At 32.5% G+C, this 121,896-nt stretch overlaps 4 protein-coding genes and 3 long non-coding RNA genes across 7 annotated transcripts; all 7 read left to right on the top strand.

The window, feature by feature from the left end:
* The first annotated feature begins 32,493 nt into the window (after positions 1-32,493).
* Positions 32,494-45,121, top strand: LOC133183525 (transmembrane protein 151B-like). Its single transcript, XM_061318472.1, has 2 exons — positions 32,494-32,680; positions 43,445-45,121. Exons 1-2 carry the CDS (start codon positions 32,654-32,656, stop codon positions 45,119-45,121), a joined length of 1,704 nt encoding a protein of 567 aa, XP_061174456.1. The 5' UTR covers positions 32,494-32,653.
* A 13,911-nt stretch (positions 45,122-59,032) lies between these two features.
* Positions 59,033-61,445, top strand: LOC133183526 (uncharacterized). Its single transcript, XR_009720663.1, has 4 exons — positions 59,033-59,115; positions 59,490-59,693; positions 61,047-61,131; positions 61,357-61,445. It is a non-coding gene; the product is annotated as an uncharacterized LOC133183526 (long non-coding RNA).
* Positions 61,446-73,462: 12,017 nt separating this feature from the next.
* LOC133183527 (uncharacterized) lies at positions 73,463-75,028 on the top strand. The gene is made up of 4 exons (XR_009720664.1): positions 73,463-73,545; positions 74,051-74,299; positions 74,402-74,494; positions 74,960-75,028. It is a non-coding gene; the product is annotated as an uncharacterized LOC133183527 (long non-coding RNA).
* A 24,107-nt stretch (positions 75,029-99,135) lies between these two features.
* LOC133183528 (glycine-rich protein-like) lies at positions 99,136-100,671 on the top strand. Its single transcript, XM_061318473.1, has 4 exons — positions 99,136-99,222; positions 99,483-99,782; positions 99,908-100,007; positions 100,601-100,671. Coding segments are annotated over exons 1-3 (390 nt in total). The 5' UTR covers positions 99,136-99,221; the 3' UTR covers positions 99,997-100,007; positions 100,601-100,671.
* Positions 100,672-108,343: 7,672 nt separating this feature from the next.
* Positions 108,344-109,309, top strand: LOC133183529 (uncharacterized). The gene is made up of 3 exons (XR_009720665.1): positions 108,344-108,547; positions 108,661-108,756; positions 109,242-109,309. It is a non-coding gene; the product is annotated as an uncharacterized LOC133183529 (long non-coding RNA).
* Positions 109,310-110,757: 1,448 nt separating this feature from the next.
* Positions 110,758-112,237, top strand: LOC133183530 (glycine-rich protein-like). The gene is made up of 4 exons (XM_061318475.1): positions 110,758-110,867; positions 111,326-111,604; positions 111,783-111,881; positions 112,179-112,237. Coding segments are annotated over exons 1-3 (369 nt in total). The 5' UTR covers positions 110,758-110,866; the 3' UTR covers positions 111,872-111,881; positions 112,179-112,237.
* Positions 112,238-120,082: 7,845 nt separating this feature from the next.
* On the top strand, positions 120,083-121,397 carry LOC133183531 (uncharacterized). Its single transcript, XM_061318476.1, has 4 exons — positions 120,083-120,143; positions 120,452-120,760; positions 120,932-121,027; positions 121,312-121,397. Coding segments are annotated over exons 1-3 (396 nt in total). The 5' UTR covers positions 120,083-120,142; the 3' UTR covers positions 121,018-121,027; positions 121,312-121,397.
* The last annotated feature ends 499 nt before the right edge of the window (positions 121,398-121,896 follow it).

Raw genomic sequence — 121,896 nt, forward strand, 5'->3', positions numbered from 1 at the left:
ATAAAAATCCTAGCTTTTATCTTATTTGACAAATTTTAGTGATTTGTTATTTAATATTTACATTTGCAATTAAGTATTTTTTCCTTCAGATTCATTGCAAGTTAGAAAACAATTCATTTTCTCATGGACTAGGTAAGCCTACATATCTCCTTTGTGACGTCATAATGCCACACTTGACGTCAAAACTATAGTGCAAACTGTTTTGTTTCAAAAATAATCGTTGAATGACATTTATAAATTTGCGCTATTATCTTATTCTTTCTTTGTTTTAAAAATATTGCCACGAAGACCTTTTGTAATGGACGTAATCATAATCGCGCTCCTTATTCGGCTGTTATTCCGGAAACGGTTACCGTAAATCTTCTTTTTTTAAACATCACATGAGTCGGTCACGTGACGCCTTGCAATCGCTTCCTTAAAGGTGCTTGGACACAGATTTGAAGTTAATATTTTCTCAGATTTTCTGTATAATATCATGACTTATATGTTGCTATAGCATTTCATACTAAAATATAATAAAAATCTTATTTCATCTCAAAGTTATTGAAAATTCAAATTTCTGGACGCGTTTGATTGACACATCCTTGCACTTTCACAATTTTTAATTTAATTCTTAATATTGAAGAAAAGTGGCAGTTTTGTTGTGTATTAATGAAAAGTATTAAAACTATAATCCAGAAAATTCAGAGTAGAAATGTTCGAAAGCAAAACCCACTCACAGTATTGTCAGTCCGTGCTCAGTGGTGTGTGCAGACTTTAACAATTGAACACACCCGGTGAATTGTTAACATTAACAATAACAGAGCTCGTGCCCTGTTTACAGAAACAGTTTACGTTTCACGGGTGTATTCAATTTGTTAAACTCTGTACACAACACTGAGCACGGGCTGATGATATTAGTGAGGGGTTTGCTTTCGCACATTTCTACTCTGAATTTTCTGGATTATAGATGTAATGTTTTTCATCAATACAAAACAAAATCGCTTCTTTTCTTAAATATTAAGGATAAAGATAAAATTTGTGAAAGTGCAAGAATGTGTTAATCAAACGCGTCCAGGAATTCTTAGTTTCAATAATTTCCAGATAAAATAAGTTTTTAACTGTATTTTCGTGTGAAATGCTATTGCAATATATAAGTCGTGATATTATACAGAAATTTTGAGAAAATACTAACTTCAAATCTGTGTCTAAGCACCTTTAAAAGGGATATATCAAAGCAAGGTAGGAATGAAAATGAAATTTGTTAATTGATAAAACGTCTTCGATACTTTTAAAATTTGAATTGATTGATTTTTTTTTTCTGGCACTATTTTTTTTATCTTAATTTTATGTTTACAGCCGTATGATTTGATAACTGAATTGACGTAAATTACGTCAATTCAGTTATAAAAATAATACGGCTGCAAACAAATATTATTATTCACAGGTAAAATTGTGGTTTGAAAACTGAATGTTTCCATTTGGAGCAATTTGTTAACTTTGTACAGTTTAAATTGCAATTATTTATACTACATGTAGCATTCGTACCGTAAATATGAAACAAAACTGCGCTTTTAAGAATTCGTATTTTGTTGATTGTTTTCATCAATTTAAAAAAAAAAAGATTACACACTTAAATTTTGAGTAAAATATCGTTTACCGTACTGAACATTTATAATATAAGAAGGCAGATTTTTAAATTTCATAATTTAGATGTAGTCCCGGAGAATTGAAACTGTTTGGAGAGAGAGAGAGGAAACGAGAGATGAGTACCACGGTCGGGTCAAAAATAAAACGGCTGTGGATGTTGGATACCGAAAACGGGACAAAATTGCATATTTCCTTTTTATTGCTTGAAAGAAATGTTAAATATGAAAGCTGTTAAGCAGCAACAATCAACTGATTAAATTATGAAAGAGCGGGGGGGGGGGGGGGGTGTCCATAAATAAAATGTCTGGCTGGATAAATAATAGCTTGATTTTAAAATTGAATCCTTTGTGCAAGAACACAGAAAAGAAATGCATACAAACATACATAGAGAGTTCCAGTAAATGTTCAGCCAAGTCTCTTTCTTTACTCTTCACTAAAATATTATCAGCAGTGAAGGAGAAACTTCAGGGGTACTCTACAACAATATATTTGAGAAGTGGTGTGAATCAGATGAGGATAATAAAAAAGCTCCAAGGAACTTTCAGAAAAATTGAAATCACTAAGTTTTACCTAAATCAATAAAATCAAAACGTACGACTTTTCAACACTTTATACAACCGTTTTCCACGATACATAAAGTCCAGGTTTTTTGACATCATTGACTGTTGCTTTTTCAATAAAAATGGAATTCATAAATTTTACTTACCTTGTCATTGGTCATTTGCAAATATTTGTCAAAAACATTCTGATTGTACACACAAGTACTCTGAAGTAGATATTAAAAAAATGGAGTTTCTGATGACAATTTCTATATAGTTTTTGGATAATGTGCATTTTCATATATTTGAATGTATTGAATATTACCAGTACGCTTGAGTCTTACTAGTATTCCCAACTGAATTTAGCCCTTTGGAAACGCTTTCCATCAGGATATATTCCGACGCTGATTTTGGAACTTTGGTTTTAATAAATGACTAACTATGTTTAATCCTATATTCTGTGTTTTATTTTTATACTAGAATAGGAAATGATTTATGTTCAGCTGATCGAAACGAAAGACAATATAATGAACTACCTCCAAATTCAGTACTTACAGCCACTTGCATACGTGGAACTTGTAGCCATTTGCAATTGGAGACTTATAACCACTTGAATATGTGGGACTTATAGGCACTTCCCAGATCCGTAGCAAAGGGGGGTGGAGCACCCTCTCAAAAAACATCTGACAAGCAAAAAATAAATTAATGAAAATTAAAAAAAAAAAAAAAGAAAAGAAAAGAAAAACCTACACCGACCAAAAAGTAAAGGGGGCATCTTCCAATATCTGACAAGCAAAAAGAAGAAAAAACAACAACAAATCCTAGAAATTACCAATACCCAATCTCTTGCAGCAACAAAAAGTGTGTGTGGGGGGGGGGGGAGGTGGCTCAGCATCTAAATGAAAATTTACTTTAGCTAATTATTTATACTACCCAGCGTTTTACGGACCTGCTTCCAATTGCAGGACTTAAAGCCATTTGCAAATAAACCTGCTACAAAAATCGCATTTAAAACATTTTACAAACTGCACTTAAAGTAGAATTTATATTACCGTGGGGCATCATTTATGTAAATTTCTTCAATGTAGGATTTATAAGAACTAGGGAAAACTGTTAAAACTATATGTATTATCCTTTTATTTATTCACGTAACATGCAATATCTGAAACACGATTGGTAGTATAAACCCTTAACAGTATAATCCATGCAACCTTTGTCTAGGGGAAAATCATTCGATTCTGAAGGGGGTGGCAATTTTTTTTAGTCAAAACAAAACAAAATAAACAAACAAAAAACAACAAACCCCAAACTCCAAAACTCTGTATCGGGGGGGGGGGGGGGGTTATCAGGCAACTAATGATGATTTAATTTCTTGTCAGTTGAGGACAGATTATCCATTTTCACATTTATTTTCGATGACAGATTATTTATTTCCACAGTCTGCAAGCCCTCTCCTCTCAGAATCAATTGGTCATCCCCCTACCTCGGCAGAATTTGCGAATGAATTGTGAAACGAGTAGATCATCGAAAGTCATTTTGCATATCTGCAACCTGAACAAATTTTCCACAACAAAATTAAAATTCTTAAATTCCAAATTAAAGATTTGTTCCATTGACATGTTTTCATCAGTCCTTTTTGAGTCCCTAATGATCCCGAGGATAATGATCGAAATCTCAAATCCATATTCTACAAAGGTTGGCTATTCAATGTGTAGTAGAGGATAAGGTTAACAGTCATACTTGACAAAAACTATTGATTTTGAATATAGAAATATGTTACTTAGTTAGGAGTTTCTAATCATAGGTTAAATAAAGAAGTGATATTCATAGGAATGTTTTAAAATCCCAGCGAGTTTCATAATGGTGTAGCAGAGTTGTACTTTGAAATGTCCATTTCACTCTGATATTTATTGTATGTTTTTTAACGTCCCTCTCGAGAATTTTTCACTCATATGGAGACGCCACCACTTGCCAGTGGAGAGCTGCTAAAAAAATGTATATTAAAAATGGTATTATCACAAACCAAGTGCTTTTAAATTATTTAATCTATTTAGTTAAAAAAAAATAAGGTAAAAGAATTGTGCAAGTTATGGAAATGTTATGCCAAAACCACTTTACTAACTTTAAAAATGTTATAATTTGATAAACCTCGCAGCTTGTCATGCAACTAAAAAGTAGGAAAGCCCCCTGATAAAACTTGTAACACCTATGTAGATTCTGGGACTCTGACAACGAGAAGACTGGGGTAATCACTGCAACAAACACTGAAAACGACAAGACTGCCTAGAACAATCACTGCTACTGATTCTGATAACGAGAAGACTAGGATGATTACCTCTGACGATCACTGCTCCTGACAAGGAAAAGACGGTATGACAACGAGAAGGGGACTGTTTGCTGGAACATTTTAAATGGTATAAAATATTAGATAAGTGATCCCTAACAAAAAATACTATAGTTAAGGTATTCAATGTATAACGACCATAGGTTGTACCTAATAAATGAATGGTCCGATATTTTTAAGGAAGTTAGCATTTTGAAGGTGTTATGAAATAAAATACTCCACCAAGGGAATTTACAAAATTTTGATTACTGTCCAATTAATTTCACCTTGAATTTTACATTGAAGTCTATGGGCAGCGCATGTTTTATTTAAATATTGTAAAAAGTAATTTGAACTTCATACAAATCTCTGGGTGAAAATATGCATAAACTCTCTCTTTATTGAAATATGAAATAAAATAGATCCTCTACCACAGATATTTTGACAAAATTAAAATTTTCTACTTTTCATCAAGGGCAGATAACTCTTGAAAAATGTTTAAGGTGCAAAATGACTGCCTTCTAATATGTTATCAACCATGTGAATTTGGTTCATTTTACTTTCATCATTATCTAGAAATGCATATTTAACTAGTTTAAAATGATTCAAAATTGTTCAAAATTCCTTCATTATACATTGAATACCTTAATTATAGTTTTATTTAAAACTATAGTTTACTATGCTCACTGTCAAAGTCACCACTATAGTAAATCAAAGTTTTCATAGTGATCACTATAGTAAATAAAAGTTTTCCTAATGTCAAAGTTATTACTATAGTAAATCAAAGTTTTCAAAGTTATCACTATAGCAAATCAAAGTTTTGATAGTGAACACTATAGTAAATTAAAGATTTCATAGTGATCACTTTGGTAAATCAAAGTGTCAACATTTACACTATTTTGAATCAAAGTTTCAGTCAGCATTATGGTTTTTAAAGGTTTTCGACATGAAGCCTCCAGAAATTGAAATTTAACATTTATTGCTACAGTGTATAATTTTCTGTGATACATGTAGAAGTTAATTATTTTCACAACATTGGTATTATCCAGATTTGCCGATTATCTCAATTTACAAGAGATATCCAGTGATGCCCTCTATTTCAAATAATTCCGTGCATTTGCATGCAATTCAATTTTTGCATTCAATTTTATTTTTGATTTTATAATATTTGAAAATAAAATATGGTTTTCAATGACCTAATGGATAACATTTTTCAAATATTTTTTTTTAAAAAGTAATTCAAGTATGTAAACAAGATGTATAGAGTTACCATCTTAAATACAATGATATAAAGTATATTTGATTGATAACTTTAATAAATCAAAGTTTTCATGGTGATCACTATAGTAAATCAAAGTTTTCATATGTCAAAGTTATCACTATGGTAAATAAGTTGTCATAGTTATCACTATGAAATATGTAGATAACAAACAGTATTCAATCTCGAAAGTCCGATGAAACGATACAATTTTGGAGCAGAACAAATATGGACCTCAAAATTTAGAGGTGGGATGAGGGGCCATGGAGGAGTGAGCATCCCCTGCCGACCGGTCACACCCGCCGTGTGCTCCTTGTCATGATCGGGAAACAAAAACCGGAAAACCCCATAGACAGTTCAGTGTATAAATAATGGCCTAACAATGAGTATGAAAAACGTCAACCAGCATTTGACTCAATGATAGGTTGTATGTGCTGACAAGGTCATTGTGTCGACCGAAAAACTTGCAAAAATATAGTAAATAGTAAATTAAACTGTCAAATTTATCACTATAGTCAACTAGAGTTTTCATAGTGTCAAAGTTATCACTATAGTTAACTATAGTATTTTTAGTTAGGGATGACTTGTACTCTTCTTATTCTTCATTTTTTAAAATACGATTTATACACTCTATTCAAACTTCTTCTTCATAATGATGTCAATCGATATGATTTCAAATTTCTTAAGTTCAATTTCACTTGGTAAATAATACCACTAATCAGAAGCATCCAATATGTTTATATATTTCCTTTAATTACTTAGATCTTATGGAATCATTTTACCAAACTTATGTAATTGACCAAAAAAACCTTTATTTACATAATTAATCAAAAGAAGTAATCAAGAACATTAAAGTGATGTAAGATATTCTTTGTCTGGGTAACAAGAAAACTTTATTTACATAATTAATCCCCCTTCTCTCAAAAAAGTCATCAAGAACAGTAATGATCACGCAATAATTGCTTTCAAAGTTTAAATTAGTCTGTGATTTCGAATCTTATGAAATGTTGCACAAGTCTATCAGAAAATTATTTCAATTTGTGCTCCAAATTATATGCATTGTGTGACTTGCATTGCAAAAGTTCATCTCAGCCCTGACTACTGCGTTGTGCAGCCTATCGCCATGTGGCGCGTCATTGTGAATTTAACCTGACATACTGACGATGTGAGATACCAATGTTCTCAAATTTATCTTTATTTCACCTGAATGCTTGTTTTAGCCATACAGTAGGATCGTTAGGGCATTCGTGGATAGCGTTTATCTTTTCTTTCTATGTGAATTTTACCGTTATTATTGCATGCGTATGAATCCTTTAAAAGTAAGATTGGTGATTAACAGGGACTCGTAAACCCGTATTTAACCTTTTCATGAATATGCATGATTATTCGAATACAACATTAGTGGAAAGTTCCTGAATTACATGTAGCATTTGACACAATGAATGATGTTTTTTAGCTTTCCATTTAGATCAGAATTAATGTAAATCCTTCCAAAGACGAATCGTTCATACAGGCGTCAATAAAACATTTCCAGGCACCATCATGGTGTCATTCTTCAGTATTACCTATGTAAAGTAGTACTTGTTGTTTATGTTTTGTTTTTCTTATGTGGTGTCTCTGTTGAATTTTTTTGAAAACTTTGACATTTATTTTCTTTGTATTTTTGCAATGCAATATTAGCTAATGGTCATTCTGCTTTAAGCTTTTTCAACGAAAAAATACATGACAGCAATTAACAAGGGAATGGACAGGTTTCTGTTGTTTTTTTTTTTTTAAATAAATTTATGCAAAAAAATTTAATTTAAAAAATATAAACCTACAAATATCTACAATCTTATGAAATTGCATTGAAGCAATTGACATTTTATTCAAAGCTCACTTTTCTTATCAAATTTGATCACGATCTTCGTTAAGGAATTTAGTCAATATTAAGTTTTATTTGTATCATGTCATTTATTGCTGTATGGAGTCTGTGTTGGCAAAATTCACCAGAACTGGATATTCGACAACATATTAAATAACGATAATCTTTACTTCCCCCATGAAGTGCTGGTCATTCAGAAGTAACTTGTGATGGGATTGGCAACATTATCAGATCAAAACAATCGATTTTAGCAGATACTTGATCCTCTCTTCCTTCCATCTCTTTTCTGATATATCTTTTTGCCTACGGAGCAATTGGTACTGCTTTATTTATTATCACATTTGCCTTTGTTTAGCGTGCCCTGTTGGAATAAATATTTAATCTCTTGAAAATCTGCCTGCTGCAAGTAAAGGAGTCCTACGTATATTGACCAATATTGGGTTTTCTATGACTGACAAGAATACATATATAATAAGTAAGTTACGGCTTAGTGAAGAATATGCTGAAAATATACCCCTGGTCCTTAATTTGCTTTACTGTTTGTATCAAATTTTCTATGATGCCAACAAAAAAAAAAAATCAAATTTACTAATTTAACAATAAATCAATACGGTCTTCCCTATGTCATCCCTGTTTCAATTAAGCGTCCGTAACAAAGGGTTTGGAAGCAAGGAATAGGGGACTCTCGAGAGAAATCCATTGCGTTCGGTATGTGAATAGTAAGACAGGAGAGGTAATGATGGAAATGTAATTTGTCATTATTTTATATTGTCGCATAAATCAAGTGAGCAAAAAATATTTCTCCTCTTTTCCAATACCGATTTGGATGTCAAGTTTAATTTTTGTCTTTCATGACTGACATTTATAAAATATAAAATATATACTTCTAAAAAACCTATACGTATCAAAAATAATGCATAAAGAGACATAGAGAAGAACATTGCAATAAGAAAAGACCAAACGTGTACTAGATCTTGAAGACGAGTAGTACTTGTATTGATTATATTTCGTCTGCCAGTTCTACAACTCGGTAGTTTTATTTCAATCTAATTTCCCAACACGAAGTATTTAAAAATTTAGTACTTTACGTGACGGTCATTGATTAGTTGACTGTTGCACTTGCACTTTCAAAGCAACGAGACAGAAAATCGGAACTTATTATCAGCGTTGTTAAGTTTATTGCCGATAACCTGGAATTCAGTCATTATCTCGTCTGTCTTATTTTCCGATAATTATCCTTCAAATATGATAATATCAATTTTGTAAAACTCCTAGCTCGACTGTAAAGAACAATGTTTTTCATAATTCATGCCAAAAAATCGGCCAGCTCTGTATTTTCAAGAATTTTGCCAACATTTTTTTTAAAAGGTGATCTTATGAACAAAGTACGCATATCATTGCACTTTTAAATAATGAATATGAACTGCTTCCTACATTTAATATCCCATTTCTAAACACATGACGAATATAATGAAATAAAATTGAAAAAAAAACACATTAAAACTTATTTGATAGTTTATCATTTTTTTTTTTTTGCTAAATTTGAAAGAATTATCTGAAAATTTATTAAATATTGATAAATTTCGAAAATTTCTCAAGATTACACATCTCATGAAAAATGGGACACATATGTAACATAATCATGAAATTTACAAGATTTAAAAAAAAATGCTGCTTTAAAGTGTATTGCAATATACCTGAGCATTCTCTGTTAAAGAACAAGTACATTTATGGGCTTCGGTAAAAGGTGAAAAAATGAAGATTCAAATTAAGCATAATTTTTCTTCTCACATCATCAATTGATGTTACTACAAATTTTAGCGTTGAAATTCATGTTTATACAAAGAGCAAAGCCATACAATGTGGAAGGGTTCAGCCGACATCAGTGATTTTCTATAGTAAATCGAGGACGGGTATTCATTTCAAAGCATTTGTTTATTGTCAGCCTAACGTTGTACAAACTTGTGCCAAAGATAAAAGACACATTATAAATGTATAAAACTTGTGTGAAAGTAGGAAATTTGTACAATATTAGGCTAGTACTTAAAATATTGAAACTGTTTGAAAAGTTCAATGTTTTTCCTATAGCAAGGGAGAGCTATTTACCTGTGTGACCTTTGTTGAACACACCTGTGGAATAAATTATTTTAAATAGTCACGTGAGTAAACACTCCTCAAAGTACTCACCGTAAAACAGAGCCACGTTTTATACACGTATCGTTCGCCAAAGTCGTGCCGCTTTAGAGATGTTTGCATGTATTTGTTTTTATGAAAAACGGGAGGGAAAAAAGAGTTTAGTGACGTTTAAAATATCATACATAAGAATGTCAAACAATTTAAACATTGATGAACGACGATTGTACTGGTATTAAAAGCCATAATATTACGCACTTATATGAATAAATGCAATAAATAACCCCCAGAAATTCCAGAGGTGGGATCAGGTGCCTATGAGGGATAAGAATCCCCTGTTGACCGGTAACACCTGCCGTGAGAATTAGTATTACAATGCAACACTACACATTTTTAGCTTAAAGGTGGAAAAATATTAAGTTTTGGCGAAAGGTTTCTTTAATATATGTCAATACTTTTCTAAAATAATGTTGTTTTTTTTTTTTAAATTCCATGGGTCACCTCTACCTTGTTGTCGAGAATGTTGTGGATTGGTAACCCGAAGATATGAAAACACTTCCGTTCTGTTCAGTGTTTATTTGAACTCTGATCTAAACTGTAGAAAAAGGTTATTCACATGATGTAGTGGTAACGTATATGACCTCATACATATTATAGCAAAACATAACATACAAAACATAATATAAGTGTGTATAGATTTACATTATAAGAATAATTAAACTGTCAAGAGTTCCATGACACTTGTACTAGAGTAAAACTCGTATCATCATTTTCACATCTTGTCTAACTTTTTACCTTAAGCACCTAGAGTGAACTTCTAAAATCACTACAAGGACTCCGGTTCTTTTTTTAAATTTAGAAACATGGCCTTGAAAGAAAGAAATTGTATCCTAAAGGAAAAGAATTTTCTCTTCATTATTTTTCGAGTCAATCTTAGAAAGAACCGTATTTAGATAATACATGTAATTATGCTCTCTCTCTCTATAAATAACATGAGATGCACTGTTGTTGGATTTTATAGTATTTTCTCAAGAGATCAAATGTATTTTGTCCTTGCTCTGGCTTCTGCCTCAAATGATGATACTTTTTAAAAGAGAAATAAATGACTCCCTTGTTAGGATGAAAAGATAATGATGTGATCAAATAGTATATCCCCTCTATTAAGAGAAGGTCATCACCCTAATCCTGTTGATTATTCATCTGTAAGAAGACTCAACATTTCACAAAAGTGATAAGGTTTTTCCTTCTTTTGCTGCATTTATTGTGTCGATAAACGATTTTCTGATGGGGATAACTGATATGTAATGATTGCTTTTTTCCCTCTGATCTGAGGTGGTAAAATAATTTCGCGATCGTAAAAAAGAATGGAGCTTTAAATTAAAAACTTGTTTTGGAATTATAATTATCAAATAATTATATAATCGTATCTTTATCAAGATGTATATACACTGTACTTCTGAACATTCTTTTATGCACTCCGAAAATTAATATTATTGCAGATTCCCTATTAATCAAACAAACAACAGATATTATTTTGCTTGTTTAATGTGGCGCTTCTGGCCGCGGTGATCAATTTGCTGGGGCTACCACAGGGCTGCCCCACAATCAACAATCAATACAACAAATGTGACGACCCAAATCGGGCGGATCATGCACTGGGTAGGTCACAAGTGCATGAACGTCACCAATTCAATTATAAATCAAGTTCAATCAATAAATCAATAATCAATCAAGTTCAATCAATCAATCATCATTCAATCAATCAATTCAATATCAATCAAGTCAACTGCTTGTCAATTACAAGCCAATGCACAAATTCAAATCCTGAATTTCAATTTACATGTGCAATAGGATAAACAATGGAATGAGCGTAAGAATATGTGTTGCACTCCTCCAGTTGCGTTGAGGTGCGACGGAATACGCAAACACACAGAATTACCACCGCGACATCGGTTGAAGTGGACGCTGTATCAAGCAGGCAGTCATCACGGATTACGTAAACACACAGAATTCACCACCTTGACATAGGCTGATGTGGACGCTGGACCAATCAGGCTGTATTTACGGAATGAGCAAACACACAAAATTCACCATCGGCACATAGGCTGATGTAGGTGCTGGACCAAGCAAGCCGTCCTTACGTACATATAATATCCGAACACACATAATCCACCACCGCGACATAGGCTGTTGTGGAAGCTGGGCGAAGCAGGCAGTCTTCAGCTACAATGACATAACAAAAAGCAGCAGTATTTGTTCTAAAAACAAGAGGAGGGTGGGTGGGTAAAATTTAAAACATTGCCACAATTTAACTCCCAAAAATTTTCCATGACCTTACCGTTTAATCGATTCTTCTAGAAAGGAGGTAGAAAAGAACTTATTATTAGACTATATACAAATGGACCTAAATTATCCGGAATAATAGCTTGTGACTAAGGGTGAAAATTTATATTTATCCGAATGTACGTAACTTATCCGGAATAGATAAATATTACTAGGGTTACTGAAATAAACTCACTTATCCGAGACCAGGCTCGTATAAGTGGTATTATTGCAGATTCCCTATTAATCAAACAAACAACAGATATTATTTTGCTTGTTTAATGTGGCGCTTCTGGCCGCGGTGATCAATTTGCTGGGGCTACCACAGGGCTGCCCCACAATCAACAATCAATACAACAAATGTGACGACCCAAATCGGGCGGATCATGCACTGGGTAGGTCACAAGTGCATGAACGTCACCAATTCAATAATAAATCAAGTTCAATCAATAAATCAATAATCAATCAAGTTCAATCAATCAATCATCATTCAATCAATCAATTCAATATCAATCAAGTCAACTGCTTGTCAATTACAAGCCAATGCACAAATTCAAATCCTGAATTTCAATTTACACTAGATAAAATCCCGAGCAAGCGCGGGGAATTGAATTTCAACCACTACCGACAGAAAATATATTGTAGTTTCTACTGACTCCTACAGGATTACAGCAGGAAGAAATACTTTGTCCAAAATACCGCATGAAGTAGATGTACGTCTCCACCCCCCCCCCTTTCGTAAAAACCTGAAAAATAACAATTTCATTAATTGAAGTTTATTTTATTGTGAAACCTGTTATGCTATGTTATGGATATTGTTCTTCAGATGCTCTTATTTCTTTTCCGTCAAGGATGAAAGCAATGGATATGCACATTTTACTGATAAATTGATTTTTTTGGGGGGGGGGGGGGTAGAAATTCATAGGTACTTGGGTCTTGGTTTATAAATATGTATGCACCTCATTGATATGTAAAAATGTACTTTACTTTTTTTACATACATATATCAATAAGACTCATACTTATTTATAAACCAAGACCCAAGTACCTTTGTTAAAATTAGCATTTAACGCCCTATGAATAGGCCGAGTATTTGATACAAAAGACTGTATTCAGAAAAAAAAATTGAAATGTATTGATTAAAGCACAAAATTTTACAGCTTTGATTGTATTTGAATAATACCTTATTCATTATTTTTCTCTTTTCGTGTAAGAAAGTTTATTACTAAGTACAAATTGTACTTCGGGTTCGTTGCCACTATGCTCTCAGTGAGGAATTAATATATACAAATTTTACCGATAAAATTAGGAAAACCTACTACATATATGTAATAATCTTTCGATATATAAATATATTCACAACTTATAGTGTTATCAATGATTTACCATTATTTCAATGACCATTCACACAAAAGCTTTTTTTTATGTTTTTAACATCGGGCTCGATGTTATATGATGTTCTAGCAGCTTCCGTCAATATTAAGATCGGTGAATGACGAAAATAACTTCCACATTTCCCTTTTTAATCGGTTATCGCACCTTATTTCTTTTATATCATTTAAATCAAGTTTTGATTGAATAATTCAGTGATGACGTTTTATGAAATAAATAAACGATTGCTTGTTGCCAGTTTCATTAAAAATTGCCAGTAACTTAGATCCGCCAACCGGAAACGCCACCGTACTCACGTTTCTGCTATTTCATGGCTGTTTATAGAAAATGAAATTAGACTTTTAATTTAATGCACGATACTTACTATGCGAGTGAAATCTAAATATTGTTTACGGACAACATCTTGTATCTAGTGTATTCTTAGAGGAGTTAGTAAGAACTCGGGCGCACCCAATTCGGAGTTTATTTGCAAAGTTTATTAATTTATAAGTATAGATGTGCAATAGGATAAACAATGGAATGAGCGTAAGAATATGTGTTGCACTCCTCCAGTTGCGTTGAGGTGCGACGGAATACGCCACTTGCAAGGGCCATGAATACTCGTGTCTACCACGAGTAAGAATGGAACTGCAACCGCCACCAATGGGGGTGCCAAGAACCATGGTGACGGCGGCAGTACCTCAACGCAAATGGTCACCGTCGACCAGGGCCTGCTCATTCACCAATACAACTTATAAAACAAGTGACTTATTAGTCAATTACGTTTCAATGCATTAAAGCAATATATGAATTTAAATCGTCAACGGTCATTCACCTATTCCGTTATATGTGTTGAAATGCAATTATGGACTTGTGAGAATAAAATAACTCCCCGTTTAATCTAAAATTGTGGATCCATACCTGCACTCTATTCCCTGTCCCGTTGGTTTATTTTATCGTACTACTTACCTACTAGGTTGTTACTCCTGTTACGCATTTTTATGGCTTTTATAAAAATTTAAACTATCTTTGCAAGTATTGGTTATAGTTGTACTAAAAAGTGTGGAGTGTATCAGACCCAAATTGAACAAAAACGAGATATTTACGTCATCTCTCAACTTAGAATACTTTTAAAAACAATATTTGTGTACTTAACCCCCCCCCCCTTCTCATTTCCCTAGCTGCATAAATCATATTTCCTCTTCACAATTTATCAAACAACTATAATCCATAGTAAAATTAAAAAGATAAATAAATAAATCATTGAAATGAAAGAAAGTAAAAATATGTGAGCCTTGTAACAACTACTTAATGGATGCCTAAACATGTACATTTTATAGCCAGGGTTTCAAAGCTAAAATAACCCCCCTGCATGTTGGTGGCAAATGTGCTTTAGCGGTTGCTCCCCAATTGTAGTGAATGAGATTTAAATTTTGTATTCTACAAATAATAAAACATATGGGCATGATATGCGGTATCCAATACTGACTAAACCTGCTCGAAGTTTCCCTGAAAAAAGGATAAACACCTTTTATGACTGGTCATGGAAGTACTTGCAACTACATTCGAATCGTTAAACTGTTTTAATTAAAAATAACTGCCAAGGCTTATTAATTTAATCATCACCTATTAAGTGTTTTAAAGTACGACTAATTTTAGTTTTATATAACCTCATGCCACAAGGGTAGTTTAACCTATTTCAAACAAAAGGAAGAATACTTTATATCGCTATTACTTAACGTAATGAAACTCTTTTGCGTTGAAGGTAGGAAACGTTGATTAATAGCTGAGGACAATGTGCTATAGCTATTGACTACACTATGAGATAGATCACTGCAGATTTTTAAGGGACATATAATATAAGAAAGAAGCCCTGGTGAAATACCTAGCTAAATGTTCGTTGCACCACGCTATGAAATTAAAATGCTAGCTCTCTTGTGTTAATTTTTTGTGGATATTTCCCGCTAAGTAGACTATTCTAATAATAAGTTTAATCATTTTCTTTCTGATCAACGTTATTTTGGAAGTCTAAATATTCCGAATACTTTGACTTGCTTTCTGAAGTGCAACCATCGGCATTACATTGTACCTTCGGCATACTTATTGTTCGTATCATTCAATTGTCACTAGCGTAAACAATATATGTAAACAACATGTTATGCCCCGAAAATGAATGGAGATTTATAAGTTTCTTGACTTTATTGCAAAACAGCCGCAGTAAGTTATACAATTCGAGGTAATTGCGATACTAAGTGTTCTGAGTATTCAAAAAATATCTGTAAGGGAGTAGTTTTATCTCTGGGAAATTTAGGTATAATCGTGGACCATTGTGTATTACACCAATTATACATGTACATGTATTTGGTAAAAATTAAACAGAATGATAAAATTAGTCTCAAGGCTTAAATCCCCATTAGACACTGACATAGGTGTGCAATAAAATAGATAAACACAATAAAATATCCAAGAAAACAAGTTCTTGAGTACGTTGCAACTCTTTGTCCATGGGTATGTGCGGTGGAAAAAAAACTGGTATACTTTATAAGGCATACTTCTGGACATATCTTCGATATCCCTTACCAGATTAGCTTAAAATTGAATGTCAGTGTACCTTAAATAAATGGATCAATATTGTTTTGACCACACATTATTAACTCCTTGGTTTTGACTTTTCTTATGTACTAGTAAATTCAATATTGCAATTTCATATCAACCTATTAACTCTTTAAATAATAATAATAATTGATTCATATATAATTTAACTGATTATTTGACAAGCTTTGTTTCCCCGTCTCGTCGAACACATTAGCAGACTATCCATTCAAAGATAGCCTGATAAGCAACATACGGAGCAAGTACTGGGTGCTGCTTATCCTAGTGAGACTCCTGACCAATCACTTTTATTAATCTGCCTATCACAGTGCTCTAATAGCTTAACTAAATATCAGAACAAGTCCATCCGACGGAGACGAGGAACCAATTTGATTTTGACCATCTTTTTTAAAAAAAATTACATTGTACCAGTTTATTTGAAATATGCCCCCCCCCCCACTTCACACAAAGACTCGCTTAACCAAATTATACTTTTCCCTAGAATGTAATCTAATAGCTGCGATTAATTGAAGCTGGATTAGGATCTATATCATTTGCCAATTCTACTTTTATATCTAGTATTAACACAACTGCAACATTTCCTACTTGTTTTTTTTTTGCAAATCTTTAATTACTATTTTAATGAATTACTGGGGAAGTGATAAGGTCATGCTTTGATGGAAAGGAATGTTGTGCCCATTGCAGCTGTTGACTCACTGATAAAGCTGTCTTAAAAAAATAAAATTAAAAATGTTGACCTGTTTTTGGTAATGTACCTGAAAATAAATAATCATGGTAACATACATCTGTAATCACTATCAATTACTTAAGGTTTTTTATGTACTTACTGCCTTTTGTACCAATATAATTTGCTCCTTGCTTGTGCCTGAACCCTGCAAATTTGCCTACCTATTCTAATGCATATGAAAAATACTTTTCCACAGCTTTGCTGCAGTTTGACTGCTCACTGTGAGACAAATGCTTGCAAAATTAATAAGAAATGTTTTCATCCTATTTCAATAAACTGTGATTTTGCTTTCATTAGTTGGATTTTTATGCAGAAATTGACCATGTGGACCAAATGAGCGCCCATATGTTGTGTAACATACAGTACAGCTCACGAGTATCTTCCGGAAAACACCGGCCACGGTGGACGCTTGGTCCACGCTTTTGCGTGGACTTTGAAAAATGTCGGTGTCTTTGATGTTTCGTTTTCAGCGCTAAGCTGGCACACGGTGCGACACGGTGTGTACACGGTGGGACACGGTGCGTTTGCTCCGTGGAACTCCGTGCTGGTTAATCAACATTAAGTGGTTTGAAATTACTTTAAAATAATTCATTGAAGATTTTAGAAGAAAAATCATTGAATTGCCTATCATCCGCAACGTGCATTTTCCTACTTTCGATATTGTACTGACGTGTCAATGAATTTAACAAAGACGGAATTTTACATGCAGTCAGCAATCTTGTGTTATTTGGAAGATATCTTCTTAAAGATTATTTTGTTTGTAAAACAAAAGCTAAATCTAAATTAAAAAAAAAATAAGAAAGGAATATTCTGCATTTGTACTATGCTCAGGATATCCATGTGGAATTGTCAATTGATTATATTATCCGACGCACTGTTTTTTTTTAAAATTATAAATTACTGTAGAAACTGGTGTATGTGTAAATAATTACTACATCAAAATACGACACAGAAAATATATTGTTTAATTTAATTTGAATCGGATGAAAAAAATAGTTATGAAAAGATTGACTTAAATTTCCGTCCCGTAATCAACCCATATTGAGATGAGACCCGATGTAGTCTCTGTGTAATGAGTAAATCTCTGCCCAGGCCATCAGAAAATATGAAATGTTGATATTCAGGTATTGAAGATGCCCCACTTTTTCATCTGTGTCTGTTTGTAATTGTTCAGAATTATGTGTAAAATATAAACCTTAATATTTAACTTGCATTTTGTGTACAGATCGAAGCATTATGGGCACAACATTTTTCACAAAACTTGTCGCCAAGAATAATCACAATATGTAAACGGTAAGATGTAAAACGTTATAATTATGCTCAACAAAAATTTCCAATGATACCGTTCTGAATCAATGAAAATGATATTTCTGCAATATGTTCCATATTAAACAATGATGTAAAAAGCCAAACAGTTTTCTTCCGTAACGTGTACGAAAAAAAAGTCTGCTAGTATAATTGTTAATAGTTTCACTGCCTAACTAAGCATATGTATAGGAGATATGAAAAACTAGATTGAAGATTTTATATTTTACTTGTACCTAGCAGAGATTTTTCAAACCATTGAATAAAAGCAAGCATACGTATATGTGCTTTCCCTACAGGTAATAACAGCCCCCCTTTCCATAATGAGTTTTATGGATAATTTCTACACGGACATGTTAAAAAAAGAACAATATTTACATATGCATATTTATTGTATTACCTATCCTTTTTAAGGATTTATTCTAATCCTTTTCAAAAATAGCATTTTCATGATAAATAAAATCAACGAAGGAGAGACAATTTTACGACATGGAGAGTTATGATTTCTTTTTTTCTTCATTTCACCAGTAAGTTATGTTACAGTTTATAACGACTTTATATAATCTAGATACAGTAGAATAATATTCGAATAATATTAGTTTGTAACTGTAACTTGTTTTTTAAAAATATGTTGCTGTACTAAAAATTCTATAAACAATTAAATAAATAGTTGTTTATTTTTCAAGTTCCAATCAACTTCTCGACACGTGTAAGTTTCGAAGCCAGTTGAGGTGTATAGTATACACTCGTCTAGAGTTTCAACATGTGAATAATGTCCCAAGGGCCACAGCAACTGAATGTCCCAATATATTTTTCTTCTGAACAGGTGTGAAATATATTAGCCAAGGAGCGACTCTGGACATACATACACGAGAAGTTTCTGCAATTCATCGATATCCGCGGTATTTGATTGACAGGTAGAGCACGTGGATTCCGTGTGTGATGCGTTGAACTTGTACCTAAATTGCACCGATTCTATTTCGTTTCCATTAATAAAAACTGGAGGTGAACTATGATTTCATAAAGAAATTAAGAGAGATACATAATATACATGTATATGAGAAGAAACAAAAAAAAAAAAAAAAAAAAAAAAAAAGGAAGAAGGATGAACCTGAAAGTAAAATCTCTCTCTCTCTTTCTCTCTTGTATCTTAACATTCTAAAATATGGAATTCAAAATAATTTTTAATTATTATGAAAAAAGTGAATAGTATATAATTTGAATGCTGCATTGGCAGTTCAAGCGATTTTTCTTACTTTTCGTACTGATCGTAGAAAATTAAATAGTAATTAAAAAAAATACATGTACCCAGGTAGAAATACTGACACTTACATATTCGACATTTAAATAAAAGTTCAAACATTGAATTATCTACATTTATGTCTCTTAATGTCAAGTTAAATCAATGGATGCATACAACTGCTTGATTTTCATGTGAATTTGCCGATTGTACGACTACCAAACTGCGTATAAGATTTTTTTTAGTGAATGCTACGTGTCTTGATTTTTTTTTCTTGCATGTACATGTACTTTTTCTTCCTCACATGTAGCAACTTAGTATCTTCATTGATAAGTGGTCTACACTTTTTATTTTATTTCTGCAAAATAAGACTTTATTCATATACCATATGAATATCATAATATACTGACTCGACATTTTTTTTTCACTATTATTATTTACGATGTAGTGATCAGATGATGCTAAACTAGTTATCTGATATCATAGGTATTATTTGTAAATGCCCTTACTGTCAATACCTTTAAACCATATTATTTCACAGAGAAAATAACAACTAAAATTATCAATCCGTATCTATGTTTGGCATTGAATAATTATTAAGTTCAAAGACAATGTACTTGTACTTGGATTTGTACCTGCACACTTATAGCAAACGTCAGAAATATATAAATTTGCACAGTCGACATGTAGTTGTTTTTGTTTTCAAATGAATATGAAATATGAATTCAACAGAAATCAAAATAAATTTATTCAATTGATATATACATGTATACCGTGAACCAAAGTCTACACTGAACGCCGCTGTTATGTTACGACCTTACATGTATGATAGTGAGCTGTTTGAATTAAATATTTTTTTCATTTTCTATTTCTTTCTAGCAATTAAACCAACATACCTAAGATTTCAATTCTAAAATTATTTTTATAAACAAACCATTTTCTTCCGTAATTTTCTTGCACGGTGGAACGCGGAGGGTCACCCGATGAAACGGTAATGTCCACGGTGTGACACGGTGCGTCTTTGGTGTAATCGCAATATACGCACACGGTGGAACTCCGTGTACACGGTGTAACACGGGGTATTTTCCACCGTGTGTTTTCCACGGTGGGGTGGAAAAAACTCGTGAGCTGCACTGTAATATACAAGTTAACTCCCATCCCATTATGTAATAGGAAAATCAGTTCATACAATATCATCCATAAAACCTTACATCTTTTTGTTTTCTTAAAAAAAAAAAAAATAGGAAAAGATAACAAACAGTACTGTTCCAAACCTTTTCAAAAGACCAACAAACAAATGAAATGATACAAGTCTGCAAATAGAGCATAACACTTACACAATTTAATAAACCTCCTCTCAGTACACACAGTACTTTGATTACTTGAAAAGTGAAAGTGCACAAATTCTCGTGAATGCTTTCTCCGATTTAACGACGATTACATTTTGTAAAATGCGAATCAATATACCTCCTTCGAGTACGATAAATCTATGTAGAAAACAAACTAAAATCCTTCTAGTAAGCCCAGCTTCTGAGAATATTCCGTGTTTTATGAAATTACCCCCCCCCCCCCCCCGTTATAGCTATGATGGACTCGAAGTTTAACATTTCGCTCCTAAAAATAATAACTCAAGTTAAACAATCATTTGACCCCCAAATTGATCTTAATATATTCCTGTTACATGTAAAGTCTCACAAATTACAACATCGCGTAAAATCAATTCAATTTACGAAAAAGTCCAATCAGGCCAAATCCAAAGTCAAACTTCGCCATCGATACGTCTAATTTGCTTTGAAACTACAAACCTCAATAGTTATACTAAAAATCAAACTTATTTGATTTAAAAAATTTAAAACATTGCCACAATTTAACTCCCAAAAATTTTCCATGACCTTACCGTTTAATCGATTCTTCTAGAAAGGAGGTAGAAAAGAACTTATTATTAGACTATATACAAATGGACCTAAATTATCCGGAATGATAGCTTGTGACTAAGGGTGAAAATTTATATTTATCCGAATGTACGTAACTTATCCGGAATAGATAAATATTACTAGGGTTACTGAAATAAACTCACTTATCCGAGACCAGGCTCGTATAAGTGGTAATATTCAAAAGAAATAGAATTAAATTTGCACATTCGGTAACTATTCATTTGTTTCTCCATTACATGATCCGAGTAATGACCTTAGTAGGTTTCTGATTTTGAATTCTATATTATGACAGAATCAAACGAAAACTTTCTGAGCAAATGCTACATGGTATTGTGTGGTTTAGACATAAACCTTCAAAACTGGTCCTATTAAAAAGAAACAAAGATGTGTCAAATGTGACAAATACCCCTGCTTTTGTGTACATTGATCTGTAAGTCATCAATTATTTACAAAGACAAGCCAAAAACCATGTCATTATCTACAAGCAGGGGAAAAAGTCCGGCAAAAAACAGCGATTAGTTAACAATTTCCGAAGTTTAAGGGCAATAACTTTTGTGAAAATGGATTAATCAGCATGAAAGTAAGAAATTGCCTGTACGTCATATAAAGAGACAAACCAAAAACCAGCTCATTAACTTCAAGCACAGTAAAAAAGTCCGGAAAACAGAGTGACGGAATGACGGATAAGAAGGGGTAAAACTATATAATCTGAGTATTCATGACGGGGGCATCAAAAAATTACGTAGTTAATGGCAATTATTGGAGTTTTCATTTATATACATTGTAGACAAATTCATAGATGCATTTTCCTGACGTTTAGACGTGATAAATACTGTTTATTTCTGATTACTCAATAAGATGATACACATCTCCATCCCTCACAGTTTATACTTCAGTATACTGGTATTCATTTACTAATTGCTATGTGGCTGATTGTTCAGAATAAATGAATTGATAAGTATGTGAAAACTGATATAGCTAGGAGTCATGGTTTCAATAATAAACTTTTATGAGTTTAGGAGTGGTTTGGAAATTCAAAATCAACTGTTAATCAGCGTTCTCTTTAGAGAGTCTTGTAAACTGTAAAAAAGTAATTGTTTTTACTTTAAATGTAAATATAACAGAAATGTCCTTACTTGACATTTTTATAAAGGAAAATTAATCGTTTATTTCAGAAAGAACTGTCTCTCCTATCAGAGGATCAATAAACCTTAAACAGAATCTGCTTAGTTTACAACAAATAGGATATAAACTTGTAGATATAATTTAGGACGAAATCACTTATTGTATTAAAGATGAAGATAGCAAACATTGATCAATCTCATAAATTCAGTAAATAATATGAATCGTGGATAGGGCAAAAACACGGACCCCTGGAAACACCAGAGGTGTGATATCAGGTGACTAGGAGTAGCGAACATCCACCGTGAGCCTTCTATATTGATCAGATAACTGGAGTACTCCGTAGTCAAATATGTATAAAACTATGCCCTATCAGTTGGTGGGAGACATGTCAGTCGTAATACGACAAAGCGATAAATAATATATTTCTAAACAAGGTCATTAAAACGATTATAGAATTTGCCAAATACTGATTTTTAACGAGATTTTGAAAACCCTGTTAAATCAACGTGTTTATCAATAACCTGTCCCGGTTTGTAAATGGAATATAACTACATAAATAGGGAAAGTTGACGATGGAAAAATTAAAGACATATCGCAATTGTCATATACGAGGGGTTATCAAAAAGTTCGTGGACTGATGCGATAAAAATTAATACTAAGTAGTCGTTGATTACAAAATTTATAGGGAATATAAAACAACAAAAGTTTAAGAAGTGTTGAAAAAAACAGCTAAGTATGTTGATTATTTGCCAAATTATCATTTAATAAAAAGGGTAGTATATGATCACCCGGCGCTGTCGCCATTAAGTTTCATGACGTCCGACAACGTTATCATTTCCCAATGCCTGTTCCTTCTGCCTCAATACACTTATCTTGATGAGATTCACTGGAGTAAAGTAAAGACCTAAACCCGTCTTGTTTATATGATTTTACAATGTCATGAACACCTGATTTCAATGCATTAATATTGTAAATATTAGACCTATACATAGGAAAAGATCCTCGCTTGATTTTGCCAGCATAATTTTCTTTTCGGAGTTCAATATCTACCAATGATCAACGTCACTTTTCTACGTGACTGACTTTGAACACCCTGACTACAAATCGACATTAACCGTGTGTCTCTTTTTCTTGCTGAATCTGAATTGGTATTTGAAAACAAGTACTCCGGATGTATTTTATTTTTCTGTAGCCTGTTTAAACATTTTCTAATTAGGTCTATGCCAGGTTATCCAGAGGGTAAATCTTCATAGAATGTTGTAAAATGACACCCTACCCCCTTTCGACGTCATTTTTAACCCCTTTATTTTTTGGAAATTCAATATAAAATTTGCGATAAAATTTCACAGAATATACAGAATGAGGTAAAAATTGCAACTTTACTGGAAAATTGTGTCATATCACATGAGTGAATTATTGAGATTTTCGGATGACAAATACTCATATTAGAAGAGTTTTTCTCAGTTACACTCAGGTAGAAAATACGTCATGTTCTAGCTATAGGTTGCTCGCCTGGACATATCATTGTTTACAAAAAAATAAAACTTATAATTTATAGTTTATTTTACGGATAGAAAAGATGATGCTTATTAAATGTATAAAAATTTATTGATGTACATAAAGCGATTTTAATTTTATGGCGCCAGTCCACGAACTTTTTGATAACCCATCGAAGTTAAGTTTTTTGTTGGCTATTAATAGCGATTCTCTGTAACCACTTAAACTTCTTTGCCACGCATGGTCACCGATTTTGATGAAACTTTGCCCATTTTTACAACTTGACACCAGAAACATATATCAAATAAAATTTCGTTGCTATGTGTCTTGGTTGCCATGGTAACAGCCAGAAAAGTTGAAAAAATTGAGATTTTCAGCTACTTTAAATCTTTATTAAGCCTTAATAAAGACTAAGAAAAACAAACACACTATTCTCCTAAAAACATGACACCTTGTTGCCACTTATGCTATAAAGAAACTATTTAGAATTTATCTCTAAGTAAGTGGTAACCATGGGTACATTTGGAATACATTTTAGATGCTGAAAAATGCTGAAAAAAGCTCAATATTCACAAATGACAGATGTTACATGATTAAACTCAATCAAAAACCTAAGAAAAACAATGAAAAATATTTAACTTATGTAATTAGGTATTGCCAATATTATTCTAAAAATAACTTTCATGGTTGCCATGGTAACACAGTGTCACCATGCAAAATCTGTTGCTATGATTGGATTAATTATACTGTCTTGAGGAAAAACAATAAAATTCACGACTGGCACATATACATCCTTAGGATCTTGCAACACCGACAACATAAGAAAAATTGAGATTAATGATTACTTTGCAGTGTAACCATGGAAACAACGTACTAGTTGTTTAAAGTGATATTTTTTTTGCTGCCTTAGGAATTTGCTAACCTTTTAATCAAGAAACATATTATTTGAATCACCTTGAATGGTACTTATCTCGTAGAACTAAAGTTGAATATCATATATTGATAAAGGTTGTTGAAAAATAAAACAATGTTGCTATGGTTACCAAGAAGATTTGTTAATTTTATGTCAATATTGGACCCTATGTGCCAGATTTTTGCATCCAGTTAGAGATTGGGTGGTAGTCAAAATTTAAAGTCAGGTTAGTTGTTCACATATATCAATCATAAAAGTTTTGGGAATCTACATACAAGGGTACGTATCCAAGGAAACAGAGAATTTTTAAGATTTTTATGCATGTTTTTTCGCCTTATTTCCATAGCAACGCACTATTTAAAGAATTGAAATTGAATTTTTTGAAATGTGAAAATTAGGGACACACCAAGGCCTTTAAAAATTGATCATCAGTTATATAGAAATATGCTTTTTAAAAAGATAGGATAAGATTAAAACACTAAGAGAGTAAATTTAAAATCCCTTCGTGGTATTAAAACCATAGCAACCATTGCCAACCTATAAGAAATATCATATTTTGTTCTTGGTATATGTTACAAGGATCTCTTGTCTATTATTTGCTTGCATTTCAACCTATAATTGTTTTTATTCTTAAGTGTATGACTTTATAAAATTAAATGAACAAAATTATTACTTTTGAATACTTTGTTTCCATAGTAACGTATGTTATAGTTGATTTACCAAACATGTTTATCATGCATTTAAGACATCAGGCCTTTAACTTTCAGAAACAATCATTGCCACTTGTTTGCTTTGCTGCAAAAGTTAACTGTGGGACTCTGAACATGTTGAAAAATGCCATTTTTCAAACTTTACGACATGTTGCTATGGTAACCATGACACGTAGCAACCAATTTTTGCCTGATTTGAATTTACGGTATCAAAGATTTTTATCATAGAGAGTTTGGAGAAATTCTGAGACTATGCGTGCCACAGCTCCTATATAAAAGTTCAAGTCATTACAGAGAATGGCTCTTAAAACGTCAATATATATAAAAAAAAAAAAAAAGATGTGGAGACTCTCTGGTGTCTTTTATTGCTTTTATCACTAGTGTGCATATTAAGTTAATAAATGAATGAAAATTACTATTACTAATTGATAAAACGTCGACTATATATTGAAATGTTGAATTGAAAGCCACATCTGGTCTGCTAATAAAGGAGCACAGTTAGTGCCCGTCTGAATACCAACAGATTGTCGGAAGGCTGGTCTCCAAAGACAATGAGGAACATCACTAACAATTTTCAATTCAGCTTCAAAGTATTTGTGTGCAGAATCGGAATGTTTGTTTAAAAATTGTAGATGACCATTAAAAAGACATGAAAATTTGCGAGTTACATTTTTATGAAAGAAGCAGTTGTCTATAATGTCAAAAAGCCTGGTCTCCAATTCAACCCTTTTTTTCATTTCAAAGCACATTTGATATGTATATACATGATATAACATGTAAATACACAAAAATATCTCAGTTCTTAGTCTGTAATTGTGTAATAAAGACTTTATATCAAGCTATTTAATTCAAAGACTAAATATCAGAAACTTTTTAGCCCGTGTTTTTACTTGCATAAATTTATTTAAAATATACTGTCTCACTTGAATAATATATGTCGTCATTCGGTGTTTTTTTTAATTGTAAAAAAATGATACAATGAAAAGAAGACACACATATTTGACTATTCTTTAGTTGCGTGTTGAAATACAATCTTTGATTTCAAAACAATGTCTGCATAGTAAAAGAAAGAAACGATTTAGTGGTATAATGCTGTTAAGTCGATCGACAAAACGAGAATCAATGAAAAAAATAGACTCTAGGTATGGTCTTTAGCTCACCTGAGCTGAAAGTTCAAGTGAGCTTTTCTCATCACCTGTTGTCCGTCGTCCGTCCGTCTGTCTGTAAACTTTTCACATTTCCAACTTCTTCTCAAAAACCACTGGGCCAGTTTTAACCAAAGTTGGTACAAAGCATCCTTGGATGAAGGGGAGTTTAAATTATTAAAATATAGGGCCAAGCCCCCTTACAAGAGGAGATGATCAAGAAAAGGCAAAAATTGGGTTTGATCATTCAAAAGTCTTCCTCTCAAGAACCACTGGGCCAGAAAAGCTGAAACTTATGTGGAAGCATTCTGGGGCTGTATAGATTCTAAATTGTTCAAATCATGACCCCCAGGGGTAGGGTGGGGCAACAATAGTAACATTGGTATATATAAGAAAAATCTTTAAATATCTTCTTCTTCTCTAGAACCACTGGGCCAGAAAAGCTGAAACTTATGTGAAAGCATTCTGGGGTAGTATAGATTCTAAATTGTTCAAATCATGACCCCAGGGGTAGGATGGGGACACAATAAGTATTACAAGTGGGAAAATCTGGTGAAGAATAGCAGGGTCATAGTTACTCAGGTAAGCGTTGTGGCCCATGGGCCTCTTGTTTTACTAAAACATTTGTTTTTAGTCATTTATACATTTGTTTTTAGTCATTTTAACGTTTCATTTTGAATATCAATTTAGGTAAACATTTAAATTAAAAGCTTTCAAACCAATATTAATGTTCCTTTCAAAAAAGAAGACAAAGATCCTTTGAGAAAAAGTTCTCCTCTCGTGATCAAGATTCACACTTCTGTAATACTAGAAAAGGAAGGAACTTCTATTGGTGTGAAAAAAAATAATGTTAAAAAGTGTTGAATCATAGAGAACGACTTGGTTAAAGAGACGAAATACAACTTATAAATCTCATATTTCCATATGGCAACCATCAAACTGTGTATTGAATATCATTTGCTGAGAATAAATAAGAGCATTTTCTCATTTTATTTCCAGGAAAGCTTGTTGTTTTATATTCAGCGCCAGAGCTCTTAAGATAAAATCCCAAGAGACTTATTTTTCATTTAAGAATTAGAATGTGAGAATTATCTAAATGGTAGTGACAACCTTTAAGCATTTTGATCAATCAAATAATTGCTAGATTCAATTTCCGTTGCATGTCATATGAAAATTGCCAAAATGTAACTAATTACTATTGAACAAATATATGAGGCTGTTTTCGAAATCAAAATCAATACGAAATAACCGCAGGTGAGATCAATACTATATCATTTATTAATAAGGTCTGCCTGTAACAGAATAAAATATTGAGAAAAATGTTTTTTTTTACTTTTATCTTTTTACTGAAATGTCTTTTCAGTTCTTTTTCCAGAGCATTTATTTTAAAACCAGGCTTCCTCTATTTATGACATAAATTGGAAGGTGATTTTTTTATTTATATTTTTTTTCTTATACTTGCCACAAAGACACTATAGCACCATTTCCAGGGTATGTATCTGACAGCTCATTAACATTAAATGTTTTGTCTCTTGTAATTCGTTCAAATTATTAAATAATGCCCCTTTTAAGTTTTTAAATCTTTTTTATTTATAGAAATTTTATAGAAATTAATTCATATTTATTAAAGGAGTTAACTGCAAGTATTTTTAAGTAATAAATTTTGTAAGGAAGAATATCAGTATATACATGCAATTAAAATTGTAAATTAAAGAATTAAAGATTAATTCATTATTACTTGTCATGAAAAAAGTTATAGAAACCATGAATCCACGAAATGGAGTGTGAAACAATAATGATTAATAGTGATACCTCAGAAATTCTTTATGCATTTTCTAATAACTATAATCCTCATTTCTTATATCGTGATAAGATTCTTTGTTATTGTAATCAATTGTAATCACACTAACGATACGCTTATCAATACATTTTTCATTCTCCTTTTTGTAAATAAATATAATTATAAGAACTTGTTATTATTCTGAATATGTTTCTTTCAAGAACAATATCTTAGAGGCATATGTATTCGTTTTGCAAGAACAAAATAAAGTAATACTGAATTATCAAGACAGGCAGACAGAGAACGAACGACACAAAGGGATTTTCTGTGAAAACACAAAATGTTTTAATCAATAGAAAACCAATGTCTCGAAATTACCCATCATTTCAAATTGTCAAAACTAATTTAATACAAAATAGTTTATCGTTCTTCGGTGTTATAAATTGTTTTTCTTTCCCTTCAAAATAGTCCACAAATTAAACCAATATCTGTTTATTTTCAATTTTAAAGTAATTGCACTTGATAATAAACTTGCTAATTTGAGAAAATAATAGATTGTGTGTATGTGTATATTCAAAATAAAGATCACCCTATTCATTTCAAAATAGTATATAATAGCATTTATTTACACACTGAATTGTCGACGGATTTTTCCGTTATTTCCCGATCATGACAAGGAGCACATGGCGGGTGTGACCGGTCGGCAGGGGATGCTTACTCCTCCGTGGCACCTGATCCCACCACTGATGTTTTTGGAGGTCCGTGTTTGCTTTGTTTCCAATGTGTATTGTTTTAATGGATTTTGAGCTGGAATACTGTTCGTTATCTCCATATTTCATTTTTATAAATATATTTTGCTTATTAAATACTGTCATTAAACTTTGTTTATTTTATTTCTAGTTCTTTAAAAAATATTCTTATTAATCTTATTTATCTTATTTTTTTATGAAGAAATTTTTGTAATACATGACAAGAGCAATTCATTCAATGTTATATGTATATACCTTCGCATTGGCATCTTTTTTTTTTGAACGTCAACTTTGTGCTTTACTGTATATATGGTGTGTTTTTGTTGTTTTGTTTTTTGTTTTTGTTTTTTTTGTTTTTTGACATTTTTTATGTAACACATGAGATTATTATACAACATTACTATGATATGTAAAATTATATTTGTTTAGGATATGGCTTTTGTGATCACCCATATTGTACTGATATATGTGCATTGTCATTTCAATATTTGATAATTTACATAATTATGATGTTTGTGCTACGGGGGTTCATAATTAATTTGGCCCAAAACCAACCTGGACGACATGTATTACATAATACAGCATAGTTGTTAGGTAATAGCGTTTATGTAATCCTTGTTTTTTTAAAGGTAACTTCTGCCTTCACATATTAATATTCTTTGGGGTATCAGCCAAACATTTAAGAATGATCCAATCAGGGATAGGGATTTTTTTCTCGTGACAGAACATAGCGTCAAATGACCGATTTTACCTGTAATCAGAAAGACTTTTGGTAATGAAATCATCCACCAACCTTTCCCAACTTTCATCATCACACATGTAACAAATTTTGGAAGGCTTTTATATATGAAAGCCAACTTTTCATCATTTTTTTTGTTCATCGCCAGCTTTTGGTTGCATAATACATACATTATTTATACATATATTAATTATACATATACTAAGTAATTTGCCCTTGTGGGCATCTTTTCTTTATTTATGAATACCAACCTTTTGCTTGTACTGTATGTTTTATAATTTGTTCTAATATTTTTTGCATCATTTTTTGTATGTATAAGGATACTCATCATACAACTTTACTATGATATATAAACTAACATTTGTATAAGATATGGCTTTTGTGATCTCCCCATTTTTTGTATTGACAATATTCACTGTCATTTTAGTAAATGACAATTCACACAAATATGGTGTTTGTACTACTTTATCCTGGCAAGAAGGCTTAACAATTAATTTGAAAAAAAATAATAAAACAAATCTGGACAACATTTATTATGTAATAATTTTCGGTTATATTAAGATACTTTACAATGGTTCTCTGTCTCTAAAACCGATTGGAGCTGCATTCCTATCAATTTTCATAAAGAGACATATTAATATATACCGGAATAAAAAGCTAGGGATTGTAGTTTTACTCCAATAAAAAACTGTTACGACAAAGCTACAGTAGCTACACAAACATGTCATTTGCTCAGATTTAGTCTCGTTTATGCATATATCATTCAGGAGAGAGAAATGAAGAAATATTTTGTGCTGGTCCCGAGAATGAAATATGAAGATAATAAACAGTAATTATGCTTAAATGTCCATTGAAACGATACAAATTGTGAGCATAGCAAACAAGGATGTCTTAAAACAGAGGTAAAATCAGGTGCCATGGAGTAAGCATCTCCTATAGACCGATCACATCATCTGTTATGATCAGCTGATCAGCCTCATGATCAGCCTCGGCTGGCCTCGGTCAACGATGGTTTTTACGGGATAACTATTTCACATGTTACCCTAAAAACATGTAATATTTTCATATTGCTACATAACTACGGGGTGTTGAGGATAAAAGGATAGAGGATAAAGTTAAAGTCATCAGGTTTATCACGAAGTTTAGTTGTGATTTGCCATCAATATCTTTCTCAGGTAAAATATCCAAATATGAAACAGATTTGTCAGGTTCTGCGGTGTTCCATTAATTTCGAATTCAACAGTTTATCGGGATATATCGAATGATTTTTCTTTTGCCATAAAAGCAGATTTTTTTTAGGTTCTGAAACCTGCATTTATGAAAACATATTTTCAACAACAGAACAAAATTTGCATGAGTTATGCAAAAATACTATTTTCTCTTTAAGTTTTTTTTCCCTTTTTTTTGTCCATGTGTCTCTTAAATAATTTTCTTATAACAATTCAATATTAAGGAAACAAAGCAAGAGAAAAAAAACTAAAATACGTTCCAAAATGCTGAATAAAACGAGAAATCGATATGCCTTATTTTCCTTTACTGTAGGTTCTCAACAGAAGATAATGAGATCTTGTATTTTCTCTGTTCTACAACAAGAAAATCCAAACATAAACCTGTCCACAAATAACTCTTCAAAACGGAACTAAGATTATCATCGGCGACCGAATCCTCACTTGAATAAGGTAGATTACACCATTGAACATATATATCAGATACAAGTATCTCAAATCGGGATCAAGGATATTGATGGTGCGTCACTCTTCGAGTGGCAATTTCCTGACATAGGCTTCTTTATTGCTGTATTTGACCATGTCATACAGAGTCTCTTTTCGCACTTTGATTCGATCCTGACTGAAAACACTATTAGAGAGACTTCATTGTCAGAAAGAGATGAGACAATTAAGTATAAAAAAGGAAAGAAAAACATTTTTTACAGTCCGTTTAGGAATTTTTATTTTTCTGTTAAGCTAATTGGCATATCATTTTAAAGGAACTATACTGAATCTACGTATCAGATGAAATATGCCTCTAACATATCCAAAGTAGAATCAAGATATATGATGTATTATAAAAATATTGGGATGGTGAAGACGTCACTTCATTCAACTAATTTCAAATTCTGAAAACGACAATTTTACAGAGCCTAATCATTGAAATTGTTAGAAAGCCCTGATCTGGTCATTGGAACCAGATTCAGAATACTGGAGACAGTGATGGATCATATTGAATGCTTCTCCAGCTCTGTATTTACAAAATGTGATAAAGTAATTAAGAAATTGTCAGCGAGAAGACTGATTTTCATTGCAAACTATTAGCACCGAACCATTCTGCTTGGTTTTACATTTGCGACATTACATAGCTCTAAAAGCATTATATATGGTAGGCATTGATTAATCAGATATATTAGCGAGTTCTCGAGCTGTAATTTCATTTGTATCAAATCCGAGAGGACTCTTTCCAGGCCAGCACTTACCTATATTTTGCTCCAATGTGTAACATCACGCTCAACGATTCCGAATGTAGTCTCTAATAGAGCGCTGGTATGTGGTATAGGTTTTTGGTCTATTTCAATCAGTCAGGCATACGTTCAGTAGCTTTTGAGATATACAATATTCAATGGTATTGGAAGAAGCGTTTTGATGGCACATTGCTGGAGAAGAGATTCAGACGGTGACTAACAATTTGGATTTTCTCTTTTGAGACTGAGGAGTATGCATCACTAAACCTGGTGGATTTATAGAATGACATCGACGGAAAATCGCCTAGAAGTGAGTACTAAATAAAATATCGATTTAGCTAAATGTTGAAACAACTTGTCTCAAAATATGAAATGATGAAAATTACACTGAAACATTCAAATTTTATTACAGTGATGAGTTATAGGAAGTAAGGAACTGTTGTTTGAATAAAATTTTGCATTTCACTGTTTATACAAAAACAATTTTGTTTTTGGTGTCGTTATCAGGGAAAAACATAGCAACAGAATGATTTCCACTAAAACAATCAAACTATGATCTCTCCCCAAATTAACGGTGTCAAGAAAGAATAAATCTTGAAAATAAAATCTACAGACACTCCTACTCACCTGAATTCCATTCAACAGACCACGACCGTCTAATTATTTTTCTTGATTTACAATTAGCAATCGATTAAGCTCTTATGTGAATCGTAAAGTGCACAATTTTATCTCATTTATCTCATTTTCTATCAATATGGACTGACGATAAAACTACAATATGACGATTATCTTGTGGAATTCTAACAAATATCAATAATGATATAAATGGTCGGACATCATAAACAATTTTTAATTTGTCTACATATTTTCAAGAGACATTTCATTGTCTTAAATAATATTTTGAAAATATTATCTTAAAACAAATCTTTCTGAATCAATTCTAACTGAAAACCCCTTTTTTTGGGTAAAGTAACGATACAAAATAAAATACTTGAACATGATGTTTTTTTTAAAACCATATAGAGAAGTCTAGAACTTTTGCTGAACAATAAATTCCATGTCAGGAAGGCAGTTTTTTTTTCATTTTCTAGCAAAATTTAGGACTGATCCTACGTTACAGTAATTATTTCTGACACACTCAGAATGTGCATCCTGACAGATGACGTAAATAGAGACATACATGTATGACGGTATATAAAGTAAAAGGTTTATGCTAGAAATTAAATAACCATTTTAAAATTGCGGACATTACGACATCATGCACGTGTGGTAGAGTGAATAAAGGAATATTTCGTCACACAGGCATCATCTACTTGTATATCAAGTACATGATTGTCTGTCTAATAATCAGGAAATCAAAATAAAATCAAATGATTCATACAATGCCTTTTTTATCTAAGATAAAGTTTTAATATGAGAATAAGGGTTTTCTGAACAGACATATATACCTCGTGATATGTTACTGTAAATAGATTTTTTTTCATACTAATTGTTAGGCCATTATTTACACACTGAATTGCCGACGGATTTTTTCGTTATTTCCCAATCATGACAAGGAGCACACGGCGGGTGTAACCGGTCGGCAGGGGATGCTCACTCCTCCATGGCACCTGATCCCACCTCTGATGTCTTAGAGGTCCGTGTTTGCCCTGCTCCTATTTTGTAATGTTTAATGGACTTTTGAGCTCGAATTCTGTTTGTTATCTCCACATATTTCATTCAGTCATTGTTGGTCTAAATGTTCATAAAAAATGAAATTTGGCACTGAAATAACAAGTACTGTAATCCGTTAAACCTTATTAAAGTTTAGAAGGTTGATTGGTCCTTTAATTGAGATTTCAACATTTTAGAGATGTCATTTCTTAATTTGTTTTCACAGTCTGAAATGACAAAAAAAGGCTGATATGTGCCTTCTTACATGAAAATCAGACAGTTAAATTGTGATAGTTTCTGTTAATTATCTAAAATGAAGTCCAATGTTGTAAAGCAAAACATCCTCCTCAGTAGAGACCCACCATCCCCTTTCAATCAGTAGTATATAGCAAAAGTTCCCCATGGGAGACGTTCTGCTTTATAGCTATGGTTCCACACTTTCCTTCATTTATGCTATCAGCTATTATTTTACATGCGTCATTAAATGGACATCGCCACGATTTTTCATTAGATTTTTCTTTTTTTTAAAAAATTTTTCTAATGCATTATATATGAAACAGTCAACCAAAACCTGAATATCACATTAAATAAAATGTGCGTTACAGATCTTACATTCAATGCCTTTAATCTATACAAGTAAATGACTGTGAACAAATTTAATCTCTACAACAAAATGACCGATTAAAAAACATGAAGAATTATCAAATTGAGATAATATGATTGCATTGATTTTTTTTTTTTACTAAAACAATTATAGTTATTATAGATACAATTATAGTTGGTAGGGAAAATCTACTACATTTATATTGCAAGCATATGGCAAAAATGAAGGCTACCGTGAAATATACGTTTTCTTTAGACATAAATTCTCTAAAATTAACGAGAATAAAGATATTTTAAGATTGAAATGTGAAGATAACAAACAGTTATGCTCAAATGTCCATTCATTTCAATACAGATTATCAGAAGAGCCAACATTGGTCTCTAAAAAGGTTGGATTAGGTGTCATAGAGGAGTATGCGTCCCCTGTCGACGTCTTTCAGAAGAATCCAGAAAAAATCATAATTACTACAGAGTACCTTACAGATAGCAAACACAAATTGATTTCAAACATATGCACACTATGCAGATATTGAAATAAATAACCTAATTAATCATTTGGACGTATAATTTACTTCTCTCATTGTTGACTGTGAAATTGGGCAAAATTGCAAAATTACAAAATTCTAATCCTTTATTTAAACACGGGTGCATGGTAATTTTATAAACGTTTCTTTGAATTGTAGTTCGATAAAATGCATCTGTATGCATCTACTCAGAAGGATGTTTTCTATTTTTTTAGTGATCGTAAACTCTTGAAAATACTGATATTTTTTAATCTTTCAAATATTAACATAATTTAATTTTCTGCTCAGATATCAGAAAAAAGATTTTCTTTTTCTTCTTGCTTGTCAACGTTTTCAGGTTCTTTGTCAATTTTTCATGACTGTCCTCCCCCTTTCACTTACAAAAACTATGCTACGTACATGAACCTTTTGCTTTCTTTTATTTCTCTTTTTTGAAATTTCAGATAAATACTATTCAATCAGAACTATATAATACACTAAGACACTACATCATTAGTCATCAAGATGTGTTACACTGTTTAAGGAATACATCGTGATACATTCGTCAACATGTTGTTTTATCATGAAGGTATTTCAAAAAGATGTTGGCAGTCGAACTATAAAAGGGTTAGGATTCATTTCTAAAATCTGCAATGCCAAAAAGTATGCATGATAGTCATATAAAACACAATTTCTTTCTGAAAGTAGGGAATTTGTATGATCACATCTAGTATAATTCTTTTGAGATACATTTCATATTGATCCTTAAAGTATACATTGTAAAAATGCTGTCAACAAATGAAGCCAATTTTTTTGTCAGCATACCTGATACTGTGGAATTATTAAAATTCGTGGGGGGGGGGGGGGGTCGGGTTAATTTTCATGGATTGGTTAAATTTTACATGTTTGTTGGGACTTTATTTCGTGTATTCTCTTATTTCTACCAAAGGAAATATGACTTAATGACCATAATTTATTAATTCGTGGAGGATGTTAATTCGTGAATGACAGGTACCCACGAATTCCACGAAAAGTGAGCCACCATGAAATCTAATGACTCCACAGCAATACCGGGTATTTGCGGGAGAGGTTGTGCTTGAGTAATGTTTTCAGAAGTTGAAGACACGATAAAGATAAGTGTACCAAATGTAGTCAATGGTACATCAGGAAGTTGAGTTATTAAGACACATATTTATTTTGAACTATACATATATTTAAGCTTTTACTAAAAATAAATTCATGGAAATAATGTCAACTCAAAAGAAAAAAATCCTGAAAAAAAATGTTTGTTTATTTTAAAAAATTATAATGCTGTCTGTCCTCCTTTTTTATGTTTTTCATTTTCTGTCATCTTTTTGTATTGTATATGTACTTCTGACCAGTTTGTAGTAAATGTAATGTATCCCCATGTACCAATATTTTGGTTTGGGTGAATAAACTAAACTTGAACTTGCTTTGATTTGAAGTCAATCATGATAACGATATACTTTGCTTAAGTATGAAAGGCGTGAATTTTCAAGCTTGACTTTTTTTGTGTTACAAAATACATTTCTTTGGGGAATTTTTAATGTGCCAATAATTGAAGAACTATTCATAAACAAGGTAAAAATGAGGATCCGTGTTTAAGTAGCGCTACTACAAATTGGTCACATGAGATTCGAATTAATTCTTTCAAATAAATCATCGGATCCAGAATTCTTTTTAATCAGCTTAATGTACAGTATCATTTCATCGACATATTTGATAAAACCAAAAGATCCCATCTTCTGAAAACCCTTGGTACAAATAAAATGTATTTTTTTTTTATCAATAAAATTTCTTTTTTGACATTTCATTTTAGAGAGCCTAGAACGGTCATGTGTTACCCACAATGAGTATCTTACACCATTTGTTTTACTGACATTTTTTTTTGCAGTGAGTCTGTTCATAGTGTTTACGTTTGAGTAAATAGCATGATTCATAAACTATCGACCCAAGCAGAGAGCAATGTATGAAAAATACCGTCATCTTAAGACCTGTCTTGTTATTCTATTTGCCTCATTACTAACCAGTGATTACAGTATCACATCTGTCCTTAATACTGCATTAGAAAGCTAATTATTCCATGCCAAAGTACAGGAAATCGGGCATAAAGTATACACAAAAATAGTTATACTGATATAAAAACAAATATTAAATGATGCTCCATTTAGAGTGTTTCTACCTCACTCCTGAAAAAGATGGTGTTGAGAAGGAATTCTTTGAAGTAAATATATTTTTTGAGATCAAAGATTTTGTGTCATAACATGTTCACAACAAAGAAAGTCGATTGGAAAGGTGGCTTCTATTTTATAAACTTTCATTTCTTCTTTACTCTAATGGAAAGCTAGAAGCTAGCGGGAAAATCTCAAGGTAAAAGATTTAGCCATTTATGAAACATCTCCGCAGACAAACGTGGAAAATAAAATTATTCTCCATTTTAGACTCTTTTTAGCCACAGTTACCATATCTATTTTTGGTCTTACATGTCTTTTCACTTCTCCATCATCTAATTTCCTAGACATAAACCATTTTTAATCGTGATACAAATAATTTAGATATTTCTGTATTTAAAAAACTGTAGTCGCGTTTGTAATGATAGAATTTGCAATTCTAATCATTGATTTGACATTGAGTTGTGTATACAAATACATTATAAAGGACACAGATTTTTTTGGTTATGAATATTGCAGAGGTATACTCTTTTGATCAAGGGTTATTTGATCATTTTTTGGGATCAACTTGAATACACATTGCGTCTGTATTCTAATTATTATAATAAGATAACTGAGCTCAACGTAGCTATGCAAACAATTTTTGGCTGTCAACTTTCGTTTGAACACATTACACGCAACAATCCACGGTTGTCTACGTTTCCATACTCACCACTTCTATGACATATTCAGAGAGGAAAGTTCAAATTTTAGGCAAACATTGTCTTATTAACTTATTTTGATACAGGTTAATGTGAAATCTATTTACTGAGAGCAGAGTGACTGCATTTACCGTTTTTGTAGTCCATAAGGAATAGGTGGGTTGGTTTCTAAAAGCGTCATTAATATTTGAAACTAAAGTCAACACGAATTTTTGTCGGTATTGATAATGGATGCAAATATTGGATAAATATTAAATTACTACAAGGCATAATGAATCTACACATCTCGGGAACTGAGAATAATTACAAGGAAAGGATGTTTGATTGAACGTTTCGTTTAATGAAGGCAAAGTACCAGGCAGAGAATATTAAATAGACTTTTCGGTTTCAAAACATCAATTTTGCCACGAGGTATAGAGTTAGTTGTGATATGGAAAAAAGAAAGTTTCAATTTCTTACATTTTATTGCTGAACTCTTTTCAGTTACACAGAGTAATCTTCCGGGAAAGGCTTTCTTGTGTCAGTTCTTGATGTACCATTCTCACGTTAGGTATAAATTACAATCAGTGACTATATAATGCCACTAAATATTGCCCACTCGAGATTCTTCCTATCCACTATTTATTTACTATCTTTAAAAAATATATATACAGTGTCGGAGGGTTTCTTAAATAGTTAAATCAAGTGTTAAGTAAGATTAAGTAAGAGACGAAATCAATGTCCCATGTCATAGTTGTACTTAACGAAAGAACTGCATACACATTAGAACATATCTACAGAAAATATATAAATGATTTATCCTATAACTCCAAGCAGCATGTCTAGGTTTTATTTGATCACTCATCTTGATCTTATTTTAGTACCGATGTCCCTGTAGCAATCAGAGTGATTGTCATTTTTTTACATTTAGTTTGACTTTAGCTCGATATTATAAACATGGTGCGCACGCAAAGAACAATTAATGGAAAAAATTACTGTCATCCTTCGGAATATGGCCTATGCTTGTTTTGCTATCAACACTTGCTCAATTAAGCCAACGTAACTCTTGTCTATAATGCAATAGGTAGCTTATTTGCATGGAAGAAAAATACTGCTGAGTACCCAGATATAGAAGTATCTGAAAAAAAATCTCATTTAACATCACGTTTTTTAATCAGTTGTTGCTTAATTTTTTTTATAAGGTTTTCTTTTTCTCGTATACGCGTAATTCTCTCCATTAGAGTAAACATGTATTTTATGGGTGGAAAATACTCTCTGTTATGATAATGATCAAGACAGTCGAAAAAGTTTAAAGAAAAATGTATTTCTGTATCAACAAGCATTCTAAGAGTATTGCATTAGCAATACTAGTCCCCTACCGGCAAGTGTAATCTGGTTCCCGTTAAGAATTGAAAATGTCATAATTCCGTCAAAAATCAATGTAGCGGGACGAAATGCAAACTTGATCTATAACTAATAAAGGTAAAGTCACATACCAAAAATCAGCTCAATATCTGAAAGCATTTAGAAGAAAATTGCGGAAAACCCCTAAAAATTGAAAAGGCCGTAATTCCGTCAAAAATCAATGAAGCGGAACGAAATGCAGACTTGATCTGTAACTCATCAAGATACACTCACATACCAAAAATCAGTTCAATATCTGCAAGCGTTTAGGAAAAAAGTGCAGAAAACCAAGTGGGACAGACAGACAGAGGGACAGACAGACAGACGGACGGACGGACAGACTCAGAGGAAACCTATAGTCTCCTCCGGTTTCACCGGTAGGGGACTAATAAAAGAATTAGAAAGACTACCTGAACAATACGTTACGGTTATATTAATTACAGCCGACAAGTTTATTAATAATATCGTCTTTGTTTGTAAGGCTCATTATTATAACTGTATTTAGAACTGACTTTAATTCTACGTCTGAAAATTCAACTTATACTCACACTTCACTTTCTAAGGATGAAATTCTTCAAAATCACATTTCATTGTTTAACACTTTTAACATCCCAGTCAACCAAGGTGAGTTCGATCTACCCTTTCTATACTGGATTCCTAAACTTCATAAAAATTTTTACAAACAGAGATACATTGCCGGGCCCAACAGATGCTCTACCAAGCCCTTTTTTTTCTCCTTACAAAAATATTAGCTGCTGTAAAGGAGAAACTTCAGAGGTAATGTGTTAAAAAGGATGCTTACTCCTCCATGGACTTTTGAGCTTGATTAAGGTTTTCTCCTTATTTCATAAGGTATATTCTTAAAGTGGTGTACATTAGATGTGGATCTTCAAAACTCCAAAGAACTTTTGGAAAATTTACAATCATCATATTTTTCAAAAGTCAGTAACATCAAAAGGTACGACTTTTCTAGACTTTATACAACCATTCATCACGATAAATTAAAAAGGTACTTTTTGATATCATAGACAACTGCTTCGCTTCAATAAATATGGATGTCGGAAATTTTCGTATGATTGGTCATCAACAAAATAGAATTACTTCGTTAAAATTCACGATTATCAGAAATTACTAAGTACTTTAAAGTTGATATTAAAAAAGATGCTTGAGTTCCTCATTGATAACACTTATGTAGTCTTTGGAGACCAGCTCTTCCAACAAACGTTTGGAATTTCGATGGACATTAATTGTGCTTCTTTATTAGATGATCTGTTTTTATATTCCTTTTGAAGCAGACTTTATTCAAAAACATCTGAGAAGAAGAAAACACTTGCTGTTTTCCGCCAATACATGTGTCTTGCCATAAATTTTTTGTGAAGGGGCAATTTTAAAAAAAATATTAATTAACTTGCAAAATCTGGATTTTTTCTATCAGCTTTGTTAATGTGTTGCTCACACTTTCTTAGCTAAAATTGACCATGCATTAGTTACATGTAAAATAATACATGAGAATCCAGAGGAATATGCGTCTCTGAGACCAATGTCTAATGTTCATCAATATGCAGGTGCATTGTTGTAAGCAAATAATTTGTTATGCTGCTAGACTACATGAGCATGATATTAATTTGATTTGGAGGGAAATTATCTGTTTCTGATAATCGTTCCTAGGTAGTGGAAGATTCATAAACAAGGATCATGTACTTCGCAATATGTATCGTAAAGAATCAGATAATACTGACAAAGATTCATAACTTTTTATTGGTCAATTTGAAAAGAAAATGCTTTTAAAGACATTATATATTAACATTATTATTCCTTTTGCGAAATTAATCATTGAATGATTCATTTTTACATAATTTCAACAGATATGTATATCGTCCTTTAGCATATAAATGAAAACAATTTGATTTATTTATTCATTTATTTATTTTTTGTTCATTTTGCAAAATTATTTGCCATTGATCAATACAGCAACTTTCTAAAAGTATTATGAAATTTGTAATGTAATCAATCTTCCTCTTTCAAGAAGACAAAGTGGATGTTTATATATTTCAGATTCTGATGTGTTTTTCATCATTTATGAGAATAAGTTTATTGCGGCGTTTATGGAGACACGGTCTTTAAGGGTTTGCCATGTACTGAACAATTCTTTCTTCTTAATAAGTTAATGAGCACAGCTTTGATAAAAAAAACTTTTAAAAGAGAAACTGTGAATTCAAAAATAGTTAAGATTAAAAACAAAATTAAAAATCTTCATCTTTGAATTAAGATTTTAGCCATGATACACAATGGTTTGTTGAGTAACATCATTAAACGTTGATATTTAACGTTTACACAGGTCTGCAATTATTGAAACAATATACCAAATTATAAAGTGGATATATTATTCATGACTGACATTAGAATCTCCCTTCCTACAAGGTACATTTTTTATCGCATTTCGAGGATAAAAATGTCAGTAGTAATATTTGGTAATTATATAATAACACAGTGTTTTCCATCACATTCACTCTATATTAATTTTGATAGCTTCTGCTTTAGGTCTGTTGTCAGAAATTAAGTCGTAAGTCTAGGAAGGACAATTCCTAATATGATTCAAGATCACTTCATCTTACATCCAAAATCAACTGATCATTTGAACATCTCTGAAAGCTTAAGTGCATCCTGTCTCGCGTAGAAAAAAGCAATCCGATATAATTTACTTATTAGTCTCTGATGGCGAAGGGAATGTGCTGAATGCTAAATATTATGGCTTCTAAGTGACTGGTGCAATTGCGTGCCTCATTTAAACCCCTCCGAATCAATGCAAATTTTCTGGACATGACGGAACCATGGGAATCTTGCGAATGTTTTCAAGTGTTTCTCGAATCGCAATATCTATTTCTTTTGGCAGGTCTTAAATGCTTTTCGGAATCATATTGATTGCGCCTAACAAGACTCACATAACAAGAACTAATGATCTAAGGGTGAAATTTACGGACAAATCTGAAGATGAGTTGGCTAATAAATAAATCCAATGCACACAATTCTGCAAATTTACAATTAAGCCTAGAAACAAATCAGTGATTCAATTTCAGTAATTTCCAGCTACAAGAACAAAAAAGTGCTCACTACTGTTGATAATGTTCTGTGAAAATTCAGCTGAAAAGCGACTTGTTGAGGCATAAGATGTGAATTTTCTCATAAAGATGCATTGAATTTTTAAATGAAAGAAACCCTATGAATTATCCACTTTTCAAAAACTATTTTCACAAGGAATTCAAAAGTGTCTTGAATCTATATTAAAAGCTTATAACTTGATACTGTTCTTTATCTAATGTAACGAATCGGACAAGTGAAAACAGTTAATGTTAATGTTCTGTCACTGACCTTTATATTGAATGCATTTGGTACAGCTCAGTGGATTGTGATTTATACTAAGCAATAAATACCAGAGAGCAAATAAAACTGGTTATTGGTTGGCTATTGTTAGAACTCGAAAGAAATGAAAAAGAAATTTGATCAGTTGTAGCTGGGCTGTGTCAAATATCATATACAATTCTTTTAGAAACTTCTGAATGTCAGTTTCGATGAAAATAAAGAATTAGATTAAGGAGGTTCATATTGTCCATACAGAATGATTACTAGTTCTCACATTTAGCAACCTAGAAGAGGTATTTACCGGTTCTGTAGAAGTTTTCAATAATGTTTTATAGAAAATTAATGACATGGATATAAATCAAGGACAATAATGACAATTTACAAAACCTCTAATACATTCAAGTAACGTTTCCAGGCAATAAGACGTAGATAAAATATTTGTCATAACATTTACAATCAGAAGACGATTTTCACTTTTATCTTACAATGTTTGGTCTTAAATACGAGATATTTCTCTGATTTTTGTCCTACTACCGTTACAGCTGAATTAATTTATATAATTAATGACACTCTATAGTTTCAAACAAAAAATTGAACAGAAAATGCGTTAAGAACACTACATGTATATATTATAAAAATTAATAAATAAGTAAAATAATTTTATATAATTTTTTTACAGCAAGTACCAAGTAAGCAGTCATTCTGTGGATCTCTGAGGAGAGATGCTCACTGGAAATGTATGATTCTGACGTTACTCATATATGGATGCTTGTCAGCGATTATCTGGTGTCGACTCGCTGTCATCACAACCATAACTGTTAGTTACTATGGACATCGGATGGCAAACACACAGGTGACCAGTTCTAAACCTTGTGAGGATGGATACATCTATATTCCTATCGCTTTTGTTATTATGCTATACCTCGTGTATCTTGTGGAATGTTGGCATTGTCACACAAGATTAGAATTAAAACATAAAACTGATGTTCAAGCAGTTTATGAAAAAATTCAACAAATGCAGGAATCTATTCCTATTATATGGTGGAAAGCACTTTGTTATCATTATATAAGAAAGACGCGTCACGTGACTAGATACAGAAATGGTGATTCTTTCACTAGTACCCAAGTATACTATGAACGCGTCAATTCCCACACGGCAGGATCAGCATTCAATTTCACACACTGCGGAATTAAGGACGTGTCCGCTTCGCTCACCGGTTTGGAGAATTTTCCCGCTACAAAAATTAGATTCACAAAAGGATATTCATTCTTGTGTTCCGAAGCAGAATACGAATTTGATGAACAACGAAATAGATTTTACAGAGATAATGAAAGAAGGGACGACTATATAGAGACAAGAGAAGGACTCGATTTACTTAATGTGAATTTCAAGCAGTACATGATTGCTTTCAGAGATCCCGATAATCTCCCTTGGTATGTGTCACATGTGATCTTTTGGATTGCTTCCTTTCTTCTGCTGTCTTGGCCTTTGAGAGTAATCATTGAATATAAAACTGCCTATGTTCATTACCATGTTCATAAAGTTTTTGGCACAAATTATTTGGAAAATGACACCGAATCTACGCCTATAACGCGCGTCAATACTCTGGGGAGCTCAGATCTAGAAGTTTTAATACAGAACAATGATATCGCCCCAAGTTATTCCGAGGCCTTATTAATGTCATCTGGCAGGACAATAGGGATTCCGGATGCAAATGGAAATGTAACAAGAACGAAGTATGGTGCAACCAGAAGTGAGACTTTTTCTGCGCTTTCTTCCGTTGGCAATGACAAGGATTCTCTTAGGAGAATCCAGTCTGGAACTGCCCTTAACTTCCCACCATGCAATAGCTTTTGTATCATAAATGGCGGCATTGTGTTCGAAAATTACAGTATGCAAAATGACAGTTATGCAACTTCTCGACGGTCAGAAACGCGGAGAGCATTTGTATTTTCAAGACAAAATGATTTAAATTCCTGCCCCAATTCACCCACAAATTCTTTAGTATACTTAAATCCTAGTTGTGGCACTGCCAGACTGGTACGACCAGATTCTTCAGTGACAAGGTCTCACAATCGTGAAACACTTCTGTATCATGATCATTTCGTAGCTCATGCGTCAGCTCCCGTAAGGCATTATCGTTGCTCTGATAATGTCAACACACGCGATTTAATCCCATGTGATCCGCCTCCTGATTATCATCAAGCACTTGCAATGCAATCACCAAGAAGGGACCCAAAAGGACAGACCATACTCCCATTGCCTAGAACAAGAATTGTTTTGGAGGAAAACACTCGTTTACAATCAGTGCCAAATCGTAGAAATTATCATACCATGATGGAAACATCTTTATGATATATTTAAAAAGCAAAAAAAAAAAAAAAAAAAAAAATATTTTTTTACGCTGTTAATTCATTTTTGATTAAAAATAAGAGTTACACTGGCACATGTCTTTGAAAACATGATTTATAAATTTAACGGAGAGTAATTCATATTAAAATCTATTGTCGCTAAAATCATTTTCTGATATAAAATTAAGTGTTACAAAACATCTCAATTTCTCTAAAATGTTGATACCCTCAAAAATATATACGATACATGTATTAACATTTAATAGTTTTTTTTTTTTTTTTTAAAAGGTGAAAATAAGGAATTAACAGTGATCGATTTCAAAAATCTATAAACAATACAAATCTATGAAGAGAGCATAAAGCACGGACCTCTGGAAATTCCAGAGGTTGGATCAGGTGCCGAGGGCCTCTGGAAATTCCAGAGGTTGGATCAGGTGCCGAGGAGGAGACTTAACTTTTAATTTATAAAATGTAATTTAAATAACAAAAGCACGGTAGATACTAATTTTAAATTGTGGATTATTATGAAATTCATTATTCTGAAACCATTTTAAAACATGGTGAACACAATCTATATGTTAACAAATCAAAGTTAGAAAAATGGAATAAAATGAAAAGCGCATTATTCATTTCATATCAAGAGAGGTTTTAATTGAAATCGAAACGCGATCTCGAAGATTCGAAACATATGAGGCGCCGTTTTGGTATTTACTACCAAAAAGTGATATCACCTATTCGAATAGGTGATATCACCTATTCAATTGGTGATATCACCTATTCGAATAAGTGATATCACCTATTCAGCTTCTGAATAGGTGATATCACCTATTCGAATAGGTGATATCACCTATTCGAATAAGTGATATCACCTATTCGAATAGGTGATATCACTTAATTATTTTGAATAGGTGATATCACTTATTCGAATAGGTGATATCACCTATTCAAATTAAATAGGTGATATCACCAATTCGAATAGGTGATATCACCTATTCAATTTGAATGAGTGATATCACTTATTCGAATAGGTGATATCACCCATTCGAATAGGTGATATCACCTATTCGAATAGGTGATATCACTTTTTGGCAGTAAATACCAAAACGGCGCCTCATAGAAACACCATGCATTTTCATGACAGCCCCATTTCTTTCTAAGCAATCTTGATGAGAAATCAAATAATAGAAAAGAAACTAAGCTTTTTAAGAATTCGATTTATTCTCCAATGACTCCTCGATAATTTTATGACGTATCTTAAAAACCTAATTGTCAACATGAAAAGGAAAAAAACAACAACAAAATTTTAATTCAAGGTTATGTTCACCTTTTCCTGAATTCATATATCAAAATAAGTATGACACATTTTACAGATCTCTGTCAGGATAAGAGAAAAGATTGAGAATCCTTTATAGAAATGGTCACGATCGATAAATTAGCCTGTATTCTATCGTCATTTTTCAACGGAATTCTAGTTGTTTTATGAAAGCTTTTTTCTTGATGAACATATAAATAAGAGTTATAGCTCTGCCTTTCCCTTGTTGCCTGCTTACCAGTAATTCAGCTCAGTAATCTTGGAGAAAATATCAGATTTCTGGGCCCTTTTCTGCGCTAATCTTTATTACCTTTTGACATGAAGTATTGTTTCACAAAATTCTTGAACAATTATAGTATCTCAGCAGGGCGCCGCTCATGATCAGTATCATTGAAATATCGGTCGCACATTAGAAAGCTTAGTGGTAATAAAGAGTTCGTGTTTCATATTATGTTAGGCCTTTGTTTTGTATACTAAATTTGAATACGGAATAATCTGTCTACCTGGTCGCAATGCATAGGTCTCATGGCAGGTGTGATCGGTCGAAGGGGGATGTTTCTTCCGCCTAGACACCTGACCACACCTTTGGAATTTTTGACGGTTCGTGTTTTACGCCCTATTCACATATTTGCATTGTTTATAGGGTTCTTTTTTTTTAAAGAACCGTTCGTGTTTTTTTTCAACTTTTTCTTCACAAAAATATCTACATCAAATAAGTCCAGGTAAATCTCATTACAAGAAAAATAATAACAATTTAATACATCCTCATGAGAAATTCATGATTTAATTTTGTACTAAATCACGTGGGAATATGACGTATGTTTGCAAAATTATAACAGAAATGGAAATAATTACATCTTGGTTCTTTTAATTCAATAGTATTAAGTATTTTCCTTAAAAAATCAAAATAAAGTCATTTTTCAACTGTAAATAAATGTACATAAATCTTCAAACTGTTAATTTGTAAGGCAGTGACAATGATCAAGTCGTTTTGGTGGAGAAGGCAGTTCATAGGCGAGTGTAGAATTGGTACGTGTTTTTGGATGTTGAATTCATTATTAACTTTGAGGATCCGTAAAGTCTTAAATCTTGATGAAATGTTGTTGCCAGAATAAGAAAGGGAAAGGAAACAAGATTGATTGATTGTATATTGTTTAACATCTCGTTCAAGAATTTTTCACTCATATAGAGACGCCATCATATACCAGTGAAGAGCTTTACTTGGCACGCAGGGCCATTGAGCGATGAAAGAGGGATCTTTATCGTGCCAACGCCCGCCGTTACTCAAGGCCTCGGTTTTTAGACCTGCAACTTCACTTCAAAGTTCCGAGTGCTTGTGAAAGGAACAGTTGGTACCTTTTTTTTATCGACATAGATCAGTCGCAGCCGGGGTCTACTGTTCGTTATCTCGCAATTTCATCCAAAGAACTTGTCACAGAAGCCTGTGGTAGGGCGTTCGTTTTGTGATAATGACATCCGGGTTCGATTTTTTTCTTTCGCCGCGCCGCGTAAATTCTTAGAAGTAAACATAGGTAGTGACTGTTCCTTCGCCAAGCACCCGGCATTAGAAATGAAAGTCATGGGTTTTTCGGACGAAACCTTAAAAACTGAGGCCCTGTGTCACGGTAGGTTTGGCACATTAATGGATCCTCAATGCTCAAAGGCTCCGAGTTTGACTCTAAATTTGAAACCCTTCATTGGTATATGATGACGTCTCTAGATCTAAATGAGTGAAAAATACTCGAATTGGACGTCAAACACCAATCAATCAATCTTATCATTAAGGGTGATGTGATTCTTTATAATATCAAAGTATTTGTTCTTACAAGAAAAGGATCCAAACCTATGTATGATATTTTAAATAAAACAGTAATTAAACCTTCGGATAAAAATAAATGCATGGGGCAGATATTTTGAAATAACTGAAATGCACTGAAGTAATATTTATAATTTTCCATTCCTTATGACACAAAATAGTAAATTACAAAGGTTTTAATTGAAGTAAATCACCATATTCTAACTACCAATAGTCTTATATATAAAAAAGGCAAAGCTTACACAAAGTTTTCTACTTTTTTGTAAAGAAGAGGAGGTAACAATTTATCATTCAATCTGGGATTGCCCATTTTGGTACTACCAACTTGTTCAGAGAGATTTGAAAAAAAATTATTAGTGTTTGCCAAGCAAAAGATATTAAATTGAATTTAAATGCTAAATCATTTATTTTTGGTGAAAAAGTGTTAATGAAATCTCAGAATATTGACAGAATACTTATCCATCTATCCAAGATTTTCCGAATCTATTCCTAATAGAGTTGTTTCTGAATATGAATCGAATCTGAATCTGAAACGAACCTGAATCGGAGGGATCTCGATCCCGATTTGAAAACTGAAAAAATATTAGCACAAGAAATTTTCTAAATTATACAATGAAAAATGATAGTACAAGATTATTGATATTTTTCAGTGATTCATTTTTCACCTGTATGATGACAGAGGAGTATACGGATTTTAAATTTGAAAAGTGTTTGAGCTTTCTCCCCCTTTTGAATTTAACTAGTTCATAATCACTTGAGCGAAATACAAGTATCTATGTTTAATATGACATTAAAAAAATGCCTTGTAACAACAATGAAAAAAAATCAGTGGATGGTGTTTAGATTTTTGCATTTGGATGGGGGTCTATAAGACGGGCTGACGGACAAGTCAAATTATATAAACTGAATAACAGAACAGGTACCCATTCAATTCAAGGGAAAATTAAAGTTATTGTTATATTATTCAGCTACTCACTTTATCGTTCCTTGCGAGAATCGTGTTCTGTGCCCTATTTTAAAAAAGTCTGTTTAAATGTTTATATATGAGTCGTTTTATATATTTATAGGTAATTGAAAATTATGTCGCATAAATTACTTTTTCAACAACCCCATGACCACCGCAGACCTTTTTTTTCGAAAGTTTTCTGCGATTTTCATTGTATCTACAAGTTTCTAGTACAAACGTTTTCTTTCATTTCTCAGTGCTTGTTTGTTTGTTTGTTTGTTGTTTAACGTCCCTCTCGAGAATTTTTCACTCATATGGAGACGCCACCACTTGCCGGTGGAGAGCTGCAAATTTTGACCTATGCTCGGTACTTAGGGCCATTGAGCAGTGAGGGAACTTTTTCATGCTAGCACCGACTGCGACATGGGACCTCAGTTTATACGGTCTCATCCGAAGGACCGGTCTCCACGTCCCACAGTGGGATTCGAACCCTTGATGTAAGGATCAACTCCTTACCCCGCGACTCTAGAGCAAATGCTCTACCACTACGCCACGCGGTCGACAATGAATGTAGCTTGTTAAAATGGGTAGTAAATGGGTAGTAAAAATAATTTCTCTCCAACATCTCAATGATTTTAACCTGTCTCCTCCTTTCTTCATTTTCTTACAATATTTAACACAATTCTCTCAAGGAACGAATTCCTTGTTAGTTGAAAAATACACTTAAATGTAATACAAAACTGATATTGTTTCGTATGTATTGAAAAGACATTTATTACAACATGTAGTAAGTAATATATATAGAATACGGGGATGGGACGCGACTGAACCAAAGAAAAAAACCTTATAACGAGCCAAAAAAAAAGGTCTTCAGACTTCATTAATGAGGGGCATAACCATAATTTTGATTTGTTTATATTATGTAGTACATGTATATAGTGGCAAAATTATTTTTAAAAAAAAAGGGGGGGGGGGGTTACTGGCCTCCATGTCTCACCCAGTTATAATTGGCCTCATGTAATGCTATTGATTTTGACGACATGGACTTGGGCAGTTTAGTAGCGATCAAGTTGGGTAAGGTGAAAAAAAAGCATTCCAGATTTTTCAGAGTTATAAAATTGTATATAATATAGTAAGTATATAAAAAATAAACTTGCCATCCCTCCACTTTGAGAAACACGCTCGTAAGCTGGTCGAGGAGAATTCTAAAGCCCATCAATAACCCCCCCCCCCCCAACACACACACAGATCTATCAATGTGTTTTTCACGGCTGGAGAGAGTTGAGATATTTGTCAAAAAAAAATCCGCGTCGGAGTAAAAGTAAAAGGCTGACAAACCCGTAGAACGTTGGGGGTCAGGGTGCCGCCTTCCACTTTTTTCTGAGTAAAGTATTTTTCTATCCTAAATTTTCATTTAGAAACTGGTTGTTAACCCCACTCCCACCCCCACCCCGACTTTTTGTCGCTGTATAGGTCTAGAATTTGAACAGTTAAGGACTTTTTTTTTGCTTGTCAGACGACTTTTTTTAAAAAACTTTTGCTACGGGCCTGGCTGAATATTTATCTTACCTTTGGAAATTTATTGGTATGTTCCCCTCCCCGCCCTAAACAGAATCTCTGGTTCACTATTGGCATTTTAAACACATTCCCCAGCCCCTATGAAAAATAAATCAAACTAGCTTACTTCATAAATTCTTCTTTTTTTCACCATTGTTACATATAATATATACAAACATAATATCCATATACGATTTATGTCATGGTCTTGTTAGTTCCAGGATATAATATACAAACATAATATCCATATACGATTTATGTCATGGTCTTGTTAGTTCCAGGATATAATATACAAACATAATATCCATATACGATTTATGTCATGGTCTTGTTACTTCCAGGGCACTTTTAACTTTTCGTGCACGTTACAGATTGTTATACCACAGGGAAAAATCAATAATCATATCCTCAGTGTATAATATGTGTTAATTTTCAAATCGGGAACGAGATCCCTCCGATTCAGATTCGTTTTATATTCATTTCAGATTCGTTTCATATTCAGAAACATCTCTATTTGAAAGCTTTGTTATACGAGTACACTGTAAAAGATGAAAAAAGAACTCAGTGACACATTATGTGGCAAAATGGTTTGTAATATTTCAATCTATTGAATTATTGAATTTCTGTGGTAACCATTTAAAATTATAATCTGTGAATCCCTCAAAACTGCACTGTTTTAGGTTTCTTTCTTCTTCTTTTTTTTAATAACTTTTTTCTCTTTTTTCAAAATTGAGCATATGAAAACAGTATGTTTCAGGACATAAAATGTTTTTTTCTTTTCTTCTTTCTGTTTACCAATTTTCTTTGACAAATTATATCATTATATGCAATATTTTGAAAAGTAAGAGCCCAACTCTTTCTTTCTCTGCTCTCTTCTTTCTTTCTCTCTCAAGAAATTTTCACTCTGATTCTGATTAAGATTTAAGTTTATTTATTTTTGTCTTATACATATATTTTCATAGAAGTTTGTACACGTGTTTGCTATTTCTTAGAAAGTTTAATTAAAAACAAAACAAAATTATTTTAATCTACACAAAATCGGGATACTTATTTATTAATTTGACTTGTTTGGCCATTCTCTTCTCGAGAAGATAATTATATACTACAATGCTAGACTGCCTTTGCCCCATTCTACCCAGAGGGGGAATGACTTTGAGAAACTATAATATATACTTTGTGGGAAGCTTGCATATTAATTTGACTGATTATGGCTCTACATCTGCAGTTTTCATCTTTTTATTCGTATGATGTTCAATGAAACATTGTCCACTTTATTCAGCCTCAGGGTCATAATCTGCAAAAATAACAAAAAGTATCTACGTAATACGCAAAGAAGCTTTCAATGTAGAATTTTCTTTTGAGGAAGATTCCTATTGATGCACTCTATTTTATCATTTTTTAATCATCTCCTCGTAGAAGGGAGATTGATACTTTATCAGAGAATTGTAGACATGGTTGAAGTTACATTGCTAAAAGTTTGATAAGTTTGTCCAAGTTGGTCAGGAAGGTATGGAAAATAGTCCATATGTCGAAAGGTAGATAGGCAGACATATTGATAAACATAAACATCGATCAAACAAAGCTCATCTGAGCCTCTGGTTCAATGAAATCCAAAATGACATTTTTCTTATGGTCTGAGAAAGGATGAAAAACTAGTCCGGGCGTATAGACACACCTTATTTGAACATATTTTATTGACAATGTGTCAATGGGATTGAACACAAGTTCCAATAACTTAGGTAGTCCTCTCTCCAGCTTACTGTTGATTTATTCTTTTAAAAGGTCTTTAATATATAATTGTAAATGTTGATAATCTCTGATTTATAGTTAGAGCAGAATGAAATTGTAAATCCTGCGACAAAAATTATATATAATATACATCTTGTAAAGGAAAACATCTCTATAGATTTTTAGACTGATAAATACATGTAGGGCCAATCAATTTTAAGAGCTTGATGGCGCAATTATAACGAAAGTTACAAAATAAATAAAACTTTATTGTTGATTAAAAAGAAATTGCATTCCCCCATTCCACGGTACTTCATTGAAAAAGGATAGGTTTTCAGGTATCATCGATTCATTTTGTTCTTTTATCATTATGATCTAAAGTCCCTGATGTAACAATCACTTGAAATTTCATAGGTAAGCATTCAATATATTGTCTGATGTTCATTTAGAATTCCAGATGGGTCATTTTGTTTCAAAGAACATTACTGTTGGCATTTGACAGATGAATGATGTCCTTAGCATGGTTAATGACATGAGGTACATTTACTTTAATTAAACCAAACAAAATAAATTTGCTCAAGACAAATATACTGTGTTAGAAGATAAGGAAGGATTTTCTAAGATATGTCTCTACATAATGTAGATTCTGTTGGAAGATTTACATCATCGAATTAGGTGATATAATTTAATATTTATTGATTCAGAGAAGAAACATCCGGGAGATAAGATACAATATTAGATAAATGTGACAAATCATATCTATCAGACTGTTGTCCACTCCTGCTTGACAGCTCAGGGGAAATAAATGCTCAATCAATGACACATTTTATCATAGACACTGTAAGACAAATCAACTACTGAATAAGATTAGAAGCAAGAGAAATTGGAATTTTCATAATTGATAAATTTCTTAGATGTAAGATAGTAAAAGATGGTGGAAGCGGTGTTCTATAGTAACACCCTCCACCCCCGGAAAAACTGGACGCATGGTAATTTCATTCACATGGGGAAAAGAAATTATATAGCAGATTTTCCCCCATAGTTGGACTTCCCTCAAAATTAGATTTTAGAAATTTGTTTAAGGCAAACTCGTCAGGCATAATTAGAATCAAAGTTTTGAATGAAAATAATGTCGACTATATAAAAGTATTGTTTCAAATAAACAATTTATTAATTTTTCATCGAATTACTTGGAAATTTATGGGATCAGGTGCCCTGGAGGAGTGTGAATCCCTGCCGATCAGTCACATCCGCCGTTTGCTCCTTGTCATGATCGGAAAAAAACTAAAAAAAAAATCCGTAGACAATTCAGTGTGTAAATAATGGCCTAACAATTAGCATGAAAAAGTCAGTTAACATTTGACTTAGTGATAGGTTGTATTTGCTAACAAGGTCATTGTATCGACCATAAAACTTGCGAAAAGATACCTTCAAGCGAGACTGTTGATATCCTTGTTTAATCAACTTCTTTGTCAACAACTTGCCTCGTTTTAGAAATTTTTCATACGTAGAGCATGCTCTTGTTATCGAATCAACTGGGAGACAAAACCCCATATGCAGGTGATAAGGGTATATTGCTACATAAGTAAGGGAAGCTGAAAAATAAAACTAAAAAAACTAGTAATTGATTTATTTCCTAACAAAAAGAAAACATGTACTTTATTAAGTGGTAATCGAGGTACAGTAAAACTCAGTTAATTAGAGGAAGTCAATGCGTCTTGGAATTTTTCTTCCTTATAACCGAGATTCCTTATATCCTATATGGAACATAGGAAAAAGTTCTCTAAGTGATTAAAAAAAATCTTTGTGAACAAGATTTCCTTATAACCGAGTTTTGCTGTATTCAATTATTGCAAATTGCTGCATATATATGTAAAGTCCTTGATGAAGAATAAGAGGTAAATCTACCTTGTAGTAGGTTTTTCTAGTCTGGCTTTAAAATGGGGGGGGGGGTCCCACTACAATGCCATCATTCCATGGGGGAAAATCTCCTACTTAGCCATTTTACCAGGGGGATCTACTATATATAACCAGGGTTTTTTGGGGGGGGGGAGATGACTGGAGAGAAAGGCTCCTAAAGGGAACCCACGACGGGAGTGACCGATCGACAGGGGATACTTGCTCCTTCATGGCACATGATCATACCTCTGATGTTTTAGAGGACCGTGTTTGCTCTGCTCCGCTTCTGTATTGTTCCTATGGACTTTTGATCTTGATTACTGATCGTTATCTTCATACTATACATTGTTATTTATAAACATGGAGCAGCTTGGTAAAATAATCTTAGGACAAATTAGGTAGAAACAATTACGTCGATATCCCCACTTTCTTTCTGTGATTCATATTTTTTATTATAGAAATTATGTAACCTTTACGATTAAACTTAACTCAGCAAGACAATATCTAGAATGCAGGAGTTGTCTGTTCTTATTTCATTGTCAACTGTGATACATTTTAATCATTAAGCTAGTAATTTTTTAAAAAGATATTCGATTCTTTGCTTAAAGTATGTGGGTGGTATTTCTTAAAATTTGTATGGGGTTAAGGATATAAATTTCGATTTTTTTTTACTCTTTCTTCCTTTTTTCCAAATAAAGTATGCCCTATATGGACTTTGTGGTCCCAACATCAAGTGAGGACCTAAAGGTATTTTCTTTGCTAAATCGTAATAACATGTTTTGTAATTTAATCAAACAAAATAGTATCCTAATTCCATGTCATAGATACATGTATTGAGTTATAAAATGATACGGGTAATAAAATGTCAGTGTAAAAAAGTAAAGGTATTTTTGCTAGTGCTACGTATACATAAAGCAGCAAATTAAGCAATCATTTTTGGTTGATGTTTATTCACTATAATGTTAAGATTACGTTCAGTTTTACACCACTTCTTAGACAGGTGTTTTAAAATATCAAACTTTTATGTCTTTTGATACGTAATCATACACCTACGTAGACTTAAAACAAGAAAAATGTATTATTCATTTATTCATTGTTAGATTATTATTATTATTATTATTTTTTTTACAAAACTGACTGGTATACATTCATAAATATAAATTTACCTTTGCTAGTACAATTACAGGTATTGAAGACAGTATTATATAAAACCCTTTATGCAATGCATGACAGAATTTCCCAAAATGTACTGAAAATGGATGTCCTTCTTAATAAGATATGAGATATACACCATGAAATAAGATGTATTTAGAACCAGAAAATGTAAATCTAATAATTGCACATAGAATGGGCCAGTCGTCTCTATTTTTTCTAATGATTTGGTCTAAAAGAAATTTTTCAAAATTTAATAATCATCAGATAATTCCTCGAAATATACAATACTTTTGATAACTAAAAGGCCTTCAAGAGTCCACCAACAATAGACAACAATTTCACAATATGCTTTTTATGTACTTAAAATAATCCCGATGTTAAAAATACATAATTTAGAAGGAATATTCAGTCGGAAGTTTTTAATTATTGGCCATCACATGATATGATTGTTAGAGGAGAAGCTTCTAATACTTGACAGAGTTGTATGAACTTTGACATCAGCTCTTATTTGTTAGAATGATTAATTATGGTATAAACCATATCTTATTTGATTGGCTGTTCATCTTCTTTTCGTAAGGTGCTGTGTATCGCCTATGAATAAGTTAGTCTGACTCTTACACAATACCGCGTCAAAGTGATTGATCAGGGTAGAAAAATATGTCTTTATCTTTTTTTGTATGTCTGTCAATAAGGCACACGACAACAGTAATTATTTTTTTTGAATAATTTTAGAAAAATAATTTGTAGTGTAATTTAACGTAAGTTTGTCAACCCTTGTACCAATACAGAGTAGCTCAAGATGCCAACAGGAATTGTTTGGCAGACTATCTGAAGAAGTTATACTTTGAAAAGCGTAATTTTAGAGCATTCAGAACTTACAAGATTGTCTTATTTTTTTATTTTTATTTTATAACTACATTAATTTATTCATATTTCAAGTTTTCTGAATCATTATAAGCTTTTTTCTTCAATATCTCGATACACAAACGTTTATTTATCGTTATTCTTTTCTTGTTTTATTAAATTTGTTTATATAAACATAACATTTCTATAATATACTAACTTTTGTTGAATTTTGAAATAATTCTCTATTCCATCTGATAAAGCACGCTGAGAAACATATTTGAAAAGCCTAACACTGAGCAACATAATACTCCCGAAGATATCTGCATAAGAATGAAAATTTATTTCTTATTAATCAGCTCTCAGAAAAGAGAAAGCAATCCATACCCACTACAAAAGGTGATTTTGATGTTTAACTCAAAGGAAATGGTGAAGTTAGCGAACAGCGAGCAATCTCATAAATCCTCTATACAAAAACAACCGGTCACGGTAGCCTATTGGTAGGGCGTTCGATTCTCGTTCGCCGCGCCGAGTCAAACCTAAGACGTAAACATAGGTAGTGTTCCTTCGCCAAGCGCCGGGCTCAAGAAGTGAGAGTCACGGGTCTTTCGGATGAGACCTTAAAAACCGAGGTCCCGTGTCACTGTAGGCGTTGGCACGATAAAGAATCCTCACTGCTCAATGGCCCTGAGTGCCGAGTATAGGTCTAAATATGAAGCCCTTCAACGGTATACGGTGACGTCTCTATATGAGTGAAAAAATATCGAATGGGACATAAAACAACATAAGTCAATCAATCATATTGAAAGATCTATACAATACACATCATGAAGATTGCAAACAGACTAACTCCTGGAAACACCAGAGCTGGGGTCAGGTGCCAAAGAGAAGTAAGCATCCCCTATTGACAGTCAAATCCGTTCGTTTATTTAACATCCCTTCGAGAATTTTCACTTATATTAAGCCGCCACCACTTGCCTGGACTCTTGAGCAAACGTTCTAACCATTGCACAACGCGGGAGACTTACTACAAGATTGGGGAAGCATAAATCACCTCGTTAGTCATATAATTTAATATTTAGTTGGCCATTAATGTGGATAGTCAGTAGAACATCCAAATATGACACAGATGTTGCTCTGTGATTCCTTTTACTTCATTTGACCTGGCATTTATGGAGTCAACATACATGTATGAATGATAATTTGTTAAACATCGTCGATTTATCTAAATGCCGAAAGGACGGCATAAGCTAGAATTTCCTTCTTCTTATAAAATAGACAAATAAAATAGGCTTAGTAAACATTTCTGGGTTATATAAACTAGATTTTATTCTATATTATCGGATTGTTTTAAACCAGACTGCTTTTTGTAGAGGGAAAAACTCTACATTTGAGTTGTTATTAGTCCCCTACCGGTGAAACCGGAGGGGACTATAGGTTTCCTCTGAGTCTGTCCGTCTGTCTGTCTGTCCGTCTGTCTGTCTGTCAGTCTGTCCCACTTGGTTTTCCGCACTTTTTTCCTAAACGCTTGCAGATATTGAGCTGATTTTTGGTATGTGAGTGTATCTTGATGAGTTACAGACCAAGTTTGCATTTCGTTCCGCTTCATCGATTTTTGACGGAATTACAGCCCTTTCAATTTTACGGGTTTTCCGCAATTTTCTTCTAAACGCTTGTACATATTGAGCTGATTTTTGGTATGTGGCTTTACCTTGATTAGTTATAGATCAAGTTTGCATTTCGTCCCGCTTCATTAATTTTTGACGGAATTACGGCCTTTTCAATTTTTATGGGTTTTCCGCAATTTTCTTCTAAACGCTTGTACATATTGAGCTGATTTTTGGTGTGAGGCTTTACCTTGATTAGTTATTATATTAGTTTGCATTTCGTCCCGCTTCATTAATTTTTGACGGAATAATGGCATTTTCAATTCTTAACGGGAACGGAACCAGATTACACTTGCCGGTAGGGGACTAGTATTGCTAATGCAATACTCCCAGAATGCTTGTTTTCTTTGCTAGAACAACAGCTGTGTTTTTATATTCATTTCTGACAAATGGTTGTAGTAAGGCTACCAAAATATAAATTTGGTTTTTTGATTGATTGAAATACGTCCTTTCCAGCGTATTTCACAAATGTTTGGACGCCAGGTATTTCCAGTGCGTGTCTACATATTTGAATCTTATGACCATTGAGCAGTGACAGTTTTCTTTCCAAATTCTATCGCGAATAGGGACCTTGTTTCATATCCAGATAATTATTTGGCGGTCGCCAGAAACTTATCTGGCGGCCGCTAGATAAAATATTTTTCTACCTGGCACCTACCGGCTTCCGTACACAACAAATACAATGCTTGAATTTGACAGCGATAGTTTAAAGAAGTACATTTCTACCTAGTTTTCTGTCAGACATTTTCTGAGCTCGATCCTTGTAAGAAAGTAAGAAGAAAACTGAATTCCAATTTATACCGTGATAAAAAACAATATAAAAAAGTAATTTGTGAACAGCTTTTCATCCAATCAGAAGGCTCTTTGTATATGAGACTTGCCAGATTAATATTGATGTCACACGTCTTTTCTATGCATTATGATAAGGTGCAACTATCCTTGGTGTAAAGACAAATTATAAAACTGAGGTATTCGGTTAATTATTCCAAATGGGAAAGTCGGGTTTCAAGCTTTATAAAATATCATCTCACAGTATTTTACAATGGGAATTTGATCTTCATAGCAGAGGGGAAAAGTAAGAGGGCTATTTTTTTAATGACCAAATTTTAGCTGAAATATTCCAATTTTTTTGTCGAAAACACGACATGGAAATACTTAATACTTAAATTTCTATTCATGTAATAAAGATAAATTCTTTAGGATAAAAAATATTTAAACCAAACTATAGATATATAAACAAAGATCTATTTATCAGGCAATTCATTCTTACTGGACTATAAGTAAGTCTAACAAAACATAATAATAATTAGAAAAAAAGATTATCATTACGTCCTAACCAAACAAATTTATTTTATGATTTACTTATTTTAAATTGTGTGCATCTTAATTTTTTCTAACCAACATGTGACTCATTTTTCTAATACTTAAACCCTTTTTCTGATTTTGAAGTGAAGGCTCTACTTGCATTGGTCATTGTTCTGGGTGTTTTCGTAAATGTATTCGCTCAGTTTGGTAACAGTGTGCAGTTAGCCCAGGTGCAGTTCTATGAGCCTATTTATGCAACACAGGGAAGTGGATCGGGAAATCTCTTTGGAGGAAATAATGGATTTGCCGGATCAACTATGGGAGGCATCTTGCCAATCATTCTTGCCAGTACGTATAGTATCTTATATCAAGACATGCTTGCGTCTGTGAAAGATAAATGTAGCATTGTTAAAGGCTGTGGTTAATTTAAAACGAAACTTATTTTTGAAGAAAACTTAATCAGACAATTTAAAATAAAAAGATAAAAAGAAGAAGAAGATGGTCTGCAGGAATCGTGTGTATTATTCATAGTTTTAATGCCCAGTCAAGCAGACGATATGGTCGACTGACCACAGCTGGAAAGAAACGCATTTAGGAAAATGTTGCATTAATGCATTGAAATATCTTGTCAAATTGTAATATTTAAGTCTGCTTATCTTAACAGTTACGATAAAATAGTAACACTTAACATAAATCATTAAAAAGAAATATATGGTGATAGGGAATAGTCAAATGGAAATGCATGAAAGTTTCTGTTGGTGGGAAGAATTGCTTTCGCTCTCGGTGTAACAGAAACAAAATTGAACTATCTTAAAATCTTAATAAATCAGTAAATAAAATTAAACTGACAAGTGGCTTGATAAAAAAAATAAACGCCCCATGCGAGGGGTTCGAACCAAAAACATATCTACACGGCGGGTGTGACCGGTCGGCAGGGGATGCTCACTCCTCCATTGCACCTGATCCCACCTCTGATGTTTTGGAAATCCATGTTTGCTCTGCACTATTTTGTAATGTTTAATGGACTTTGTTTCGTTATCTCCATATATTTCATCTATTCATCACTACCATGGACAGGTAAAGCATATCACTGAGCTATCGTCGTAACATATTTCTTGTTGGATTTAAAACGACAATGATGAGGTGCTTTTATACAATAAATTGTTTTCGGACAAGGTTCATTTTTATGCTCCCTGGGTCTTCTCTCCTTTTTTTTTTTTTTTTTTTTTTTACAAATTTTTGTTTCTTTCTTCCTTTCTTTAGATTAAAATGCACACAAATAAGTTTAAAAATTGTTAAGAAAAGACCCAGAGATAAAAAAAAAATTATAGAAAAACGTGTGTAAAATTGTGTACCAAATAAATAATCTAGCTATATTTCAAGACTTATCTTAGAAAATAAAGACACAGTATCGGGTAATTAAATTCTTAATAATACTATATTTTTCATCTGTGTAAATTCATTTTTAAAATGAGTTGATGAAATACTAGATATAAGATTTTCCGATGTAATCTTGTAAAATTTGCTTTGTATTTGCATCTCTACCAAATGGTTTTAGAGTTGTTGTATTGTAGATATTATTCGAAAGCAATTGCATGAATTGCATATATATTTGATAAAAATATGGAAATTGAAAATAGCTGACATGAGTTCAAATAAAGAATAATTTAAAAATCTATAAACTTTTTCTTTTAATTACAGTCCTTTTGTTATTAATTTTTTCACCTATGGTGATTGCTTCATCCACAAGCGACGATCTTTTTTCTGATAACGATGCCAGATAAAGGTTAGTAGATACAACAAGAACTGACATAACACTATAGGCAGTTTATATGAAAGTCATATATCCTGATTTTCGGACACTTGCATGTCATAAATAAAAAAAAGAAAAGAATTTGTTTGGAACTACCATACTCACTCATAAAGTAATTACAAACAAATCTTGCAATAATTCCAGCTTTAAATATTTTTTATTGTCACTATATAATTTTTACTATTCATTTTTTTGTAGGAATGGTGGAAGTGAAAGTGATTTCATTCTTATCACTGTCTGTGATATATAAAAAATAAACAACATTAAAACACAGTTTTTCCCCCAAATCATCTGATCTTTTATTTCAATCTAACGTATATCAGCCATCTATTCTTATAGTTATGACAAGTATCATTAGTGGACATGCATCTAAGTCATTTAAGGAAAACATAGGAATACCTTTTATATTTTCTTCCTGTAGAAAGTGATGGTTATTCTGAAAATTGGACAGATCTTTTTATGTTACAAAAACAGCTTGCTGAATGAAAAATCTTTAGAATCAGTGGCTGCGTATGAGATCTCGGTTTACAGAAAAATACGGTTTACTTTCTTGTAAAGCAATTTATGTAAATTTATCTTTGCTGCTGTCAGTATAGCATCTGATCCCACCCCTAATGATTTTGGAGGTCCTTGTTTGCTTTTTTCCTGATTTGTCTTGTTTCAGTGGACTTTTGAGCTTGATGTCTGTTTGTTATATCCGTATTCATTTTAACTATCGGACATGTAACTCTGCTGGTGGACAGTCTGTCCACGAAGATACTAGTACTTGTCTTTCGGTATTTATTCATTCATGAGTAGCAAACAGTACAACGAAATAATACTCGCAGACACGTCGCCCAGTATGAAAAGGTGTCACACTTTTGAGTCTATAAGGGACACAGATTCAAAGAGTTCAATCGGTGTCCCTTGAATAATCCTCAGGGATATCAAACTTATGTCATATATGCAGTCTTCTTAATCCCAGTTTTGGTAAATCCAACAGTGCATACGACAAATTGAAGGAGTGTAAAGTTTCTATTAGATATATTTGACGATTCCTTTTCCGACCCCATGTCTTCAATTTCCCGGTGTTCTGTCAAAAACTGTAAAACCTGTAATGTTTTGATTACAAGCTGTTCTTTCTCTAGTAATCTTACTGGACAGAGCTACTTTACCAAAACTTGGAAAAATCTTAACTGCAAATCTTCTAATGTTGTCTACAGAATAGATTGTACCCATGTTGGTGAAACCCAGGGTTCTCTCGATAAAGGAATATCGGGCATATATTTCAAATTAATAACGGGGCAAGCGGTTTCTCAACAATCAATTTATTTTAACTGATCATTCCGTTTTGTCAATAAGAATTAGAATTCTAGAAAAGATTTACCATCATACTAATAGCCCATCATTGAGTAGGCAACGAGAAGAATATTGGATTTGGAAACTAGGCACGGTTTTTCCATATGATAGCAATGGCAATGTCAATTGTGTTGGGAATCTTTTAAGTCCACAGTGTAGCACTATGAATGTGATAGGACTTTTTAACAATACCCAAAAGCGTAGTCATGGACACAGGTCTTACAATAAACCTATTATACACAATGTCTCTTTTGATTTACTACTACCTTATGTAAATAAACAGTATGTAATATATATATATATATATATATATATATATATATATATATATATATATATATATATATATATATATATATATATATACGAAGCTTTACTCTGTCCGTTTGAAAGTTTTAAAAAGTCTAGTTGAAAAAGTCAAGGAAAGTCCATATTTGTATTCTTCGACACCAGAATATAGGCTCGGATCTCTGATTATGGATATTGCAAAGCAAAGGCTTTTTAAACCGCCACGCCAAGAAAATACATGTATTGCTCAAACAACCCTAAAGCCTTTTTTCCTGTCGTTATATCAGTGTGTCCCCCTTCCCGGTTGAAATAGTTTTTGGGCTATTTTATGCGTTGGAAAATTTTTGAATTCGGTACACGTGTTTGTCTTCAAGGAGAAACACTCCTTCCTCTTCTTTCTACGAATACACATTCCATGATTCACTTTTTTCTGATTGTTGCTTTATTGTTGATTTAATAGGGCTGAATCCTGGAAGCGAATAAAGTTGTATTAAAGATCACCCTACAAGTAATATCATCTTCCAGCATTGGTAGTGAACAGCTGTCATTTGTAATCAGGTGGCTGTCATATATGGAATTCTATAATTTTTGGATTTTTAAATTTTTTAGAAATATGTTTATTTTTGCTTCGTTGTTTTTCTTCTATATTGGCATTTCAATTGGGGTGTTTTCTGGGCTTTTTATAATCATTGGTTGAACCTCTCAAGGTCAAGATGGTCTGCAATTACAAATGTGTTTGTAACATTTTCCTTATTACGTACACAAATTAATGTGTTTATTAATTAGTACATCACTTCCATGGAGTTTCTTTTAAATGTTGCAAAAACATTTTGGTCATTTATAATAAACTGAAAATCTTTTTTTTTAAAAGAAGAAGAAAAAAATACATGTATGGTGCTACGAATTAACAAGAAGTTTGATTTCATGAAAGGAAAACAATACTCAAAAAATATGTTTAACTCGCAATCTGAGAGACTTTTTGAGACTTGACAGCCTAATTTATCCTTAAGTTTTATGCTACGCTATAACCTGTTTATTGTATTGAATCAAGTTTATTATCATTTGAAACGGCAATTCCTTTTGCTTCACATATACTCTTTCAAAAAGGAAGATTTAAACTTTCGCCGTATTTTCACTTTTATTAACATCACTGGTTTTTCCCCAAATCCGTTTTTTTCCCAATTAAGGACCGTTAATACAAACAAACTTTAAATAGGCAATTAACTTCAAAAGGACCTGAATGTTTCCGTGTTTTAACTTGTTTCTGTCTTAAAGCCGAACATTTAAACATTGTAATGATTGATGTTGTTTTTTAGTACCATGAAATATATGGAGATAACGAACAGTATTCAAGCTCAAAAGTCCATTATACAATACAAAATAGGAGCAGAGCAAACACGGACCTCCAAACATCAGAGGTGGGATCAGGTGCCATGGAGGAGTGAGCATCCCCTGCCGACCGGTCACACCCGCCGTGTGCTCCTTGTCATGATCGGGAAATGTTATGATAAAATACCACGACAGCCTTGAAGTGACGTCATATGTGACATAATCAAAGGGGATTTTTTTTTCATTATACCTCAAAGGAACGAGTCCGTCGTGGGTGAATTTTATAAATGACTGATAATTTTTTAGAAAATTTCTAGACATTTCATTTAAAAGTAAGCAATTACTTATTTTGTTGGACTTATTTACAGTATGTACAATTCACCGTGCATTGGACACAAATTAACTATGCATCGGACAATGTCAGTTGCATGGATAACTACTTCCTTTTTTGTATAGAAATAACATAACTAATATCAAACTGGCAGCTGTTTTTGCATAGGAAATAAAATATAAACTCGACATATTCAGCAAAAATCGATGTATGACAACTAATAGCGGCTCTCTCTTTTTCTTCAAATTAAAAGATTTATGAGTATGATAACCCCAGAGACCAATGCGATGTATTACGAGGCATTACATTGCAAGACCTTAAGCGATGTGATGAAACTAAAATCTCTCCACGTCTGTGCATCGTTATAGTCAATAAAATTAAAGTAGAGAGTTAATTTTTCAAATGAAAAATAAAAATATTTTCAAGTCACTAATTTATAAGCATTTCAGTTATTTTAAAATCGCGAAAAAGGTAGGACGTTTTCCCGGTTCAATATGCCGTTTATCCGATGCATGGTGAATATTGTCCGAACCATGGCGAATTCTGGCTCATTCTAAAAAATCATATTTTCTCAATGAAAAATTGATTCATAATTTCATATTTTAATTTAATATATAATACACGTTATGCTCTACTTTGAGAAAATTCGGACGGTGTACATGTAGCTGTGTGGCTCTGTTATTGACAGGTTTGTTTTGAACGATTGTAAGACTGTATACGAATGTTGCTCATAAAGTTCGTGGACAAAAGCTATAATTTTCTTAACATAGCCCACACTAGCAAACGTGTACAATAACGTTAACGTTTTAATTAAACCATAATTTAGTAAATATATATATATTTATTACATTTTCAATAGTGATATACTGTGATTTATTTATTGAATAAAAGAGATATTTATTTTACAATGTGAAAGGATACCAAAATGATATTCTGTCACAGTGTGAAAGGATATCAATAAAGGTAAAAATGATTTCTGGCATGTCATAAGATGGAGATAGCAACTAAACCATCTTGATAGAGACTAAAACTGTAAATTTTCTCACAAAGATATTGCTAAAATCCATGCGACAATGTTTTCAGTCTCACAATTGCTAAGCTATGACGTCTCAACCGCTCAGCTGTGAGGTCACAGCATTTAATACTGTGTTAAGAAAAAACAGAGGCAATTTGCAAAGAGGAGAAATCAAAGAAAATGTAATAAACATTTCAAGGTTTTGTAGTTGGATATGGAATTTATTTCACTCGTGAGACAGGATTTTTTAATATTTTCACTCATGCTTCACACACGTGAAAATATAAAAAAAAAAATCCTGTCCAATTCGTGAAATAAATTCCATATCCAACAACAAAACATTGAATATCCTCTATAAATATTAAAACAAAATTAAACACACTATTTTACGAACGTTATAGTTAAATATACTTTGTATATGCAAGCTGCACGGCCCAATCAGACTTAAAGCTAATTTCATGATAACGTCAAAAATATGGAAATTGATTTTTTTATCACATGTTCATGGACACATGCTTCATTTTCTTTATTATGCCACACTGCCAGGTCTGTGCAATAATAGTTATGTATGGACCATAATTGACCAGGTTGATTTAATTCTTAAAATTCAGGTTGATTTAATTCTTAAAATTCAAAGGAAAATACACGATAATTTACGAGCGTTAACAATATAAAGACGTCACTTCGTATACACAAGCTGTGCACAAGCCCAGTTCGACGTTGCGCTAGATTTATAAATATAAATTCATGTGCTCTTAAATACTGAAACTGATGAACAATAAGTCATATGAACCTGAAGCACATTTGCAGCTCTGTTCTGCAGCAAGTCAAATAATAAAGAGGGTGTGTGTGTATAGAGCATTTATTACAAATGCCAAATGAGATTACAAATTTTACAATTTCAGAATGCAGCAGAAGGTGGGGCCCAAAAAATATCCCACACCTTATACAAAGGAAAACTAGTACATGTATTTTCTACAACAATAACAATATGCATGGAGGAATGAAGGGATGGAGGTGGGTAAAATTTGTAAACTGCCTTTTAGGAGCCGAAAGTTATTTTGATAAGGATGAGGCTAATAGCCGTAACTAGATGACGCTTAAATATAAAACCCGGAAAAACCCCCTCAAGACCCATGAATTGACACAAAATAGTGATAAATAAAAATAACACAATCTTGTATGTATTTAGATCACATAAATTCATTTATATCCATAAATACACATGAATAGGGATATCCTATTTTCATCAAATAACAGTGGTTTTCCACTTCTTGTACTATTTCTGAAATTGTAGATATCGTTGAAAAATCGTATACACCAAGGAACTAAATATATTCTAATAATTTTAAGTTGTATAAATAAATATTTTGTCTCTGGTTTCTTTTTAATCATATTAAAACATACACTGTAATTTTATGATTGGACGTCGTTCCTATTGGATGGCCGACGTCGCTATTTCTGTCAATTTTTAAAACATATTTCTTACGATTTTTACTTTATATTTCATTGTCCGTATAGGAAGTGATACTAAAGATATCAGAAAAATGACGATAGCCGCTTTATTTCTGTTTATTTTCATGTGGTCCTAATTTTCACATTTCAAAAAATTCAAATTAAAATCTCCAAATAGTGGATTAAATATGCATAAAAAGCTGAAAAAAATATTCTGTTTCCTTGGATACGTACTCTTGTATGTAGATTCCCAAAACTTTTTTGATTGATATTTATGAACAGCTAACCTGACTTTCATTTATTACTACCACACAATCTCTAACTGGATGCAAGAAACTGCCTGATAGGGTTTTTCACTGCTGTAACGTTAATAAAATCGAAAATTTTCCCTTCTTCGTAACCATATCAACAGTGTTATTTTCTTCATCAAACTTTATCAATATATGATATTCAACTTTAGTTCTATCAGATAAGTACTATTCAAGGCGAGCCAAATAATATTTTCCTTGATTAAAAGGTAACTAAATTCATTGAGTTGTTGGTTGAGTTTGATCATGTTACATAAATCATTAGTGATTACTGAACGTTTTCTGCAATTTTTAGCAATTAGAATGTATCTAAATGTACCCATGAAATATAATTTAAATACTTTCGTTGTGGCATAAGTGGCAACAAGGTGTCATGTTTTCGTGAGAATGGTTTGTCTGTTTTCTTAAACCATTGCTGTGACGTCATGCCTTTGTTCTTGCAGTCTAAAAATTTACCTGTAGCCGTCCGATAATAATAATTAGCAGTCCAATAATATATTATCGGACGGCAGTGATAACAAAATCGGACAGTAGTTTAAAAACAACAACTCGAGTGAAATCAAGGTTTAATATGTCCAGAAACCAAAGAAAAAAAAGTTAGGGAGAAAAAATTCAGGGAAAGCGAACGCGAGGAAATTAAGTTGTTAAAAATAGCAAATCCAAGAAGAAACTGAAGTTTTAACCTTCCTCAAAAGTAACACTTTCCATTCGTTTTTTTGCAAAGCGTTTTCGATACAGCACTGTGAATAAGCCACTTTAAATCCATTTCTGATAAAGAACCAGTCTGCGAATCTCTTCATTTAACGAGGTTTGTTCGCCGATGACCGCACTTTTAAAACCCAAGATTTTCATTATATCATCCAATCAAAATTTTAGATAAAAATCCGCATTTTTACTTTAAATGCATTTTGAAGATATCATCCAACACTGTATCTGTATCAATGTCAAACGCACTTAATAAAAAAATATTCCGAATCATAAAAAATCCTTCATCACCTGACCACTGTCGATAGTTCCTGCTAAGCCAAACGACTGCCATTGAATGACTGAAACAAAAGAGTTCACTCACTGATTTTACTGTCTAAAGAAAAAAAACTTTCTCTTTTCTTTTGTCTACTTATTAGATGGTTTCAGGTAGAAAACTATTGATGCCTGAACTCCTATTGTGTAATTATCGGACTCCTCCAGGTAACTTTTGGACATTTAAATAGCAATGTTTTAAGTAAGATATATGCCTCATACAATTCTATATGTAATGGATATATGCCGAATACTGTTCTATATGTAAAATTATCAGACTGTTTGAGGCCCGTTAGAACTTTGAAAAAATTAAAATCTGAAAATTTTTCAAACATCAATAGCATCAAAACTTTTTCTACACTTTATAAAACTATTAAAGACCCAGGCTTTTTGACATCATAGACAACTTCTTCCTGAATAAAAATGGAACTCGAAAATTTTCGTATCTTGTGATTGGTCCTCTTCAAGATTACTTTGTTAAAAATCATTTTGATTCTACATACAAGTACTCTAAAGTTGATATTAAAAAGATGCCGGAGTTCCTCATTGACAATATCTATGTAGTCTTTGGAAACCAAGTCTTCCAAAAATATGTTGGAAAGTCTGATGGGCATTAATTGTGCTTCTTTATTAGCCGACCTGTTTTTTTTTTATTTCTATGAAGTTGAATTTATTTTTAAAAAAAATTCTACATGAGAAGAAAAATTTTGCTGTGGCAATCAACCCGTCGTTTAGATATATTAACAATAGTTATTTTCATTTATATATCAAGTCGATATATTCTAGTGAACTCGAGTCTGCCACGTGTTTCATATTGGAGGTTTTACTGACTATAAACAATAATGACCATCTAATAACTAAACTCTATGACAAATGGGATGGCTTTAGCTTTTCCATCATCAACTTCCCTTATTTTATGAAGTAATATTCCAACATCACCTGTACATAGTGTTTATGTTTCACAATTGATTCGAAACGCAGGAACATGCTCTGAGTACGATAAATTATTAAATAGAGCAAGCTACTGTCAAATAAGTTGGTGTTACTAGAATTTCAACAAGCCCTTTAAAGTTAGCTTTTCATACATTCTACAACCTATCGTTGGGTCAAATTTTGTATGACATGTTTCATATCCTTTGCTAGGTCATTGCTTTATAGTGAAATTGACTATGCAGTACTTCGTATACCTGATCATTACATAGGATGGCAGCGGGTGTGACATGTTAACATAGGATGAATATTCCTCCTATGCATCTGTTCCCATCTCCATTTCCATGGGTTCGAGTTTTTGCCCTGTCCACATTTCGTTTTGTTTACTGTATTAATGATCATGAGATTGACCGCTGTTTTGTTATCTTCACCTTTTACGTTACCTTTCAATAACTAATTATGTTTTTTCCATACAATTGTATACTGAACGTTGCCAGTATTTGTTCTAAATACAAACTACAAAATGGTCAGCAATGATTTTCATATTTTTACATCAGATTCTTCTTCATAAGGATTGTTTCCGCGAATAACTCATGTGAACAGTTATAGACAAATTTTCAAGTTTAATGTAATTCTATCCAACTTAAGAGGGCTTTCCTAAAGGGAAAGTTGTTTCGGTTATATACATCCCTGTGAACTCAAAATAAAAGATACGACAGAATCTGTCACATCTGTATCATATTTGGATATTACTTACTATATACGATTATGGCCAACTAACAACAAAACTGTATGACGAACGAGATGACTTCTGCTTTTCCATCGTCAACTTTCCCTATTTATGTAGTAATATTCCACTATCACCTGTATATGGCGTTTATGTCTCCCAACTGATTCGAAACGTGGTAGATTACTAAGAAATAAGTAAATGTTACAGATTTTTCAAAAACCTCGTTTAAAGTTGGCTTTTCGCAAATTCCGCGTCGTTATAATGATCTTGTTTGTGAATGCAACCTATCAATGCGTCGTATTTTGACTGACATGTTTCATACAAATTGAGGCAATAGTTTTTAAAATAAATTTGACTACAAATTATTCTATATGACCCTCGTTGGGTGTGACCGGTCAACAAAGGATGCTTACTCCTCTTAGGCACCTGATCCTACCTCTGATATTACCAGGAGTCCATGTTTTATGCCCTGTTCATAAATTTGATTTGTTTCAAAGATTTTTTTTTTATTGTGCGTTATCTACACCATTTTAATTCTACCTTCAGAAGTCCCAATCTTTACTTGCTTTGAAGCTTGCATTCATTTCTTTGTGGTTTAAATTTGTTTCCTTAAAGATTTGAGCTTTAAAGTATGGATGGAAATATATTTTCTACAGTAACAATGACTGCATATTTTGACAGAATTAATAGCTCCTTACTTTTCACTATTTTGAAGCAAAATGAAGGAATCTTTAATTTGTTAGTACATTTGCATCTCGGTATTTTAATTCCTCGCATATTTACATTTATTTGCACTTTTACCTGCTCATGTAACAAGCAGTTGATTAGATTCTGACATGTTTAATAGCAGAAAAATCGGACAAAAGACATGTGCCTTTAGTTTTTTCTTGTCAAAAATCGAATATTAGTAGAAAGAATCTATTATACTGATTTTGTTAAATCGTTTTAAAATATCTGAATAATGTCATGGTAGGAGACACATCAATATTTTATACTTTAAAAGCTTTATTCCAGGGAAAACCTGTCTGAAGAGATGATTGAAAAATAAAAACGGTATTCATTCAAAAAATCTCAATTTCTATATAATCGAGGCAAACAAATTCTAAATAGATACGCATAATAAATAAGTATATGCAATATACTATATTGTGATAAATTTCTATAACTACTATTTTTTAAAATGAAAATACAAATTTTAAATGTGTATATGTAAATCTAATGCTTGCCAAAGTAAGAAGTAACACACACCTTGAATAATTTATTTGATATTGTAATTAAGGAACAAAAAATTGTTTTCATTTACAAGATTATGCGACTCTATGCACGTACGGCATCTTATTTCATATGTAATATCGCGTATCAACCACCGAATAGCCTTTGGAAAAAAAACCCATCATGTTCGCATTTATTCCAGTGAATTAAGGTCCTTGCATATCTTTTTATTTTTAAAATGCAATTTAAAATAAATATGCATGATATTTAAATTTATAATTTTACATCCCCATTTTCATTTCTATTTATTACTATTACTTTTATTGTAATTTTATTTATTTATTTATTTGTTGCTATCTAGAAGTGTTGAATAATGAGAGTATAATCTTATTGAAATAAAAAACAAACACACAAGCAAAAGAAAAAAAACATAAGGGAAAAAATGCGATTTCTTTTCTCCTTTTGATGCGCAAGGGATGCCACTTTTGAAACATGTAACTGGCATTTTCTATGTGCACATGCATCTTGCATGAATGTCTTCATTTCAAGAAACATAAACAAAATATACTATCTTTGAATTCAACTCCCGCTATATCGATATGGCCTCCCACTTTGCATACAGAAGATTGCTTAACCTGTGATGGATGACAACACAAAACCAATGTAAATGCAGGATAATAACATCAGTTGGTCTCTTTTTAAAATTCGAATTGATCTGTTTTCCTACAATTAATTTCACAGCATAGTATATACATTTAATATGCCATGTGCTTTATAATGATAATACATTTCTATTTGGGGTCCTTTAATTAAGGTCTTCCGTCTTCTACGGAAGACCTTCTTGTTATTCTTAGGTTTCTTTTTCACTTTTATTATTGTTTTTTTTTTTCTTACCGATTTTGTGCACGCGATTTCTCAAAAACGGCTCGATAGATTTTCGTGAAACTTTCAGGACTTATGTATCCTTACTTGAACCTTATGCGTTTTTTTCTTTTTTGATGACTTCACTTCCGGTCCGGAGATATTGCCGATTTAAAGATTTTTAAAGGGTCGGGTTGTCCGGAAATTTTCTCATGAATGGCTCTAGATAGAAACATGAACCTTTCAGGTATGATAGATCTATGTCTGTAGATATGCGTAATGCTTTTCATTTTTACCGGAAATGCCGCACGTCGGCGCTCGCTATGGTCCGAAAAAAGGCATATTGTAAATTTCAAAATTTTCAACGTCTTTCCTACAATATCTCTTTACCTGTATATAATTTGTTAAAACATGTAGAACAAAATTTGTGTAAAACTACAAGATCTTTCATCCAATAACAAGAAATAGGGGCTGGCCCCTAAAATTAGGGATCTAGAGGGGCCGAAAGTTTTTTCTCAATATTCCAATAACTATTGAAAATTTGTGATACATTATTGAAGTAAAGTTGTTCAAAATAACAAGTGGCAGCTGGTAAGAATGTCAAAAGTAGCCTTATGACGTCACTTCCGGTAAAACCGGAAGTAATCAGAAAATGCATATTTTTGTAGTTTTTGACACTTAAATGGGTTATTTGAATGATCGAAAGCGTCCAAACTCATTTTTCGTTGATTGACATCACTTCCGGTTAAACCGGAAATAGTTAGAAAAAGCTTATTTTTGTAGGTATTGGCACGTATTTGATTGGTAAAAGTCATTAGAGACGTCAGACTTTATTTTTCATCGATCGACGTCACTTCCGGTCAAAACCGGAAGTAGCTACCAGTGGCTTCTTTTTTTTTTTTTTACAAATATCAAAAACTGAAGACTTCTCACATTATTATAAGTCGAACGCTCTTCAGAACAGTGCTCTTTTGTACATATTAATTTGCATTTCTGTCGATTTCCTTTATTTTCTTCGCAGAATTGGACGGAAGACCTGCTTGTTGCTCCAGCAACGAGCTTTGCTCTAGTTTTTATTCTTTTTCTTTTAATTTAATTCCTCGATTCCTTTAACTTTTATATCTGAGAAAGGTTTCCGTGGTAATGGTACAGTAATTGATTTCAAATGACAACCACATTCTTAAAAAAAAATAATATAACTTTAAAATAAAAAAGTAACACTTTCATCAGAATTCAATATATAAATCCAATGCAATATCTCACTAAACAAATCAAGCGTTAATGAAAGGATAGTTGGATCATTATTTACCCGATAACATTTGTATGAAGCTGAACTTCCTTTTTGCTTATTTTATTGACATGCGATTTATTATGGTTAACCTCTTCATCGAGACATCGTACCTGTAAAATATCCCTCTTATCGTTATGGTGTACAGAGAAAATGTAATGTTTTTTAATTGGTTGCTCTTTCTGGGAGTGCAAGGTGTTCGTATCTTTATAAAAGCTGTTTGTGTTCAGATAACACATATAGGATCTTGGATTTTTGTCCTCCTTGATTCAAATATCAAAAGTAAGCTTATTTTTAAATCTTTAAATTTTCCAAAACATTACATATCGTAAGTTGAATTTTTTTTTAATATGAAAAGTTTCCTGGCATATATATTTATATTGCTATTAAACACTACACAACAACAGTTCAAAATAATTCTCAAACTGATTATAACAGTTTACATGCTATTGCAGTATTCTCTAAATAATATAAGTTCCTTTTTAAATTACCAGTTCCTTTTTTAATTACCCTATAATATATACAGCAGTATTTTGAAAATTAAAACACGTGGGGGAAATTAATAGATATTTTGGGAAATTAGCATATTGTCCTTTTGACAGATTTTATTTAATCAAATGTATCCTGCATTTATGACTTAACATAGTTTTATAGCAGGGTTTATGGCAGGGTTTATTTGATAAAATAAAATCCGATTTAAAAAAAAAAAAAAAAAAAAAAGAAGAAGAGAAGATTGTATGAACATTCATGTGATTTTGTATATATGAACATTTATGTGACATTGTAGTGAAAGTCACACTAGCTATATCGATTCTATTGGGAGTGTTTGCCTGTGTTTCTGCTGGGGGATATGGGCATGGATTAAATCACAACTATTTGGGTGCCTATAAACAATATTACTATCAACCAAGACCGCTATATTACGCAGCACAACAGCCATATTATGTTACATACGGTGTACAACCTGTTGGTGGATATGGTGTCGGTTTGGGTGGCGGATCCAACGCTGGTTCGATAATCCCCATCATAATCATCTGTAAGTAATGAATCTATAGTAAAATTCTTTTGAAAGATTATGGCCTAAAAAAACGATTTATTTATTTATTTTTTTTCTCGCTCTATAAATCTTTTTTTGCAGTTGTTCTGCTAGCGATCTTTGCTCCCTTGTTGATTGCCTCCTTGACTCTCAGCAACGACTCTTCTTATGACGGCCGTAAATAAATGGAATAAGGTTTGTATTATTTTTTTTTGGAGATTATGTAGGTCCGTTTTATGAACACATACTTATTTACGTTTAAAATCTTTGTTTAAATCTCTTGATTTGTTATCTTCAGGCACAGTGTGTTATTTAAAAATATTAAGTATGGATCAATCAAAGTTTTACCATCTGCTCCCGCTTTTGAGACAATCAAGTATTAATTATTATAATTTTTTTAAAAAATGTATTGTAGTAATTTACAAGTACCACTTAGTGTATCTACAATTTTTCTTACACGTATTGGAAATAAATAAATAACTAATGTTCAATATGAAGTACATTCTAATGCAAAATAAATCATGAATTAATAAAAAAGAATAATTTGAAGAGTAATTGCGTGATATTATTCTGTGCATTCCAAGTGCTATATCAATGGTTTAAGCATCTGTGTTTCTGAGATAAAGATATACAGACTATTTTCTTTCTTTCTTTTTTCAGACATAATAGGAAAGGGGTGTATATAATTGACTGCCTGTAACAAATATAGAATAAATTACTGTACATGTTTTCTCTTCTTTTTCATCTATTTATTTATGTTTTGAAAGCTGATTTTGAATTTATCTGTAAGACATGTGAGGATGAGAAAAACTTTATAACAATTCTGATTATTTAGCCTAAGACCAAAGTTTGTTATATCTTTTTCAATTGTTATTTACGATGCTCATATAAGAGGGATCAAGAATGCTGGAAAGAAGAAATTATTGAAACATTTTCATATATCCTTTGAAAAAAAGAACACCAAAGAGTCTCACATTTGTGTCATGTTTGAATATTTTACTGACTTTAGACGATAAGGGCCAACTAACAACTAAATTGTATGACAAAAGATGACTTCAGCTTTTCCATCGTCAAATTTCTTTATTATAACCCCCCACCCTCCACCCCCACCCCCGGGTGAATAGTTGGGAATTTATAGTGATGGGGATGTTTATCCATCCGTCCATTACGCTTTGGGGTACCCATCTTTTATCCGCAACTCCCCTTTTTACCACAGCATAAAATTTAATGAGACTTTCACAGAATCTTAGATATACATGTATAGTGTCATTGAGCATCTCCTGGTTTATTTTTTGATCGGATATATCTTTCTAGTTTTCCATAACAAAACAAAAACACTGCCATTCATTCTATAATACTGGGGTTAACTCCGCCTATACCACTATTACACAGACTTTTGTTTTCATAATAAATTTGACTGATTAATACATATGACCCTCGATTGGTATGACTGGTAAACAGGGGATGCTTACTACTCCTAAGCACCTGATCCCACCTCTGTAATTTCCGGGGGTCCATGTTTTATACCCTGTTCACAAATTTATATTGTTTGTAGATTTTATTCTACATTGATCACTGTTTGTTATCTTCACCTTTTTGTTACTAATATTAAGAGAGAATGTCACGAATCATCAAGCTTCAGATGGAAACTTAAAATTTTAACCTCCTGTTTTCTTTTATTGGTTGTAAAAAGTGTTCATAGTAAACAACTTTTACATATATGAAAATGATGTTTGACCAACAAAACTATTATTTTTTTTCCCTTATTAAGTGTTGCCATGGAAACCACTGGAAGTTAAGAAATCATGCTTCAATTTTCACTTTTTTTAAAGAATATTTTTAGAAAAATAATACAGTTATCACCTACAACAGACTTTATGCTAATTATTAAAGATGTAAAGTATACAAAAAAGTTTAAAAGCAAATCTAAATACCTAGGCATCTGTTGCCATGGCAACACAAATATTGTACAGTTTTACAGTTTGAAGAATTGAAAATTACCTCTCAAGTTTAAACTTATATATATAAAATCTTTTTTTTTTCAAATTTTTTTTTTAATTATCCATTTTATAACATACAAAATCAAATTAAATTAGCAGCAAAATTACAATGGATATTTAGCACTCACACACCCATTCATACATCCATTTGCCTTTTAAATTAATATGGAGGTTGCTTCATAGTAATCAGCTTATCAACAATTGTTTCTATCATAAACTAAATATCAAAAACTTGTCACATTATCTTACATTTGTTCAAAATATTTTTCCACAAAATCCATTGTTCTTCAAAATAAAACAGTTTTGAGTTACTAATAGACATACGAGGGCTGTTCGGAAATTATTGAGACATTGTGGATATTCTTCTTTCTAATGAACGTCTTTCGGTAAAAATTTGCATATATGTTTGACAGACACTTAGAATTAATAAAAGCAAGAAATATATTACAAATATTTTATTTCTTCTTTTTAATGGTATATTAATGTGTCACTGGCAGGGGTACCCGGCGCAGTCACGAAATCAGTTAATGAAAATATGTAACACCAACGTTAAAACTCCCGGTGGACCCATAGTAAGAGCGAAAATAATTCAAATTATGTATATAATTTTTCAATTTAATTTTGTCTTCATTTTGTGCAAATTTGTTAGAATTTCGATTAGAAATACGGAGACCATTAAAAAATTTCAGCACGGTATAGAAATCTGACAACGACGACAAACTGGATTTTGACGTCAAGGCGGCGCAGCAAGCTACCTAAAATTTTGTGTCGAGCTATGGAGAACACTTGTCCAGACTAAACGACCTGCTAAAACAATAACAATGCCATAAAACATGTCAAAAGGTTTGTTTTTTCATTGGTATATATTTTTTTCTTACAAATAATTCAACCAGAGTAAAAACAAAAGCTCCGTACGACCAGCAATTATTACGGACTAAATAACGTTGACCCGCGTTGCATAAATCGGTACTGCGTGAGGCTAAGTCAACCTGTATATGACACTTCATTTATATTTTACACTGGGATATCAACAGCACACGTTTTATTTTATGTTTATAAAGAATCGTTTAAGAAAGAGACAGTTTGATTTTTGGAATGTTATATGTGATAACATAGAAGGAAAGGATAAACGCTTCCCGGTCGTTTCACATGAGAAAACATCTCCGGCTGACGTGACGTTAAAATGACGTAGCGATGCTGCTCCAGGTCAATAGACATATGCATGTTTATAACTTCACCAAACCTTATTTAATTATCCTATAAATTAGAAATTTTGCACATTTGTTTCATTTGTTCTTTATAAAATGTTGACGAATTTTCATGAATTTTTCTCTGTCCTCTGTGGAGTAAAAGTAAATGTCTCAATAATTTCCGAACAGCCCTCGTACATCTTTCAATATTGTGTTTCATTTTCAAATAATTCAGTAAACCAGCAAATGAAGGTATTTTTGGTTGTAGTAAACATGAAAAAATATATTGTTTTGTATATAGTATCATAAAGTTTCCAATTCTGTTGTCCTTAGTAAGTGGTAATTCACCTAGGATAATATTTCTGACATTGAATCCAACTCTTTTTGAAATTGTTCTGTATATATGTAAACTGAAGTTCCTCCATAAAGATACAATATGATCACAACTGACAAATACATGCAGTAAAGTTTCAGTTTCCTGAGCACAGAACTTACAAATGTCAGTAGATTTTATATTGATTTTCTTAAGATAAGAATATACAGGGAGGATCCTATGTAGAATTCTATATTGTAGCCACTGTACAGAAGAATCGGAGGTAGTCTTAAAACAAACCTTAAAAACAGCTTTAATACAAATATCTGCCACTCCATAGGGAGATAAGTCTTGATTCCACTTTGGAATTGCTGTAGGAATTATATCATTTTTGTTTATATAATTGTAAATTTTCTTTGTACATTTTTCATAGTGAAAAATATTTTCAAAATAAAAAGGTAAATTAGGTTGAAAATGTTTTTTCAAACTCAGTCCATCTATTGACATATTCTTTAAAAATATAAAAATGGCAGAAACTGTGCTATTATACTGCATTAAGCTTACATTGGAAATACTGAATTTTTCTTGGAAGGCAGATTTTGATAAAAATGAACAATCTTCTGACAAAAAATCTCCAATATTTTTAACTCCACTTTTATACCAATTTTCTATAAAAATACTCTTATTATCTACCTTAATATTTGAATTATACCATATAGGAATATTACAAGCCTTGTATTCAATATGAACATCCTGATCTACATTCTTCAGAACATGTAGCCATGAAGTAAAAACATCAAACCAGAAAATATTGTTTTGAGGTATTAAACTATTTAAAATAAAAGCATCACCAAAATCCATAAATTTGTTTACAGCATCATTACCATTAATTCCAAAAAATATGTCTAGCCATGGCTTATTACTTTCTGTTACCAATCTTTTGACCCATGTACATTTCAATGATTTTATGAAGTAATCAACATTTAACATCTTTAATCCTCCAGATAAATAATCTTGAGTGACTATATCTCTTTTAACTCTATCAATTTTTGATTTCCATATGAATTCAATAAGGTCTTTACACAATGAAGATATTTTATCATAGCTAGGGGTAGGAAGGGAAATAAATAAATGAGTAAGTTTTGGTAAAATGAGCGTTTTTACAACGGTGACGCGACCAATAGGTGTAAGTATTCGTCTTTTCCATTGTTGTATCATTGATTTAATTTTTGGTAAAATAAGTTTATAATTTATGTCAATAATATTTTCTAGCTCTACAGAAAAAGTTATACCAAGCAAATTAAAAGTTGTGGATCCCCAATCTAGTTTCCATCTTGAATGATGATAAACTTGACTTGAAAATTTTTTCGAGCCAATCCAAATAATTTTTGTCTTTGAACTGTTTATCTTTAAACCGGATATTTGTGAAAATAAATCCAATGTATCAAGAGCAGCAAACAAAGATTTTGGTGAACCATCAAGGGCAAGCGAGGTATCATCTGCATATTGAGAGATTTTGTGTTCTTTTTCATTTACTATTATACCTTTTATATCTCTGTTTTGTTTTATGAGAATAGACAAAATTTCAGCACAAAGGAGAAACAAATAGGGAGCAACAGGATCTCCTTGCCTACAACCTCTTTGAATAGAAAATTGTTCAGATAAAAATCCACATTGTAAAACTGAAACTTTAAAATTTGTATTTAGGATCTTAATCCAGTCGATAATGTTCTTTCCAAAACCAAAATACTTTAAAACTTTATACAGAAAGGGCCATGAAATTGAGTCAAATGCTTTCTCAAAATCAATTAGCATCAACAGACCAGGAATATTATTTAACTCTGTGTAAGACATTAAGTCATAAATAAATCTGGTATTTCCCCCTATATATCTACCTTTAATGAAACCTGTTTGTGCATCAGAAATCAGAAATCCTAGAGTAGACTTTATTCTACAACTTAAACATCCAGATATAAGTTTATACAAGACATTTAATAAAGTAATTGGACGCCAATTTTTTAAAAACTGTCTTGGTTTATCACCTTTGGGTATACAGGAGATAATCCCAAGTCTTTGAGAAATTGGAAGTTCTTTCTTTGAAAAAATACAATTATTTGCATTTAAAATATAACATTTCAAATCTATCCAAAAACTCAGCAAACTGTTTTGTAAATATTGACCCCTAACCCTTTCTATAGTTTGCTTCACTTTTTCAACATATACCTTGCCATTCAGTATACTATTATTAAACTTCCATAGACCACGACCTTTAATGAAGGGATTGAATTTTAATTCTAAAACAACAATAGAATGAACAGACCTGTACCCTGGTTTAACAGTGAATTCTTCAACAACATTAGATAGACCTTCAGATATTAAAATATAATCTAAACGGCCTTGTTTGACAGGTCTTTTTTTCCTCCATGTGAACACTTTCTTTTCTGGATTTAAAATCCTGTAATAATCAATCATTTGTAAATCTTCCATAACTTCTATCAATTTTTCGCGAGCCATTGGATTATTAACATTTGCATAATTATATGTATCTATTTCTGGATTAAGAGCAAGATTTAAATCACCGCATAGTACAAAATATTCGTTGTCAAATTCTAGAAAAATATCTCGAATCTTTTCATAAAATTTCGGACAGTCAGTATTTGGTCCATATACATTTACCAGGGTTAACCTATTGTCTTCAATGGTAATATCAAGAGCAATTAAATTTCCTTCCTTATCTCTCTTATCTCTGTGGATTTTAAATTCAAAATTGTTGTTAAAAAGAATACTTACTCCTCGTGAATTAGATTTATATGAACTAAAATAGCACTTATAACCCCACTGAGCTTCTACAAATGGTTCAGTTTCATAGGTAAAATGTGTATCTTGCAGACATAAAATAGAGTAACACTTTTTTCTATAATAGTTAAGGACATCCTGTCGTTTCTGAGTAGTCGCTAGACCTTGGCAGTTCACCGTTACAATTTTTATATTATCACTCATCAACGAAAACTGATCTGTAAAACTTAGGCAGCCTCCAAACGAAATATTCAACTACATGACTATTGCATTCTCTCATAAACACACATTCACTCACAAATGTAAACAAAAAAGAAAAAAGACTGTATAAACAAAACAAAAAGAAAAGAAAGAAAAAAGTATGTACCTGTACGAAACAAAGTTGCAAATGCATCGTTGAAAGAGTTTTAAAGATCGATAATCAGAGTATTTATTTTTATTTGTTTACCTTTAAAAGTTCAGTGCCAGTTTAATACCGGAAACACTTCTATGGTCGGTAATTGAAAAATCTACAACAAGCTGAGCATTAAAATGAATTTGATTCTTACACAATACAGGTTGATCTTCAAGAATGACATATAAAATTGAGAAGCATTTTTATTGTTTTTGTGGAAAAAACGGTTAAATTTTGTGTTTTTACTCAAAAAATGTTAAGAATACACAGCAAATTTTGAGGAAAACTTTCAATTTCTTCCAAATTGATAGTTTTTAAATGTATATTTGCTATTATACTCTTGCATTATCAATAAATATAGTGATGTTATGAGATAAAAATCCTATAATGTGCCCATAGCAACCAATTTTACTGCATAGGAACCAAGGCATTTTCAAAAGATTGTGTCAAAAAATAAAGGAGAACATGTATTTAAATATAAAAAATTAGATAAACAAGCTTTATTTCACTTAGGAATAATAAAACATACTCACATTTCAGCATCAATCATATTCTGTGCATAGCAACCAAATGATGTCCATAGCAACAGAGCTGAACAAACATTTGTTATTTACGAATTATCAAAAATTATTGGAGACACTCCAATGGACTACTGTAGTTATGATAATTCAAACAAATAATCTACTAGTGTGCATCCCTAGATGCAATATTAATGCAATTTTGGTCAAATACCTTCATTATCTTGGTCAATCATAATTATGATTGACTAACAGAAATATTATCTTTCCCCTTATTATGTGTTACCATGGAAACCACAGTAAGATAAGAAAAAGTACTTCAATTTTAACAATTTTATAAATATGTTTTAACTAAAAGTATACCAATATCAGCTTCAGCAAAGTATGAACATATTATTAAAGGTATGTAATATACCAAAAAATGTAAACAAAAATCTAAATACCTAGGCATCTGTTGCCATGGCAACACAAACTTGTACAGTTTTACAGTTTAAAAATTTGAAAATTCCCTCTCTAGTTTAAACTTATATATATATATATATATATATATATATATATATATATATATATATATATATATATATATATATATATAATCTGCAACAAGTTGAGCATTAAATTGAAACTGAATCATTCAAAACACAGGCTGATCTACAAAAATGACACATAAAATTGAGAAGCATTTTTATCATTTTTTTTAGTGGAAAAAAGGTTAAATTTTAAGTTTTTACGCCAAATAAAGGTTAAAAAGGTTTTTTTAAGGGAAAAACCTTCAATTTCTTCCAAGTTGATACTATTTCATGTATATTTGCTAATATACTCTTGCAACATCAATAAATAAAGTGATATAATATTGAAATAATTATGTGATGTGCCCTTAGCAACCATTTTACTGCATAGTAACCAATGTATTTTCAAAACACTGAAAGAAAATGAAGGAGAATATGTATTTATATACAGAAAACAAGATATTTAAGTTTCATTTCACATGAATTTTAAAAAACTTATTCAATTTTCTGCATCAGTTATGTAATCTGTGTATAGCAACCAAATGAGGTCCACAGCAACAGAACTGAACAAACATTTTGTAATCCTTAAATTATCAAAAAATGTTGGTAACATTCCAATGAACTATTTATGAAATTTCAAACAAAAGCATGATCAATTTATTTATGAGAATTGTTTTCTTTCTTTTTTTTTTAGGTTTAACCTTTATATAATTTGTCTTAAATTCAATATTTCTCTTCTTTTAATTGATTAGTCATCCCTCATTCAATGAAAGCTTCAATCCATTTAATTTTCATCTGTTTCTTGATAGGGCAATGCCCATGTCACAGCATTCAAAAAATTCATCTTCTCAAACTGTACTTTTCGGAACATAATCAGAGAGACCCATAATGCTAGTGGCTTCTGTCATCTCACTTGTCTCAGTCATGTCTGTGTCTTCACTCTCTGGCAATCAAATTCTCTCATGAGAATCTGACTGCTGTGTAAAAACTTAAAAAATCAAAAACAATATTAAACAAAGTTGCCCAAACTACATTTCCTTAAATGGAGAAAAATTGACAATCTCAAAGGATAGTTTTTTCCTTTAATCTGAGTAAAATTAAAATATTACCTTTGGTTCGAATTAGCAATTTATGAATTAAAAGAAAAAATTAATAAGAAGAGTTCTATAGGCCACACTGCTCACCTGAGCCACCTATGCAATGCTACTATTTTCAGAAGTTTTTGTAAAGCAATCCAATTTATATTCCCATGAAACATTCATGTTCTTACTGGGGCTGTACCCTAGCATCAAGAGGCCATGACTTATGCATACTTGAATCCACTCACAACAAATGCATATGCTGGATAGCAATATGACTTATGTAGCCGATCTGTATAATGTAAAATTTGCTTCCATATTTTAGTCCTACTCAACCCAGCTTGTATCTACAAGACTTGGGAATTTTTATTTTCTCATGAAATATATTGCACACCATTTATAATTTTGCTTGTTATTGGCACACTAGGATACGATGAGTTCATTTTAGAAATGTATTCAACTATAGAGAATTCAAAAAGACATGAATTAGGATGCTTCACACAATTTATTTTAAGAAATGTGATTTGAACAAATTTAAATCTACATACCTGAGGATGCTTCCATATCAATATGACTGATCAAGGCTTTGCTGTTCTTGAGAAGAAGATTTCTAAAGATTTTTCCTATATATCCCTACGTAAATCTTTGATTGCCCTTTTTGTCCCCATCCTACCCCAAAAAGGTCAAGATTTGAACAGAACTGGATCTACACTATGTAATGAAAGTTTCACATAAGTTTCGACTCATCTGGCCAAATGATTCTGGTTATTTTAAAGATGCCACTAAATTTTCACTAGGTTTTCTCCTTATTGAAAGATTGTATTGCCTTTCTATGAATAACTTGGATTTCCTTTACCCAGGGATGCTATGTAACACTTTTGGTTGAAATTGGCCTAGTGGTTCAAATGAAAAAAACAATAATTATTATACGTGATAATATACTTGTATTATCTTAAGATCCATCTGTGCCTAATATAACTGATACTGGTTTCAAATCCTGAAATTGAAAAGGTTTTTCAGGGATTTTAAAAATTTTTTCTTGCATGTCAAAATTTTAATGTTTGGCATCTGTTAAAGTTAATGTGAAACACCCCACCCCCACTCCATACATCGCCAAAATAAAAAAAATCTTACCCGCAACCTGAATTTCAATTTTTTTTTAAGTATTTATATAAATTAATGTTTCACTTTAAGAACATTTTGAAGTTAAAACTGTTAAATAAATTTAAATAATGATTAAACAATCTGTGATTATAACATGTACATAGATATACCGGTATTGGGTATTTCAATAACAAATAAATAAAGAGAAAATACATACAGTACCAGTTCGATAGATATCGGTCTCGATCGCCACTGCATTATTCATGTTATTATAAATATTTGCATCAAATGAATATAATTGTTTCTGCATACTTCTGAAAAAAGGAAAAATATTTATAAATTGAAGTAATGTGTGTGGCATTTTTTTGGATAATAAACAAAAAAAAATAATTCATTTGGATTTTACATGCATTTAGTTACCAGCTTATACCGTAAACAGATGAATGGAGAAAATTCGGATAAGGAAGAAAAATGATCGCTTTTAGAAATAAATATATTTTTTTTAAAATTGTATTACCTGATTTATCGTAAGGTTTTTGTTGTTGACAAGATTACAAGCTTATGAATCTTTTTCCCTCTTGAAACAACATGAATTTTCCTTGAGTCAGTGCTCCGAAACATGGAAAGGTTGCCGACATTTTTTGTTTCTATCACAGAAGAGTTTCCAAGGGAGGTAATTCATGACAATAAACGATGGGAAAAGTACCCATCAGTATGATAAAAAAAATCCTTTCAATTAGCCATATTTTAGAATGCTTCTCAATTTTAATTTTGATATAAATAGTAATTAATTCCAGATTCACAACTATTAACTACAAATCAATTAAACTCAATTTATTAATAATACAAGCAGCATTAACATTTCGTGGCACGCGTTTGTCACAATCTATTTATACATTATATCAATGAAAGTAAACCGGCGGAAAACAGGGAATCGCTACCTGCTTACCGTGAAAATGACCTCCCTACTAACCTGGCGCGATAGCGCCCCCACAGGGAAAATAACTGTGGTGGGAACAGACCTCTTGGTACCAACAAGAGTGACTGCCACATACGAACAGGGAATTCAAGTTCTGACTCGGGTCCTAACTCTATACTGTCTCCCTGGTATAAAACAACTACCTGGGGATAATACCCCCAGGGGTAGACCCCCAAAGCCTGCCCTTGGTACCACAAGGATCAAGCTGGTCCCTCATGTACCGCTGAGGTAACCCTCGAATCTTCCCCAGTACTGAGGATAGATTACCCAGAGTTTTGATCCAGATATGGTAGAAATCCTCATTCGTGGTAATCCCTGAACTCCGCCGCCCCCGTCCCAGATTGTGACTTTTCTGACTTTACCCTAATCCCCAAAAATAAAAGAAAAATTATGCATTTGCAAACTATGATTGTAACACTTAAACTGTGTGTTACACACTGACAGTATACGTATTGAAACACAAAGTAAATATAAACATAGCTATAAAAACATCCGTCACTAAAGCACCAGAACTCGTTATTCCTTAGCAATTATTGCTAATCAATGACATTTCAGCTATTCCACAAACAGTCCCACTGCGTACAGTGTACACCATTACGCACAGTCCATATCATTTTTTACCGAGTCCATCGGATACAAGTTCTCCAAGTGCAACTTTCTCGAGTTTCAATTGTTAACAGACTCCATTCACTGAAATCACAGAATTACAAAAAAACAAAACAAAACAGCAAGTATATGTTCTTATAATTGGGGAAGGGTGGGTGGGTGAAATTTTTTAAAGATGTCAGGCTCTTTCTCTGCTCTCCTTCTAGAATTTTCTAAATCAGTATCGCTGGGGGGCTTGATTTTATTTACTCAATGTATATAAAATACGAAAGCCGGATAGGCTCATTTTTGACAAGACAAAAAAAATATTTAATTCGTTATAACGAGATAATTATCTCGTAATAACGAGTTAGTATCTCGTTATAACGACTTAGTATCTCGTTATAACGAGTTAGTATCTCGTTATAACGAGTTAGTATCTCTTATAACGAGTTAGTTATCTCGTTATAACGAGATAATTATCTCGTTATAACGAGTTAGTATCTCGTTATAACGAGTTAGTATCTCGTTATAACGAGTTAGTATCTCGTTATAACGAGTTAGTTATCTCGTTATAACGAGTTAGTTATCTCGTTATAACGAGATAATTATCTCGTTATAACGAGTTAGTTATCTCGTTATAACGAGTTAGTTATCTCGTTATAACGAGATAATTATCTCGTTATAACGAGTTAGTTATCTCGTTATAACGAGTTAGTTATCTCGTTATAACGAGTTAGTTATCTCGTTATAACGAGTTAGTATCTCGTTATAACGAGTTAGTTATCTCGTTATAACGAGTAAGTTATCTCGTTATAACGAGATAATTATATCGTTATAACGAGATAATTATATCGTTATAACGAGATAAAAATTGATCTAAAGAGTTTATATATCTAAGTAAAGAATATACATGTACTATTATTTATAGAGAAGCCAGTCGATCAAATTTGTTTGAAGTGTGCCTGATAAAGATTTTATGGAACAACAGTATTATGCTTTTGATTAGTATTGTTCATTGAAAAGACCGAAGACAAATATACGGAAACTTATGACCGCCTCATGTTGTTGTGTTATACCTTAAAATTGCAAAATAGAATTAGTGTCATCTTCAAATGGAATGGATATAATGTCAAAATGTTGTCAACTTGTACAAGGAGATCAGAAAAAAAAATGATATATTCTGGCTGATTTAACTGGCCTGTTCAAGCTTTCTTGACTATGTTAAAATTATAATAATTTTTGCGTAATATTTGTCGCAATAAAAAATGCATAGAAATAATCCCATTATTTTATATATTCCGAATTACTAATGTCGATATGATACCATTTGTTAGGCTTTAACGTCCATATTTTGAAAATTCCTTGCCTGTTAACAATTAATATTTCCTTTTCTATTTGTTTTCTCTGTGATAACTCTTTGAAAGTTAGGAGAGTTGATTTCTTGATCATTCTAACGGAATGCAAATTTTGCCAAGCGAAAGGTCAGTAGCTAAGAAGGCATAATATGCTTGTAATTCTCGTGCGGCTGTCTTTGTGTCAGACTCTTAAGGAGGCCTAATATGCATGTAATTCTCGTGCCGCTGTCTTTGTGTTTGACGTCAGTGGGCGGGAAATTGACATGTGAGGCCTCGTGTAATTTAAATATATTAGTCTACATTTTTAAAATCAAAATTTACAATTTTATTTCAAAATGAAATGGAAATATAAGGAATCACTGTCTAGTTAGTAGAGTATGCCAGGGACATCAACGATAGTTGGAAACGTGGGATAATTTATGCATAACGGGCTTCGCCCGTTATGCAAATTATCCCACATTTCCAACTATTGTTGATGCCCTGGCATACTCTACTAACTAGACAGTGATTCCTTAAATATACATGTATAGTATTAGTCCTATTCGTTGATCAATCCTAATTAAAAAGATTATAAAAGTGAACTGGCTTTGTAAACTCTGTAAACTTTTTTGTGTGTGTTGTAAACTCTGGTTTGTTGTTTTGTCACCATGTGGTAAACATAGGATCCGCCAAATAGACGTGAATCTCAAATAGGTCTACGTGAATCTGCACAGCTTGGATCCCCCCCCCCCCCCGCAAAAAATATAAACGGTGAATCATGACAGAATATTAGATAAAATGTCAATATCAGCAGATCAAATCTAACGTCTTATTACTTAGAAGGACGTAATATCATTTTTGCTTCATCATTCCTCATCATCGTGAACAATCTGCATAAGCTTAGTCACAAAGTTCGGGGGGGGGGGGGGTTAAACCAAGTAAAATATTAGATAAGCGAATAGAAAAAAAAGAGATTTGATATTCCAACTACGAGTATTCGTCATTATTTTCGGGAGATATTTACTCAGATAAAAAAAAATCTGGAGGAAGGAGCACAAAAATACCCTTGACCACCCCCTCTTCAAAAGTGGTGGTGGGGACATTAGCCCCCCTATTACTACGCCTATGATCTAACTGCTGATGTCTCACCACCCCCCTTCTTCGAAACATTTCTGAATCTCAAAAACAACATACACTGTATGTATCGCACTGTAATCGTATATACTAGTATATGTTGCATAAACGCCTGCGATATGTTGTACTTATATTGTCTCTGATTTTAAATTTTAGCGGAATAGAAATTGATATATGAAAGTGTATTTATTTAGTCGTCCAAAACATGTCGAAATAGTGTCATTCATCAGAAATAGTTGTCATAAATAAATTGCCAAAGTTTGAAGCAAGTATATTTGGCAATATTATTTTAAGAAAAATATCGCGTCCTAATGCAACAATTTGAGGAGGCGTTCAGAATTAATGTGTAAATGTGTTCGCCTTAGAGTTGCTATACTTATCAAAATATGATTATTGCCAGCGAGATAGTTCAAGATTTAATCATAAGTAAACCCCAGAGCAAATTAAATTGTTCAAGTTATGTTTGACTGATAATTACTAGCTAAAAATTCAATGGCATTAAAAACTACAGCCATTTTTATTCAGAAAAATATCTCGTTATAACGAGAAAATTATCTCGTTATAACGAGATAATTATCTCGTTATAACGAGAAAACTATCTCGTTATAACGAGATAATTATCTCGTTATAACGAGAAAACTAATTCGTTATAACGAGATACTAACTCGTTATAACGAGATAACTAATTCGTTATAACGAGATAACTAACTCGTTATAACGAGATAACTAACTCGTTATTACGAGATAATTATCTCGTTATAACGAAATATTAACTCGTTATAACGAGATAACTAACTCGTTATAACGAGATAACTAACTCATTATAACGAGATAATTATCTCGTTATAACGAGATCCCAACTCGTTATAACGAGATAACTATCTCGTTATAACGAGTTATTTTTTTTTTATTCTTGTCAAAATTGAGCCTATCCGGCTTTCGTAATAAATTTCATGGTCTCACGAATGTTTTGCCGGGAATAAGGATACAAGAGTTATCGCGCCTGCACTGGAATTAAAGGCATTTATCACAATATGGTGATAAATGCAATTAATTCCAGATTCACAACTATTAACTACAAATCAATTAAACTCAATTTATTAATAATACAAGCAGCATTAACATTTCGTGGCACGCGTTTGTCACAATCTATTTATACATTATATCAATGAAAGTAAACCGGCGGAAAACAGGGAATCGCTACCTGCTTACCGTGAAAATGACCTCCCTACTAACCTGGCGCGATAGCGCCCCCACAGGGAAAATAACTGTGGTGGGAACAGACCTCTTGGTACCAACAAGAGTGACTGCCACATACGAACAGGGAATTCAAGTTCTGACTCGGGTCCTAACTCTATACTGTCTCCCTGGTATAAAACAACTACCTGGGGATAATACCCCCAGGGGTAGACCCCCAAAGCCTGCCCTTGGTACCACAAGGATCAAGCTGGTCCCTCATGTACCGCTGAGGTAACCCTCGAATCTTCCCCAGTACTGAGGATAGATTACCCAGAGTTTTGAGCCAGATATGGTAGAAATCCTCATTCGTGGTAATCCCTTAACTCCGCCAAATGAACTTGTCTATACAAGTTCACCCGCCACTCGCGTGTTGTGTGGTATATTAGCCTAGAGCCTATTATGATTTCACCCACCATCCTTCCATTAAACATATTAAGGTCCATAAATGCAAATATATACATATCTATATACATAAACACATAATATAGACATCTTTGAAATTCATGCTATCAAGCTATGTCATCTGGGAATACCTTTACGTCCATCTGATTGCCCAAGAAGGATTCGAGACCACCTTGCAGACTATTAAGAAACACTGAATTTCCTAAATCATTTAAATGTGTGCCATCATATCTAAACAGCTGTTTTTGTGCAAAAGTAATTGTTGGATGTCTGATGACCCGGCCCCCTTCTGCTTTAAGAAATTGCTTAACTTTACGGTTTACATCTTTTCGCATAGCATCAACTTTGGATGCAGATTTTGCATTGTGCCAGTATAAGCGAGGTAACATATCAGACCAAATAACAGACATGTTTGGAGCCAATAACTTGCAACGAAGGAAGGAGCATTTGATATTTTGAATTAGTTCCCCTCCAGGCAATATGCCTAGGTCATTGGAACCCAGGTGTACCACCAAATAATTTGGTGGAGGGGTAGACTTCAGTTTATTCTCGAAAAAAGAGTCAAATTCTTTCCATCTCATTCCCCTGACACCAAACCACATTATGGAGATGTTCTTATCTTGAAGTGTGAGGTTTTTTCCTCCAGGTCTATTGGTGGCACTTCGGGCTGCCCAGTATACTATGGATGATCCCACCACCCATACTATTCTCCTATAACCTACAAAACTTGAAGTTTGTTAGCAAGTAAAAAAAAATTAATTAATATTATAAATTATGTGAATCTAATGTATGAAGAGTATGCCCCCGACTTCCATCTGCCCCATTCTTTGATTATTTGGTCAGGTATGCCCCTCATTGCTGCCTCTGTTGCTGCCCCTATGCGAAATGAGTGTGACCTATAACGCCCATTCTTGATGTTGCAGAATTGTAAAGTTTTAGCTAACAGGGCAGAAAACTGGTAACATGTTAAAGGCTTACCATCGAAATGCACCAGGAATTGATTAGCACTTGGTGCGCCTCGAGTTCGAACCCCTCAAAAATTACTTACGGTAGAAACAGGACAAGCTGGTCCTCCTGTACTAAACAAAAACAAGGTGGCCTTGTTACCTAATTGGTCTGTTTTTGATTGTCTTATAGTCAGCTTAACCTGCTTGTGTCCATTAACTTGAATGATGTCAATGTCGTTTTGTTGCAAAGGTCTTGAGTCCTGCCCTCTCAGCGATTTACAGGCCAATTCGCCTCCTCTTAAAAAACCAAAAAAGCAGCCTTAAAAAGGTGAACTTCATAACTAGAAGAACAGACCTTCTCCAAAGCCTGGAGAAGTGATACAAGCATTTCTAGAGTTATAGGGGCTCGTGTATCTTGTTTTGGTGTCAGCCTTGCAGCCCCTTCTAATAACTTTGAAACAATGAAAGATTTGGTAACGTCTGCAAGACCATGAATTTTGTACATATATGACAAGCCCGATATATATGTTTTAATAGATCCAGGGGATTTACCCTCCACTGACATATATGCTATATAATGAACTACATGATCTAAAGGAGCTGGCCAAGTAGTCGGAAAACCAAACAAATACCTGAAATGATTGAAACTTTGGAAAGCTGCCTTATATGTGTGCCAAGTATTCTCAGCCATAGAGGCCTTTAACAGTTTATTGGTTTCCAGTGTCAAATCTCCCAGATTTCTAGGGGCAATTGGATTGGTGCTGGGTCTGCTTGTGGAGCCAAAGCCCGAAAACGACGCCACTGGCAACGAGAAATAGAATCCGCAATTGCATTTGATTTGGTATCTATGTACTCTGCCTTAAACCTTATGTTAAAATGAAGGGTATTAAGCACAAGTTTCCTAACCAGTTTCATAACGTCTTCAGATTTAGAAGTTTGTTTGTTGACTATGTGTACAACTGCCTGATTGTCAATATGAAATAATATCTTTTTATTAGCCAACTGAGGACCCCACACTAATATGGCCGCTACTACGGGAAACAACTCGAGAAATGTCATGTCACGCAGCCTACCTGTTTCTGACCAATGCTGAGGCCATCTACCAAAAGCCCACTTATTATGAAAAAATATTCCAAATCCCCCCGACATACCCCCAGCACTATCTGTGAATAACTGGAGAGTATCATTGGAGACCCAGAGTCTCTCAGGAAAGAGGGTCACTCCATTATAATGATTAAGGAAATCAAGCCACATAACTAAGTCTAATTTCATAGAAGATGTTACTCTTATTTTGTGTTTTGCCTTCCTTACACCTATTGTAGCATCGATGAGTCTCCAAATAAAAGCTCTACCTGCTGCAACTACCTGACAGGCGAAATTCAATAACCCTATTATAGACTGCAAGTCTGGTAAAGTAATCTTTTTGGTCCTTAAGCTGTCTTGAATTCTAGTGCGTAGCTCAGTCAATTTATCTTGTGGTAAACGCATAAGCATAGACAAAGTATCAAATTCTATTCCTAAAAATGTCAAGCATGTTGTGGGCTCTACCGTCTTCTCGTTGGCTATAGGGACCCCAAGTTCAGCACAGACCTGATGAAAGATATCAAGCGTATGTTTACAAATAGAGTCACCTGCTTTTCCTGCAAATAAAAAATCATCTAGGTAATGCATGAGGTTTTGATTGTTTGATTTTTACATATGAGCCAATGCAAGAATTTACTAAACTGATTAAATAAGGCACAAGAAAGCTTGGAACCAAACGGCAAACATTTGTCAAAATAGTATTTTTCATTGCACTTGATACCTAAAAGGTCAAAGTCCCCTGGGTAAATAGGCAACAAGCGGAATGCACTCTTCAGGTCAGTTTTGGCCAGGAGGGCACCCTGTCCCAATTTCTGTATCATCAATACTGCTTCATCTATATTGCTATACTTGACTGTACAAATGTCCGGGTCGATAAAATAATTAACTGAATCAAAGTCTGGGTAGGACAAGTGGTGAATTAAACGGACATCCCCATCTTTCTTGGGCACAAGGCCTACTGGTGATACGCGAAGCGTGGGGAAAGGAATATCGTGAAAAGCACCAGCCATTCTACCCAAGGTGACTTCTTTAGCAAGCTTTTGCTCGACAATTTGAGGGGCGTCTCTGGCAGATTCAAGATTTTTTGCTTCCCTGTAAGTTCTTGGGCCAGCATAGTGTAGCGGAAAACCAAATTTAAAACCATTTAACAGTTGAAGTTTTTCTGAATTGAAAGGATATAATTCTAATTCGTTACAAAGTTGGTTGTATTTAATGGGTGTGGCAGCAAGGTCATATAGAGTCATATCAGCATTATTTCTGACCGGATGGGCAGTTGATCTGGGGATGAGGTCCCCCACAGTTCGCACATCTGTGTCTAAACTTGCAGGGATTAAAGGAGCATGAGCCTCTATTAAAGGCAAAGCAGTTGCCGACCGACCTTGATGACTGTGGTTTATTAATGTTATAGCTTTGTTTGAATCCGGACCCACCACCCTAAGTAGTTGTTCCGAGATAAGTTGTTTGTGTCCGTGCACGAAAGGAACTACCCCCAACATTTCCTGAAAGTATGTCCCTATGAGAAGTTTGTGAAGCAGATTGTTCGTACTGCCCCGGGGATATCAACATTACCCACAATTCGAAATCAACTTCCCCCCATGATGAAGTAGGATGCCTCTCTTTTTTTAAGCGGAATTGTTCGTCATACTTGGACCAACCCAAATGACCCGTCTACTGGCAGCCAATCGAATACTGTGCATGTACTTAATCATTTCTTGGGCTTTCCCTGGAAACCTCTCGAGGTATATTGACATGTAAATAATAAATGCAGTTGTCCAAATGTGTATATTATTTATCGACTTCAAGTGTTGTTTTTCAACAACTAGTTGGCCATTTTTAATCACAAGCTCCCCTGTGATGTTAGGGTCAGTCCTAAGGTCGTGGGCCTGTTTTAACAATAATGCCAGATCTATATAAGAACCTGCCCATATTTTTTCCCGGATGGCTACGGGCACATGACTGCCTATGGGGTCACAAATACTAATTTCAGCGGATGGGCGACTACTAGTAACTTGCACCTGTTCCCCCATCGAGAGACCCCCAATACATTGAGTTACCGAATTAAAACCCGAGCCCGACTGATTTGTATCCAAGCTTCTCACTCCGAGAATTTTGGTTGAAATCAATGTTTATACCTGCACCCGTGTCTTGCTGTGACGGACCCTGTCCGATCTGGTCACTGGCGCTTTCACTTGCCAATAAAGGTGCTGCCTCATGTGCCACTGCTTGCTGCGTCTCTGGCTTGTCTGACGCTTGGGGTTTATCCGAGTGTTGTGCCTCGATTAAACGCCGGCTAGGTCTTCTTTTTCTTTTGGCTGGGTTTGCTTGACTGTCCATACGCCCTCTCTTCCTAGCTTTGGGAGGCATTATGACTTGTAATTTAACTGATGGCAGCGGATAGGACTCGATGAAATTGATGAAATTTTTTAAAGATGTCAGGCTCTTTCTCTGCTCTCCTTCTAGAATTTTCTAAATCAGTATCGCTGGGGGGCTTGATTTTATTTACTCAATGTATATAAAATTCATGGTCTCACGAATGTTTTGCCGGGAATAAGGATACAAGAGTTATCGCGTCTGCACTGGAATTAAAGGCATTTATCACAATATGGTGATAAATGCAATAATGTTCACCTTTTTGAGAATATCATCAGATATTTATTTTCTTGTTGTAGATTTGAGAATTCAGTCACCGAAACAGGGTCAAAAATAGGCTAAGTGCATGTAGAAAAACTAATAGAAATTTAAAAGTTTTTGTTCACATGCAGACAAAATATAAAAATATTAGTTTTTTAAAAAATAGTTTTAATCAGTTTCATTAATATTTATTGATTTTTTATTTGTTGTACTATGCAAAAGTACTGCAAATTGACAGAATCTGAATTTTTCTAAAGCGTGTATTTTACTTACTTTGGTATATGGTTACCACGGAAACGATTTGGCAAATTATTATAAAATTTTACCAGAAATGATAAAACTGTTAAAGAAGTTTATTAATGCAAAAATCCCGAAATTTTTCAATTTTATAGTTTCCATCAATTACACTGAGTAAGCTTGATGATTCGTGACATTCTCTCTTAATTCCTTGTTCTCCGTCCCAATGTTTTATACGTTAAACAACAAACAAACAAAATAAGTTAGTAGATAAGATCGTGGGAAGAAAACTTTGAATCCATAAAATCTTAACTTTGTGAAAAAGAGCGGATCATTAGTTTAAATGATTCATTTTCATTACTTTGCGAGTAAACTTTTTAAAAATTATCCTGATCTTTTATACAGGGTATTTCTTACATATCTTTAATATTAAAGAATTACATGGTTTTAACATAGCCCGATAACCAAACGCAGTCGACCTCTAACTGTCCACCAATTATCACTTCATTTAGGCTTCTTCATAATCAAATTTGGGACACCTACCTTGTTTAATTGGGAATGTATTAGATACTTTATGCTTTGATCGCAGAGCACAAAATATCAGCATGAAATATGGAGATAACGAAGGTATTCAAGCTCAAAGTCCATTAAAAGAATATAAATCGGAAGCAGAGCAAACATGGACCTCCAAATCATCAGAGGTGCATGGGATCAGGTGCCATGGGGGAGAGAGCATCCCCTGCCGACCGGTCACACCCACCGTGTGCTCCTGTCATGATCGGGAAAAACGGGAAAATCTGTAGGTATTTCAGTGCATAAATAATGGCCTAACAATTAGTAAGAAAAATGTCAGTCAGCATTTGACTTAATGATAGCTTGTATTTGCTGACGAGGTCATTGTATCGACCATAAAACTTGCAATATGATGACTTAAAACGAGACAGTTGATATCTCTGTTTCAACTTATTTGTCAGTAGCTTTCCTCGTTTTAGAAATTCTACATACTTAGAACATGCTCTTGCATATTGAATCAACTGGGAGACAAAAACCCCATATGCAGGTGATAAGGGTATATTTCTTCATAAGTAAGGGAAGTTGACGATTAAAAAATTGAAGTCATCACGTTTATCATAAAGCTTTGTTTTTATGTTACCATATATGTCTTTTTCTAGTAAAATATCCAAATATGAAACAGATGTGCCAGACTCTGTTGTATCCTTTATTTCAAGTTAACTGGGATATATCGTGTCGACATATGAATAGAAGTAACTATTGTTAATTGATAATACGTCGTTGATATATCTAAATGTCGAGTTGAAGGCCACAGCAAGTGTTTTCTTCTTCTCTTGTAGAAGTTTTTGAATAAATTCTACTTCATATGAATACAACAATAGGTCTGCTAATAACGGGGCGCAATTCCTACCCATGGGAATTCCAACAGATTTTTGGAAGACCTGATCTCCAAAAACTACAAAGATATTGTCAATCAGAAACTCAAGCAACTTCGGAGTACTTGTGTTTACAATGAGAATGTTTTTAGCAAAATAATTTTGCAAATGACCAATGATAAGGTAAGTATATTAACGAGTTCCATTTTTTTTCTTTTTCCATTTTTAAAGCAATGATGTCAAAAAGCTTGGATTTTAATTTATCTTGAGGAGTGGTTGTATAAAGTGTTGAAAAGTCGTTCGATTTGATGTTATTGAATTTGGTTAAATTTTCTGATTTCAAATTTTCTTAAAGTTCCTAGGAGTTTTTAAGTATTTATGCCTACGGATATTAAAAATTCGAGCTATTTGATGTGTTTTATTTATTTATTTATTTATTTATTTATTTATTTATTTATTTATTTATTTATTTATTTATTTTTGCTTCTCATCAAAGTATCGGTATTTTGAACACGGATATCTCGAATAGAATGGATAATTCAAAAGACTTTTTTCTTTAAGTATTTTACCCTCAATAGGTAAGTTTTTTTCTCGGTCCCATCGAGTTCGGGATAACGAAGTTTGACTGTAGTATTCTTGTCGGAGAAAAGAAGAATGTCACTTCGTGTTTCGATGAAGCAATAATGAATGCACCTGAAAATTCTCTGATCTAATGCATTCACTCCTATCGTTTTTTTACTGATCTGAATTTACTGCATAAACATATCTTATATATGCACCTGAATTTCAAAAACATAAATAAATATAGAAGTTTGTTTCTGTGGTAGATATTAAAAATCGGAATGACAAGCAATAAATATTTTCTGTTACATATTATCAAATAAAAGAGTCTAATATTATTTTCATGAAAAAAATTGCAGAAATAGCAAAACGATAGACTTATTTTTATAACATACAAATTTTAACACGCAAATACCTTGACTTTTACTTTTAGATGGGTAAAAATTGTGCAATATTGCAGCGATCTTAGAATACGAAGAGAATCGTGCAATAAAGCAGTGTAAATGATTTTAGTATACCCCCCCCCCCCGCTTGAAAAGTGGGAGGGTATATAGTGATCGGGATGTCCGTCCGTCCGTCCGTCTGTTACGCTTTGGGGTACCAATCTCTTATCCGCAACTCCTCTTTAACCACTGAATGACATTTAATGAGACTTTCACAGAATCTATGTTACATAGTGCCATTGTGCACCTCCTATTTTACTTTTTGATCGGACACATATTTTGGGTTTGCCAGAGCAAAACATGGACACGGTTATTCTTTCTATAATATTGAAGGGTACCCATCTCTTATCCGCAATTCTTCCTATACCACAGAATAAAATTTAATAATACTTTCACAGATTCTTTATTACATAATGCCATTGTGCACCTCCTATTTTACTTTTTGATACGACACTTATTTCGGGTCTCCCAGAGCAAAACATGGACTTTGCCATTATAACCATATGTGAGTCGGGAGTATCATTTAGTGAGCTCATTGCTCACAGAACCTCTAGTTTTTGCATGTATTGGTGTTGTGAGTGAAACATGGTTTACATAAATATTTAAACAAAAGACATTGAAAATAGGTTAGCATAAGAAATTTATTATCATGCAAGTAAATCCCATATTGCTAATTGTTTAATTTATAACCCATGCATATTCAATTTAATTTATTGATTGCAATATTGAGCAAGTAAATATTTCACGAAAGAAAGAACAATATGTCATTTTCAATTGTCTCTTTGGTTAAATTTTCGTAGTTATCAAAGAATTCTGTGTAAAAGCTATAGTAGTTGATTTTATCGAACATATTCTTAAATTGCAAATAACTTTACATGACATGTATAAGTTTACAGAGATGAGGTTTAGCAAAAGCAATGAAATTAAACTCTGTAATTTTTACAGAGAAATCCATGAACAAAAATAAAAAAAAATTGAAATGAAAGAATTTTTATAGGAATGAAGACCTTCTTTTTCGCTCAGTATATAACATTATGCTAGTCCTGTCTCTTATCATTATTTGATATGATATTTAATGTTTAAAATATATTTAAGGAAGTAATACAAACCGGCTTCTTTTTTCTTATGAGAATTTCCTTATCACCTGACATCACTAGACTGCATCCTGTTAGCAATAGAATGTTTTGGAAGGCAACAACTGAACGGTAGTCAGAAAAATCCCTTGAAATTACTGTCTTCAATTCAAAAGTAGAATTTAATTTGTTGGGAAATTTTGTTATAAAAATCAATCTCTGTACAGTTAGATGAGTATTTAATAATGAAATAAGACATAAGGTTTTATTTTGATAATTCATCAAGTTTGCAAATCGCAAATAATAGTTATTACTTCAAAAGGTTTCGGAGACAAAAAGAAATAAATTATATTAAAAGATAACAGATATCCTTTACCCTTGTAAACCAACAAAACATGGTCCAGTTTCTTTATAATCTCCTATATGTGATTGATAACCCAATGAAATAAAACCCCTGGTTCGTAATCTAAGATATACATAAATAAACGCATTTCATAAAGATTCTGTCCTTACTCATCCCCTATTATGAAAAAATTCTGGATCACAGACATATGTCTATACATTACTTTTGCATTGATAATGTGAACTAAACTTGTTAAGAGGTATTAAGAAGGGAAAAGTTCCTCAATTTAGCAGGTACATAAATTATCGATGAGAAAAAAAATAATTGAATAATAATAAGTAAGGAACGGAGTGATGATTGTTAGCCAAAATTAACATACCCAGTAGCAACGAATGGGAAATCAGACCTTACAAGTACAAGCCTAATTAAAGTGACTTGATGTTTAACAATAATTGGCTGATCAGCAATACCAATGATTGGAGTATTCAACTATCTGTGAGAGTGCAATGAGAAGAAAACAGGTTCAATTGGTTTATTGCCTCTCCTGTAAGGGATAGGAGTGTTAAAGGCTTTATAAACTGACGGGTGGATCGTTCAACCAGAGAGAGCTTTGCCCTACCAAACAGTAGACGATAAAAGTAAGGCATTAAAATCATATATCTTTGCAAAATAGAAAAAAAAAGTTTACCTTTTTTTCTCAGTTGACTACCCTCTATGGTACCTATCCGTTGGAATATTAGTTCAGTTGTGTATGGAAGATTATTCCACTGTTAATTTAAGGCCACTTTATCTTTATTTCTGAAAGGAACTCTGTTGATATTTATAATGACGAAATTATTGTCCAAAACCTCGTAATTAAGTTTTGATTTGTAATTAGAAATATATTGATATTATACAGTGAAGGCTTCACTTGTTGTATCCGTTCTACTTGGAGTTGTTGCTTGTGTTTCCGCCGGAGGGTATGGGGGCGGTGGCGTAGGACATGGACATGGTTTTGGTTATCAACAATTCGCTGTTCAGAGACCAGTTTATTACCAGTTACAGCAGCAACCAGTTGTTACCTATGGAGTACAAGGATTTGGAAATACTGGAGGATCTAATTCCGGGAACCTGTTTGGAGGATATGGAGGAGGTGGATATGGCGGAGGACTTGGTGTTGGATCAAATACAGGATCTATTATTCCAATCATCATAATCTGTATGTATTAAACTTTGCACCGACAAAAATAAATCTGTTAGATGACTTTTTGAATTTTCATGTACAGACCATTAATATATATACCAGTTAACAAAAACTTGAAAAAAATATTTTTTCTCTTTTAGTCGTTCTGCTGGCTATTTTTGCCCCGTTGTTGATCGCTTCCTTGACCTCTAGCAACGATGCTTTTTATGATAGCATCGGCTCTAAATAAATAGATCGGAGGTTTGTAAAGCTAAATTAATTCTCTTCTGCCTTGAATGTTTCAGTTATCTGAATGTCAATATGAATTCATCAAAGTTAAATTGGAAGATAACGAACAGTGATCATTCTCAAAAGCCTATTCTTTAAAAACAATATAAATTATGATCAAAGTCAACATGGACCTCTGAAAACAGAGATGGGATCAGGTGCCATGGAGGAGTAAGCATCCGCTGCCGACTGGTCAAACCACCCGTGTGCTCCCTGTCTTGATCGGTTAGACGGAAGCAATCCGTAGATAATTTCCGTGCGAAAAGGACCTATCAATTTGTATGAAAAACAATGAATTCATATACTTTATGCAGTGCATAGTTTTAAAGAGGAAATTTTTATACAATTTTGCTTTTAATTTCACTGGTCTCATTCTTGGATAGACGCAAATATTGCAAATCTTATCAATGATGGTATTAACTTCAAAGTATGGTATCAAAATACCAAAAAGCTATAGGGGTTTAACTCCCCAGCATTAAAATGTAAATTTAATATATGTTATTTTGATAAGAGAATCATGCATCTTTTTTTAAGTTGAATAACGTGCTGTTCCTTTTATTTTTCAGACACAATAGGAGAGGGACTTTATTTTATTGACTGCCTGTTACACATTAATGAAATAAACAATTGCAATTCAGTGTGTCATTCTGTTCTAAGTCAAAATTTTGTTTTATACCTATATCTTGTTACCATGATAAATTTTTGTAAGTTGTTCTACTTGCACATGTTCTTCAACGATAGATGTTTCAAAAGAAACTAGAAACCTTGAATGTAAAATTTTCGCAAAATGTATTTCTAGCACTGAAGTAGCAATAATAGTTGCATTGTTTACATATAGATCTGAACGTTAATTCCTCGTCTGCATTGAAACAAAATCATAACTTGAAAGAAATGAAAATTATGAATATTCAAATCTGTTTAAACCTTCAGACACAATGCAAGATACTGTCCATATTCTGTATGCTTTTTGGTTGTTTATTTTTGTTATCGATTAGTAGATTCTGAAAAAAAAACTATTTCTAAATTTGAATTAATTTACAATTAAAACTTGAAATTAAAAATCTTAATTTATGCGAATGAGTAGCCCATTCGTATCAGATGTTCTAATATAAACTATAATATTACATGCACTATGGCATCAAAAATAATTTTGAAAATATTAAAAAAAATCAGATATTCATATTTTTACTACAAATTCTTCACAATAAATTAAGTTCTTTAAAGACATGCTCAACGTAGTTTGAACTTTATTGTCTTTTTTCCAATACTTAAAGGAGCTATGTGCTACATTTTAAAGTCTATATTATGTGTTGTAAACGTCTTCTAAAACAAGTTTGGATAAACAAAACATCTAAAGTATATATTTTGTATTTCTTTGAATTATACAAAATTTTCATCAATTGATATCTTTTCAAAAATGCATGCTGATTTTTTTGTGAACGAACATCTGATGACACTATAATCTTAAATTAAGAATACATTTGTATCTTTAAAAATTTTCAATAGGTATGGTACGTTGCATATGTCCTTTAGTTAATTTGCCCTTTTGATTACCGTATTGTCTAGTAGCAGTCGCTTTATTCCAGTTCAGCATTTATTGATTTATTTGTCTGTCTAAATATATTGTTGATCTATTTCTTACAAACAAACCAAAATAAGTACTGTAGACCAACTTCTATTCGCGTGCGAGAAATATTCGCGAGTTTCGCGACCTATTTTAACTCGCGAATATTAATAGTCGCAAACCATTTATTTTGCTCTGTATTTGTAGAGAATGTTTCCTTAGTCGCGAAAATTTATCGTCGCGGATTGATTTCAAACTGACAAATCGCGAATAAAAGATGACGCGAATAATACTTGGTTTACAGTAATTTAACTGATTTGTGTTATCTATAAAAATGTAAGTATACCTGCACAAAGGCTTATCACAATTTGTACTATTAACCAATAGTTTAGATTATTTTTTTTTTTGGTAATTGATATAATACTATCTAAATATATAAAAGAACAAAGTGATCATGTAACAAATAAATTATTATAAAAAAAAATCACTGCGTAAAAATCCAGGTTTTCCAAAATTGTGCAATTGTACATTTAGTTACATATTTGTACATTTAGTTACATATTTTTTTTTCAAATATTCTAAATAATAAAAATGAAATATATTTTATTTATATATTATATTTTTTCGCAGGCATATTAGCATTTATACATAAGTTTGATGTTTGATTAACTTCTGTTTGGACTTACTGTACTTGCATTCTATTTGGATTGTTGTTTTTTTTTTCTTGCGAAGAAACAATAGACTGTTATTTACATGTATATATGTATACACATGTATACGAGCTATAGTGCAGTCTGCCTGTTATAGCTACCTACTGTACGAAAATCGAATTCTCGCTTTTAAACGAGGTAAATTATTGACAAACAAGTTGATAAAACAAGAATATCAGCTGTCTCGTTTAAAGTCATCATTTCGTAAGTTCTATGGTCGATACAATGACCTTGTCAGCAAATACAATTCATCATTGAGTCAAATGCTGACTGACGTTTTTCATACTAATTGTTAGGCCATTATTTACACACTGAATTGTCGACGGATTTTTCCGTTATTTCCCGATCATGAAAAGGAGCACACGGCGGGTGTGACCGGTCGGCAGGGGATGCTCACTCCTCCATGGCACCTGATCCCGCCTCTGATGTTTAGAGGTCCTTGTTTGCTCTGCTCCTATTTTGTATTCTTTAATGGACTTTTGAGCTTGAATACTGTTCGTTATCTCCATATATTTCATTTTAACTTATAAATTATAAATCAGATTAATACTACATGTGACTGAATATATTTCGAGTATCAACAGATTACAGTTGTATACTTAAATGTCTTTGAACTAATAGAAACCCATTATCTTTCCCTCACAATAGCTTTTGTTTTGGGGGGGGGGACATTGTTCAATACTGATACATTTTGTATGAACATTGTGGACCTCAATGACTACTTATCTTTCGCGGTAAGACTATTTATATTTTGCTGTTCTTAATTTTAATGTGCGTTACAAATTAAAGACATTAAATATTCCATGTGATCAAATGCAGCATTTATGTTTTCCAAATAAAAAAAATATTAATTCGAATCCATATCTGCACACATGTTGAAAGTGAGAAATTATTTTTCCAATTACCATTACCAATACGTTCATTAAAAAAAGTAGTTGATAAAATAACAATTACATGTACTTTGTTAAAGTAATTAATACATTACACATTATACTGTAAACGTGAAATCATACAATTTATAAAATAAAATCAGATTGAGGTATCGTGTATGTTGGGTCCATTTTCTCATCATAGTTCAGGTAATTTGCCTATCTACAAATGGCAAAGGAAGTAGATGGAAAGACCTTCAATTTTATAGTCTTATTTAGTCTTCAAAATAAAAAAAATATTAAAACAATTTAATAACTCTTTTACATGAAATAATTTAGATGTTAAACATATATGTATTGATAGATAAATACATTAGAACTTGTAATAATTTGTCAAGATATTTAATGAAGATATCGTTTTAACATAATCAACGGCATAATTACCTAGATATGGGGTTTGAAATTAGTGATGACTCTCAAGCTACGAGAAATCATTGACAATATTTACATTAATTGGACCAAAATGTTTCTAGTAGATCATAATGATCTAGTATTTTACTCACTGAGTCCATTTCAACTTTATAATAATATTTTATATTATAAAAAAGTTTTAACGTCACTGAAAAATGATCTGAGTTCCATGCGGTGTACTGTTTTCACTTGTTTGGAGCTATCTTTGACACTCGATGAATTGTAGAAGTATTTTTCTTTGACTTGACAATTGATTATATCACTGTCTTGTCAGGAATTTTTCTATCAAAACAATCATTTAAGGTATAATATCTATTAGGCACCACTGAATAAACATTTAAGAAAAGAATAGGTTAGAGAAGATTTTATTCGCAAGAACAGTTGTATTAATTATCAAAAGTCAGCTGTCAGTTACCTTCATTTGTATCGGACTCGTTAATAGAAAAAATATATATTAATGTATAAAATGTAATTCAAAATTAATTGAAAAGTAATATTTATAACTGGCATTTTTTCTAAAGTAATGCATTAAATTACGATTATTTTTAATTGAATGATAAATCCATTTCACATTACAACCAATTTTTTTCAAAAATGTAATTATTACAATGCATTACCAGTACACATTGTCATTACCCAAGGACTGGTAAAAATAAAGTATAATGATTCGTATTAAAGTGTTTAATTTACCTGCTTACAAGCCATTAAGAAACTAACATCCTCTTGACCAAATAAGAATGGACCCCTGCAAACTCCAGAGGTGGGATCATGTGCCTTTAAAAAGTAAGCATCCCCTGTGGATCGGTCACAACAGCTGTGAGCCCTATGTATTAATCAGAGAGACGGAGTACTCCGTAGTCAAATTTAGTATAAAAGCAGTAGCGTTACAAATGGTATGAAACATGTCAGACAAAATATTACCTAACGAAAGGTTATACTTGCAACCGTTAATCCCAGCATTAACAAACAAATAAAGGATTTTAAATAAATAATTTAATTTATTATAAAATATCAAATAGTATTTCAGATATTCCAGAAATGATCACTTCAACAGAACGACAATTATCTTCTTAATCATTAAGCTCTCTAAGAATACATTCTTTTTCTAAATGGACTTTAGATTTAACACAAATACGAAATATTTTCATGGCTATATTTTTTTTCATATTTTCTTAAGAATACTAACTACATTTGCTTTATCTCTTAAGAATTTTGATACGTTCTTTTTTAAGAAACGGCCAAAAACCCTAAATTCTCGCTATGTCGAAATTTCAAACTTAACACTTTTTTCCTAAATGTCATGTAAAAAGCACGCATGGATCCAGATTTTTTTTTTAAAGGGGTGGGTTGGGGGTCCACATCAGCTCAAATAAAAATCGAACTCGGAATATTTTTGATACGCAAAAACAAAAGAAAAACAACAACTTCCCCCGAAATAAAAAAAAAAAAAAAACTGTTTCGTGTGTGTGTTTGAAGTCAAAATTTTGCAAGTTCTATGGTCGATACGATGACTTTGTCAGCAAATACAATCTATGAAGTTCAAAGAACAAGTAGGTTGTTTGAGTATTTTCTTCCACAAAACATGGTTGTTCAAAAAGCCTATGATTTGCAATATCTATAATTACAGATACGAGCCTGTAGTCTGTTGCCGAACGAATATAAATATGGGCTTTCCTTGACTTTTTCAAATAGACTATTTAAAACTTTCACAGGGACAGAGTAAAGTTGGATGCGAATGTGATGGAGACCTAACTGTTTATTTACATAAGGCAGTAGGGAATCAAAATAAATATCGTGTATAATAGGCATATTGTATGATTGATGTGCATGACTAGGCTTGCGTCTCTGGGTATTGTTACAAAGTCTCATCACATTCACATTGCTACATTGTGGACTTGAAAGATTCCCAACACTATCGACATTGTTATTGCTACATGTAGTATATGGAAAGGCCGTGCTTAGTTTCCTAATCCAGTATTTTTCTCTTTATCAACGGAAAGGGTATTCAATGATGGGTTATTGGTATGATGATAACCTTTTCTTGAATTCATTGCCAAAATTGAATGATCAGGTAAATCAAGGTGCTTGTGGAGAAGCTGCTGCCCCCGTTGTTAATTTGAAATCTTTGCCCCGATATTCTTTTATTGCGTGAATCGTTGGTTTCACCAACATAAATAAATAAAGGTACATTCTATTCCGTAGATAACATAAGAAGATTTGCAGTTCAGATTTTCCCAAATTTTGGTATAGAAGCTCTGTCCAGTAAGATCACTAGTAAAAGAACAACTTGTAATCAAAACAATTCAGGTTGTACAGTTTTTGACAGAACATTTTGAAATAGAACACATGGGATCGGTAAAGGAATTTTCAAATATATCTCTAATAGAAATTCTACATTCCTTCATTTGTGTGTGTATGTGTGAACTGTTGCTTTTATACCAGAACTGGGAAGATTATTACTTGCATCAAGTCAAACTAAATTCAAGAATTCGAAACCTTGAAGTGATGTCCACAATAATTTTTCTGATTTTAGTAAATATCAAGAACGACATATCGTGTGTTTTATTAAATACACCTTGGTACCTTAGTAACTTATTTAAGTATATCAAAATTGTCTTTTTCTTCTTGATTAAAGGAGCGAATGATAGGCCAAAAGGTAACGCTTTAAATGTGAAACAACGATTAACGGCAAATTTTCATGAAAACGGCAAATGCATTCTGTGCTCAAGAAAATTTTTTAAAAGTGTATATGAAGAAATACACTAACGATATCAAATTTAAAACAACAATATAAGTTTACTTTTGGGCCCTGGTAAAATGTGAAATAAAATAGATACAAATTAAGCATAATTTTACTTCCATTATCAATTGATATCAAGACCATAAGATCAACAAGTTTTAGTGCTTAAATTTATTTATATACAAAGAAAAAAGAAATACAATGTGGTAGGGGTCAGCCAACATTCGTGAATTTCTATAGTAAGTCGAGGACGGGAATATCACTTTCAAACTTTTCTTTACTGTTAGCATAACGTTGTGAAAACTTGTGAAAAATACAAAAGACACATTATACATTTCGAGAACATTGGCTGGTACTTAAATATTAAAAATGTACGTAAAGATCGATGTTTTTACAATAGAAAGCGAGAGCTATATGAACTTATCTGTTTGACCCATGTTGAACCCACTTGTGGAATAAATTACATGTATCTGTAATAAAAATAATCATGCGCGTTCTACCCAGGTAAGGGTTCGTCAAAGGTGTTCACTGTTTTTGCACCTAAATACCCTTTTGTAATTTAAAATGCTAAACTCAAATGATAAAGAAACTAATGTTAATCTTTATTGTATTATTTCAAATGATATTGTATTATTTCAAAAGCATGAGTGAGAATTCTTTGTTTGATCAGTATGGCTACAGGCAACTTCATAGCATCATTAGATTATTCTATAGATAAAATAACGCAAAAATTATCATTTTAATTTGCAAACGCGTCCATAGATCCACCATCAGATTAAAGATTTAAATAGACGAAACTTGAATAGGTTCGGTAAGATTTTTCCGGATTTGTATTATCTATAGGCATGTTTGGAAATCCCCAGTTGTTTAAATTACAATTTTATTCTTGTGATGTTTCACGTGATTTTAAATTAGAAGTATTCACTAGTGTTTAAATATAACCAGAGAACGATCTATTGATATTTTCGAGATTAAAACGACACTGAAAAAAGTCTCAATCTCTGTTGCTTAAATGCACTCGTCCTTTTTTGTTAACATACCTCTATTCTTTGAAAAAAAACAACAACATTCCTCTCGTTAATCAAGCACTTTAAAATATCGTTTTTTTTTTTTTGTTTGTAAAATTTGTGACTGGCACAAGTTAACTGAATTTGGACGTTTACGCTAGATATAAAATCTTTTAGTCAATGAAACTACATGTATAACGATGCTACTTATCATATGGGTGGAACTGGACAACAAATCAGAAAAAAGAACCTGGAAAACTTATTTTAATATTTCATAAAAATGTGGTTCATTAAGAGTGGCATGCTTATCAGTACAATATCCTTTAAATCCGATTGGTTATTTCTATCACCTTAATGTGTCGGAAATACAAAATGCTGTTAAATAGGTTATTCGGTTTTCTTCTGGGAGTGCAGAGATGTCGGTGGATCTATATATAAGATCTAGCTGAGTGTAATTAGTGCAAAAGGAAAGGTCTTTTTCATTTTCTTCAAATGAAGATAAAAAGTAAGTACTTATACTTCCCGTGTATCAGATGATATTATGAATATTATATATGATACTATATAAATATGATGTATTTGAATTTCTTGGGAACGTTTTTTCGCAGTTTTTTTCCGACCGATGTTAACCAATCTTTGAAATTTTTTTCTCAAAATGATTTTCATTTTAAAATTCAAATCAAGCAAATGTTAAAAAATTACCAGCACACTGAATTTAACGTTAAACATTTAGTCAACAAAAATCCTATTATCATTTTCTTCTGGACTGATGTTTCAGTTTATCAAGAAATTAATATCATATTGATTATAGTCCTTTGTTGTACGATTTACAATCTGTCTTCAAAAGTTAAACATTATGTGTATTAAAGGATTCTACAATTCTTGAATTGCATTTGTCAAAGAATCTTTTAATTTACATTTTTAATCTATCGTACAATTTAGTGAAGGTTCCACTGGCTGTGTTTATTTTACTGAGTGTTGCTGCGTGTGTCACTGCTGGGGGTTATGGTGGACACGGGCACGGTGGTCATATAGGTTATGGAGGCTATCAACAGTACATCCAGTACCAGAAACCAATCTATTATCAACAGCAACCAGTGTATGGCGGCTACGGATCTGACACCGGATCCATAATACCAATCATTATTATATGTAAGCAATTAATGTGATACTTAAGATATTTACTGAGTATATTAGGATGAAATTATGCTGAGGATACATCTCTTTCAAATTATATTTAAATATTGAGCTTGGTTTCTTTGCAGTCGTCCTCCTTGCTATCTTCGCCCCAATGTTGATTGCTTCCCTGACTTTCAGCAATGATGCTTTTTACGATAGTGTCAGTAAATAAATGGAGGAAGGTTTGTGTGATCAACAATACTTACTTTCTGAAGTTCGTAATTTTGAATCCTTTCTAAACTGCTTGATACTTTTCTTACCTTTTAATTTTTAAAAACAACAGACTAAACAAAAATAAGACTCTGTAGACCGCGTCATTTTTTATTCACAAATGGCCGCTTAAGAACTAATCTGCGATGATAAATTTCCGCTAGCATGAAGTCATTTTATATATTAAACATTTGATGAACAACTGGTTCGCGGAGATACATATTCGAGAGCACAGGTTGATCGTGAATCTCGCAGAGATTTTTCGCACTCGTATATTTGGTTTACAATTCCTGTAGAAAATGAAAAAAAAGAGCTTTTTAAAGCCAAAAATAATCACCTTCCATTAATCTGTTATTTCTGAAAAAAAAAAACAACATCTTTTCCATTCACGCAAAAATTGAATATCAATTTTTAAGTGATCTTATAACGGAGTTCAACGATTTTGCTTTAATTTCAGATATAATGGGAAAGAGATACAACTGATAAACCCATGTCACACTTTTGAAATAAAATACAGCAATCCGATTGTGCTTTCTTTATTCTCTGCTTTTACACGACACATTTTGATTATAGATCTAAAATTGTTAATAGAAACAATTAGTGTGATTTTCTTTTCTATGCAACTTTCTGTTAAAAATATTTTCATAGTTTTTCACTGTAAGAAACGTCATTTTCTGAAATATATAAATTAAAACTATGGTGAAAAGGGGATTAGGCACTTGGAATTGTTATTAAACTAAATTTAAAATGTTTTCTAAAATCACTAGATTTAGCAAACAAAATGTAATTTTTTTTCTATTCGGAATATCTTCAATTTTACCCAGATAAATACATTGCAATTGATTAAAGGTAAAGTGGTTCAACATTTTCAAAAATTTATAAATAATTGTGATTTTAATGTTCTACAGAAGAGCATGGCTATAGATACTAGTAGTGAAGATAGAATGAGAGAATTCCCAGGTAGATATGTTGTACAAAGAATAATCATGAGACTAGCATGGGGAGAAATTATGTTCTACAAGGCTTATAAAATAAAGGGATATTTATTTCACAATGGTCTGTCCAAGTTATCTCTACATAGCTTTTATACTGAAATAGAAGATATCAGAAATAAGTCAGAAATAACATGAGTGTGTTTTGCGAAATGAAATACATTTTATTTTGAGTGGATATATTTACTTTTAGGGATAAAGTATAACAAAAAAAAATCACAATATCCAAATTATAAAAACCAAAATAAAGGGAACCAATAATATTTATTTTTGCAAACAATAACCTATGTCACTCAACGGAAAAATATCCGTTATCCGTTCGTAACTACTATTGTTAAATTTTGCAAAATTTCAGATGGGGTGTATTTTCTTATCAACATCAGCAATTTAAAATTTTTAAACCTAGAAACTTGATGAGACATAACACCTAAATTTTAAAAAAATATTGATGGGCCATAATAAAAGACAATTTTTCCATTTATAATCGCCTTGTAACACAGCTAAGAAAAATCATGGAAACGTCTCGCGTGAGAAAATAATCCACTGTAAAAAGTTGTCTTGCTTGTAAAATGATTATGCAACTCTTAGTGGTAAATATAAGCAAAACTTCATATATACAGGGATACATCTTCAAAGAAATATATTTTGTAATGTTGTATAAAATTCCATTAATGAAAAGCAGTTTCTCCTCTTGTAGTGTGCAATTTATACATAGTCCCATAAATCCTCTCTAAGATAATTAAAAACTTCTGAAGATTTTGAGCAATATAGCTTAAAGTGAACAACTCTCAGTTTAAAAAAATACATTTATACATGTATAGTACATGAACAAGGAGAAAAGTCAGGCCTATAGCAACATAACATGTTTCACTTATTCATTCCGTTAGTAGTTTACCGCGTGTTTGGCAATACCTTGTACTAAATCTGATTGGAAGTCCTGATTCTCCACTAGTATGTAGGGTACATGAATGTAGATTAGGACGTTATTCGCTCCTTCTGGATAAGGCGTGATTGGTTGAGACTTTATAAGCCAGCATATAACTTATTCATACAGAGACGAGTTTCCCCTTCACTGCACCAAGACGATATAAGTAAGGTTTTTGCATTCCTCTTTTTAAAATAATTTTCAAAATTGTATATTCATTTCAATGTTTTTTACGAGTTCTGTTTTCTCGTTGTTTATGTCAACTAATCCCCCCTCCCCCATTTGATTTTGTATTCTATTGCTTTTGTCTTTTATTTATTTATTTTTTGTGTGTGTAAGGTTGTGTGTGTAAGAGAGAGAGAGAGAGAGAGAGAGAGAGAGAGAGAGAGAGATCATAAACATGATTAAATAAAGTAAATACTTGCAAACGCCATGGAAATACATTCTTGTTTGAGAAGTTCTATACTTATATTTTGAAACGTAAATATTTTTTTTTTAAAAATTATCATTCAGATCAAGAGTTAAAAAATAATTATTACGCCCAAAAGAAATGACAACGCAAAATTTTAATTGAAATATATTATTATTAAACTGGTTGATCAAAAATATTTCATCATTCCATAGTGAAGGCCACACTAGCACTATCCGTTCTACTCTGTGTTGTTGCCTGCATTTATGCTAAAGGGTATGGAAATTACGGTTATGGTGGTTACCAACAGTTTGCATATAGACAGGCTCCAATATATTATCAAATACGTCAACAACCAGTTGTCTATGGGGCACAACCCGTCAGCACCGGATCTGGATCTGGAAACCCCTTCGGAGGCGGAGGGTACGGGGGGTACGGGGGCGGAGTAGGAGTTGGATCAGATCTAGGAATCATTATTCCAATCATTATTATCTGTGAGTACCTTCATTCATTTGTAAGGATTATTACGGATCATATATTATTTCTTGCTTTCTGTTGATTTCTTTCTTCTTGGATTAATTTAGATTTTTTTTAATTATTATTTTTCTTTCTTGATATGATAATGAAAAATCTGAGGTAAAAATCTGACAATGTATTAATCTTTTTTTTCAGTCGTTTTGTTGGCTATTTTCGCCCCATTATTGATTGCTTCATTGGCTTCCAGTAACAATGCTTTCTATGACTCTCTTGGTAGTAAATAAAAAATAACAGGTTAGTTATTACATATATTTGTTCCTTATATTTTATACCCCTTCATTTAGTAAAAGAAAATATGAAAATGTATTTCTTTATATAATATTTTCAATTTATATTAAAGATGACAGATTGTATTTGCTGAGTCTGGTCTCTAGACAACGATTTTTCTTTCACATGTACATGTAAGCAGTAATCGGCAGTATTAGATATTTTGTTTAATATTTTAATTATTTTCATTGCATACATATTCCAGTTTAAAATATCTTGAAAGTTCTTACCAATGATAACATAATCTTTTATTTCATTTTTCAGCGACAATAGGAAAAGGGTTTATGTTGACTGCCTGTAACCAATAAAAGCAACTCACAACATTTGACTTTTTTTTTGTTTGTGTGTTTTTTTTTTTTTTTTTTTTTTTTTGGGGGGGGGGGGGGTTACATTTATTTGTTTTTACTTTGCGTGTTATTGACACATTGTATACTCTTCTGCTTATTAACAAATTTTAATGCACAAACAGCGACTTCGTCATGTTTTGATTTGAAAGAAAGGGTACCATAAGTTGAGTTTTTGATAAGGAAACATCGAGCGCAGGTCTATCCAGAATATATCCTTTTTATGATAAATGGATCGAAAACATGAACGGAATATGTAACAAATACAGTATTTGGTGCTCTATGATTTCCAGATTCAAATTGAACATTTTCTTTTACGTACTCTGTAAAGAGTCATAGAGACAATTAAACAGATTAACAGCTCTTTTCATCTTACATTTGTGTATCTTATGATATATTGTTTTTTGAATTTGACGTAATAATGTGTGAGGATGAGCCTTTAAATGCCATTACGGTAATAGCATTTAATATATTTCTTTATTTTTCAAGTCCCTTGAAAATCAATTCCACTTCAAATTTTAAACAAATCAAAAACATATGTTAAAAATTGATGAAATTATTTTTTGGTCTAAATTATACAATGCTCTTATTCAAGAAATTCAAACATTTTATGTTTAACCAACATAAAGGACTTCTTTCGTAATTTCAAAAGTTTAGTTTGATTCAGCAATTGACAATAGTTTAGTTGTCGACAAAAAACGCCAAAACTACATTAAAACATAACCCAAAACGATCGCGAATAGAATGAACAACACTTTCAAAAAAGAAGACGTCGTTTGAATAGCTGCAAATATTTTGGTAAGTGTCTGATAATTTCTACTTGGATGCGAACGAGAAATATTGAACATGTATAATATGACCGCTTTTTTAAATATAATTCCCATCAAAGAATACGAATAAATGTGTGCTTTTCATTATTTTACCCATATTCTCACGGTAAAAAAATGCTCTAAAACAATCGCAGTAAGCGTCACTGTTCTTAATGGCTAAAGTGTATACACCGTAACAAATTTTCTCTCCGTGTGACATTAAATAATTTTTCGCAAAAAAAGAATTCATCATACGAAGTCCATCATTAAATCGTTCTCGGAATTCATTTTAGTCACACGTCATCAAAATTGATAAACAAATAAACATATCAAGTCAAAAAAGACAATTTGTCTTTCAATAGTCAGTTTGTCCTGTCAACCTATCTCCTACAATGAAATATATGGAGATAACGTACATATCAAAATAGGTTTTCATATATATATGTATACATATAGATGCTGTAATCATTAGTAACATACTATATCACAAAAACTTCTGTCTTTTATTCTACCATATTGTAATTTTAAGTTAACAGCATTTCCTACACATATTCTACAGCTGTTGCATCCAAACTTTTAATTAAAAACAAACTCTACATTGTCTAGATATTTACCATATATAACAAAGTCACCCCACGTGTTCTTGTGCTTCCTCATCTTTCACTATTGTTCTGCTGGACACATCATTACTGGTGAAGAAAATATAGTTGAAAATGACCACCTCGAATCAATCATTAAAAAATTCAGGGATTTTCAATCTTTCAAACGGAACTTCATTTCTGTTATGTTATTCTGTAGACTGAAATTGATAAAAGAATTAGAAAGTTATATGAACAATAAGTTATGGTTCAATATAACTAAGTTTGTACCTATAAAGTGCTCCTTTTTAAGGTTCATTATTACAAATGCATTTCAGAAGAATTGGTTTTGTTCCTACGTGTGGTAATCCGACTTATACTCATAGTTCCCTTTTCAAAGTTTGAAAATTTTAAAAACCACATTCATTTTAAATACTTTTAACATTCCAGTCAATGGAAGTGATTTGACTTACCGTACATAAAATGAGTTCAAAACTTCATAAAAATTAATTGCATTGTCTAGTTAATTTTTTACAAAGCCCCTATCTCTACTTCTCAAAAAAAAATTAAATGTTGGCGTAAGGAAAAAAACTTGAGACGATTTTAAAATTGTGTGATTCAAACTGGATTCTAAATAACATTAAGAACTTTAAGAAAATTTGAATTCACATTCTATTTCCAAAATGAATAACATCAAAATCTATGACTTTTCAACACTTTAACAGCAATAAATTCCCCACGATAAATTTAAGATAAACTTTTTGACAAATAAACAACTGGTTTTTTTGTTTGTTTTTTTTAAAAATGGAACTCGGAAATTTTTAAGTTGATTCAAAGTTGAGTTGATAACTTCCGAACAAAGTTGTTCGGAAGTTGATTCAAAAAGAAGCTGGAGTTCCTTATTGTCAATGTATCTTTTGGGACTACTTCTTCCAACATTATGTTGCAATTTCGATTAGCGCCAATTATACTCCTTTATCAATTATCAGCCGATCTGTTTTTATATTTTTATGAAGCAGGCATTACCAAAACCTCAATACGTGACGAAGAAAACTCTTGCCTTGGCCTTCAATTTGACAATTGAATAATATATCCAAGAGAACTCGAAGCAAAAGACATCACAGAGTTCTACACATCTTATTATATATTTAGATGTTCCGTAGACTATAGATTTTAATGGCATAATAATTAAACTATATCACAAAAGCAATTTCTATCGTCTACATCTCCTATTTAAAAGTAATATTCTACTATGACCTGTATATGGAGTTTATATCACCACGCTTATTCGGTACAATGTATGCTAGAGCATGCTCTGGGTATTATAAATTTTCAAACTGAGGTAAGCCTCTGACAAACAAGTTGTTGGTTTTCAACAATCTCGTTTAGAATCAGAATTTCGCAAATTCATAATGACCATGTCACCGTTGGATCGTATTTTGACTGGCATATTTCATACCATTGTTTAATACTTATTTTTAGCGCATTCCTATACCCTGATCATAACAAAAGGCTTACAATAGATGTGACCTGTCGACAGGGGATACTTACTCCTCCTCCGAGGCACGTGAAAAGACCTCTTGTGTTTCCAGGGGTCTCTTCCAGCGTTCTTGTCCTGTTCGCGATAAATATTGTTTGTGGAATTTTTGGGTTTTTCACTGTTCGTTATCTTCATCTTTTTCATTTTATTATATATCCACAAAACGAGAGAGTATTTCATTTCCAATGTCAGGAATTATTCTTAGGTGTTCAAAAATTGACAGAATTGCCAGTAGCTGTTTTCACAATATTCGAATTTTTTCATATAGGATGTGTCTTGGAATGTGGAAATTTACTGATATATATGTTTTTGCTTCAATCCTTGGTCTACGTACGTTTACCTGTAAGAAAGGAAGGTACATTTAATTAATAGTATGTGCTCCTCGTTTTAAAATTTTGCATTAATTACTTAAAAAATATTATTGTATACAGTAAAATTCTTCTGCTAAACTGCTCATCAAAATTAACGTATTTCAATTTCAATATTTCTTCTCATGAATAAATGCAAGATATGACACCCATACCCACAGAAATCCTGGGTATATAATTGCAACGTTGTTTAATGTGCTTATCATGCTCATTTTATGTTAAGAAAGTCATTAAACCCTCTATCGTAGTAATAAGAAAACTGACTCACGTATTTCACTATTTCCTCAGTAGCTATCACTGACGACCTCATCACATTTCTTGGAAACAGCGATTTTTCACGCAAATGAAAGGAGGATAATTCTGAACTTCACCAAATACTTGGACATCACACCTACTCTGTTTAGTTGTTAAAGAATGATTTAACACGTTTATATCTCCATTTGTAATGGAAATGCATATTCAAAATATATGAATTTTACTTATCTTTCACGTCGAGGAATGCAGCTTAATAAATTATCTTTGTTTGTTGTATGGCGTATATATATCCCATTTAGAATATTTTGTAATCTCAGTGCACATAATCCCATGACGATTAAACAGGAATAGGAATATAGTAAATTTGTACATAGATACAAGATATATAGCGAGTTCCAGTAAATGTTCAACCAAGCCTCTATCTTTACTCCTCACCAAGATATTAACAGTGGTGAAGGAGAAACTTCAAGAGTACTGTGCAACAATATATTCGAGAAGTGGTGTAAATCAGATGTGGATACTTAAAAATTCCAAGGAACTTTTGGAAAATTTGAAATCACAAGATTTTACAAAAATCGACAGCTTAAAAACTTACGACTTTTCAACTTTATACACAACCATTCCCCACGATAAATTAAAGTCCAGGCCTTTTGATATCATTGACAGCTGCTTAGTCAATAAAAATGGAACTCGTAAATATACTTACCTTGTCATTGGTCATTTGCAAAATTATTTTGTTAAAAAACATTCTGATTGTTCACACAAGTACTCTGAAGATGACATTAAAAAGATGCTTGAGTTTCTGATTGACAATATCTATGTAGTTTTTGGAGACAGGTCTTCCAACAATCTATTGGAATTCCCATGGGTACCAATTGCGCCCCGTTATTAGCAGACCTTTTTTTGTATTCATATGAAGCAGAATTTGCCCAAAATCTTGTACGTGAAAAGAAAAAAACACTTGCTGTGGCCTTCAACTCGACATTTAGATATATCGACGACGTATTGTCAATTAACAATGGCTATTTCCATTCTTATGTCGATACGATATATCCTTGTGAACTTGAGATAAAAGATACCACAGAGTCTGACACATCTGTTTCATATTTGGATATTTTACTTGAAAAAGACGTTAATGGTAATCTAACAACCAAGCTTTATGATAAACGTGATGACTTTAACTTTTCAATCGTCAGCTTCCCTTTCTTATGCAGCAATATACCTTCATCACCTGCATACGGGGTATATATCTCTCAGTTGATTCGATACGCAAGAGCATGCTCTACGTATGTACAATTTCTAAAACGAGGTAAATTATTGACAAATAAGTTGATGAAACAAGAATATCAGCTGTCTCGTTTAAAGTCATCATTTCGTAAGTTCTATGGTCGATACAATGACCTTGTCAGCAAATACAATTTATCATCGAGTCAAATGCTGACTGACGTTTTTCACACTAACTGTTAGGCCATTATTTACACACTGAATTGTCGACGGATTTTTCCGTTATTTCCCGATCATGAAAAGGAGCACACGGCGGGTGTGACCGGTCGGCAGGGGCTGCTCACTCCTCCATGGCACCTGATCCCACCTCTGATGTTTGGAGGTCCGTGTTTGCTCTGCTCCTATTTTGTATTGATTAATGGACTTTTGAGCTTGAATACTGTTCGTTATCTCCATATATTTCCTTGTAAAAAGAAGATGGGTTGATTAGTGTAGGAGAAAGGTCCTGTATTTTTTCTGTATTTTGTAAACAATCTGAAAAAGAAAGTTTTCTGTAGTATGTCAATCAGAGAGTGTCTTTATCAGACGTGCCAGGAATGAATGTAGGAGGCCAGCCTGTGAAATCGAGGTAAAAGTGGATTTTTAGTGTTAGAATTGCGATGACTGATGCAATGATAGTATTATATTTAGTAAGGGGCTAGAGGATATGATTTTTTTAACTAGAAATCTTAAAGAGTCGCCCGCGTGGCACAGTGATTAAAGCGTCTGCTCTAGATCCTTATATCGGGGGTTCGAATCCCATTGTTAGACGTGGAGACCGGTCCTTCGGATGATACCGTATAAACCGAGGCCCCGTGTCGCAGTAGGTGCTGGCACGAAAAAGATCCCTCACTGCTCAATGGCCCTGAGTGCCGAGTATAGGTCAAAAATTTGCAGCTGTCCACAGGCAAGTGGTGACGTCTCCATACGAGTGAAAAATTCTCGAGAGGGACGTTAAACAACAAATAAACAAACATACAACCTAAAGAACATATTCTGTTTTTTTTTTTTTTTTTTTTTTTTTTTTAGATTTTAGTACCAATTTATTTGATTTGCTCAGGTAATAGAACTCTCCTCGACCTCCGACCTTTTGTGCAAGTCAGATGGATTATGCACAAAGGCAGATGTACTATTGTTGACGCATGTTTCAGTTTAAAGATGATGTTCTATTTCACTGTATCTTAAATTTAAGAGAGTGGAGATTCTTTTTTTCATTATACACAGGCACAAGCATAAGAAATAAATGTACCTTTTAATAATTCGAGATTTTTTTCTTTGGTTTTTCTCTCTTTTTTGGTAAATATCTTTGGTTTGTATTGCTTTTTTGGAAACTGTTTTGCTCTGTTTTTGGTTTTTCTTTCCTTAATAATTAATTTTGATATTTTTTAACGACACTTAAATATTATTCCGATGTTATTTATATTATTTGGTATTGTCTGGCACTTGATATGAAGTTAAATTTCAGTCACAACTTTCTGTTTTCATGTAACCTATTTCTGACATTATCATGATAACTATTTGGGTATATCAGGAACAGGATTTGCGTGAGTACTTGTTTTTGATTTGAGGAAAATGTACATGAACTCGAAGCACAAATTAAGGATACATGACACAAACATAAAATTGAATACATGGATTGATATATTTTTTGACTGAGTTTGAATAGAAATGACATAGATAAGAAAACCCTAAAATATAAAGAAGTCGTACATTTTCTTTGGTGCTTGAGTATGCAAGTTTGTGTCGTTTTCTTTGTAAATCTGTATAAAATTTTGCCCACATTTTTAAACATTATTACAAAATCTTGCAATTAAAATTTTTTTAACATATACCCTGGTAAACATCAATCAGGTTACCTATATGAAAATAAATCAGATATATATTGTTTTTTTTTTTAAAAAAGTTTGTGTTATTCATTCCTTAAGTACTGATCTGTTCAACGCGCAAGGAAGCTTCGCAATGTCTTAAAATGGGAACTGGAACCTCCTTTATGAATGGGAACCTCCTCTTGTAAAAGGAACTTCCTTTGTGAATAGAACCTCCTCCTGTGAATGGGATTATCCCCTTAAATTGGGAATATCCTTTTGTGAACAAATTAGAATTCTTCAGTAGGAAGATCGACAGCTAACGTCAAAGTATCTGCTTGACCTTTATTGCCGTGCAAGCAGTAGAGATATACCCAGACATAAAAATAATGTTAGAAAGACGGGTCGTATAAAAAAAACTACAAAATAAAACAATTTGTATACAACGGTCAGTAAAAACTGTTTACTTACCTGATGGAAAAAATTGCTGTGCTTGAATGAAATATATGAAGAAAACGAACCTGTCGACCGGTTACACCCGCTGTATGAACTACTTGAATGTTAGAATATATATATATATATATATATATATATATATATATATATATATATATATATATATATATATATATATATATATATATATATATATATATAAAATTGCATTAACATATGATACTTACAACTTGCGCCTATATAATCTGAGATAATAACACAGACTGTATTTAAACGTTTGTTTCATAATTTTGTTTTAGGAATTGTTTTAGAAGTATACTTAACTGTATCACGGACCCGCGTATTTTCATTATAATAGAAATCTTTACAGGAACACACGACAGCACTGCAAAAAATGCAAAAACATAGACTTTTGTCAAATGTTGATGTAAATGGTTGTCTATGTCATGTGCTGGGAAATAGGTCAGTAAACTACCCCGAATATTATACACCTGAGAATTATCAATGAGAAAACGCTAAAACAGAAACGATGTGTGAGTTCACGAGGCAACCTACTAGCCAATAAGATAGTCTAAATAAGGAGTGCGTGACATTTTTTCATATTAATAAGATGCCCAAAGTCGTTTACATTATGTTTGTAAAAAAGACCGGGCGTATTTACGCCAACAAGGAATACAGAGCACACGACTGGTCGGTCACATGCCGTCACTCCTTACGGGATAGTCTCAGTAGTCACTATATAAAAAGCTAGAGATTTGCCTTATTTCCATTGAGGTATATCTCCCCTAATTTTACTGCAGGCGGTAAAAAAGTGAGATAATAGTTTGTATTTTTGTCTTGGATTTTCCCCTTTTAAAATAAGAATTCATAATTTAATATTTTGTTTCTCTTAATCGTAATACTAAATTGATTTTTTTTTTCAAGGAAAAAAATTGATTCAAATAGAGACATTGTCATGGATAAAGAAAAAATCTCTAGTGTCTACATAGTAAATTCAATATGAAAGTCAAATGTTTTAGAGTTGATCTCTATCATTTCCTTTGTATTCGTTGTTAGATCAAAAAACAACCAGAAACGGTCTAATTTGTACAGAAATCTCACCGTAAAGTCATTTTTCAGTGAAGGCAGTACTTTCTTTCTTGGCTTTACTTGGCGCTGCTGTCTGTGTTTATGCTGGAGGTTACGGTGGAGGACACTATGGTGGTAAAACAGTAGCATACCCCCATTATCAACAGTACCAGCAATTTTACAGACCAGCCTACGCCCAATATTCCCAATACTACGCTAAACCAGCTTATGCCCAATTACAGTACGTACAGCCATCATACGTTGCAGTAGGCGGTGGTCAAGGTATCGGCTTTGGAGGCGGATCTGGAAATCTTTTTGGCGGATCTAATACTGGCTCCATTATCCCAATCATCATAATATGTAAGTAGAAATACTTCAAAAAAAAAAAAAAAAAAAAAAAAAAAAAAAAAAAAAAACTGTAATACTCTTCTCTAAGTGTTTACTCAATGCAAGCCGTGTGTGTTTTCTTTAAAATGAATCGCTCGATTGCGCTTCGATATAAGAAAGATTCGTTTTATCTTATTTGTTTAGTTGTATTGTTGGCCATCTTTGCTCCATTATTGATTGCCTCCCTTGCGTCGAGCAACGAGGCTTTCTATGATTCCGTGGGTAGTTAGAAAGTAACAGGTAAGAGTTTTACATAATATTGATATAATTTTTTCCATTTAATGCTCATTATGATTTCTGTGAAGGAATTCAGAGAATATTGTTGAATAATATAGCTACATGTATATAGGGAAATGTCACCAAGAGCTTTTGAATACTTCTATGTTACTAATAGAACAATTATGATTTTTTAAGTTTATTGCATCATTTTCATTTAATTAGATAAGTATGATGAATAAAAAGGATTTGTATATTACCATATTGAATGAAAAGAAAATATTATATACATATAATTATTTTTTCAGGAAGAATAGGAAAGGGGGAAAAATCAGTTCTTTTTATACCGACTGCCTGTATCATGTATTAATTTACAAATAAATATTTAGCATTCGCCTGTCTGTTTTATATTTACACTGAATGTACACAGGTTTTTCCACGTGTAAGTACTAAGACAGCCAAGACATATACTGTGGATATGAGTATTTTCTATGCAATTTATCCAGTGTTGTAAGTTTCTAATTGTGTCATATGGACAATCACATTGCAACAATTCACTTACCGAACAATTCATAATACTTATGCACTGCCCATGTGTTTTAAATAGGATTTGATGCTGAAAAATTTATTGAGATACTGAAAAAAGAAATTCATAGTTAATTGCCATATAGATAAAATAAGTAGAATGAAATATATGGAAATAACGAACAGTGTTCAAGCTCAGAAGTCCATTCAAACAATACAAATCAGGAGCAGAGCAAACACGGACCTCTAAAACATCAGAGAAGGGATCAGGTGCCATGGAGGAGTGAGCATCTGTGCTCCTTGTCATGATCGGGAAATAACGTGAAAATCCGTCGACAATTTAGTGGGTAAATAATGGTCTAACAATT

This window comes from Saccostrea echinata, unplaced genomic scaffold (genome assembly GCF_033153115.1).
Source record: "Saccostrea echinata isolate AGI-Se365-2 ecotype Australia unplaced genomic scaffold, CSIRO_AGI_Sech_v1 ptg000009l, whole genome shotgun sequence".
Lineage (NCBI taxonomy): Eukaryota > Metazoa > Mollusca > Bivalvia > Ostreida > Ostreidae > Saccostrea > Saccostrea echinata.

Excerpts from the sequence above, each read along its gene's own strand:
- LOC133183528 (XM_061318473.1), top strand. Across the intron at positions 99,783-99,907 it reads TATTCCAATCATCATAATCT|TCGTTCTGCTGGCTATTTTT; the intron begins GTATGTATTAAA and ends TTTCTCTTTTAG.
- LOC133183530 (XM_061318475.1), top strand. Across the intron at positions 111,605-111,782 it reads TATTCCAATCATTATTATCT|TCGTTTTGTTGGCTATTTTC; the intron begins GTGAGTACCTTC and ends CTTTTTTTTCAG.
- LOC133183525 (XM_061318472.1), top strand. The coding sequence starts at position 32,654 with ATGACATCGACGGAAAATCGCCTAGAA. Across the intron at positions 32,681-43,444 it reads CGACGGAAAATCGCCTAGAA|CAAGTACCAAGTAAGCAGTC; the intron begins GTGAGTACTAAA and ends ATTTTTTTACAG.
- LOC133183531 (XM_061318476.1), top strand. Across the intron at positions 120,761-120,931 it reads TATCCCAATCATCATAATAT|TTGTATTGTTGGCCATCTTT; the intron begins GTAAGTAGAAAT and ends TTATTTGTTTAG.